This window comes from Trichomycterus rosablanca, chromosome 1, assembly GCF_030014385.1.
Source record: "Trichomycterus rosablanca isolate fTriRos1 chromosome 1, fTriRos1.hap1, whole genome shotgun sequence".
Taxonomy (NCBI): Eukaryota; Metazoa; Chordata; class Actinopteri; order Siluriformes; family Trichomycteridae; genus Trichomycterus; species Trichomycterus rosablanca.
The window spans coordinates 32,956,339-33,072,538 of NC_085988.1; the positions used below are offsets into that span (position 1 = coordinate 32,956,339).

Below are 116,200 nucleotides of genomic sequence, written 5' to 3' on the forward strand. Positions count from 1 at the left end.
CCCTAACTGGATAAGCGGGTAAGAAAGTGAGTGAGTGAGTGAGTGAGTACAACAACAATAACAACTACTACTACCACTACTACTAGGTTATCATCATCATACCCAGCTAGCAAAAAATGTATGGCCCAGTTCTGGGCCATATCCAGCATGCCGGAACTTTTTGTGTCGGCCCACATCCGGCAGCCGGATCTGGCCCGGTGTCAAAATGAATGACGGTTAGATTGTGGCCCGTATACGGCTGCCTGGATCCCAGCCATGACTGCCAGCAATATGCCAGCACTTAACCACCTGCTAGCCAGAACAACCATTATCGGGCCAATAATGGCCCAGTTCTGGCCTGCAGTAGATTTTTAAAAGGCTTTCCCCAGCCATATTTAACCTTTAATGGTTACTGGGACTACTACAACTGTTCTTGCTTCTTATTTCTATGAAAATACTCTGTAAAATATATATATATGTTATTATAATTATAAGTAATAATAATAGAGTACAATTAAAACAGTAACAGAAAAAAAAAAAACGTACACCAAAACACATTTTTCAATATTTTATTTCAAGTATTTTTATTTATTATAAGTTTGCCAAAAAAAAAAAAAGTTTTGTCCTGCCATAATTGACTGCTGATTTCCTGCCTCTTGTCTCCTGACACTGATCTGTAATTCTGGAATGAAAACAAAAACTATTTTTCACAGATCAATGTGGATCTTACGGAGCCCCTTAGGGGTCACTAAGGAAAAAAATATATATGAAGAGCGTAATCCGTACCCTCGGTTTAGTAAACCGTACGCACGGTTTAGTAATCCGTACCCTCGGTTTAGTAATCCGTACCCTCAGTTTAGTAAACCGTACGCACGGATTTGTAAACTGTACTCTTAGTTTAAAGTCCGTTCACGGTCACGCTATCTGCGCTACAAGTTTTACTGTGCGCCTAAACCCCGTTTTACGGTAATACAGTTGCGAAGCATTGATCAGGATAAAGCATCTTTTTAATCTTTTTAAAACAGCTTAATATACTATATATTAGATTATATATATATATATATATATATATATATATATATATATATATATATATATACAGTGTATCACAAAAGTGAGTACACCCCTCACATTTCTGCAGATATTTAAGTATATCTTTTCATGGGACAACACTGACAAAATGACACTTTGACACAATGAAAAGTAGTCTGTGTGCAGCTTATATAACAGTGTAAATTTATTCTTCCCTCAAAATAACTCAATATACAGCCATTAATGTCTAAACCACCGGCAACAAAAGTGAGTACACCCCTAAGAGACTACACCCCTAAATGTCCAAATTGAGCACTGCTTGTCATTTTCCCTCCAAAATGTCATGTGATTTGTTAGTGTTACTAGGTCTCAGGTGTGCATAGGGAGCAGGTGTGTTCAATTTAGTAGTACAGCTCTCACACTCTCTCATACTGGTCACTGAAAGTTCCAACATGGCACCTCATGGCAAAGAACTCTCTGAGGATCCTAAAAGACGAATTGTTGCGCTACATGAAGATGGCCAAGGCTACAAGAAGATTGCCAACACCCTGAAACTGAGCTGCAGCACAGTGGCCAAGATCATCCAGCGTTTTAAAAGAGCAGGGTCCACTCAGAACAGACCTCGTGTTGGTCGTCCAAAGAAGCTGAGTGCACGTGCTCAGCGTCACATCCAACTGCTGTCTTTAAAAGATGGGCGCAGGAGTGCTGTCAGCATTGCTGCAGAGATTGAAAAGGTGGGGGGTCAGCCTGTCAGTGCTCAGACCATACGCCGCACACTACATCAAATTGGTCTTCATGGCTGTCACCCCAGAAGGAAGCCTCTTCTGAAGTCTCTACTCAAGAAAGCCCGCAAACAGTTTGCTGAAGACATGTCAACAAAGGACATGGATTACTGGAACCATGTCCTATGGTCTGATGAGACCAAGATTCATTTGTTTGGTTCAGATGGTCTCAAGCATGTGTGGCGGCAATCAGGTGAGGAGTACAAAGATAAGTGTGTCATGCCTACAGTCAAGCATGGTGGTGGGAATGCCATGGTCTGGGGCTGCATGAGTGCAGCAGGTGTTGGGGAGTTACATTTCATTGAGGGACACATGAACTCCAATATGTACTGTGAAATACTGAAGCAGAGCATGATCCCCTCCCTCCGGAAACTGGGTCGCAGGGCAGTGTTCCAGCATGATAATGACCCCAAACACACCTCTAAGACGACCACTGCTTTATTGAAGAGGCTGAGGGTAAAGGTGATGGACTGGCCAAGCATGTCTCCAGACCTAAACCCAATAGAACATCTTTGGGGCATCCTCAAGCGGAAGGTGGAGGAGCGCAAAGTCTCGAATATCCGCCAGCTCCATGATGTCGTCATGGAGGAGTGGAAAAGCATTCCAGTGGCAACCTGTGAAGCTCTGGTAAACTCCATGCCCAGGAGAGTTAAGGCAGTTCTGGGAAATAATGATGGCCACACAAAATATTGACACTTCAAGAACTTTCACTAAGGGGTGTACTCACTTTTGTTGCCGGTGGTTTAGACATTAACGGCTGTATATTGAGTTATTTTGAGGGAAGAATAAATTTACACTGTTATATAAGCTGCACACAGACTACTTTTCATTGTGTCAAAGTGTCATTTTGTCAGTGTTGTCCCATGAAAAGATATACTTAAATATCTGCAGAAATGTGAGGGGTGTACTCACTTTTGTGATACACTGTATATATATACAGTATATACTGTATATATACAGTATATATACAGTGTATCACAAAAGTGAGTACACCCCTCACATTTCTGCAAATATTTCATTATATCTTTTCATGGGACAACACTATAGAAATAAAACTTGGATATAACTTAGAGTAGTCAGTGTACAACTTGTATAGCAGTGTAGATTTACTGTCTTCTGAAAATAACTCAACACACAGCCATTAATGTCTAAATAGCTGGCAACATAAGTGAGTACACCCCACAGTGAACATGTCCAAATTGTGCCCAAATGTGTCGTTGTCCCTCCCATAATCGGGCCAGATGCGGGGTGTCGCAATGTAGCCGAGTCTGTCAGCCGACAGTGCCGACATGCAGCCAAAATCGGGCCAGATGCGGGGTGTCGCAATGTAGCCGAGTCTGTCAGCCGACAGTGCCGACATGCAGCCAAAATCGGGCCAGATGCGGGGTGTCGCAATGTAGCCGAGTCTGTCAGCCGACAGTGCCGGCATGCAGCCATATTCGGGCCAGATGTGGGGTGCCGCAATGTAGCCGAGTCTCAGTCAGCCAACATGCAGCCATAATCGGGCCAGATGTGGGGTGCCGCAATGTAGCCGAGTCTCAGTCAGCCGACAGTGCCGACATGCAGCCATAATCGGGCCAGAAGAGGGGTGCCGCAATGTAGCGGAGTCTCAGTCAGCCGACAGTGCCGACATGCAGCCATATTCGGGCCAGATGTGGGGTGCCGCAATGTAGCCGAGTCTCAGTCAGCCGACAGTGCCGACATGCAGCCATAATCGGGCCAGAAGAGGGGTGCCGCAATGTAGCCGAGTCTCAGTCAGCCGACAGTGCCGACATGCAGCCATATTCGGGCCAGATGTGGGGTGCCGCAATGTAGCCGAGTCTCAGTCAGCCGACAGTGCCGGCATGCAGCCATATTCGGGCCAGATGTGGGGTGCCGCAATGTAGCCGAGTCTCAGTCAGCCAACATGCAGCCATAATCGGGCCAGATGTGGGGTGCCGCAATGTAGCCGAGTCTCAGTCAGCCGACAGTGCCGACATGCAGCCATAATCGGGCCAGAAGAGGGGTGCCGCAATGTAGCCGAGTCTCAGTCAGCCGACAGTGCCGACATGCAGCCATATTCGGGCCAGATGTGGGGTGCCGCAATGTAGCCGAGTCTCAGTCAGCCGACAGTGCCGACATGCAGCCATAATCGGGCCAGATGTGGGGTGCCGCAATGTAGCCGAGTCTCAGTCAGCCGACAGTGCCGACATGCAGCCATAATCGGGCCAGAAGAGGGGTGCCGCAATGTAGCCGAGTCTCAGTCAGCCGACAGTGCCGACATGCAGCCATATTCGGGCCAGATGTGGGGTGCCGCAATGTAGCCGAGTCTCAGTCAGCCGACAGTGCCGACATGCAGCCATATTCGGGCCAGATGTGGGGTGCCGCAATGTAGCCGAGTCTCATTCAGCTAACATGCAGCCATAATCGGGCCAGATGTGGGGTGCCGCAATGTAGCCGAGTCTCAGTCAGCCAACATGCAGCCATAATCGGGCCAGAAGAGGGGTGCCGCAATGTAGCCGAGTCTCAGTCAGCCGACAGTGCCGACATGCAGCCATATTCGGGCCAGATGTGGGGTGCCGCAATGTAGCCGAGTCTCAGTCAGCTGACAGTGCCGACATGCAGCCATATTCGGGCCAGATGTGGGGTGCCGCAATGTAGCCGAGTCTCAGTCAGCCAACATGCAGCCATAATCGGGCCAGATGTGGGGTGCCGCAATGTAGCCGAGTCTCAGTCAGCCGACAGTGCCGACATGCAGCCATATTCGGGCCAGATGTGGGGTGCCGCAAGTCCGCCGAGTCTCAGTAAGCCGACAGTGCCGACATGCAGCCATATTCGGGCCAGATGCGGGGTGCCGAGCCGACAGACAGCCGACACTGCCGAACCGGAGCCGGAATCGGCCCAGATCTATCTTGCTAGCTGGGTAATAATCAACAACAATAACAACAGCAACGTTTTACTGACGTGATCATTACATACAACATTTATGGAAAAATGATAGATCTTTTGTGTCTTAATTTAGGAATGGGGGGTGGCACTGTGTCTCCTCCCCAGGTCTCTCCCCGGGTTCCTTCCGGGAGCTCCGGTTTCCTCCCACAGTCCAAAGACATGCAAGTGAGGTGAATTGGAGATACAAAATTGTCCATGACTGTGTTTGACATTAAACTTGTGAACTGATGAATCTTAAGTGTAATAAGTACCTACCTGTTCTGTCATGAATGTAACCAAAGTGTGTAAAACATGACGTTAAAATCCTAATAAATAAATATGGATCTTTCGTCTCCATCTTGCCCCATCCTGAGCATCCTCCTCTGTCACCCCAACCACCTGCATGTCTTCTTTCACTGCATCCATAAACCTCCTCTTTGGCTTTCCTCTCCTCCTCCTACCTGGCAGCTGCATCCTTAGCGCCCTTGTTCCGATATAACCCTCACATTTACACATGTCCAACCTATCTCAAACCTCCCCCTAACTTTGTCTCCAAACATCCCATCTGTGCTGTCCCTCTAATAAACTTGCTCCTAATTTTGTCCATCCTAATACTCCCAATGAGAATCACAGCATCCACATCTCTGCCACGTCCATCTCCCTCTCCTGTCTTTTAGTCAAAGCCACTGCAATCACAATTCTCTCTTCTTTTGGTACCCTCTTCACCACTTTATCTAACTCCCTCCTGAAAACTTTATCTTTTTTCTCACAAACCACAAACTATTTTCTCTCTATTTACCAGTCAATATGCCCACATTTAACATTCCTATTCTTACCCTTCTGCCTCTCTCTACATTCTTCCCTCCTCCTCCTTCTTGGCCCAACAATAGCATAGTTTTTACCAGTACCCTGCAGACCAACAGTACTGGAGTTGGGCCTTGACCAATCCGATATGTAAATATGATATGCACAGTTGTTTGGCCAGACAACCCAGCTGATGGAACCCTTCCTATGCCAATGATAAAAAAGTACATAAAATATTTACGTAAATCAAATAAATAAGATATATAATTTTATGACTTGCACCAGATGACCCTGACCAGGAAATAGCAGCTGTCTGAAGATCAATAAATAAGTGGCTGTAATAATAGATAATGGTTCTCAGCTTGGGGCCTGTGACATATTAAAGTGTAACTGGTGAAGAAACATCCATTGGTTCAACATGAGAGAATGACTGAGTGAGTGAGTAAGTCACTAAAGACTCAGGAACAGGAGAAATCTGCAAACCCAATTAAAATGAACCAAATTACACAATTACAAAATGCAGTGTTATTTGGCCCTAAACAGACACTGCAGTGCAGCAGATTACCTAAGCACAGTGTCTGATCTTAAATTGAGAAACACCTTGACGAGGTACAGACTGAATGCACCTGACCTGGCTGTAGAGACGGGGAGACACACACTGACTGACTCAGTACAGTAGAGACGGAGCTGCACTTCCTTACCATAAGTAGCAAGTACTACCACATTCTAACCTAATTCTTCCCCAATTTTAACATCATCATCTCCAACTTTAGCTCCCTCCCAGACCCACCTACTCGGGAAGCACAGAAAGAGCTGCATACTAGCAGCACTCTATTCACACATGTATTTAATATATTGTATATTATTGTATATTTTCTTTTTAATAACATTTCCTAAAACTGTAATTACGCTTTGGCAACACAAATGTCCATATTTTGTCATGCCAGTAAAGCTACGTTTGAGTTGAGTTGAGTGATTTTTGCAAGCCATGTCTGTGAATTGGGAACCATTGATGTAATAGTAAGGCACCGTGTGGCACAGTTGACTGAAACAAGCTGAGGAGGGCAGTAAAGTACTTCACATAATCTGAACTAGTGCTCAGTTGAACAAGTCAAGTCAAACTGCTTTGTATAGCGTGTTTTACAATACACATTACCTCAAAGCAACTTTACAGAATCTATGACCAAAAACCCCCTGTTGAGCAAGCTAAGGGCAACAGTGGCAGATAAAAACTCCCTTAAAATTACAAGAAAAAGTTTAAAAGGAATCATCTCAAGGCAAAACACAGGCGGGTAATGTTTTAGGCACATGCCAGCTTTATTTTGCTGGGATCATGCAATAGTATTCATACAAAAATATTTAAAATGAAAAACAATTTATCCATATATGTAGATCTTTCTGTATATCATACTTAATTCTGTACAGGTAAATCACAAAGTAAACATTAATCAACATGGCAGATTCTTCTTCGACAAACATACAGTAAAGGCATAACATAAATATAACAATTCATTAATACATTAAGGCAAAATGTATAGTGTTAACTATAAAAACAGTATATGGAATTAATAAAGAGGTTTATCACTTTGCCATCACTGACCATGCAAAAAGAATGCAGGCAATAAGTAGAATCAATGAAGAAAGGTAAACAATATGGGTTTTTACAGTCCCACTTATAATAAATATGTATAACATACCATATTGCTGGGAAAAAATGTGCCCCTACCTATTTATTATAATTATCATTGTTATTATTGTTATTGTTGTTGTTTTTGTTGTAGTCATTATTATTACTACAAACCACATTTCCAGAAAAGCTGGGATGTTAAATGCATTTTAAAAATCTGTGATTTGTTAATTGTCTTGAATATTTGATTCCACAAAAGTGGAAAGAAAAGATTTACACTGTTTTCACTGATCAGCTTCATTATAGTTTGAACATTTAAAATTTGATGCCTGCAACACACTCAAAAAAGTTAAGACAGAGGCAATATAAGAGTGAAAAGTTGATATAATGTTGAAAGTACAGTGTTTTAAAACATTTCATAAGCAAGGGAATGGAACATTTTGTGCAGGACATTTTGAACAGATGTCATTTTTAATGTGGCTCAATAAAAGCCACTCAGCAGAAAGAAGGGACCAAAGTTCCTCCACAGCGTGATAGATTAATCTCTACTAATAGGTAGCATCTTGTTGAAGTTGTTGCAGCTAAAGTTTGCACAATCATTTATTTTTTACACAGGGTCACTTAGTGTGAAGAATAACTGTCTAACTTTACTAACCAAAAAGACAGTTTAAAACTTAATTAGGCTGAATTAAACAAAAACAAATAAATTTGGATATGGCACATTTTTCTCTTTTACAGGATGTGCTTCAGACATTGTCTAGATTAGGGTTTTTCAAACCCTGGGTGCGAGCCAAAAATGGGTCACAGAGAAACAATAACAATAATTTAATACTTTAATTTAAAATACTATGATTTTAATTATTTAAAACTTTGATGCAAACACCCGCTTGAAAAGGCTTTAGGTTACATCTTGTAAACCACAGTGGGACCAGACTGCACAAAGAGAGTAAGTAAGATGCATTGCCTGTGTTGCCTGGGTCACATTAAAAATCATGGACATAATGTGGGTTGCTTGAAAAAAGTTAGAAAAACCCTGGTCTAGATAACAGCATATATTTCACTAATATGTGTATTAGTGTCAATGGTACCTTTACAGATGTGCAAGTAACCCATCTTGGCACTAAAATACCCATATACCATGAGAGATGCTGGATGGCTATTTTTCTCTGTGGCTTAGAGACAATGACTTCTATTATTTACTAAAATAATTTGAAAAGTACATGTCAGACCACACCAAACATTTCCATTTTGCATTAGTCCATTTCAGATTAACTTGAGGCCAGATGAGGTTTTTTAAATGTTGTTGATGTATGGCTTACACTTTTAATCAGAGAGACTTCAATTGCATTTGTATATGTAGCAAGGAACTGTTTTCTCACAAGGGTATCCCAAGCCCATGTAGTTATATTCATTAGTAAAACATGTCAATTTTAATGCAGTACTACCTGAGAAATTGAAGTTCACAGGCTTTCATTGTTGGTTTTTGACATTGAACTTTATGCAGGGATTTTTATTAATATTATGGATTCCTTGCAACTATTTGACTGTTCGCTCACGTACTGTCAACCTGCCTCAGCTTTTTTTCTGCCCCACAATGTTGCTGCTGCAAATCAATAAGGTCAATGAATAAAACAATAACCTTTTTTGTGCTATTTTCAATTAAATACTTGGAAAAGAGCGTTTACAAATGACTGCTATTAGGTTTTATTCACATTTTACTCACTGTCCCAACATTTTTGGTATTGGGTTTGTATGTTAAATTAGGCGAACAGTAACTGTGCATTAAAATGTGCAGAAATAAAGGATGTGTTAAAGCACTTTCACTTAAAAAATCAAAACATGGAAACAGACCAGGGGTGTTCAAACGTTTCTCATAAAACTGTATGTCATAACAGTTTGGGAATTATATTTATTTTTGTTTTTTAGTTAAATTTTTGGAAAATAAGTCAAAAAATGTTGACAGTTGATGAAGTACAATAAAAAGGTTTTTTTCCCTTGACTGGTGTAAGACCACTGATACATGTACTTTTTAATGAGTGAAGTCAAATCAACCATATTTATATGGGCAGTAAAAAGCTGCCAGCTATGGTCAATCATAATTACTAAATCAATGAAGTCAATATGCAACAAAATGATTCAGTATTATACACTATCATTTGTATGTATTTTTTGACCCAACATATTAAAAACACCCTATAATAAATGAATAAATCCACTTAAATGCATAAACAAATTAGTAGTCTGTTAAGTCACAGAAAAAAACAGCTGCAGAAATGTTAAGCAATACTCAGCCAATAATACAATTTTACACAATGAATCTTTGTCATTTATTTTGCCAAACATTAGGCATATAAATCTCCATTAAGAAGATTAGCACAATCATTTACTGTTATATATTTGGAAATGGCATGGGCTCAGTCAGTAATATTTAAGATTATACTGAGTGTGATCAGAGAAGCACACGTTTGGTTTCAGTTGTGAATTGAAGAGAACCTGCTTTCACCCTGTTCTTCAATGGTCAGGACCCCCACAGGACCACTACAGGACCACTAAAGAGCAGGTATTATTTGGATGGTGGATCATTCTCCAACCAAAAATATATCCAGCCAACAGCGCCCTGTGAGCAGCATCCTGTGACCACTGATGAAGGTCTAGAAGATGACCAACTCAAACAGCAGCAATAGATGAGCGATCGTCTCTGACTTTACATCTACAAGGTGACCAACTATGTAGGAGTGTCTAATAGAGTGGACAGCGAGTGGACACGGTATTTAAAACTCCAGCAGTGCTGCTGTGTCTGATACACTCATACCAGCACAACACACACTAACACACCACCACCATGTCAGTGTCACTGCAGTGCTGAGAATGAGCCACCACCTAAATAATACCTGCTCTGTGGGGGTCCTGACCATTGAAGAACAGGGTGAAAGCAGGTTAAAAAGGTATGTAGAGAAACAGATGGACTACAGTCAGTAATTGTACAGCTACAAAGTGCTTCTATATGGTAAGTGGAGCTGATAAAGAGGTGGTTTTAATGTTATGGCTGATCGGTGTAGACAACTACTATGATGAGCCACTGTTAATAAGAGTGTGAAACAAAACAGAACAGTGGTGTGGCAGAGTAAATAACATGGCTGTGTCCCAAACTGCATACTACTACACTAAAGAGTATGTTCAATTAGTACACCACCAACTGTGTTTTACTACGACATTTAGTAGGGATTATGAAGTTTGGGAGATAGCCTGCATGCAGCATGTTACCTGCTTTATAAGCACTTCAGAGGCATAAACTCAGAAATTTCACCCAAATATTGCATGCTTAAGTATTCCATGCACTCGGGTACTCATCAAGCTAATTAGTGGTCTCTATTAATTATTACAGTTTGCTTAATTTCTTAACAAAGTAATACAAAAACAACATCTGTGAGACAGTAAGTTGTAATCAGTGATTTCTTCAAATGAAAGATACTGTTGTTAGACCCTCAACAGTGATAGATAACATCATATACACTATCCATGGGTCACGAAAGACAATGTAGTGTGTGTAGAACAATGATTCTGTGATACTAAATGTTTAGTATGTACTACGTTTAACAGAGTAACAGTGTAACAGTGTACATGAGGTAAAAAAGTGAACATCCTAAAAATCCTATTTATTCTATAAATTTACAAGCAACCCTCTGTCTTCAAGATCATTTTAAGGTCTGTATAAACTGTATAAAGGCAAAATCAGTGTTCTTATGAAAAAGGCAACATCTACAGTGAAACTGATTCATTTTAAAAAGTTGTGCTTTGTTTCTACATAAGTTCTATTCGTACGCATTTTCCCACCAATGTTTTTCGCAATCTAGTCATAACCAGTTTCGTTATTCGTTCTTTCTTCTTATTTGTTTTTAAAAGAATTTTTACCCAATTTCTCTCCCAATCTATACATATCAATTCACCCGATTTGTCTATTTGCCTCTACTGCTACATGCCTCCACTACTGATGTCCTTCCGACACATGTGCATACAGACTGCTTCTTTTACCTGCATTATCCACTGTCTAATCGTAATTGCTGCAGTTATGAGAAATTCCTACTGTCCTTCCTGTTTCTAACTAACATGCTCAAGGTGTCAGCCCTGGTAGTTCTACACATGTTGCTTGTTTATCTCAGTAAGTGCAATACTACATATTAATATAAGATCATGCCTAAAATCACTGTCAATTACATGTGGTTAACACGTAAACCTTAATACTGGTATAGTATTTAGTATAGTACATAATCCACTTCAACAGCGCATGCAATGAAATGTCATTATAGAGTAGCTACAGTAAAAAGTCTCTCTTTAATATGTAATTGATGCTGTTTAGTATGTAAAGCTGTAGATAACAGATTGCGGCATTTGTGTCAGCAATAACTGACTGTTGTACACAACAATTATAAGCAGCTACAGATCAGTGTGTAAGACATTTCTTTCCTAGATTAAAACACAGTGAGGCAGTGGAGTAGTCTAATCAAGTAAATTCTGCCATAAAGGCATGCTGATGCTCTGTGTTGGGTGGTAACTGAACACTAGTAATTACAATACAAGGGATCTTTAAAAAGCTTCCCCACTTCTATATTTTGGTTGGAGAGACTGAGAGAGAGCTTATAGTCTGGATTTAGCGCCATCTGATTTCCACCTTTTTGGACCACTTAAAGAAGCTACAGGGAAAAGAAAATTTTCATGTGATGATGTGAAAGCAGTGATGCATCAGTGGCTACACGCTCAACCAAAAAATTTTTTTGCTGATGGCATTAAAAAGTAGGTACAATGCATCGTAAAGTGAATATGTACAACCCCAAATCAGAAAAAGTTGGGACAGTATGGAAAATGCAAATAAAATAAAAATGCAGCATTCCTCACATTTACTGTGACTTTTATTTGTTTGCAGACAGGAAGAACCTGAGATATTTCATGTTTTATCTGCTCAACTTCATTTCATTTGTTAAAATACCTCCATTCCTGCATTTCAGGTCTGCAACACATTCCAAAAAAAGTTGAAACAGGGACAATTTAGGGCTAGTAATGAGGTGAAAAAACTAAATGATGTGATTCCAAACAGGTGATGTCAACAGGTGATTGTAATTATGGTTTGGTACAAAAGCAGCATCCAGGAAAGGCTGAGTCTTTGATGAGCAAAGATGAAAAAATGGATGGACCATCACACAGTGGAAACGTGTATTGTGGTCAGATGAATCAGCATTCCAGGTCTTTTTTGGAAAAAATGGACGCTGTGTGCTCCTGACCAAAGACAAAAAGAACCATCAAGACTGTTATTAGCAACAAGTCCAAAAGCCAGGGTCTGTCATGGTATGAGGCTGTGTCAGTGCCCTTGGCAAAGGTCATTTACACTTCTGTGATGGCAGCATTAATGCAGAAAAGTACATTGAGATCTTAAAGCAACATATGCTGCCTTCAAGACGTCATCTTTTCCAGGGACATCCATGCATTTTTCAACAAGACAGTGCAAAACCACATGCTGCACACATTACAAAGGCATGGCAGCGGAAGAGGAGGGTATGGGTACAAGACTGGCCTGACTGCAGTCCTGATCTGTCCCTAATAGATAATATGTGGAAAAAAAATTGACGACCCCGTACTGTTGCACATCTTAAGACGTGTTTGCAGGGAGAATGAGACAAAATAAAAGCTGAAACACTAAATCACTTGGTCTCCTCGGTGCCAAAAGGTCTTTTAAGTGTGGTGAAAAGAAATAGCAACATTACAAAGTGGTAAATGCTTTACTGTCCCAATTTTTTTGGAATGTGTTGCAGGCCTGAAATGCAGGAATGGATGTTTATTAATAAATGAAATGAAGTTGAGCAGATAAAACATGAAATATCTCAGGTTCATCCTGTCTGCAAACAAATAAAAGTCAAAGTAACTGTAAAAAACTCTGTGTTTTTTTTATTATTTGCATTCCCCATGCTGTCCCAACTTTTTCTGATTTGGGGTTGTAGAAAAGTGATGTAATTTTTTTTTTTTTTTTTAATCCTTAATAAAGTTTTGAAGAACACTCGTATGTTTTTAGCCTAAAAATTAAGAATCTGTATTTGATTTAATACAGTGTGTCTGTAAGGAAGGAAACCCCCTTTAAAAATAAAAACAATCTTGCAGACTGTGGTCTAATTTTAGACACAAGCTTTGGAGGAAGGGGGAAACCAGTTGTATTATGTCACAAATATGGTGGGCATCTTTAATGCCATCATCTTGGATTTAACTTCAGTTTTTCAAATACAAAGTAGGTGAGTGACACATCGAATTGGTAGAGAATTTCACCAGATATGGCCTAATCAGTTTTCCCTACTTAAATGAGTTATAACTAACCTATTATTTCCATTCCATTATCTGAATAGCAAGTAAATTGCACTAATATTAAATATGCGGCTATGCTGCCATTTACTCCATTTGTTACTTAAATCTTTAGTACATTTTTACAAAAAATGGCTTTTTTATTATAACTTTATATTATATTAACAGATTTAAAAGCTCCAGAGTTTCTCTCAGTCTCTCCTTATCTTTCAATGATTTACATGCTGGATGTGATTGCTTCATAAACAGTATTACAAAATGATAGCCGTTTAGCATGGGACCAACCCAGAGCTATAAGAGATGTTGTTTTCAAGGTATATAGTACACTTGATTTCCTTACATTGTTGCAAAAGATGTTTTCTTGAATTCTACATGCATTTAAGCTTTTTGTAATAATATGAACTATACAATATTGAGCAGTGCATGTGGGTCACTAAAACAGAATTTGTTACTAAAAATTGAGGTATTATATGTCGTGTTCACCTATGACTATTTTGTTTTAAGCATTCTGCCCAACCCCGCTGACTCTCTCTTCATTACAGGGCAGAACAACACAAAAGAGCTTTGAACACTTAAGTATGCATGAGGTACAAAGTATCTGTATTAATAACAAATACTGTAAACTTTTTGCTGATAGCTCAGTCTGTAGTTAAAAAATGTAGTAGAGCGAGAATGAACCAGGCATAATGTTTCTAGCATGAGCTTGCTAGTCTCTCAGGAAGATTTCTAAAACTTCTCTCACTTCATTAAACGACTCTATGAGAAGAATGGAGAGAAATGCCAGCTTCAGCAGAAGCTTTAAGCACAAGTCCCTGTAGGCTTACTACCAGCTATCCAGCTACATTATAATGCAGTTTAGAAAGCCCAAGACTCGACCCAGTGGACTACTTAGAAAAGACAGTAAAGCACAGATGTGGCAACCTGCCATGATTGTCATGCTCTCCATCAGATCAGTGTCTGTAGTGAGTCTGCATGGTGGGACAGTACTGCAAGTGGTTTAGAAATATAAGCAGATGTCTGGCTCGGTTTGATGCCTCTGGTTCTCATGTAGTGCAGGAACTGATCTGGAATTTCAGCCAGCACATCTTTAGCCAGACGGGCCATGCTGAGAATGTGGTTTCCCCTGGGGTTGATATAGTCTCGAAAAGGAACAAACTACACAAAGAGATAAAAAATAAATAGACACAGAGACACACTAGGGAAAGACTAATTTTAAGCAAGACAGTGCACAGAGTGTACCTGTACAATATCTCTCTCAGCAAACCTTCCTCTTGAGGAAATTCTCACTTCATCACCGTCCAATTCAACCATTTCTATTAAACAAAGCATAATGAATTAAAGAAAATGTAATCTATAGAGAAAGCTTGCACAATTGCATGATTCACAGACACTACCATACAAAATGACCAACAATAATACTGTCATTTTTTATAATTATTGAAATTTTATGTGAATTCTGACTATTTGTTACCACAATAAAAGTCATGTTTAGTGAGGGTTTGTATCAAGTGAACGCAAGGAAATCATCTTTAAGCACTTTTATTTAAGTGATGTACTACAGTACATGTATTTCATTTTAAATGTACAGTCATATTTATTTAACTTAGACATAGCTACTATCAGGATATCAGCCATAACATTAAAACCACCTCCTTGTTTCTACACTCACTGTCCATTTTATCAGCTCCACTTACCATATAGAAGCACTTTGAAGTTCTACAATTACTGACTGTAGTCCATCTGTTTCTCTACATGTTTTGTTAGCCAACTTTCATGCTGTTCTTCAATGGTCAGGACTCTCCCAGGACGACTACGGAGCAGGTATTATTTAGGTGGTGGATCATTTTCAGCACTGCAGTGACACTGACATGGTGGTGGTGTGTTAGTGTGTGTTGCGCTGGTATGAGTGGATAAGACACAGCAGTGCTGATGGAGTATTTAAACACCTCACTGTCACTGCTGGACTGAGAATAGTCCACCAACCAAAAATATCCAGCCAACAGTACCACCTCATTCTCAAGGTCTAGAAGATGACCAACTCAAACAGCAGCAATAGATGAGCGATCGTCTCTGACTTTACATCTACAAGGTGGACCAACTAGGTAAGAGTGTCTAATAGAGTGGACAGTGAGTGGACACGGTATTTAAAAACTCCAGCAGCGCTGCTGTGTCTGATCCACTCATACCAGCACAACACACACTAACACACCACCAGCATGTCAGTGTCACTGCAGTGCTGAGAATGATCCACCACCTAAATAATACCTGCTCTGTGGGGGTCCTGACCATTGAAGAACAGCATGAAAGGGGGCTAACAAAGCATGTAGAGAAACAGATGAACTACAGTCAGTAATTGTAGAACTACAAAGTGCTTCTATATGGTAAGTGGAGCTGATAAAATGGACAGTGTGTGTAGAAACAAGGAGGTGGTTTTAATGTTATGGCTGATTGGTGTATATGTGTACAATACAACAAAATTTATTCAGAGTGCAGGGGGCAGCCATTGTACAACACCCTTGGAGCCAGGAGGGTTAAAGGCCATGCTCAAGGGTCCAAAAGTGGCTGCACAACTTGATTCTGGAGTCTGGATTCAATCCACAACCTTCAGTTTCACTAGGCTATCACTGTCCCCACAACTCTTTAATTATTCCGCTTAGGTCTTTGACTGCTTTAGTCTCATCAAATTTCCCAATGTAATAGAACAAAAAAGTTGAGAAAATCTGTGAAAAAAAAGCTAAATCTTCTTTATGCTTTGTTGCAGATGCATTTTTATTATTTGCCAGTAAATGTTTGTGGCAAAATGTTAGATTTATCTCATTTTAAACAAGAATATTTGTTGGTAAATGTGATTGTTTTTCTGTAGTATTCATGATTTACACAGTATGCATAAACCATACTGTGAGCTCCAATGTTAAAGCAATTTTGGCTGCATATTGAAAGAACACAGTAGTGTGTTCATCAAAATTGTAAGCATACTGTGATTGTATTTGTTGAGTTTACAAACATAAATTCCTGAAACTGTAAAAATGATCTTACCATCAAATTCAGCTGATCCAACTCCGACTATTATTATTGACATTGGAAGACAGGAGGCCTTAAAAAAAAGAAAAGAAAAAAAACTAATCATGAATATACAGTAGGCCCAAGCATGGCTTATATGTGTAGAAAAAAGCGTGATTTTGTAACATCTTGTTACATTGTGCTCAGAGATACATGACACTACTAGGCTGTCTGGCAATGATATGGTCCAAAAAGTTAAGCAAACTCATTAAAATAAAAGTATAAGCAGCTCCAAGATATTAACTGGATTGGATGAGATGCAGGTATGCCGACTAATTTTATATAACTTTTTTTTGGGTTAGAGCTTGAAGGCCCTTTCCTCTTCAATGCCAAGCACTTCTGGTTTTGAAAATCCCATTTTAGTGTAGTCATGGTTGAATGTTTTGCTGAATGATAAATGGATGCAATTTATATCCTGATTGTTTTTATGATTTCTTTATGATCCTGTTTGTCTTGTGTTTTCCCCTTAAAGGCACAAATACTTTCTCTGAGCACAAATGATTTCTAACCTAATTCAGCCTGCTATCATTATTCATTTGGAAAGTCATCACACCCACTGCCAGGCACAGGAAAGTTGTTTTTGCTTTAAACATATTACCTAGAAACAAGCTGCATTAGCTCTTATTCATCAAAGATGCATTAAAAACAAGAGCGGATTTGAATGCATATAATCAAACACAGTGGATTCTAAAAGTATTCCGACCCCTTGACGTTTTGCAGATTTTATTGTGTTGTGGATTTAAAATGAACATGTTCACACATCAATCAACATTTAATTACCCATAATAACATGTCTAACATGTTTAATGGGTTAATTAATCAAAAATCAAAAGCTAATATCTTCTGTTCACAAAAGTATGTACACATGTTATTCAATACTTATAGAAACTCCTTAAGATTCTATTTCTGCATATTTTACTTTATATAGTCATATTCAATTGCCCATATATACTGTATATATATATCACTCCTCACTTCTCTTACTGAGGAAGGTCATACCTGACACATGCATCCAACATGTGTGTAGTGTCTTTACACCTGCCTGAGATAAGTTCACACTGAGAGAAGTATTGTGTATGGAGAGTCGCGCACTGATCTCCATTATTTCCCATCTGTGTACAGGCGCCCTCAAACAGCCAGCAGAGGCCACAGTTGCAGGAGTAATCTGATAGCAGAGTTGAGATTCAAACTTTAGAGCTCGAGATCTCAGTAGTGGTGGGCTAGAGAATTCAACTGCTGCACCACTAAAGTGCCCCTCTTCACAGATATTTGGTGGGGTTACTGTCTGGTCATTGGTTAGGCTACTTAAGGACACTCCAGGGGTGTGTTCGAAAACCTAGGGAGCTGCCTTGCTGTCTTACTGCCTACATAGGCAGCTGCCTCAGTAGAGAGGATTCTAATAAGTAAATGACTTATAAGGCAGGTTATTCGAACGCACTACTTAGACAGCGATTCCATCGGGTTTCGCTTACAAAGCCAACACAGTTAGCATCTTGCTCTTCAAACCAATGGGATGGGTGGCACAGTACGCTAGCATGTCAACTAACATCTCCTTCCGTGTACCAAAAACGGTTAAATTGGCTGACAAGCTTGAATTTGCAAATAAATGACACTTGTGCAAGTTTATACAAGTTAAAAATCAATAATAATTTATTTACGTTTGAAAATAACTCTCCTCACCGTCAGCCATGTTTTTTTATTTTTCTGTGAGAGAAGAGCTGCCGCACTGAATGCTGGGATTGCCTTGATCACTAAGGATCACTCGTTCTTGAGTCAAAATAACATTGAAATTTTAAGATGCCTTACTAGACAGCTTATTAAGGCATCTAGGATTTCAAACAGCCCCATTCTCGGGAGCACACGTAGGATGACGTAAAATGCTGTCTATGTAGAGAGCTCACTAGCTTTTTAAACACACCACAGGACACTAAATTCACATTAAAGTCACTGTTGTGTTTAAAAATGAACTGTCACTCTGAGTCTGAGTTTGTGTCCACTCTGAAGGATTTTTTTTTAAGTGTATTCATAAATATAGGTTTATTCAACTGTCACTCAGTTCTTACAAGTCTTCTTGTCCCTGCTGCTAAGAATGATGCTACCACCTCCATGTTTTACCATATGGATTGTACTAGCCAGGGGATGTGCAGTGCCTGTTTAATGGCAGACATAGTGCTTGTTGTTCTGCACAAAGAGTGAATTTTTTGTCTCATGTTGGCAGTGTCCTTTACATGCTGCTTAGCAAACTTCAAGCAGGCTGTCATATGCCAGTTACTCAACAGTGGCTCCCAACCTGACCCACAGTCATAAATGCCTGAATTATGGAGTGCTGTTGAGATGGTTGTCCATCCAATAGGTCCTCCAAAATGTTGTCATTATGGGTGAATAAGTGTAAAGTGCAAAATTAAATCCACTATAAAGTGTGCAAAAAGTCAAAAAGTCTGACTACTTTCTGACTCCATTGTAAGCAGTCAGGTAGTACTGCGTTAATAACAGCTCTGATTTAAGCATACTGGATGATTTAGCTTTAGGTGTACACAGTATAATGTACCATTCACCCTTACTCATATTTATTTATCCTTGGCCAAATATTAATAACAATAATAATAATAAAAAAATGAAAATATGTTTGATAATTTAAACACACATTTACACACGTCAACCAGATGAGCTAAGTTTTGTGTGCCAACGATGAAAATAATGATACTGGTATACCAAAGCTAAAAATAATAATCTGCTTTTGATGCACAACATACAGTAAATGCATTTAATATTGTACAAACTAAAGTGATGGCAGGAAGCTGAAACATTTTTAGACTTTCCAAGCACTTACATTTACAATGGATTCCTTGGTCTGAGCCATGTCAGAGATGACTCCATCAGAAATGATGAGTAAAATGAAGTACTCTGAGCCATCCTTAACTAACGATGCATACCTGGAAAACAGAGAGTCCATAAAAAGTACAATTGAGATCAAATGTTTACATAGACATGTCTATAAAAAATACAGTCATTGCTTGCAATTACTAAATGGAATTGTGTTTTTTCACATGTTCTTTTATATATTTGTTGTGGGTTTTCTATAAATATGTGCATATGAAAATATCCTAACAGATTTATTAATTTGTTGGTGTGGTAAATTATATAACAACTTTGTAGCATGGAATACTAAATCCTCATTAATAATTATGATTGGGCTACCTTTACAGCACCTATTATACTGAGCCAAACTGTCACCTCTTGCTGAACAAAAACTTGTCAGGAGGGTCAAATGTAATTCTGAAATCACCAAACAATCGGTTTGGTATAAATGAGAAGGAACACAGATGTCCACAGGTCAAGAGTGAAACGAGCTTTCCATCAGGAGAAAAGGTCAACCCCAACAAAACTGTACCTATAGTATGGTGAAGGTAGTATTATGCAATCTAGGGCTATCTTGTTGACAGCTGAACTGATTTACATTTACATTTTCAGCATTAAGCAGATGCTTTTATTCAAAGCCACTTGTGACAGTACATTGTCTGAGCAATTGAGATAAGGGCCTTGCTCAAGGGCCCAACAGTGGGAACCTGGTGTGGTGGGGCTTGAACCAGCAACCTTTTGATTACTAGTCCAGTACCTTAACCACTAGGCTACAACTGCCCAACTGCCCAGAACTGATGTATTGCAGAAAGTGGATTTAAATACCTGTTTAAATAATGTTATGAGGGAGAAATTCTGAAAGAAACCAGACAATTCACATGTGCTTTGAGGACCTGGAGAAGGGATATATTTATGCTATTAAACAGACGCCTTTATCCAAAGCAACTTAAATTACAGTTACAGTATACAGTCTGAGCAATTAAGGGTTAAGGGCCCAACAGCAGCAACCTGGCAGTGATGGGGTTCGAACCAGCAACTTTCTGATTACTAGCCCAGTACCTTAACCACTAGGCTACAGCTTGCCCATAAACATTATTCTTGCACCTTGACATGTAAAAGATACCAAGAGTATGGGGTACCTGTTTATTGCTTCTGTGTAAGTGTATTAAGACTTGTGTCTTCATTTAAAGTTGTTTACTGTCATGGTTGGACTGGATCAAGTGTGTGTCTTGTCTTTATTCTAGAATGTACAAAATATTTTGTAATATTTATGTATAGAATATCAAGTTTAGTTAGGGTTGTAAAGGTATCCGGTATGGAGAATTGGAGACTACATCTCTGTTATTTGCTGTCCTGGATGTTTTGGTGCTGAGTATAAAGACGCTGAGGTTCTATTAATTTTTGACATTACTGTTAATACAACAATGACAATTTACCAGTATATTATATTTGAAGGAAAATCTTACTTATAAACGTCCATAAGTTTAAACAACATACAAGACTATTGAATTTCAAGAAACATCATCAGTTTGCTTGCAGTAAAGCAGCCAAGTATCAGTGTGTTGGTGTGTGCAGTATGGAGAAGTACAGCTGCTGGCTTAATGTAATCAGTGGCTGGTGTTTGAGCCACCTGTGCTGCACCTACCTTGCTACATGATTAATAACTGGTGAGAAATACGTGGGACCGTAGAGACGCACGCTCTTCAGACTCTGGTAATACGCCTGGATTACTCCCTCTATACCGCTACAATATGGGTTTTCTGGGTTCCCATTCTAAACACAGAAACACAAACATAGTGTAGTTATCAGTACATAACAGTTTACTGTATAGTGAGTATAAGCAGATAGTGCTACATGACTTACTAAAATGCTAAGTGTGGCCTTTATGTGTAAAAAGTCTAATTATTAATATTCAGACATACACCAACCAGGCATAACATTATGACCACTGACAGGTAAAGTAAATAACACTGATTATCTCTTCATCACGGCACCTGTTAGTGGGTGGGATATATTAGGCAGCAAGTGAACATTTTATCCTCAAAGTTGATGTGTTAGAAGCAGGAAGAAAGGGCAAGCGTAAGGATTTGAGCAAGTTTGACAAGGGCCAAATTGTGATGGCTAGACGACTGGGTCAGTGCATCTCCAAAACTGCAGCTCTTGTGGGTTGTCAGTATCTATCAAAAGTGGTCCAAGGAAGGAACAGTGGTAAACCGGCAACAGGGTCATGGGCGGCCAAAGCTCATTGATGCACATGGGGAGTGAAGGCTGGCCTGTGTGGTCCGATACAACAGACGAGTTACTGTAGCTCAAATTGCTGAAGAAGTTAATGCTGGTTCTGATAGAAAGGTGTCAGAATACACAGTGCATCACAGTTTGTTGCATATGGGGCTGCATAGCGGACCAGTCAGGGTGCCCATGCTGACCCCTGTCCACCGCCGAAAGCGGCAACAATGGGCACGTGAGCATCAGTACTGGACCATGGAGCAATGGAAGAAGGTGGCCTGGTCTGATGAATGACGTTTTCTTTTACATCACGTGGGTGGCCAGATGCATGTGCATCGTTTACCTGGGGAACACATGGCACCAGGATGCACTATGGGAAGAAGGCAAGCCGACGGAGGCAGTGTGATGCTTTGGGCAATGTTCTGCTGGGAAATCTTGGGTCCTGCCATCCATGTGGACGTTACTTTGACACGTTCCACCTACCTAAACATTTTTGCAGACCATACACTCAAAAGGGGGACATCACAATATTAGCAAGGTGGTCATAATGTTATGCCTTATCGGTGTATATTCAGGCAACTGGAAAATTAGGAAGTATATATATATTTTGTAAAGTGTATATAAGATCTCTGGAAAGTTCATAGAGGGTTCTTCACTACTTTCATTCTGCTGGCTTAACATCAGAGCTGTGCACTCAAGTAGGTTATATTTGCCATGCTTAGCTAAAAAAGTAAAGCCAGTGTGTGTAATTCCTGCTTGAGGGAAGCTATGTTAGGAAACAGTAGGCAGCTGTTGGCCTTAAATTCCCTTTAGGACCTATAGAATGATGATGAATGCAGACTTTATATGTTAAGGTTGCACATTTTATAACACCTAACCACCATTTTTGGCTCTTAAATACAGTCAGACGTTAGTTTCTGCCCATATATCATGGACATGTACGGTATGCCATTAAAGCATTGATGGTTTAATAATGTTTAAATTTTGTCTTTTATTAATTTATTTCATTTTTTAAATCAATAATTTGACAGTCTTCGAATCTTTGTGATCAAATTGTGGGAGGGCATAGATCTAGCAAGGGTATAACATCTAAGGCTTTGAGTGTTTCCAGGACCTAAGTGGCCTTAATAATTTTTAAATAGAAGAAGCTTGGCACAGTCTCAACCCCTCTCAAAGTTGGCCAAATTCTGCATCCTGGAGAGAAGGGCCTTGGCCAGGAAGGCAGAAGGGAACACAATGATTGGTGCTCTGGTAGAACTTTCTCAATCCACTTCATATTTAGAAAATGCTAAATAAACCTAAATTTGGGACAAATTGCAGACAAAGAAAGAATGTGTTCCAATCACGCACTAAAATATAAAAAACAAACAACTATACAAAGAGAGAGCAACGATTTGCAAATCATTTCCCCCCCTTACATGTTTTCAAATGAAAACAGTACAAAAACAATCTAGTTAATGTTTTAACCAACCAACTGTAAACACATAAATGATAATTCTTCAGTGTGTTCTAACATGGTTATAACTAGGGCTGGCACAAATCACTGGATCGGATATCGGAAGGAAAAAAACATGTAATCCGATCCGATACTGTTGCTTAATATAAATAACACTTTATGTAAATAAGGACATTCAGAAATAAAAACACACTGATCTACTTAAACTTTTAGCATTTTAAAAAATCATCTACTACTGCCACAACTAAAAACACTATTTTACGGCATGTCGTCCAAAGTGTCTACAATTGGAAGATGTGGATGTCAAACACAATGGACCAATTAGAATTGAGGCAGTGTTTGGTTGAGACTTTTCGTTAAAGTTCTGTCACGTTTTTAAATCATTAAAAACCAAAGCACGCTTATTAAAAAACCCTGCTGGATTTTGAAGAGGACATCTGTGGCTAAACGGGAAACGGTGTAGTTTGTTTTATTTCATAACACTAATTGATTAATCGTTGAGGATGTGAGAGATCTCCAAGCCGGGACAAGATAGATACATTTGTTTATTTTTTATTATTTAATTGTTTCATTTTTATTGTTTATAAATAATATTTTTTATTATTTATTTTATAATTTTTTCGCTGCCTCTTTAAGGTGTAGACTTGAGAGTTGACAGATCTAGAATTTTATATTGAAATTATAATTTATTTGTTAAATACAGATAAAGTTGCACTTTAAATTTTATTTTAAATGTTTGTACGGTGCTGTTAAACAAGAAAAAATGCTGCTAAATGTTCTGAGAGAAAAAGTGAAAATAAAAACAGCAGTTTTGCATAAGTGTGATGTTGTAGGTTCTGTATTTATTCCTTTAGAATATTTGTTTCACAGTCTGAGCATTGTTATTTAGATAGCGAGTTTAACCATGGTGCAATGAGACATGTATTATTACTGCTTAGTTGTTTGAGAGAAGAAATAACAGTATCGAATTGGTATCGGTATCGGCAGATACTCAATTTGCAGTATCTGTATCGGTATCAGCAGATATTCAATTTGCAGTATCTGTATCGGTATCGGCAAATACTCAATTTGCAGTATCTGTATCGGTATCGGACATAAAAAAGTGGTATCGTGCCAGCCCTAGTTGTAACCACAACGTTCTGTAAGCATTTGTGATCTGAGCATCCAAACAGTTGTAGTTGTTGTGGTAAAAGTGGATATTTTTTAAATTATGTAACTTTAGCTGTTCAGCCAGTTTTTGTACTTCACAATGAGCCGTTTTCAGTTGAAGATGCTTGCTTTTGAACTTTGCATTGGTATTAATCAGGGTGGTCTTTTTCCTCTTTGACCAAGAGAACAAGGCACCCATTATTTCCAAAAACAAATCAAAATACGGACTCTACTTTGTCCTACCCTTTAGGTACTTACAACCCCAAATAAAGATGGGCCAGTATGGAAAATGCAAACATCTTAACTTTTTTTAGAATGTGTTGCAGGCCTGAATTTACTGAGTTTAATGTAAATTAACAAATGAATTAAAGTTGTCAAGACAAAATATGAAATATATTGGGTTCATACTGTCTGCAGTGAAATAACAGTCAATGCAAAAAACACAATTTTTTTAAATTTATGTTTTCCATACTGTCCCAACTTCTTCATGATTTAGGGTTGTAGATTTTTTCAGATTCTCTAAACCCTTAATAATCTTGTAATAATATTGACTAATTTACAGTGTATCACAAAAGTGAGTACACCCATCACATTTCTGCAAATATTTCATTATATCTTTTCATGGGACAATACTATAGACATGAAACTTGGATATAACTTAGAGTAGTCAGTGTACAGCTTGTATAGCAGTGTAGATTTACTGTCTTCTGAAAATAACTCAACACACAGCCATTAATGTCTAAATAGCTGGCAACATAAGTGAGTACACCCCACAGTGAACATGTCCAAATTGTGCCCAAATGTGTCATTGTCCCTTCCTGGTGTCATGTGTCAAGGTCCCAGGTGTAAATGGGGAGCAGGGCTGTTAAATTTGGTGTTTTGGGTACAATTCTCTCATACTGGCCACTGGATATTCAACATGGCACCTCATGGCAAAGAACTCTCTGAGGATGTGAGAAATAGAATTGTTGCTCTCTACAAAGATGGCCTGGGCTATAAGAAGATTGCTAACACCCTGAAACTGAGCTACAGCATGGTGGCCAAGGTCATACAGCGGTTTTCCAGGACAGGTTCCACTCAGAACAGGCTTCGCCAGGGTCGACCAAAGAAGTTGAGTCCACGTGTTTGGCGTCATATCCAGAGGTTGGCTTTAAACAATAGACACATGAGTGCTGCCAGCATTGCTGCAGAGGTTGAAGACGTGGGAGGTCAGCCTGTCAGTGCTCAGACCATACGCCGCACACTGCATCAACTCGGTCTGCATGGTCGTCATCCCAGAAGGAAGCTGACGCACAAGAAAGCCCGCAAACAGTTTGCTGAAGACAGGCAGTCCAAGAACATGGATTACTGGAATGCCCTGTGGTCTGACGAGACCAAGATAAACTTGTTTGGCTCAGATGGTGTCCAGCATGTGTGGCGGCGCCCTGGTGAGAAGTACCAAGACAACTGTATCTTGCCTACAGTCAAGCATGGTGGTGGTAGCATCATGGTCTTGGGCTGCATGAGTGTTGCTGGCACTGGGGAGCTGCAGTTCATTGAGGGAAACATGAATTCCAACATGTACTGTGACATTCTGAAACAGAGCATGATCCCCTCCCTTCGAAAACTGGGCCTCATGGCAGTTTTCCAACAGGATAACGACCCCAAACACAACCTCCAAGATGACAACTGCCTTGCTGAGGAAGCTGAAGGTAAAGGTGATGGACTAAACCCAATTGAGCACCTGTGGCGCATCCTTAAGTGGAAGGTGGAGGAGTTCAAGGTGTCTAACATCCACCAGCTCCGTGATGTCATCATGGAGGAGTGGAAGAGGATTCCAGTAGCAACCTGTGCAGCTCTGGTGAATTCCATGCCCAGGAGGGTTAAGGCAGTGCTGGATAATAATGGTGGTCACACAAAATATTGACACTTTGGGCACAATTTGGACATGTTCACTGTGGGGTGTACTCACTTATGTTGCCAGCCATTTAGACATTAATGGCTGTGTGTTGAGTTATTTTCAGAAGACAGTAAATATACACTGCTATACAAGTTGTACACTGACTACTCTAAGTTATATCCAAGTTTTATTTCTATAGTGTTGTCCCATGAAAAGATATAATAAAATATTTGCAGAAATGTGAGGGGTGTACTCACTTTTGTGATACACTGTACATGTGAAAGGTTCCAAAATGGGTGTTTTAATGATTCTGCAAATTTCCCAGTCTTACATTGCCCCTAAGTGCAGGCATTAAACTAATAATGGAAATAAAATTTCTGTATAATTATTCAGCAAAAAACATGAAACATCTCGTTAATTAAATATATGTAAAATAAAGTTTAGAAATAACCTACTGGTTTTATTTGAACTTAGCTACTGTCCCAATTTCTCAAGTATCTTTTTATTGCACTTTTAATCAGCCTGATTTATACCATTACTATTGATTACCATTTGATAAAACAACCTTTAACTTTCTTATTTTAAGATACTTTACATTCTCCTTCCATGCATTAAAGACTGTTAAAGATCTGAAAAGTCCTCAGTATTTGATTCCACCTATACAGATTTACTCACCAAGGCAAATTCGTGTGATACCATGCCATCAGGAGGCAACTTTGCTCCAAACCCCAGTGCAGGGAACATTTTATCAGTGTCATAGTCTTGAATGATCTCGCCCACGGCTCTCAAAGCCATGGCATAGGCGTTAAGCTGGTATGGGTTTATGTAGTGAAGAGAGGTAGGCTGAGACGGATTTCCTGTCCACAAATGGAAAAGAACACAAAAAAAAGAGATAAAACAGTATTGTTAACATAATGGATAGTGAGCATTCTCTTCTGATTTCCTGACTTTCTTACATGACTAATCTTATGGGTTCTTTACCACAGTAGATGTCCAATTTAATGATTTTTTCTTATTGTTGTTTCAGTGAGACTTTAAAATAATGTATATATTTCTTTAATAGCAAGTACTAAGCAGTTAAGAACATTTTTACATAAAAATACAATGTGAAGAACATGTCTGAAAAAGCCTATGATAACATTCAATCACCACATGAAAGCATTTCATTACAGAATAATCTTGCAGGAACATAAGCTCACCATTTGATGCAGTAAAATCGATTGCCACTGTGAAATTAATCTGAGTGCTGCAAAAGAATAAAGTGAGAGCTTGTGTGAGATCTATTGTTCATGATAACAGCTCATTAACAAACACACAATAACAGGGACACAGTGTTACTGAGGTAAATTATTACTCTGGCAGTTTGTTTGCTTGGTTTATTTTTGTCTGTAATCATCTCCAGAATTTGGCTGAAGTTGCTTTAAATAGATTTAGCAATGAAAATGCTGCAGTACTTGCTCTTCACAGTAAAGATTTTATGCATTTATGATTTACCCAACTTTTTAAGATATCTCTATATTTGTAGCATCTGTTATCTTATGGCTTTCACATTCATTTCACAAACATTAACTCTTTACTTATTTTAACTGTTAAAAAAAAATACACACACGTGCATACACAAAATCTTAAATACGTTTGTATAGAATGTATAGACATGTCTAGCAAAGATAAATTATTAAAAGAAATTGTGGTCAAGTACATTCTGTTTGCTTTAATTACCCTGGAGATGTGTCTAGAACTCAAGTGGAGTCACCCATTGCAATCTGAATTGATTGGACATAGTGTGAAAAGACACACTGTCAGAACAAAAGCATGACAAAAGACATGAAGTCCAAAGAACTGTCTGTGAATCCCTGTGATCAAATTGTGGCAAAGCAAAGATCAGGACAGGATAATATATAATATCTAATGCTCTGAGTTTTTAGAACCACAATGGCCTAAATAATTTTTAAAGAAACTACCTAGGAAGGCACAACCTTGAGCCTTCTTATGGTTGGCCACTCAGCAACACTGGAAATCTGGGCAAGAGGGGTCTTGGTCAGAGGGGTCATGGAAAGAATAAAGCCAATGGTCACTGTAAAAGGATGCCAAAATCCTGTGCAGAGATAGGAGAACCTGTGCATTTATGAGTAAACAGAAGAATTTACCTGGCTATTACCATCCCTGCAGTAAAAGCTGGCGGTTATGCTATGGGGATAACCACCAGCTATGGTGATAAAGCAGCAGAAACAGGGAGTATGAATGATAAAGACCTTATTGATGGATACAGTAACCACATATATGAACATACTTAAAAAAAAACCTTCTCCAGAGCACACACAATCTCATACTGGGCAACAGTTCAACATGGCAAAGACTCAAAGCATATAGACAATAAACAACTGCAGTGGTTTTGGGGTAAGTTCCTGAATGTCCTTGATAGGCCCAGCCAAGCCCATCGAACATCTGTGGAGAGACCTGAAGATGACTGTTTACACATTCTTGCCATCCAATGTTTGAGCTAGAGGACATACAGTGTATCACAAAAGTGAGTACACCCCTCACATTTCTGCAGATATTTAAGTATATCTTTTCATGGGACAACACTGACAAAATGACACTTTGACACAATGAAAAGTAGTCTGTGTGCAGCTTATATAACAGTGTAAATTTATTCTTCCCTCAAAATAACTCAATATACAGCCATTAATGTCTAAACCACCGGCAACAAAAGTGAGTACACCCCTTAGTGAAAGTTCCTGAAGTGTCAATATTTTGTGTGGCCATCATTATTTCCCAGAACTGCCTTAACTCTCCTGGGCATGGAGTTTACCAGAGCTTCACAGGTTGCCACTGGAATGCTTTTCCACTCCTCCATGACGACATCACGGAGCTGGCGGATATTCGAGACTTTGCGCTCCTCCACCTTCCGCTTGAGGATGCCCCAAAGATTTTCTATTGGGTTTAGGTCTGGAGACATGCTTGGCCAGTCCATCACCTTTACCCTCAGCCTCTTCAATAAAGCAGTGGTCGTCTTAGAGGTGTGTTTGGGGTCATTATCATGCTGGAACACTGCCCTGCGACCCAGTTTCCGGAGGGAGGGGATCATGCTCTGCTTCAGTATTTCACAGTACATATTGGAGTTCATGTGTCCCTCAATGAAATGTAACTCCCCAACACCTGCTGCACTCATGCAGCCCCAGACCATGGCATTCCCACCACCATGCTTGACTGTAGGCATGACACACTTATCTTTGTACTCCTCACCTGATTGCCGCCACACATGCTTGAGACCATCTGAACCAAACAAATTAATCTTGGTCTCATCAGACCATAGGACATGGTTCCAGTAATCCATGTCCTTTGTTGACATGTCTTCAGCAAACTGTTTGCAGGCTTTCTTGTGTAGAGACTTCAGAAGAGGCTTCCTTCTGAGGTGACAGCCATGCAGACCAATTTGATGTAGTGTGCGGCGTATGGTCTGAGCACTGACAGGCTGACCCCCCACCTTTTCAATCTCTGCAGCAATGCTGACAGCACTCCTGCGCCTATCTTTCAAAGACAGCAGTTGGATGTGACGCTGAGCACGTGCACTCAGCTTCTTTGGACGACCAACGCGAGGTCTGTTCTGAGTGGACCCTGCTCTTTTAAAACGCTGGATGATCTTGGCCACTGTGCTGCAGCCCAGTTTCAGGGTGTTGGCAATCTTCTTGTAGCCTTGGCCATCTTCATGTAGCGCAACAATTCGTCTTTTAGGATCCTCAGAGAGTTCTTTGCCATGAGGTGCCATGTTGGAACTTTCAGTGACCAGTATGAGAGAGTGTGAGAGCTGTACTACTAAATTGAACACACCTGCTCCCTATGCACACCTGAGACCTAGTAACACTAACAAATCACATGACATTTTGGAGGGAAAATGACAAGCAGTGCTCAATTTGGACATTTAGGGGTGTAGTCTCTTAGGGGTGTACTCACTTTTGTTGCCGGTGGTTTAGACATTAATGGCTGTATATTGAGTTATTTTGAGGGAAGAATAAATTTACACTGTTATATAAGCTGCACACAGACTACTTTTCATTGTGTCAAAGTGTCATTTTGTCAGTGTTGTCCCATGAAAAGATATACTTAAATATCTGCAGAAATGTCAGGGGTGTACTCACTTTTGTGATACACTGTATGCCATAAAGCTTGGGATAAACTGCCCAAATTAATGAAGATGTACCTCTACTAAGTAATGAATAAAGGTTCTTAATACTTCTGTAAATGAGAGGTTTCAGATACCACCAAACTCAACTCTACCATAAAAACTCTAAACACTGTGTATCATAATAGTTATGCTGGTTGTCATCCACTGTAAAAGATGGTGGCGGTAGCATCAAGTTATAAGGATGCATCTTTTTTTTTAACAGCATGGACTAGCATTCTGGTCAGGACTGATTAAAAAAATTAGTGTGCCAGCCAGCCCCGGTTCTGGACTGCTTTGCTTGGGGGGGCAGTAAAACCTAATGAGGGGGCATGTTGATAGTCATGTTTTTGAAGCCAGAAATATATTCAAGGCTTGATTTGTGCATGAATGATGACAGCCAAGCTATTGATACTGGCTTAAAGTGATGTATGAGGTAAAGAAATAAAAATGCATGTTTTCGAACTTAAACTTAAAACCCAATGATTAAAAAATACATGTTGATTATGTAAATGGAGAAAAAAGATTATCTAATTGTATTTCATTTTAATACGCCCCCTTAATTAAATTGCCATTACTAATAGAACAACTCTATTTCTTGAAAGGCTTTAATACAAATTTAAGTCAAAGCTGACAAATGTACCTACACACAGACTGAGAATATTCAAACGTGGAAATAGGAATGAGTGAGAATATTTATATTATTGGGAAATTAAAATATAAAGAAAACAAAAGAATACTAATTCTGTAAAAAAAAAGTGTTTACCAGTATACCTGCCTCTCGCTCACACTAACAGAACATATACTGCCGAACTGAACTGTTTGGGGCAGTCTGCCGATTTTTATATGACTCAAAGAGCCAATCAGGAATAAGCAAGGAAATATCTTCACACTGTAAAACAAAATGCATTTTTGTGATTGGTTCAGAGATAATTTTAAAAATAGCCGTTGCTTGCATTGTGCTTGGGGGGGCAAAGACACAATTTGGGGGGGCAATGCCCCCCTCAGCCCCCCCCTAGCGCCGGCCCTGGTGCCAGCTAATGTGCTGACAAAGAGTATAGAGAGAAGTCGCAATAAGTAGGAAACCTTGCATCTTAAGCCCATCATTAAAAGAATGACAGCTCACGCTGTGACTCCATGCTCCCTCTGCAAGCCAAAATAGGTCCCAAAGAAAGGCACGTCTCCAAATGGGGTGCTCTGATAAATATGCATTTAGCATCCACTTTTTTACAGAGCCCCCTCTGCAAGGCACAGCCCCTGAAGTTCCAAAATAGCCAAAACATTTTTGGACAATATATTCTCTTGCAAAAGCTGTAAATCCCTATACCTACATTGGGGAGGGAGAGGTGGGAGAATCACCCATCCACTGCCTAGAAGCAGCACATTCCTGAACCATGGACAAGCACCCTACAGGCAGGGGCGTCGTAGTGGGGTGAAAAGTGGGACTGAGTTACCAGGGCCCCAAGTCGGGGGAGGGCCCTTGAGGAGTCTGGAATTTTATTTTCCTTTAAATATTAATATCATTTAAAGGTCACAATAAATGTTGCTAACTAATATAAATGTAATGTTGTTGGTAAATAAATCAGTTGATTGATGGATTGAATGTGTGTCCTAGCCTACATATAGTGTCTGAGGACAGGCACCCTCACCCCTTGCACGAAATGGTTTAGTCCGCCTTCACCGGGCTAGGCGCATTTAACTTGGCGTTCATTCTGCTGAAACGGCAGTGCGCGTTGTATCCGTGCTATGGAAGATGATGCCCAATAAATATAAATCCGGTTTTCAAAAAAGAAAAGACAGGCAGAAAAAAAAAAAAAAAAGAAATGTGGGGAAGCAACTGCTAACAAATTTCTTTCCCAAAAAAGGTGCGCCCAAATGTAAAAGCAAATAGCCTACATTAAATGAACTCCTGTGGTTATAAAACGCTTCAATACCACCGCGATTGTCAGTGCTAAAAACTGCATAACACAAAATCAGAAATAACATGATGCCTTATCTGTAATCTGAGGTAAACTCTAAATACTTTTTTGTTTGCAAAGCCTACCACACCATTGCAATAGTATATACTAATTCGAAAATTAATTTAATATTTATTATTGGGCCATAACGTAATTAGGCTAATAGCCTAACTTGGCTCAGTGTCATTGGTTCATAAGGATAGGCTGACAGATTAGTAGCAAAGCTAACTTGTGAAACGCATGGCACTCAGTTTCAGAAACTGTCCCAGAGGGTGATGCAGCAACAGACCTCTCATCCTCTCATACATTTCAGTGTTTAGCACTTTGTTGAAGTCTGTTTTCTTTTTGGCCTTTTTTTATGAAAAATGACTAGTGAGTCAAGTTTTGTTTATCTTTTTTTTTTTTTTTTTTTTTTTTTTTTTTTTTTTTTTTTTTTTTTAAATAAAGACTTTTTTATTAATGTGGAAATCTGAAATGGCATTTTTATTTTATGTAATAAATAGGCTACTTAATAAAAAGCTGTTCTCTTCAGTTATAGCTTGTAATCATTCTGCAAATAAAACAGAATGTGAAGTCTTGTGTGATTAGGCTATTTTAGATTAATGTGTGCTTAACTAGACTGGTAGTAAGCCCTTGTTGTTGGATAGCATTGTTAACTGCTCAGCTTTGTGAACCTCTTGCGTACAGCGGGGGCGGGGGGGTGGGGGGCTGAGAGAGACTGGGGTGAGGGGGGCCCATGGGCACTGCTTGTGCATAGGGCCCAGAATTTGGTGCTACACCCCTGCCTACAGGTGCGTAGTGGGTTGTGGAAAAATCTGGGTAAGGAAAAAAGAAAAAACTACCTTGGTGATATTTGCTGGGTTCTCAGTTGATCAGCGCTTTCTGTAACAGGGATGGACATACCTCGCTCAAGAGAGGGCGAGGCAAATCCCCACACAGATGGTACAAAAGGAAATAGAACCCATTTGCAGCTATTTAATCAAGGTAGAATAATACTGTGGCTAAAGAGCCACCAAAAAGGGGAACAAATCGCAAATAACAGTGACCAAATTATGTAAAAAAAAGTAACAAATTAAAGACCAAAACCCCAGAATTTTTGTAGCTAGCATTTTAGCACACACCAATAGGATTTACAGCTTAAATTTAGATAAAAGCATCCACGCACAAGTGTGAACATCACGTATGAAAAGAATATATCTTTAAAAACAACTATTCCTTAAGTGCTTGTTCTGCTTTTGAAGAAGCAAGTCTTGTGATAAGTACAGCACAAGCTATTTTTAGCCGGAGTTGTTATGGCATCTTTATTGTAACATAGCGTTTATCAGTGTGTGGAAAAGGCACTGAGGTAAGTGGGCAGTGTGAACTAAAAATAGCTTGCTTTGGCTCAGTGTGAATGACAGTTATTGGGTCAAGCATATTGATTGGGTTAAAACATAAAAAGTGGACAAATACAGAAAGGCAGAAATTGATTTGGACAGTCATAACAGGGCTGACATACAGTAAAAAAGAAGGAATGTCATGCTTACCCTCCTTTAATATAGTCCAAAAATGTGACCTCCACATCAATGAGGCACGACAGCAGTGTAACCTGTTGAGATGAAAATTTGGTAACACTTCCTATTTGCAGTCCTCAAAGACACCACTACACTTTCAATAAGCAATGCACATTCGCATCATTAATATCATATAAAATTCATAGCCGCTCTGATCATTTTTAAACAGTGAGCATTTGAATGGAGTTTGATAAGAATTCTGGACATGCAATCAATGTCCAAATTAATCCCAAATCAGAGCTCTGTGCAGGAGGTCTGTTCCTTTACATCAGATTTTGCTAACTATGTCTTTATGATATACTGTATATATACACACACACACCAATCAGACATAACATTATGACTACCTTCCTAATATTGTGTTGGTCCCCTTTTTGCTGCCAAAACAGCCCTGACCCGTCGAAGCATGTACTCCACTAGACCCCTGAAGGTGTGCTGTGGTATCTGGCACCAAGATGTTAGCAGCAGATCTTTTAACTCCTGTAAGTTGTGAGGTGTGGCCTCCATGAATTGGACTTGTTTGTCCAGCACATCCCACAGATGCTCGATTGGATTGAGATCTGGGAAATTTGGAGGCCAAGTCAAAACCTCAGACTCATTGTTGTGCTGCTCAAACCATTCCTGAACCATTTTTGCTTTGTGGCAGGGCGCATTACCCTGCTGAAAGAGGCCACAGCCATCAGGGAATACTGTTTCCAAAAAAGCGCGTACATGGTTTGCAACAATGCTTAGGTAGGTGGTACGTACCAAAGTAACATCCACATGGATGACAGGACCCAAGGTTTCCCAGAAGAACATTGCCCAAAGCATCACACTGCCTTACGCTAGCTTGCCTTTTTCCCATAGTGCATCCAGGGGTCAGTATGAGCACCCTGACTGGTCTGCAGCTATGCAGCCTCATACACAACAAACTGTGATGCACTTTATATTCTGACACCTTTCTATCAGAACCAGCATTAACGTCTTCAGCAATTTGAGCTACAGTAGCTCGTCTGTTGGATCACCACCAGCCTTCGCTCCCCACGTGCATCAATGAGCCTTGGCCGCCCATGACCCTGTCGCTGGTTTACCACTGTTCCTTCCTTGGACCACTTTAAATAGATACTGACCACTGCAGACCGGGAACACCCCACAAGAGCTGCAGTTTGGAGATGCTCTGACCCAGTCGTCTAGCCATCACAATTTGGCCCTTGTCAAACTGGCTCAAATCCTAACGCTCGCCCATTTGTCCTGCTTCTAACACATCAACTATGAGGATAAAATGTTCACTTGCTGCCTAATATATCCCACCCACTAACAGGCCGTGATGAAGAGATAATCAGTGTTATTTACTTCACCTGTCAGTGGTCATAATGTTATGCCTTGTCGGTGTATATTTATATAATGCCACATTTTTAAAGCTCTTAAATATCTAGACTGGCATACTTAAATAATGCAAATTAACTTTATATAGAATAAATATACATTAATAATATACACTAGTAGATCAAATTAAATGTATATTCACAAATTCAATGTGTCTAGTGCATAAACATGCTGCAGCAGTTGCTTTTGTTTTAAATGAAAATAATTCTTTTAGCATGATCATCAGAGGCAATGAGTAAGGAACATTTCGTCTTTACATGTCTTCACATTTTTTCACATTTCTTCACACATTGCTGGGAAGCTGTTTTTTATAGGCAGAGTTTGTTGGCCTTTGTAAAGGCTGTGCTTTATATTATAACATAACATTTAAAATAGGAATGCACTATTTCCAACCTAGATATGGCTTGGCCATATGGGCAATAACATATTTTGATAAAACATCTATACATGAGTAATGAAAGTCTGAATCAAACTGAAACTATAAATTATGAAATTGACATGTATGTGGTTTCCATTTGTTCAGAAAGCTGCATTTAATGACATAACTGTAACCTTTACATGTACGCCATTTAGCAGATGCATTTGTCCAAAGCAACATACAAATACAGTCCAAGCAATTGAGGGTTAAGGGCCTTGCTTAGGAGCCCAACAGCAGCAACTTGGCGGTGGTGGGGTTTGAACCAACAACATGCTAATCACTACTTGGCCACTGCCCTGAGTTAGCTTAGACTGTTAACAGCTGAGTCAGACATGATGTCAAAGGATTTGCAAATTAGCCATAGCATATTCCAGCTAAACTGCTAACCTATGGACAACCCTACTACGGACTACGGACATTATTGAAGACTAGACCGAATAACAACTCTATTATTATTATTTCTTTATTTATTGCCAGTTATAATTTTTAGTTCATTTAATTCTGTTTGTATGCTTTGTGTAAATCGTGTATTTATTTAAAGTATCCTCCAGGCCACCCAAGAAGGATGGAGGGCCCTGCTGAGTCTGGTTCCTCTCAAGGTTTCTTCCTGTAATTTTCAGGGAGTTTTTCCTTGCCACAGTCGCCCTCGGCTTGCTCATCAGGGGTTTTTGTATCTGTTGGTCCTGGATTTTGTAAAGTTGCTTTGAGACAATGTCTGTTGTAAAAAGCGCTATATAAATAAAGTTGACTTGACTTGACAACCCAAAATCCTCCCAGTCCTAGCCTAATAATGCTCTGTGCACTGCTTATGAAGACATAATGTATGACTTTTAATAAGAAGTCTTACCAATAAGGAGATTTGTTAAAACACATAGATGATCTGTTTACTCTCTTCACCATTCATTTAAAGCACTTCACCAGCATTTAAAGTAAAATAAACAGCACTTATAAACTGCACTCACGGTTCCTGAATTGTGGTATTTTTTCTTCTTCTTCTTTTTCTTCATATTTAATACCTAAAAGAAAACACCTGGCTTTTAGTCCACAGGGCTTTGCCACCTGACTTACTCTAAAAAAGCTTTCATGCCTGAACATCAAGAAGTTAAACTGAGAAGCAAGCTGCAAAAACTACAGACACAGCTGGCTGATTTTAATCACTACAGGTCATGCCAGCTAAGTCTCCTGGTACAGAAAAGTTTGACAGGTCACTGATATTTCACTGGGTGTCCATGTGCTTACCTTGCCCTCATAACAATTAAAGCCTATTTTAATTGTTAAGAACTCATCAGCATTGGCTGACATGTTGATATCTATGATTTAGTCAACCAGCACAGAACAGAAAAGCTAAAACCCATATGTACAGATATCCACTTTGAATTTGCACCCATTAGGTTTTTTCACTTTGTACTTGAGTACATAATAGCAAGTGTTGGTTTCAAATCATAAACAAATATATTCAAAACTAAAATACTATAAAAAATAGACACTATTAAAAAACTCAATTTGTAAATGTAGCATAAAAGTAAATAAGGTCCTGTCTAAAAAGAAGGCCATAATGTATTCATGCATCATATACATTCACATATCATCAACTATTAATCAATATAAGCATTTGTCTTTCTCATACAAACAAACACACACACACACACACACGCACACTGGAGGAAAGTATTGGAACACATACACATTACAACTACAGGAGCTTTGATGACCACTCCCATTCCAAATCCATAGGCATTAATATAAAGCTGGTCCCCTGTTTGCAGCTATAACAGCGTCTACTCTTCTGGGAATGCTTCCTACAAGAACTAGAAGAGTTCTAGTTCATCCCAAAGGTGTTTGATGGGCTTGAGGCCAGGGCTCCGTGTGGGCCAGTCAAGTTTTTCCACACCAAACTCACCCAACAATGCCTTTATGGAACTTGGTTTGTGCACTGGGGTACAGAAAAGGGCCTTCCCAAACTGTCCGCATAGAGTTGGAAGCAAACAATTGTCCAAAATGTCTTGGTATGCTGAAGCATTAAGATTTTCCTTCACTGGAACTGAGGGATCTAAGCTAACCCCTGGAAAACATTTCCATATTATTGTCAGACACACTGCCAGATATAGAAGCGTGATTTGTCACTCCATCAAACACGTTTCTACTGCTCCGGAGTCCAGTGGTGGTAGCTTTCCACCACTCTATTTGACAGCTTCTACGTAGCTATGGACATCTGTGTCATGAAGCTCCCGGTGCACAGTTTGTGTGCAGATGTTAATGCCAGAGGAGGTTTGGCACAATGCAGTTATTAAGTCAGCAGAGTAACTTTATGCACTATGCGCATCAGCAACCGTTTGGTGTCGTAAAAGTCGCCGTTATGGCCTTCTTATGTAGTCTCCTAAATGCATCTAGTTTTTAATAATATCACTTACAGTTGATTGGAATATGTAGGAGGAAAGAAACTTCATAAAACACACACACTCACACACTCATACACACATAAATAGCAGTGGAGTTCCTCTGTGTATCGTTCCATAGCAGCACATTTCATTCTAATGAAGATGGATAGTCGTGTCTGCAGGTTCAGATTCAATTTGTTTGGAGGCTGATTGAGGTTCTTTATCCCTCATTGCAATCTACTATCATTTTTTCTCCATGTCTAGCTCAGCCACAGTGCCATAAGCTGTTTACTTCTGAATTGTGTTGAACATTAAGTTATATGGAGATGGACTTGTAGCTTTGACATTGTCCATGCTTTTGCACAATTTAGGTTCACTCCTAGACAATGCTTTGCTCTTCTTTACTTTCTCCATGATCAGTGTGGTACATACCAACACAAAGACTCAACTGGTTGTAAGTGTGATTTATATATTGCCAGCATTGGTACCTGCCACAGATGGGTTTACGTTCAAATTTAAGGAGAATCACACAATTGAAATCCAATAATCCAATTTACCTCAATCACTTTACTGAACACCACACTACATTGTTAACACCACTAACACCCTTGGACTACACACTGGACCTATTATTTATTATTTGTCTTTTGCACATGCGCACTTTACACAAACTGTCATACATATGTATATAGTACTATGTACAGTGTATCACAAAAGTGAGTACACCCCTCACATTTCTGCAGATATTTAAGTATATCTTTTCATGGGACAACACTGACAAAATGACACTTTGACACAATGAAAAGTAGTCTGTGTGCAGCTTATATAACAGTGTAAATTTATTCTTCCCTCAAAATAACTCAATATACAGCCATTAATGTCTAAACCACCGGCAACAAAAGTGAGTACACCCCTAAGAGACTACACCCCTAAATGTCCAAATTGAGCACTGCTTGTCATTTTCCCTCCAAAATGTCATGTGATTTGTTAGTGTTACTAGGTCTCAGGTGTGCATAGGGAGCAGGTGTGTTCAATTTAGTAGTACAGCTCTCACACTCTCTCATACTGGTCACTGAAAGTTCCAACATGGCACCTCATGGCAAAGAACTCTCTGAGGATCTTAAAAGATGAATTGTTGCGCTACATGAAGATGGCCAAGGCTACAAGAAGATTGCCAACACCCTGAAACTGAGCTGCAGCACAGTGGCCAAGATCATGCAGCGTTTTAAAAGAGCAGGGTCCACTCAGAAAAGACCTCGCGTTGGTCGTCCAAAGAAGCTGAGTGCACGTGCTCAGCGTCACATCCAACTGCTGTCTTTGAAAGATAGGCGCAGGAGTGCTGTCAGCATTGCTGCAGAGATTGAAAAGGTGGGGGGTCAGCCTGTCAGTGCTCAGACCATACGCCGCACACTACATCAAATTGGTCTGCATGGCTGTTACCCCAGAAGGAAGCCTCTTCTGAAGTCTCTACACAAGAAAGCCCCCAAACAGTTTGCTGAAGACATGTCAACAAAGGACATGGATTACTGGAACCATGTCCTATGGTCTGATGAGACCAAGATTTATTTGTTTGGTTCAGATGGTCTCAAGCATGTGTGGCGGCAATCAGGTGAGGAGTACAAAGATAAGTGTGTCATGCCTACAGTCAAGCATGGTGGTGGGAATGCCATGGTCTGGGGCTGCATGAGTGCAGCAGGTGTTGGGGAGTTACATTTCATTGAGGGACACATGAACTCCAATATGTACTGTGAAATACTGAAGCAGAGCATGATCCCCTCCCTCCGGAAACTGGGTCGCAGGGCAGTGTTCCAGCATGATAATGACCCCAAACACACCTCTAAGACGACCACTGCTTTATTGAAGAGGCTGAGGGTAAAGGTGATGGACTGGCCAAGCATGTCTCCAGACCTAAACCCAATAGAACATCTTTGGGGCATCCTCAAGCGGAAGGTGGAGGAGCGCAAAGTCTCGAATATCCGCCAGCTCCGTGATGTCGTCATGGAGGAGTGGAAAAGCATTCCAGTGGCAACCTGTGAAGCTCTGGTAAACTCCATGCCCAGGAGAGTTAAGGCAGTTCTGGGAAATAATGGTGGCCACACAAAATATTGACACTTCAGGAACTTTCACTAAGGGGTGTACTCACTTTTGTTGCCGGTGGTTTAGACATTAATGGCTGTATATTGAGTTATTTTGAGGGAAGAATAAATTTACACTGTTATATAAGCTGCACACAGACTACTTTTCATTGTGTCAAAGTGTCATTTTGTCAGTGTTGTCCCATGAAAAGATATACTTAAATATCTGCAGAAATGTGAGGGGTGTACTCACTTTTGTGATACACTGTATATAGACTTAATACCATATATGTAAAAAGCTATAGTTATAATTATTATATTAATCATAGATATACAAGTGTACTGATATCTCAGTTTTTTTGCACAATGCTTCTATTTGCACTTCTGGTAGATGCTAACTGCATTTCGTTGCCTTGTACTTGTACTGAGCAATGGCATTAAAGTTGAATCTATCGGCCGCTCAGGTGGCGCAGCGGTAAAAACACTCGCTGGAACCAGAGCTGGATTACGAATACATCGTATCGAATCTCAGCTCTGCCTGCCGGCTAAGGCTGAACGGCCACATGAACACCGATTGGCCTGTTGCTCAGATATGGGCGGGACTAAGCCGGATGGGGTCTCTCTCTCTCATGACTGGTGCAATTGTGACCTCTGCTGGCTGATTGATGGCACCTGCACAGAGATGAGAAAAGAGTGCTCTCAGGGTGTGTCTCTCCGTACACAACGCTGAGCTGCACTGCACTCGTCAAAGTGTAGGTGACAAGACGCATATGGCATGCTGCCCACGTGTCGGAGGGAGCGTGGGTTAGCTTCGTTCTCCTCAATCAGAGCAGGGATCAGCATTGGTGGAGAGGAAGCATTACACAATCGGGCAATTGGACGTGCTAAAAAGGGGAGAAAAAGCATAAAAAAAGTTACGTAATGTATAATGAAAACTTGAGTTGATTAAAGTTGATTAAACTTTCTTTTTTTTGTTATACCAACTGCTTTTCCCAATAATTCTACTTAATATCTTGAGCTCAATGGAAAAAACTATTGATTTTTTTCTTAGTTTTCATGTTAATTACATTTTAAATATGAATTACAAATGTTTAAAGAGAAACAGACACAATTATAAAATTATTTTTCTTTATTTCACTTCAGAAGTATTTACTTAAAATACAACATGTCAAGAAAACATCTTTAAAACTGTACAAACTGTATATAAAGTTCTGATGAAACACAAACAGCTCCTCACAGTAACCATGAACCTGTAAAACAACAAAAAGAAACAAGAAACAGAAGTATGAAAATCAACATTAATTAAGGATTAAAATAAAGCAAGCCAGCACACTCTTTGCTTCGTATGAAGGCTAACATGCTAGCATGTAGCCTAAATACGGCAAATAAAGCAGCGCTGTTTGATTATTTATTTAGTGTCAACATTAAGATCATTTATTTTAAACAAAATTGTTAAGTAAAGTACAACACTTACCAAAATTAGATAGAAGATGAAAAAGCCCCATCAGACTGGTGTACATGCTACTCAAAAATAGCATAATGAGGAAGAAAATGTTCGTCCATTTGGTTTAACAAAGGTTCCACTTCACAAAAGACATTTCAGGAAGACAAGTTTACTTTTGCAAAAAGCCTTCAATGAAAAGTAAAAAAGTATTTTGCAACAACAGGTTTCAAAAGTTAAAACAAATGGCTGCCTGATTCACCAACAGCAAGCTGAAAAAAGGCGACTTACATGTAAATGGGGGCGTTTTTCTGTTTTATTACCTTAACTTAACTTTTTTAAGTTAATCTGATAGAAAAGTAATTTTTTTTGTTTAGTAAACTTAAATCTTTTAGCACATTTAAATGTGTACTCAAATTAGTACAATGTACTCTGCATTTTATAGTACAGCAAAAAAACTTAAATAATTTATGTATGTTGTACTAAAAATGTTTGATTAAATATAAAGTCCGGGCTTACAGTGTATCTATCTATCTTACAATTTTAAAAACCAATAATTTTGTCTACATAGTTTCTGAAGTGAAATGATATAAGATTTGACTTTTTACTGCTTTTTGTGTGTGCCAATGCATCTTGTTACATGAAAATCTCTAAATATATATCTCTAAATATTAATGGTGTATTAATGACTGTACACATAAGTCGTGTGTGTGTGTGACTCACCTCCCATACAGTAAACTGAGACTGGCCTTTGGACAGTTCCCTGTAGCTGGTCTTGAACTCTCCAATGTAGTCGTGCCTACAGAAATAAGCTAATTAGAACAGTGTTACCATTTCACCTTTATATATGTACACATTAGAATGTGTTTTATTTGTAATCGTGCCTTCCTTACCCTCCATCTCTGTCCCAGTCAAACACCTCAATCTTTATCGCTCTGGAAAAAAATCAATAATTGAATTGAAGGCTGTTTGAAATTAATGTCCTAGCAGCATTTTCTTTTTTTGTGGCAAATAAAATGTCATCATTTACATTGTGGTAAACAGTCATAATATCTTGTTGCCTTTGTCCTTCATGATCAACTGATTACTAAGTGGCTCACATAAAATCTGAGCTTTTTACTAACCTTAGTACTGAAGTGCATGTAAACCCAACAATCAAATCACTGTTATAATCTGATTTATTGCAGTGATCTGACTATAGTACGTATAGTAATATATAGTTAAAATAGAACAGAATGCCGTTATTTGCCATATATACATATACAGACGTACAGTACAACGAAATTCTTTCTTCACATATCCCAGCCTGTTTGGAAGGGTCAGAGCGCAGAATCAGCCATCGTACCACCCCGAGCACTCAGGGTTAAGGGCCTTGCTCAAGGACCCAACAGTGGCTGCATGGCAGAGCTGGGATTCGAACTCTCAAGCTTTCAGTTGATAGCCCAAAGCTCTACCCACTAAGCCACCACTGTCCAGTGATTACTGATCCTGGATTCATTATTAAACAATTGTGAATTATTACAATATATTCTATATATAAAAATACTATCATTACCGAATAATAGCATTTGTTTTGCAGTCTAAAATATGTCTAGACTGGCTATGGAACTAGTCTAGTTGTGCTGCTTGTGTGCAAGAGAAGCGAGAAAGCTCACCTGTCATAATCTCCGTTACACAGTGCTCTAACTGGGATTTTGAAGGCCTGCCATACTGGGTCCAGAGTGTTCTTTACCACTTCAGTCTTATGACAAATAGTGAATCTGTTTAAAATAATTCACCAAGAAGTTGTACAGCTTTTTCTATAGCTCATTTCTAAATTGTTATTCAGTTTTTGTATTCTTGCATGTTATTATGGAACTTAATGTTTATACTGATGGAGGTGAATATGTTAACAAAACTTACGTTCCATCTTCATTGCTGCGGGAAAAAACAAGGAATGGATCTGACTTGCCAAAGAAGTCCTTCTTGTCAAGGTTGTTTCCACAAAACTGCAGCAATACTGACTCCTAATAAACAAAACATTAACCTCTCTACATGTTTGTGAACCACTGTGTGCATTTCAGACATGCTGTAGATTCATTATTCAACAAATGTGTTCAGTGGAAGCACAGACCAAGTACAATATAGCTGTGCCAATTGTCACAGTGAACATATAAAAAATGGAATAGGAGGAATACAAAGCCAAAGAACAATTAGAAAAGGAAGCAACTTACCCTACAATTTACAAGTTCCTCTGCTTTTACAATGATGGTCCCACAGTTTTTACCAGGAATGCCCCTATAAACAAAGAAAGAAAACAATTACATTTTATTTAAAATCAGAATAAGATTTGTCTGCCTTATTTAGTACCTAACTGAGCCACTTTGGCAGGTATTACAATTAGTAGTATTTTTGTGTGTAAGTTTATTCAAATAGTTGAGCAATTTCAGCCAGTTTCCACCCTTTTCTTAACTCTATTTATTAAGAATTTCAAAAACAAATGACATCACTTTTCTACACAGTCACCTTCTGATGCATTTTTTCCAGCGTCGTACCAACTTTTTAGTGCCATCAACAAAAAATATTTTGGTATATAAGTCTATATCCAGTTTATTGGTGGTCATTAAAATGCAAGATATAAATTGTGTATGTTTTTAACAATGTTTCACTCAAATAAATATTATGTTGTATTAAATCATAAAGACTGTAGTTTTAGCTAGTTATTTAAAAAATAAATGTCAATAGATACTCTGGAAAATGTTTTAATATCTCTATCCTATATCCTATATGTCTATAACCTATATCCTATATCTTATATCTATATCCTATATGTCTATAACCTATATCCTATATCTTATATTAGTATACAACTTCATATTCTTAGTGGGCTACTGACAGTTATAAAAATTTGTAGCTTAGCTTAGATAATTACCATTAACTTTTATTTACTCATAAGTACAGGAAAGCATTTGCAATCACTGTTTAAGGTAAACGATGTATTGGTAGATAGAGAAAAGTAAAACAAAATGATGAAATATTATTATTTTAAATGCATGTAATTCTCGAATATATTAATTTTATATTATCCTACTACCTAAGTGCCATCAACAAAAAATATTTTTGGTTGAGCGTGTAGCCACTGATGCACAGCTGCTTTCACATCATCATTACATGAAAATCTTTTTCCCCTAAAGCTTCTTTGAGTGGTCCAAAAAGGGGGAAATCAGATGGCACCAAATCCAGACTATAAGCTCTCAGTCTCTCAGACACGACCAATTACTACTCCTCTCACCCTCACTGTTTCCAACAAAAATATAAAAGTGCAGAAACTTTTTGAAGATCCCTCGTAGAACAAGTTCCATCATATTATTTGTAAAGGGATAAGGAATAAGATTAGGACCTTCACTGGGCCACTGGGGACATCAATTTTCTTTATTTTCAGCCATTCAAATGGTCATTTAAGTGCTTTCTTGTCATGCCAAAAACAAGCTGCCACCCCAATGTAATCATTCGTATGGAGGGTAAAGGGCTTTTTTCCAAAGCATTTTTGTATTGTTTAGTATTCATTTTTTCATAAATTCTGACAAGGTTTCAGTACCAGCTGCTTAAAGTCATCATATAACATGCTGCTACCACCACCACATTTTACAGTGGGGGTGGTGTTATCTTGTTGCTGTTAGATTTACACCACACATATCACTAAGAATTTAAGCCAAACCCATATTCTTCTAAGACTACAAGACGGTAGTGAAACTTTGTTCAGGAGTTGTTTTCAGAAATTATTTGTGTTTGCCTAATATCTGAGTTGTTTTAATTGATTCTTTGATTTAATATCTTTTACTACACTATAATAATGTACACAGAGATGTGCAGTTTATTCTTGCTAAGTCATTAAAACAGCTTATACACAAATATTTCAGTAAAAGTGTTGACTATTAACTACATTATTAAATTGACAAGGTAATGTGTTACATTAAATCAAGCTAGTTTTCATTTCATACATTAAATCAAGCTGCATTTTAAGTCTGAAAATGTTTCTTTTTGTGATTATTATTTTTAAGAGCCATCAAGTCGATTCAGACTTCTGGAGGTCATATGGATAGTGTTTCTCCCCAATATGCTGTCTTCAGTTTGGGTCTTCAGGCTTCTAAATGACTTGTTCATTGTTCTTTTTATTTGTTTCTTGCTGCCCGTCCTCTTTCACCTTCATCTCTTCCAAGCACAACTGACTATTCCAATGAACTGGTTCTTTACATAATGTGTCCAAAATGATAGAGCTTCAACAGAAAATATTTTTCTTTGCAAGATCTACCACTTGAATTGGTACCCTTAAAAGTTAAAATATTCCAGTAGATTCTGTGCACTGTTTTGGGTGGCAGAACACTGGCACAACACCAGCAAAAAAAAGACTTTAAAAAATGATTAGACAAGTTAGGCCCTTCTTTGAGTGGTTGTTTCAATTTTGCTAAGTAGTTGTCTGGAATATGTGGATGATAAAATGGGTTGAACCGAAGCCCTAAACTAAATAATTGAAGCCCTGTAATTTGGTTTGGATATGCACTACCTCATTTGGTTCAAGCACAGAGGAAGCACTCTCTTAAATTATCTCACAACTCACACATGCACCTCTTGAGAATGAGAGTAAGGCAGTAAGACTCGGAGAGGTAGAGAAAATCAGAGATGCCTCTTCATGTGTCACACTTGAACCCTCTGTGTGCTCCTGTGTGCCACGCCCCTCACCAGCACACACTCTGTCTCATGCCACACCCTGATTGGTTCATGTGGACTAATTATCTCCAGCTGCTCCTTATTTAAGGAGGCAGCTTTTGTGCAGACTTTGGGCACTATTGGACTTCTATTTTGGTGTGGCTCCGTGTGGCTCCGTGTGGCTCCGTGTGGCTCCGTGTGGCTCCGTGTGGCTCTGGTCATGTTAAGCCATGTTCCTAGCTCTTGTTTAGCCATGTTCCTAGCTCTTGTTTAGCCATGTTCCTAGCGCCTGTTTAGCCATGTTCCTAGCGCCTGTTTAGCCATGTTCCTAGCGCCTGTTTAGCCATGCTCCTAAGCGGCAGTTTAGCCATGCTCCTAAGCGCCAGTTTAGCCATGCTCCTAAGCGCCAGTTTAGCCATGCTCCTAAGCGCCAGTTTAGCCATGCTCCTAAGCGCCAGTTTAGCCATGCTCCTAAGCTCCAGGTTGTGTTTAGTTCTCGTTACTAGCTATGTTTCTAATAAATTCTTAGTTTGTTTGCATCTCTGCGTGTGTGTCCGCCCCTTCTGTCTCGCCTTAGCCCCCATTCGTGACATCATGACTTAGTGCTTCTAATTCTGAGCTACTGAAGTGATCAGACCTTTGTGGTTTATCTTTAATACGAAGCCTACATGCATACACAATTCACAACCACTTTCAATATGGTCTGCAGGAGTGACTTTAGACTGTGCTAAACTAAATGAAATAAATAAAAACAGTCATGTTCTAATCAAGTTGGATGTGATAAACAAACTGGAAATTGTTGAGTATGGATATGGATATGGATATGAGCATGGATATAAATTTGGTTCCTGTAGTTTACAGAAACACTCCAGGATCTTTTAAACTAAACTCTATCTAATGCATCTATACAGCATAATACACTAATCAGCCATAACATTAAAAACACCTCCTGGTTTCTACACTCACTGTCCATTTTATCAGCTCCACTTACCATATAGAAGCACTTTGTAGTTCTACAATTACTAACTGTAGTCCATCTATTTCTCTACATACCTTTTTTTACCTGCTTTCACCCTGTTCTTTAATGGACAGGACCCCCATAGGACCACCACAGAGCAGGTATTATTTGGATGGTGGATCATTCTCGGCACTGCAGTGACAATGACATGGTGGTGGTGTGTTAGTGTGTGTTGTGCTGGTATGAGTGGATAAGACACAGCAGCGCTGCTGGAGTTTTTAAATACCGTGCCCACTCTCTTAGACACTCCTACCTAGTTGGTCCACCTTGTAGATGTAAAGTTAGAGACGATCTCTCATCTATTGCTTCTGTTTAAGTTGGTCATCTTCTAGACCTTCATCAGTGGTCACAGGACGATGCCCACAGGGCGCTGTTGGCTGGATGTTTTTGGTTGGTGCACTATTCTCATTCCAGCAGTGACAGTGAGGTGTTAAAAACTCCATCAGCACTGCTGTGTCGTATCCACTCATACCAGCACAACACACACTAACACACCACCAACATGTCAGTGTCACTGCAGTGCTGAGAATGATCCACCACCCAAATAATACCTACTCTGTAGTGGTCCTGGGAGAGTCCTGACCATTGAAGGACAGCATGAAACAGGGCTAACCAAGCATGTAGAGAAACAGATGGACTACAGTCAGTAATTGTAGAACTACAAAGTGCTTCTATATGGTAAGTGGAGCTGATAAAATGGACAGTGAGTGTAGAAACAAGGAGGTGGTTTTAATGTTATGGTGTGAATAACATTGACAATATATATTTTGCTTAAATAATAGTGGAGCAACCATTTACTCAAAACTCATAGTACGTAAGTCTATGGCCAGTTTAGTGGTGGTCAGTAAAATGCAAGACATAAATTGTGTATGCTTTTAACAATGTTTCACTCAAATAAATATTACATTGTATTAATCATAGAGACTGTAGTTTGAGCTAGTTATTGAAAAAAAAAATACTATGGGAAATATACTAATTTCTATATCCATGTCTATAATCTATATCCTTTATCAGTATACAACTTCATATTCTTAGTGGGCTATTAATTATAAACAATTATAAAAATGTGTAGTTTAGCTTAGATAGTTCATATTATTTTACATGCTTTTATTCACTCATTAGTACAGAGAAGCATGGCAATTATTGTCTTTGGTAAATGTTACAATGGTAGATAAAGTAAAACAAAATGCTAGAATATTATTATTTTAAATGCATGTAGTAATTCTCGAATATATTAATTTTACACCACCCTACTAACTATCTAGCTAAATAAATTAATAAATACATATCTATGTACATAAATGAATGGATATCCCCATAGTACTGGTGTGATAATTAGATGAACGGAGATCTTTTTTAGACCGTTGCGTAAATGAGATTTTATGACAGTAAAGAATGTGTTTTCTTGTTGCTGAATTATAAATAAATCAGTTAATGAATAAATGAGTCAAAGTAAGTCAGAATGCCCTGACTCATGCATTACCACATAAAAAATTCAGGGTACAAACAATGTCTGATTAGGATGAAATTTTAGCTCAGAAAGAATGACATCAGAGTCAGACACATTGCCTGGAGGATGTGATCTCAGATTTGAAAGGAAAGAGAAATGGAAGTGCTGGAGTGAGAACTTAAAAGCAATACTCACATGAGTGGTCTCTCCATACGACTGCCAGGAGAGCCAACCACTTCTCCCAGAGTACAGTATATTTGACCCAAAAAGTCCTGAAAGTATGGACACACAGCCACACACACACACACAAAGACACATGATCAGATCAGGATGTGTCCATAAGTTTGGACCATGGGGGGTCATACACGATTAGGCATAACATTATGACCACCTTCCTAACTGACTGGTCTGCGGCTATGCTGCCCCATACGCAAACTGTGATGCACTGTGTATTCTGACACCTTTCTATCAGAACCAGCACTAACTTCTTCAGCAGTTTGAGCTACAGTAGCTCGTCTGTTGGATCGCTCACCACATGCATCAATGAGCCTTGGCTGCCCATGACCCTGTCGCCGGTTTACCACTGTTCCTTCCTTGGACCACTTTTGATCGATACTGGCCACTGCAGACCGGGAACACCCCACAAGAGCTGCAGTTTTGGAGATGCTTTGACCCAGTCATCACAATTTGGCTCTTGTCGAACTGGCTCAAATCCTTACACTTGCCCATTTTTCCTGCTTCTAACACATCAACTTTGAGGAGAAATGTTCACTTGCTGCCTAATACAGTGGTGTTCAAAAAAATAGCAGTCCAACACCATTGACCTGATTAATCTCTGTTTTTAGTAGAAAAGATTTTTCCACATAGCAAAAATTTTACTTGAAAGTGTAGTAGAGTAATGAAAACAAACCCAACAATTAGGACATGCATGCTGCTCATTCTGAGTAATCGAAGCATTGATTGAAAGGGGGTTGTTCAAAATAATAGCAGTGAGGAGTTCAGTTGGTGAAGTCATTCATTCTGCAGAAGAACGGGTGTCAATTTTGGCCCTTATTTAAGGTAGGAGGGTTGGCAAATGTTGCACAGGTTGGTCATAGCACATTTCCTTTTGAAATACTGGGTAAAATGGGTTGTTCCAGACATTGTTCTGAAGTTCTGAGTACTTTGATTAAAAAGTTGATAGTAGAGGGAAAAAACATACAGAGAAGTGCAGCAAATTATAGCCTGCTCAGCTAAAATGATCTCAAATGCCTTGAAGTGACGACCAAAACCTGAAAGATACGGAAGGAAGCGTGGAACTACTGTTCAATTGGATCAAAGAATAGCCAAAATGGCAAAGGTTAAGCCAGTGATCACCTCCAGAAAGATCAAGGAACATCTGAAGTTACCAGTGAGTACAGAAGATGATTAAGTGAAGCCAATTTACCAGCAAGAACTCCTTGCAAAGTCCCGTTGTTAAGAAAAAGACGTGTCCTGAATGGGTTCAAATCTGCCAAGGAACACATTGACTGGTCCAAAGAGAAATGGCTCATTTTGTGGACTGGTGAAAGCAAAATTGTATTTTTTTGGTCTAGTGGCAGTAGACAGTATGTCTGACGCCCCTTGAGCACTGAATTCAAGCCAAAGTACACTGTGAAGACAGTAAAGCATGGTGGCACAAAATGATGATATGGGATGTTTCTCATACCATGGTGTTACACCTATTTATCACATACGAGGGATCATGGATCAATTTAAATATATCAGAATACTTGAGGAGATCATGTTGCCCTATGTCGAAGAAGAAATGTCCTTAAAATGGGTGTTTCAACATGACAATGACCCAAAACATCTTGGTTACAGACAAACAAGATTGAGGTAATAGAGTGACCAGCCCAATCCCATGACCTCAATCCCAGAGAGAACTTGTGTTCTGATATCTGAAATGCGTTCTTTTGAGGCAAAACCCAAAATTGCAGAAGAACTGTGGAATGTCGTCTAATCATCCTGGACTGGAATACCTGTTCAGAGGTGCCAGAAGTTGACTCCATGCAACACAGATCTCGGAAACAATTGTAATGCCACTAAATATTCGTTCAGTAATTTAAACTAAAGCGAAACCTCAAACATTTTTAGTTTATAGATACATGAGGCTGTTAAACCAATGAAATACAAAGCATTTGTTTTGACATGTACCTGAGCCAATGACAGATAATATTGATCTAAAATGTAACCAGCTTACTCCAAAAGGAGGATTTTTAAGTGTCCGTCCTAGCGTTGCATGGGCAGCGGACTGGCAGCTGAAAACCCGGACTGTCCGACCTAAAGCCGGACAGCTGGCCACCCTACTTGGATCAAAACTGAATAAGCTGGCATAAATGATTTTATGGGGCCCAAACATGTTTGAGATACAAAAAGTATACAGTGAGATGGTCAACATACATGACAAAGACCATGTCCTATGCGACAGGATGTGGATAGTCAAAATGTGCTTGTTGGACATCCATCCAACATCATAGGCTTCAACATGGATCATCATTTGTATTGACAACAGGCTCTATTCATTTGGGTGAGTGTTTTTACAAGATTTTTAGTGGTGTTCCTTCACACCAGACTCACCAATTATGCACTTGTTGACCTCATTTAGTGCACATGCTGATGAACAAAAGAGCCCTCAGGTTTTCTTCCACACATTTGGAAGCACATAATTTATTATAAAAATACACCTCTTAATAATTGGTGAGGCTAAAACACATATACTCTAGGATTCTAGTCCATCTAGCCCTATACATACCTTGCATTACTTGGCAGAAGGCTGAATCACACTACTTTCTTGGCATTTGTGATTAAGTGCCACTCACATGGGACTCTGAGATGCTAATGTTACCATTCATCTAGATAATTATTTGAGATCGCTGCTTCATTAAACTAATCTTTCTAACAACTGATGAAGCGCTTTCGCCTTTGATTGCGGATGTGTAACAGCAGAATGTAGAAGCCTCTGCAATTATTTCCACTGAGTCAGCTCGTAATGCCCGGAGTTCTGCTCCACTGAGAAGACAAAAAGCTTGGCAGGTAAATCTACTCTCCCTAGGGACACACTTCACTCAGAACAAAAACAGCACTGAGAGAGCAAGCTTTATAGTTCTGCAACACCGCAATATAGAGATGTGGATGTTATTGAGTATTGCTCTAGACACAAGTGTGTTATTTTCAGAAACAATAAAAACAGATTAAGGTTTATTATGTGCCTCAGTCCCTCCAACCACGCACATAACATCTTACAAAGCATCTCTAGTGCCTGTTATTTAAACCACGCTGCAAATGCTATTTGACTGGATGGAAGTTTGAGCAGAAATATGGAAACAGAAACTATCCACTCTTTGGGAAAGGTTTTTTCACAAGATTATGAAATACACCACTCAAAATTAGGGGAGCACTTAAGTCACACATCGGATTTTGATGTATGAAAGACTCAAGTTAAAATTCCTTACTGATATGAATTGTGTAATTTGCAAAAAAGCAAAATGACATAACAACAGTCATTGAAAAACTAAATCATCAACCCACTGAGACCTGGATTCAAAATCACGCTGAAAATCAAATAAAAAAATTGAAATCACAGGCTGATCCAGTCTGCATGAATTTCATCATGGCAACTCATAATGTGACTCAGTAGTGTGTATGGCCCCACATGCCTGTATGCACTCAGTAAACTCCTGGACAGTTTGTGGTGCTACTTGGTGGCGTTAGATGCACTGATACATAAAGTCACAGAGGTTCTTTATTGTATTCAGGTATGGGGAATGTAAGGGTCAGTCAATGGTATCAATGCCTTCATCATCAATGGAACTGCCTACACACTCTGGCCACATGAGGCCGTGTTTTGTCCTGCACCAGGAGGAACCCAGGGCCCATTGCACCAGTGTAAGGATTTCATTTCGGTATCTAACAGCAGTCAGGGTACCGTTGGCTATCACATAAAGTTTTGTGCAACCCTCCAAGGATATGCCTCCCCAGACCATCACTGACCCACCACCTCATGCTTGATAATGTTGCAGGCAGCATAACATTCACCACAGCATCTCCAAACTCTTTCACATCTGTCACATGTGCTCAGAGTAATCCGGCTCTCATCTGTAAATGGGGTGCCTCATGGTGTCTGATTCTGATAGTTTTATCAGAAATTTGCACACAAGTAGCTTGCTGGAGATCAGTTTGTAGGGCTTTGGCAGGGCTCCTTCTGTTTCTTTTCACACAAAGGTGAGAGTGCACTGTCCTGCTCTCCTTGTGTAACGGCCTGTGTCATAATATCTCTTCCATGCTCTTAAAAATGTCCTGGGAAAAACAGCAAACCTTCTTGCAACAGCACACATGGATGTGCCATTCTGGAGGAGCTGGACTACCTGTGTAACCTGAATGGGCTGCTGGGACCAACTCATGCTACTTGTAGTGACTCATTAAGGCAAAACTAGAGAAGCATATTAGTATTCAGACTTCGGACCAGCACTGAAAGCTAACTGACAAGAGCACCTCCCAATAGCTAGGCTGTTCGGTCAACTCCCCTAGACAATCAAGTCTGTGTAGACACCCAGGTATCTGGCGCACCAAGGAAATGGCAACTTAAAGAGCAGCCTACACAGATAGTCCAAAAATAGTATATAAATCCAAAGAAAGTCACAAAACTAATCATTATTATTATATTATATGTTATTATATTATTATTATATATTATTATATATATTATTATATATATATATTATTATATATATATTATATACTGTATATATATAATATATATATTATTATATATTATATTATTATTATATATGTATAGTTATATATTTTTTTCACCATCCACCATAGTTATAGTTACAGCTGTATAGTAACTATTTACTCATCCTTTATTACTAGTATTGTTATTACTAATATATACCTAACTAATCCTTATTATTATTATTACTGTTATTATTATAATACATATTAATTTTTTTATTAATATGCTTATTGTTATTATTGCTATTATGTATATAGTACTATGTACCTAGATATAATTTCATATATGTAAATAGCTATAGTTAGTTATAACTTTATATTCATATTAATCATAGGTATATGTTACTAATATTCTCTGTTTTTTTGCACAATGCTACTATTTGCACTTCTGGTAGATGCTAACTACATTTCATTGCCTTGTACCTGTACTGAGCAATGACAATAAAGTTGAATCTATCTAATTTAAAAAGAAAATGGAAAGTGAAAAAATAAGTAAAAGTAGATCAAAAGTTAAACCACAAGAGGAGCATTCTAAAGAACAAAAAGACAAACAGTACACATGAATCCAAAAATACTGAAGTCATACTACTCAACCTCTATGCATGGGTATTCAAATAATTGGGCAAAAAATTTAAGCACTACAGGAAGACAGCTTTTAAGGACAAACTTAAAAACAAAATGCAAAAAAAACCTCACACAGCCAATGACCAGAAACCAGTTTCTAAATAGGACCAACTTTACAAGCTGTTGCCTCAGGTCCCATAGGCTCTATGGTAATGTAGGGCTTTGGCTTGAACCAGTAAATGCTTTTGAATTTATGGACCATGCAGCTAATTAAAACACTGCTTTACTGGCAGGTCATACAAGACCACTAAAATACTTAGCCTGCTGACTGAGCGATGGTTTTTTATGCCTTATGTTATTTTCTACTACATTCTGCATCAGTGTATCCCCAGAGTCTCCTTGTAGTTCCATTGCATATAAGCGAGTGTATCATACTCTGAGGGATTTAAAACTAGCTTGTTGCACAGATAGATATACAAAAGACAGGACTGTGGAATGGACAAAAAGAATAATCATATTGCAAATAACAATTAACTAATATAAACATGAACTTACGTTAGTACTGGCAAACCCACAGCCCTGTCAGACCTCAATACACATTAAACAACTTCAACCTCAATCTTACTGCTTAGGCTAATAATCACAAAATATGCAACTATTCTGTCATAATAACATGCCTATTTCAACATGTTACTCTAAGGGTTGGTTTCACAGACAGGGATTAAGCCTAGTCCTACTACACAGCATTTTGAATGGAGATTCTCCATTTAAAGCAAAATGTAGTCCTGGACTAGCCTTAATCCCTGTCTGGGAAACCAACCCTAAATGTTTTGCAGTAAGTACTCTGCGGTGGCTCGGTGGGTAGCACTGTCGCCTCACAGCAAGAAGGTCCTGGGTTCGATCCCCAGGCGGGGTGGTGGTCCGGGTCCTTGCTGTGCGGAGTTTGCATGTTCTCAATTGTAAATGTGTGTGTGTGCGATGGACTGGCGCCCCGCAACCCTAATTGTATAAGCGGTTAAGAAAGTGAGTGAGTGACTTTTGCAGTACCATTTTAACCATTAATTCAAGTACAATGGTCTTCAATGGTCAGGACCACCACAGAGCAGGTATTATTTGGGTGGTGGCTTATTCTCAGCACTGCAGTGACACTGACTTGGTGGTGGTGTGTTAGTGTGTGTTGTGCTGGTATTAGTGGATAAGACACAGCAGCGTTGATGGAGTTTTTAACTGTTACTGTCACTGCACTGAGAATAGTCCACCAACCAAAAATATCCAGCCAACAGCGCCCCATGGGCAGCGTCCTGTGACCACTCATGAAGGTCTAGAAGATGACCAACTCAAACAGCAGCAATAGATGAGCGATCATCTCTGACTTTACATCTACAAGGTGGACCAACTAGGTAAGAGTGTCTAATAGAGTGGACAGTGAGTGGACACAGTATTTAAAAACTCCATCAGCATTGTTGTGTCAGATCCACTCATACCAGCACAACACACACTAACACACCACCACCATGTCAGTGTCACTGCAGTGCTGAGAATGATCCACCACCTAAATAATATCTGCTCTGTGGTGGCCCTGACCATTGAAAAACAGGGTGAAAGCAGGCTAACAAAGCATGCAGAGAAACAGATGGACTACAGTCAGTAATTGTAGAACTACAAAGTGCTCCTATATGGTAAGTGGAGCTGATAAAATGGACAGTAAGTGTAGAAACAAGGAGGTGGTTTTAATGTTATGGCTGATCAGTGTATATGTATGTGAAATAAATACAAATGTTCTTCTTCATCCAGCTTTTTCCCCTTAAGACATGCAGATGTTAAGTCATTATTTAAATAGTGAAAAATTCTCAGTTAGTCAATGCCATTTACACTCTGGGGAGAAAAAAGAGCCTATAGCACTGTTGATCAGAAACTATCAACATCTGACAATATGTTGTCCTGCACCATCATAATCCATGGTTGATTTAAAAGCTTTAGGACAAAACAAAGCTTAATCAAACAAGGACAATAGAATAGAAAAAACAGCTTTTTTATTTTAATGAGTCCTTCATCAATCCTTCAGATGTATTCAGGGAATTTAAGTGAGCCCAATTTATGACCCAGTAAATCCTAGAAATCTGCTGCATCTTCATTTATATTCATTGACCACTCAGTGTCTGACAATAAAAAAGACAATCATGGACATTCAACAGCATCACAAAGACATGATCCAAAACACACACACACACACACCCACACACAGTATAATTCAGCATCACACACTTACACACACTTACATGTTTGGAGAGGTTTTCACTCTTTGAGTCGAGGTCATACCTGCAGAGAAAGACAAGAAACTCAGTCAAAGGCACTCATGTGCAGAATATTCTAGTTTATCAATATAACACAGAACAATCTCCCCCACCTATCAGTGCACTTTCACTGTAAAACTCAGTCTTTAGAGAGTCTTTTATATGCGGCCTTGGTTCAATTCTCATTAACATTCTATGTTATAAGTTTGGTATGTTCTCCAATGTTAGTGTGGATTAATCTCTGGTTCCCCTCCACATGCCAAAAACAGACATGTGGCAAGTGGCACCTTGTCCAGGGTGTATGCTTACCTTGTGCTTAGTGTTACTGTGTGGTCCAATGTTACCAGGTAAAGCTGTACACACCATAATTCTGACCAGGATAATGCAGAAAGTAAAAAGTAATGTATAAATGGATCCTAGTTGTGTACAAAAGTTTGAGCACCATGGCCAAAAGAAGCACCTTTGCAGAATAAGAACTTTATTAAGCAAATAATGTTTGGGTTTTGTTTCTGATGTAAAACAGTGTATTGACTGCTGTCAGGCATTTTCTCAAAATCACACAAGTTTCAGACACACCACTATAAAATAAAGTAAAATAATCCCAGATAATTATATTCTACAGCAGTCTCAGCTATGGCTGTGGCATACAAAGTTCTGTTATTTACAAGTAACCACTGTCGCTGTGTCAATCCATTTTACCATACATTTTAGAAAGTAGTATGCTGTGCTTGGAAAACATTTCTTCATTTTTTGTTTTTCTTGTTTACACCAATCTTAAATTATGTCACTTACTTGCAGCATGTCTGGGACTGGTCCTAAAAATACGCCAATAAATTGATATTTTTCCAAGTTCAGGGCTTTATTTTATTATGAATTATTATTTACTGCAGTCTAATGGACAATATAAATCATTGAGCTGAGCAAAATGTGCCATTTGTTAAATCCACTGATCAACCATAACATTAAGACCACCCCCTTGTTTCTACACTCACTGTCCATTTTATCAGCTCCACTTACCATATAGAAGCACTTTGTAGTTCTACAATTACTGACTGTAGTCCATCTGTTTCTCTACATACTGTTTTAGCTTGCTTTTACCCTGTTCTTCAATGGCCAGGACACCCACAGGACCACCACAGAGCAGGTATTATTTAGGTGGTGGATCATTCTCAGCACTGCAGTGACACTGACATGGTGGTGGTGTGTTAGTGTGTGTTGTGCTGGTATGAGTGGATCAGACACAGCAATGCTGATTGAGTTTTAAAATGCCCTGTCCACTCACCGTCCACTCATACCTAGTTGGTCCACCTCGTAGATGTAAAGTCAGAGATGATCGCTCATCTATTGCTGCTGTTTGAGTTGGTCATCTTAGAGACCTTCATCAGTGGTCACAGGACGCTGCCCACAGGGCGCTGTTGGCTGGATATATTTTTGGTTGGTGGACTAATCTCAGTCCAGCAGTGACAGTGAGGTATTTAAAAACTCCATCAGCATTGCTGTGTCAGATCCACTCATACCAGCACAACACACACTAACACACCACCACCATGTCACTGCAGTGCTGAGAATGATCCACCACCTAAATAATACCTGCTCTGTAGTGGTCCTGGGAGAGTCCTGACCATTAAAGAACAGCACGAAAGGGGGCTAACAAAGCATGTAGAGAAACATGATAACATGGACAGTGAGTGTAGAAACAAGGAGGTGGTTTTAATGTTATGGCTGATCAGTGTAAAGTAAAAATGAGATTAATATGTAATGAGAGTTATAGCCAGACCTATAAATGAGAAAGGGTTTCATAGCCAGGGTCAAGGTTTTCATAGACCCAGTCAGGGTCGTTGTGGGTCATGAACACAAACTGCATAGGGAGTTATTTCCATCGCAGGGCTTCAGCCACACACCCAAGGCTAATAACAAAACAGCTTGCCTTGTCACAAAGAAAGGTCAACAAACAGTCTTTCATACAGATCCAACTCAGATGCGGTAATGTATAATACACAAAATATTTTTTAAATTACAAGCTTACCAAAAACTACCTGATTGTTAACTGAGAAATTATAGAAATTTCTGTAGAGCAGTGCAGACCCAGGCATAATTGTAGGCATAAATCTAAATCTAAATCCTTGATCATTTGGGCTGTCGTCTAAACTACCTTCGGCATCAATCCAGAGATGGGGACGCGAGTCGAGTCGCACGTAAGTCGCACACACAGCAACTTCAGACTCGACTCGGACTCGTTTCAAATGACTCTGACTCGACTCATGACTTGCAAAAAATGACTCGTGAACAACAAAAAAAGTCGCTAGTGTCAAGATGTGTTAACATTAGTTACGTGTGACAATTATATATATATATAATTATTATTATTATAAATATTCTGCCCTCTAATAAGCGAATGTGTAAATGTTACAGCCAGCTTCCGGTGTAGTGATGAAGCGTCGCTTCCTACTCCCTACACAGTTTGAAGTTCACTTCATTTGAACTTTTTCGTTACCTTTAGATTGGAATCTCACTTAAAATGGTGGAATACCCTTTGTAGTGCACTTCACAGGAACAACTGGGGTAAATTAAACGCTTCAGAATTGGCACTAATGGTTGAAAGACCGCTTTCTGAACCAATCAGACCCTCTGATTGTAATTTTTTGTAACAAATGCTGTTATTTGCATTTATTCAGTTTGCATCACACAGATGATGTGACAATGAAACGCTTGATTGGCTTTTTAACGAGTTAGTGTTTTACTTCACAACCGGGAAAAATTTTGAGGTTTTTAATTATAAGCACACATTTACAAAATAATGGATTATATTCCTAATGGGACACATGGTTCTAAATTTAATAGCATCTGGAAGAACATAAGCTAAGGTAAGCAGTGGTTATGATTTTTTTTTGCTGTGTCGTGATTTATCTCACGCTTTTGTTTTGCAATAATAACAAAACGTATCAGTTTAAGCTTTTAACTGGTACGTTCTTGTTACGGAAATTACATTCATTTGCACAATGACTAGGAAAGTAAAGGCACTAAGTAAAACGGCAAAATACAGTTGCTAATCTGTTGTTGTTTTTTATCTGAACTTACATATTATTTGTTTATTTCTACGCTACATTTCCAATATATGTTTTGTGTATATTATATTGACTCGTGACTTGACTCAGACTCTAGTCTAAAAACTCGTGACTTGACTCGGACTCTAGCCTAAAGACTCGTGACTTGACTCGGACTCTAGCCTAAAGACTCGTGACTTGTCTCTGACTCATATTTTGTGACTTATGAACATCTTTGCATTAATCCACCCAGCTTCTGGTTTATGCTAAACAGACAGGTCCTTACTTAAAAGACTTGAGCTTAGAAGTCATTAAAGATTAAGGAGGGGAAGGTACGTGGTGGGTAAAAAACATTTTCATGGAGAATGAAATAGAAACTTAGAAATAAAAAGTAAGTTAGTCTAAAAGTCTAAACTTTCGCAGCCTGCTGAATAAATGTAATAATAATGTAATACTAACGCAAGAACAAATTAAGCAGTAATTTAAATAAAAAGCACAGTTTGGCGCACTCAGTGTTACTGTCATATTTAATTTAAAAAAGTCTGATGCCAGCACTTTCATTCAATATTCAAAGTAAAGCCTTTCAGTCTATTACAAGTTTTTGTTCAGAAAATTAAACGTTGACTCTGGTGAGAGAGGACCTCTCTTTCTCCTGAACAGAAAGGCTTGTTATAAAAAAAAGGCAGCATGGACGTGACTTCCAGTCCGTTTTTCTTTTAGACAGGGCCAGCTGCTTCTGTTAAGCACCTGAACAATCCAGTGACTCCTTACACATATCTCAGAAAAAAACAACATGCCAGAAATAACTGTGGATTTTTTTTCCTTGATGGAGGTAAACAAACAAAAAAGGACTATTTAAATTTAAGGTCAAACTAATCAAATGATGTTGGCATCGGTGCCATTAATCTGTTCATGTTGTACAACCCCTACTTCCAGAAATGCTTTACTGATCAACTTCATTGTGCTTTGTAAATATAAACACATTTAGAATTTGATGCCTACAACACACTACAAAAAGTCAGACACAATATAAGAGTAAAATGTTTATAGAATATTCAAGTTACAGCATCCCACAATAAGCAGATAAATTGGTAACACATGAGGGAATCATGATTGAGTACAAAAGGAGGATCCTTGCTTCTACAACCCCTGGCAAAAATTATGGAATCACCACTCTTGGAAGATGTTCTTTCAATTGTTTAATTTTGTAGAAAAAAAATAAATCACAGACATGCCACAAAACTATCATTTCTCAAACTGTCAACCCTCTGGCATTAAGAAACAATAAAATAAGAAACAAATATAATAGTTGTGGTCAGTCACAATTGCTTTTTTTTAGATCAAGTAGAGGAAAAAAATATGGAATCACTCAAATCTGAGGAAAAAATTATGGAATCATTAGAAAACACTGCACCATTATTACTTTGTTGCACCACCTCTGGCTTTTATAATGGTTTAAACTCTCTGAGGCATGGAGTTAACTAATGACAAACAGTATTCTTCATCAATCTGCCTTCAACTGTCTCTTATTGCTGTTGCCAGATCAGCTTTGCAGGTTGGAACCTTGTCATTGACCATTTTCTTCAATTTCCACCAGAGATTTTCAAATGGATTGAGATCCGGACTATTTGCAGGCCATGCCATTGACATTATATGTTTTCTTGAAGGAAAGTTTTCACGTCCTTTGCCCTATGGCAAGATGCATTATCATCTTGAAAAATGAAGTCATCATCACCAAACATCCTTTCAACTGATGGAATAAGAAAAGCGTCCAAAATTTCAATGTGGACTTTGGCATTTATTGAAGACCATCTCCCCTGTGCCTTTACCCGACATGCAGGCCCATATCATCAACAACTGTGGAAATTAACATGTTTTCTTTAGGCAGTTATCTTCATAAATTTCATTGGACAGACACCAAACAAAAGTTCCAGCATCATCACCTTGCCCAATGCAGATTCGCGATTCATCACTGAAGATCACTTTTATCCAGTCACCCACAGTCCACGATTGCTTTTCTTTAGCCTACTTTAACCTTGTTCTTTTCTTTTTAGGTGTTAATGGTGGCTTTGTTTGGCTTTTCTGTATGTAAATCCCATTTCTTTTAGGTGATTTCTTACAGTTCAGTCACAGACATTGACTCCACTTTCCGGCCACTTGTTTCTCATTTGTTTTGTTGTGCATTTTCTGTTTTCAAGACATATTGCTTTAAGTTTTCTATCTTGATGCTTTGATGTCTTACTTGGTCTACCAGTGCTTCCCTTTTACAACCTTCCCATTTTGTTTGTACTTGGTCCAGATTTTAAACACAGCTTACTGGGAACAACCAACATCTTTTGCGACATTCCACAATGATTTATCTTCTTGAAGGAGTTTTATAATCCTCTCATTTGTTTCAACTGACATATCTTGTGTTGGAACCATGATTCATGACAATCTGCTTTGTGCAACAGCTCTCCGAGGTGTAAGCACTCTTTTTAAACTGAAGAATAATTAGCAAATCTAATCTGCTGCAGATGTTTTGTTTTTAAACTGCAAATTACAGAGTGATTCCATAATTTTTTCCTCAGATTTGAGTGATTCCATATTTTTTTCCTCTACTTGATCTAAAAAAAGCAATTGTGACTGACCACAACTATTATATTTGTTTCTTTTTTTTTATTGTTTCTTAATGCCAGAAGGTTGACATTTTGAAAAATGATAGTTTTGTGGCATGTCTGTGATTTTTTTTTTTTCTACAAAATTAAACAATTGACAGAACATCTTCCAAGAGTGGTGATTCCATAATTTTTGCCAGGGGTTGTACTACGCTCACTGTCCATTTTATCAGCTCCACTTACCATATAGAAGCACTTTGTAGTTCTACAATTACTGAGTGTAGTCCATCTATTTCTCTGCATGCTTTGTTAGCCCCCTTTCACCCTGTTCTTCAATGGCACTACAGAGTAGGTATTATTTGGGTGGTGGATCATTCTCAGCACTGCAGTGACACTGGAGTGGTGTGTTAGTGTGTGTTGTGCTGGTATGAGTGGATAAGACACAGCAATGCTGCTGGAGTTTTTAAATACCTCAGTCACTGCTGGACTGAGAATAGTCCACCAACCAAAAACATCCAGCCAACAGCGCCCCGTGGGCAGCGTTCTGTGACCACTGATGAAGGTCTAGAAGATGACCAACTCAAACAGCAGCAATAGATGAGCGATCATCTCTGACTTTACATCTACAAGGTGGACCAACTAGGTAGGAATGTCTAATAGAATGGACAGTGAGTGGACACGGTATTTAAAAACTCCAGCAGCACAGCTGTGTCTGATCCACTCATACCAGCACAACACACACTAACACACCACCACCATGTCAGTGTCACTGCAGTGCTGAGAATCATCCACCACCTAAATAATACCTGCTCTGTGGTGGTCCTGTGGGGGTCCTGACCATTGAAGAACAGGGTAAAAGCAGGCTAAATAGGTATGTAGAGAAACAGATGGACTACAGTCAGCAATTGTAGAACTACAAAGTGCTTCTATATGGTAAGTGGAGCTGATAAAATGGACAGTGAGTGTAGAAACAAGGAGGTGGTTTTAATGTTATGGCTATTAATTAGATAGGTGCTGTTAGAACTGGTGTTGGTCAACAACCTTAACATGGACTTAAACACTACTGTGGAAACTAGAGCTATTTATGTGGGCACAGAAAAGTAACTACCTATGGTCAGTTCTAACTAACAAAAATGATGAGGCCATACCACAAAGTTAAATGACTTTGATAACATTCTAGCCTCCAGTTTCCTCCCACAAGTCCAATAACATGCACTCAGGCAAAACTAGATCTACTAAATGTTGCCTGACTAGGATACAGTGGTTGTACAACAGATGATGAATGAAATAATGTTTTTGTGTAGAGAAAGAGCATGCAGTCACTCACAAAGCAGAAACAACTAAAGAAACTACGTTTTCATTTCAGGTTGTTTTCCCATGGACCATTCTCAAAATGAAACATATTAAAAGGAAAGAAAAAACCAGAGGAGAGAAAAAGATCTCTAAAACACCTCCAGAAAAGTTATGACATTTTGTGAAATGCAATAAGAACCAGAATTTGTGATGTGCCTGACTTTTATTGCTTTGTTCCATGTGTCGGATAGAGAATGCTAACAATTGTTAATAATTCATAAATGTAATTTCTGATGCAATGTATTATATGCTTCAGCAAGCACAAGCAAGTCTCAACCTGACAACTGTGCGTGCATGTGTGCGTGTGTGTGTGTGTGTGTGTGTATTAAATGCTTTTGGATATCCTGAGGAAAAACAGATCTATATTACTTTCACATCTTGTTTCCTCTATAAATGGGACAATGACAAATTACATTTCCAAAGTCTATATAACAAAGACTTTAATGAAATTAATATAACATGAATTATTGTGTTAGAAATGTACTCACTGCTTCAATATTTGTTTTAGAGCTTTAAAAATACATTTTTGTTTTAGAGATTTTTGTTAAAGGTAATACATTTTATTATTTAGAAAATGTCAGGTGGCACAATTACGCTTATATTTTCTAATCTACAGTGCTGAGAATCATCCACCACCTAAATAATACCTGCTCTGTAGTGGTCCTGTGGGAGTCCTGACCATTGAAGAACAGAGTAAAAGGAGGTTTAAAAAGTATGTAAAGAAACAGATGGACTACAGCCAGTAATTGTAGACCTACAAAGTGCTTCTACAGTGGGGGAAATAAGTATTTGATGCCCTGCTGATTTTGTAAGTTTACCCCCTTACAAAGACTTGAACAGTCTATAATTTTTATGGAAGGTTTATTTTAACAGAGAGAGACAGAATATCAACAAAAAATCCAGAAAAAAAACATTAAATAAAAGTTATAAATTAATTTGTATTTAATTAAGGGAAATAAGTATTTGATCCCCTACCAACCAGCAAGAATTCTGACCCCCACAGACCGGTTATGTGCACAAAAGGCACACAAATTAGTCCTGTCCCTGTATAAAAGACTCCTGTCACAGAATCAGTTTCTTCCGTTCAAATCTCTCGACCACCATGGGCAAGACCAAAGAGCTATCAAAGGACGTCAGGGACAAGATTGTAGACCTGCACAAGGCTGGAATGGGCTACAAGACCATCAGCAAGAAGCTTGGTGAGAAAGAGACCACTGGTGCGATAATTCGAAAATGGAAGAAATACAAGATCACAGTCAATCACCCTCACTCTGGAGCTTCATGCAAGATCTCACCTGGTGGGGTAAGAATGATTCTGAGAAAGGTGAGGTCAGTCCAGAATTACACGGGAGGAGCTTGTCAATGACTTCAAGGGAGCTGGGAGCAGAGAAATGCTGGATATGACCCCAAGAACACCATCGGCATTTCTTTGCCTCCAAACACGGCGAGTGGAGTTGATGCCAAAGAGCTCAATTTTGGTCTCATCTGACCATATCACATTCTCCCAAGCTTTCTCTGAATCATTCAGGTGTTCATTGGCAAACTTCAGACGGGCCTGTACATGAGCCTTCTTGAGCAGAGGGACTTTGCGGGCACTGCAGGATCTCAATCCATTACGGCGAAGTGTGGTACTAATGGTTTTCTTGGTGACTGTGCTCCCAGCTCCCTTGAGATCATTGACAAGCTCCTCCCCTGTAATTCTGGACTGACCTCACCTTTCTCAGAATCATTCTTACTCCACCAGGTGAGATCTTGCATGGAGCTCCAGAGTGAGGGTGATTGACTGTGATCTTGTATTTCTTCCATTTTCGAATTATCGTGCCAACAGTGGTCTCTTTCTCACCAAGCATCTTGCTGATGGTCTTGTAGCCCATTCCAGCCTTGTGCAGGTCTACAATCTTGTCCCTGACGTCCTTTGATAGCTCTTTGGTCTTGCCCATGGCGGTCGAGTGATTTGAATGGAAGAAACTGATTCTGTTACAGGAGTCTTTTATACAGGGACAGGACTAATTTGTGTGCCTCATGGGCACATAACCGGTCTGTGGGGGTCAGAATTCTTGCTGGTTGGTAGGAGATCAAATACTTATTTCCCTTAATTAAATACAAATTAATTTATAACTTTTATTTAATGTTTTTTCTGGATTTTTTGTTGATATTCTGTCTCTCTCTGTTAAAATAAACCTTCCATAAAAATTATAGACTGTTCAAGTCTTTGTAAGGGGGTAAACTTACAAAATCAGCAGGGGATCAAATACTTATTTCCCCCACTGTATATGGTAAGTGGAGCTTATAAAATGGACAGTGAGTGTAGAAACATGGAGGTGGTTTTAATGTTATGGCTGATTGGTGTATAAATGAGAGAAGCAGGACTAGAGGAATCTGACTGAGGATTCACCTGAGGGCCCTGAAGTTCAGGAACAGAGTGAAAAGATTTGTTAAAAAGAAGACCTGACAACAGGACAAAAACACTAGTTTTGCCAGTGATGGAGAAGCTGTGGTGGACAGCTTTTGCCTACTAGGATCAATTATTAACAACAAAGGATCCAGCAGTCAGGAAATACAACACAGACTGAAAAGTCAAGAATGAAAGAACTGGAAAAGGTCTTCAGTAATGATTTCCTTTAAACTCTGGTGCTGGCAAAGACTTTTGAGATTGGATGGCAAAGAAGTCAAACTAATTGATCCTCGACCGAATCAAACCTCTCACTTTAAGCCCAGATAACCAAACAAGAACCAATTTATTGGAAAATACAGTTATAATAAGAACTGAAGGTAAAAGATGAAAAGGACAACCAGTATAAAGATATATGGATACAATTAGAGAAGCCTTTGAGAAGCCTGAAGACCCAAAACAGAAGAATGATTTGGAGAAACACTATTCATAAGGTGGCCAGCAGTAGAAATCAACAATTACAAAGGTGCAATGGGCCCTGGAGATAGGCAGAGGGCATGGATCACAGAATCATGTCCATCTGCCTTGCCACTAATGGCTGGCAGGAGGCATGGAGGTGCAGATGACTGTCTGTAGCAGTCTCTTTAATCAGACAGCCTCTGCATTTCATCAGCAGTGATATGCTGCACCTGGGTTAGCTTTTTAAATACATTCTCATTGGGCTTTTGCTTCCTGTCTTATTGGTTTTGCGTTGTATGGCGTCCGTGCTTCAGTGACACCTAAGCGCTTTTTGGCCAGCACTGAATAATGACCCTGGAAGGCAAGCTGCTTCCAGAGGTAGAGAAACTGCACTCATTTTAGCAGAACCCCAGAGATGAATCCACACTGGATGTGGGCCATGTCAGTAATGGAATAGCTGCTCCATTCCTTTTTAATTGCCACCCTGGCATATACTGTGCTCCTCTCTTTTTAATTGCCCTTTTTCTAAAATGTGAGTTATCACACATCGGTGGACCAAGTAGTGTAGTTGTGTGTGTTGTGCATGTCCCCTCACAAGTTTTCCTACATACACCGGGGACAGCATATGTGGGGCAAACGTCTCTTTTCTGTGCAAATGTGTGGAGTGTGATACCGCTTACTCCACTAATGATCTCATCTATCTGTCCCACTGAAAGCCCCAAGGTCTGAAAAACTAATGCTTTTAGAAACACCAAGGTCTAAGCTCAAGAGCAGAGGTGATCGAGCCTTTGCAGTAGCTGATTCAATTTTATGGAATAACTTGTCTTCCCAGATTAGGACTGGGAGTTTTTAAGTCAATGCTAAAGACAAGTGTTTAATACTGGTTGAGTGGTGTAGCGATTATAATTAATATTGTTTTATTATGTAATATGTTTTATAAATTATGCTTTTGTTATGATTGTACAAGGGTTCTTCAAAAAGTTTCCACACTTTTTAAATGACATCACTTTTCTACATAGTCACCTTCCGATGCATTTTTCCCAGCGTTTTCGCTTCTTTTTAATGCCATCAGAAAAATATGTTTTTGGTTGAGCGTGTAGCCACTGATACACCGCTGCTTTTACATCATCATCACATTAAAATCTTCTTCCCTTTAAAGCTTCTTTGAGCGGTCCAAAAAGGTGGAAATTAGATGGCACTAAATCCAGACTATAAGATCCCTCTCAGTCTCTAAGACACGACCAATTACTACTCCTCTCGCCCTCACCATTTCTAACCAAAATATAAAAGTGCAAAAACTTTTTGAAGATCCCTCATATTTATTTGTCTGTATTCTTGATAGTTTAACTAAAATTTAATATATTGAAGCTATACAGCACTTTGGTCAACCATGGTTGTGTTGCAAGGTGCTATATAAATAAACTTGCCCAGCCTTGCCTTACACTCAGTCGCCTTGGGCTTTGCTTTAGGCTACAGATTTTGTCTTTTTGTTCTTTCATTAACTTCTGATATGTTGGCCACTCTTTATTTTGTAGTTTCATATGGCTTTTCAACCACATTATTGTTCTACCTTGGTTAAGCATCCTGCATACTGGGTTTTTCCTTACTATTCTTGCAGGTACAGGGCTACACCTGCCGTCTCAGTGACAAGGCACAATCTGCCTGTTACAACAGGTATTTCTCGCTTTTCAAATGTTTGCTTCATGCCTCTTCACATCTACAAATGACCTACATTAGTACCTAACCAAAACAAGGAAAATATAAAGAAATATTGACACACAAGCACAGTCATACTCATATTCACATAATTTTAATACTCACAGATCAAAGCGTAGGTTCTGCCGTTCTTCGAAGAAGTAGTCAAGGATGAATTTTCGGACAAAGTCAGGGTTTAAGGTGTTATCAATGACCTCTGTTCGCCCAAACTGCATGAAATAACAATCCATCACAATCAGAAATGCGAAATGGTAACAACAACAGTGAACAGCAACATGTATTTAAAATTAATACTCACTGTTAGGAATACAGAAATGACTTGATATGATGTATTTATTAGACAGACATGCATTACAATAGCTTTATTACACTATTCAAAACACGCTAGACCAACAGTGCTGAGATCCCAAAGTCTTGTGTCTGTAGGGGGTAGGATACTGACTGAAAAGTGTTTTCTCATAACGAACCTATGCTGGCTAATGTGTGTGTATATATACACATTATATATACAGGGGTTGGACAAAATAACTGAAACACCTGGTTTTAGACCACAATAATTTATTAGTATGGTGTAGGGCCTCCTTTTGCGGCCAATACAGCGTCAATTCGTCTTGGAAATGACATATACAAGTCCTGCACAGTGGTCAGAGGGATTTTAAGCCATTCTTCTTGCAGGATAGTGGCCAGGTCACTACGTGATGCTGGTGGAGGAAAACGTTTCCTGACTCGCTTCTCCAAAACACCCCAAAGTGGCTCAATAATATTTAGATCTGGTGACTGTGCAGGCCATGGGAGATGTTCAACTTCACTTTCATGTTCATCAAAACAATCTTTCACCAGTCTCGCTGTGTGTATTGGTGCATTGTCATCCTGATACACGGCACCGCCATTGGATGCACATGGTCCTCCAGAATGGTTCGGTAGTCCTTGGCAGTGACGCGCCCATCTAGCACAAGTATTGGGCCAAGGGAATGCCATGATATGGCAGCCCAAACCATCACTGATCCACCCCCATGCTTCACTCTGGGCATGCAACAGTCTGGGTGGTACGCTTCTTTGGGGCTTCTCCACACCGTAACTCTCCCGGATGTGGGGAAAACAGTAAAGGTGGACTCATCAGAGAACAATACATGTTTCACATTGTCCACAGCCCAAGATTTGCGCTCCTTGCACCATTGAAACCGACGTTTGGCATTGGCACGAGTGACCAAAGGTTTGGCTATAGCAGCCCGGCCGTGTATATTGACCCTGTGGAGCTCCCGACGGACAGTTCTGGTGGAAACAGGAGAGTTGAGGTGCACATTTAATTCTGCCGTGATTTGGGCAGCCGTGGTTTTATGTTTTTTGGATACAATCCGGGTTAGCACCCGAACATCCCTTTCAGACAGCTTCCTCTTGCGTCCACAGTTAATCCTGTTGGATGTGGTTTGTCCTTCTTGGTGGTATGCTGACATTACCCTGGATACCGTGGCTCTTGATACATCACAAAGACTTGCTGTCTTGGTCACAGATGCGCCAGCAAGACGTGCACCAACAATTTGTCCTCTTTTGAACTCTGGTATGTCACCCATAATGTTGTGTGCATTGCAATATTTTGAGCAAAACTGTGCTCTTACCCTGCTAATTGAACCTTCACACTCTGCTCTTACTGGTGCAATGTGCAATTAATGAAGATTGGCCACCAGACTGGTCCAATTTAGCCATGAAACCTCCCACACTAAAATGACAGGTGTTTCAGTTATTTTGTCCAACCCCTGTATATATACCGACCAGGCATAACATGATGACCACTGACAAGTGAAGCGAATAACACTGATTATCTCTTCATCACGGCACCTGTTAGTGGGTAGGATATATTAGGCAGCAAGTGAACATTTTATCCTCAAAGTTGATGTGTTAGAAGCAGGAAAAATGGATTTGAGCAAGTTTGACAAGGGCCAAATTCTGATGGCTAGACGACTGGGTCAGAGCATCTCCAAAACTGCAGCTCTTGTGGGGTGTTCCCGGTCTGCATTGGTCAGTATCTATCAAAAGTGGTCCAAGGAGAGAACAGTGGTAAACCCGCATGGGCGGCCAAGGCTCACTGATGCACATGGGGAGCGAAGGCTGGCCTGTGTGGTCCGATCCAACAGACGAGCTACCGTAGCTCAAATTGCAGAAGAAGTTAATGCTGGTTCTGATAGAAAGGTGTCAGAATATAAACATTTACATTTACATTTTCAGCATTTAGCGGACGCTTTTATCCAAAGCGACTTACACAGTGAGCGGAACACGATGAGCAATTGAGGGTTAAGGGCCTTGCTCAGGGACCCAACAGTGGCAACTTGGTGGTGGCGGGGCTTGAACCGGCAACCTTCTGTTTACTAGTCCAGTACCTTAACCACTGAGCTATCACTGGCCACTGGCCAATATAAAGTGCATCGCAGTTGAGTATGGGGCTGCATGTGCGTCGCTTACCTGGGGAACACAGTAAACCAGGATGCACTATGGCAAGAAGGCAAGCCGGCGGAGGCAGTGTGATGCTTTGGGCAATGTTCTGCTGGGAAATCTTGGGTCCTGCCATCCATATGGATGTTACTTTGACACGTACCACCTACCTAAGCATTGTTGCAGACCATGTACACCCTTTCATGGAAACAGTATTCCTTGATGGCTGTGGCCTCTTTCAGCAGGATAATTTCAGCGCCCTGCCACAAAGCAAAAATGCTTCAGGAATGGTTTGAGGAGCACAACAATGAATTTGAGGTGTTGACTTGACCTCCAAATTTCCCAGACCTCAATCCAATCGAGCATTTGTGGGATGTGCTGGACAGACAAGTCCGATCCATGGAGGCCCCACCTCACAACTTACAGGAGTTAAAGGATCTGATGCTAACATCTTGGTGCCAGATACCACAGCACAACTTCAGAGGTCTAGTGGAGTCCATGCCTCGATGGGCCAGGGCTGTTTTGACAGCAAAAGGGGGATCAACAAAATATTAGGAAGGTGGTCATAATGTTATGTCTGATCGGTGTATAATCTCTCTTCTTTCCTTGTGTCAGCAGAGTGCCCGACCAGGCCTGTAGCCCCCATGAAGCTCAAACCAAGACTGCTGCCACTCAACTACTTTTAGGTATTGTTTCCTAAATGTTATTCTCATTACACTACTCTGCACTTCTGACTTTAATCACTTTTAGATGAATAATGATGCACACTCACCTCTCTCCACTCCCTGTTGGCCACCGTTTGAGTGTACAACACACAAACTACAGAGAGACAAAATGAAATAATAAGAAAAGACAGAATTATACCGGGGGTGTGATACTGAGTGCAGAAAGATTAGGCTTTTAGCGTTCAGTGTGCACACTGGGGACACTAAACGCAACTATGCAAATCAAGAATCACCGTCTGTAATCAAGTCAGCAGTGCTGAGCCTAGTTCAGAACACAATAATCTTTCAATGCTTACTTTATAAACAATGTAAAAGTAGAAAAGCACAAAAATAGCTTTAGCAAACAGTGATATACACCGATCAGCCATAACATTAAAACCACCTCCTTGTTTCTACACTTACTGTCCATTTTATCAGCTTCACTTACCATATAGAAGCTACAATTACTGACAGTAGTCCATCTGTTTCTCTGCATGCTTTGTTAGCCCCCTTTCATGCTGTTCTTCAATGGTCAGGACTCTCCCAGGACCACCACAGAGTAGGTATTATTTGGGTGGTGGATCATTCTCAGCACTGCAGTGACACTGACATGGTGGTGGTGTGTTAGTGTGTGTTGTGCTGGTATGAGTGGATCAGACACAGCAGCACTGATGGAGTTTTTAAACACCTCACTGTCACTGCTGGACTGAGAATAGTCCACCAACCAAAAACATCCAGCCAACAGCGCCCCGTAGGCAGTGTCCTGTGACCACTGATGAAGGTCTAGAAGATGACCAACTCAAACAGCAGCAATAGATAAGCGATCATCTCTGACATCTCTAAGTAGGAGTGTCTAATAGAGTGGACAGTGAGCGCTGCTGTGTCTGATCCACTCATACCAGCACAACACACACTAACACACCACCACCATGTCATTGTCAGTGCAGTGCTGAGAATGATCCACCACCCAAATAATACCTGCTCTGTGGTGGTCCTGTGGGGGTCCTGACCATTGAAGAACAGGGTGAAAGCAGGTTAAAAAAGTATGTAGAGAAACAGATGGACTACAATCAGTAATTGTAGAACTACAAAGTGCTTCTATATGGTAAGTGGAGCTGATAAAATGGACAGTGAGTGTAGAAACAAGGAGGCGGTTTTAATGTTATGGCTGATCAGTGTATAATACAACATGCATTTTACATTTGTTACATTTACCCTGCAACCAATTAGAATTGCATGAATGAACTGTCTGAATTATTGGAACACATTGCAAAATTAAACATTTATTGTGTGTTTTTATTTAAATATGCTGAGTGGCACAATGGTAAATTATGATAGCCCACTACCACTGGGGTCCTGGTTTAAATCCCCATTTCCAGTGCTACCAGCCTTGGTCTCCAGCACACAGACATGGTTGGCTTTGTTTGAGGGGGGGTTCTGTCAGACTGTATGGCAGGCATCTATGAACCATCATCTTCAAGTCTGTCTACAGAAGTTTGATGGGGTTTAGGTCAGGGCTATAGATGTGCAAGGACATTTAGTTATGCCTAGAAGCCACCCCATTGTTCTTTTTGCTGTATTCTTGGGGTCATTGCCATGTTGAAAGGTTGCTTTCAACTGAAACTGTTGCTTTAGTCTGAGTTTGTGTGTGCTCGTATAGAGGTATTCCTGAAAAATGCTCCTTTTTTGGACTGCATTCATCCTTCAAACAATTCTTACCACTCTCTGTCCTTGTCACTGAGAAGAACCCCCACAGCATGATGTTGCCACCACCATGTTTTACTGTAATATAGTATAAGCCTCGCTCTTTTATATCTCTGCTGCTATTAAAAACACTACAGTAGACCTTTGACTTATGAATTTAATTGGTTCCGAAGGGCTGTTCTTAAGTCAAAATGTTCATTAGTTAAACCTACTTTTCCCATAAGAAATAATGTAAACAGAATTAATCCATGCCAGACCTCTCAAACCACCTCCTTACCTAGCCTTTCTAATGTCTTAAATGGTCTTTTTTGTTAAATATACAACTGTATTTTCCCTTAATCTTAAATTATAGAACAGATAATACTGTAATACATAATAATAAACAACAATACACAGTAGTACTGTACATAAAAAACACACATCTCAGTACAATACGTGTGCTGTATCATACACCAAATGTATCTACCAGAAACAACAATAACTCTCATATTTGTCTATTATTTCCTTCTTTATTTCAATAGTGTTGTATTTTGTAGGTGTAATTGCACGAAAGAAAGACTTTACTCAGCGACTACCTTCTTCTCTCTCTCACTGTCCCCTCTGTCTGATACACATGTATATATTTGTTCATTTTCTCACCACTACGCTTTCTCTGAACCTTCTTTGGGGCCATTTTAATATTGAATTTTACAAAATATAATGACAACACGAAAAAACACCATCCGCTGTCCGAATGTTCGCTCACTGTATATATACTGTATATAGAGAGAGACATTTGGAGTTAACTTCTTCGTGACGTCACATGTTTCGCGAATTTCGGTTCGTAATCCGAAATTTTTTCGTACGTTAAGTTGAAACAGATCGTTCGTAACCTAAAATGTTCGTATGGTAAACCGTTCGTAACTCAAGGGTGTACTGTACTCTGCTAACTGTATACCAGAATATGTTTTATTACCTCACTTATCATTTACTCAGTACCATGTACTGCCCAACATTACTAAATTACTTTTAGATTAGAAATGTACATTGTATTTATTGTAGGTATTTGTATTCATTGTACTGTTGTTTATCTGCACTGTGTATTGTATTGTCTTGCACTTATTGTTCTATGTTGCACCCTGGTCCTGGAGGAACATTGTTTCATTTCAATATACACTTGTATATAGCTGAAATGACAGTAAAGCATCTCTTAAACTTTTGAACTCTTAAAGCCTGGTGATGTACAGTAACTGTTTTCACATAGTGCTTGCTGTTCTGCCCAAGAAGTTAAAGTTGCATAATTTTTTGTTATAAGGAGTTCTTCATATGAAGCTTAGCAAAATCCAAATGGTCTGTCATATGCTGTTTATTCAACAGTGGCTTCTGTCTTGCCACTCTGCCATAAGGGTGCTTTATGGAGTACTGCAGAGAGAGCTGTCCATCCAACAGTTTTCTGATCTATCTACAGCAATTTTAAAGCTTTCTTAGAGTTATCATTGGGTCTTCTTCTTCTTACAGCTGTTCCCATTGGGGGTATCCACAGCGAATCATTTGTCTCCATCTTGCCCTGTCTTGAACACCACTCTTTTGAAATTACTTTCATTCCTTCTCTGCACATGCTCAAACCATCTCAATCTCTCCTGTCTAACGTTGTCTTCAAAACATCCTACCGTCCACCCTCATCACTCATATTGAGACTCACAGCATCTTCATCTCTGACACCCCCAGCTTCCCCTCCCATCTTCTTGGCAGTGCCACTGGCTCCAAGACTTTCAGTATAGCAGGCCTGACTACTGTCTTGTAAACTTTCTCTTTCACTCTTGCAGATAACCCTAATCAGACTTCACTCCTGCCACTCTAGTCCATCCACTCACCTCTTCACCTCTCTACCACAATCTCTATTACTCTGTAAACTCAACCTCAAGTATTTAAACTCATAAACATTCATCACCTGAACTCAACCTTTTCGCCGACCTCTTCTTTATTCATGCACGTGTATTTCGTTTCACACCTACTTGAATATCTCCCTCTCTCCAATGCATACCTCCATCTCTAGAGGCTCTCCTCAGCCTGCTCCCTACTCTCGCTATGAATCACAATGCCATTCTTGTGCATCATATTTCCACAGAGACTCCTGCCTAACCTCGTCTGTCAACCTGTCCAAATTCTCATACAGCTTGCCATATGCCATTCCTTTAACCTTTGCCACTTCTATTTTGCCCTATGCTGCATCTTCTTGTACTCCTGCCTACTCTCTTATTCTGTCTGGATTTCCTGCACTTCCTCATTCCACCACCAAGTCTCCTTTTTTGTTCCACTGTCCAGATGTCACACCAATTACCTTCCAAGCTGATTTCCTCACCACCTCTGCAGTCATTGCCTAATAGTCTAGCATCCCCTCACCACCACCCAGCACCTATTCTCTTCTCTGTTTCACACTACAGTCTTCTCTCTTTAACCTCCACCATCAGAGGAGTTCTGCCCTCACTCTCTTCCTCCTCTTCACCCCCAATACTGTTCAACTACTCTCCCATGCCACTATCTTACAATCTTCAATCTCTTTTAGGTCAGGTTTCCTGCATTGGATATAGTCCACCTTTCCCCACTCTTTATACACCTTATACACCGATCAGCCATAACATTAAAAGTACTTCCTTGTTTCTACACACATTGTCCATTTTATCAGCTCCACTTATCATATAGAAGCACTGGATTACTTACTGTAGTCCATCTGTTTCTCTATATACCCTTTTAACCTGCTTTCACCCTGTTCTTCAATGGTCAGTGCCCCCACAGGACCACTACAGAGCAGGTATTATTTAGGTGGTGGATGATTCTCAGCACTGCAGTGACAATGACATGGTGGTGGTGTGTTAGTGTGTGTTGTGCTGGTATGAGTGGATCAGACACAGCAGCGCTGCTGGAGTTTTTAAATACCGTGTCCACTCACTGTCCACTCGATTAGACACTCCTACCTTGTAGTCAGAGATGATCGCTCATATATTGCTGCTGTTTGAGTTGGTCATCTTCTAGACCTTCATCAGTGGTCACAGGACGCTGCCCACAGGGCACTGTTGGCTGGATATATTTTTGGTTGGTGGACTATTCTCAGTCCAGCAGTGACAGTGATGTGTTTAAAAACTCCATCAGCGCTGCTGTGTCTGATCCACTCATACCAGCACAACACAGTCCTGACCATTGACCAGCATGAAAGGGGGCTAACAAAGCATGCAGAGAAACAGATGGACTACAGTCAGTAATTGTAGAACTTGAAGTGCCTCTATATGATAAGTGGAGCTGATAAAATTTACAATGTGTGTAGAAACAAGGAGGTGGTTTTAATGCTATGGCTGATCAGTGTATGTCATTGGTGTGTTTCTCCTTCTTCTTAAAATGTGTTTACTACAGCAATTTCCATCCTTTTTGCAAAATGTACCACGACCTGCCTTTTCATATTTTTTTCCTTAACACTATGCACCTAGCCATTTGGCAGAGACAAACAGAAGTGCTAATACCAAGACCAGATAAATAGAAGAATTGCATATGAAAGGGAATCCATAAAAACTGTGCCAAATCAAATATGCAGTCAAATGATGGACTGTGGCGATCCCTAATGGGGTTCCAATCGACCTGTCTTGTAAGTGACTAGAACATTTTACATGAGTAAATAAATCATATAATTCGTTGTATGTATATTTAAGCCTAGCAGATCTTGTTTGAACAAAGTTTAAATTACTGCTTACTTGGACATAGTATTTGTTTCTATCATTCGATCACAAGAAAAAGAGTATTTGACAAATACACATGCAAGATTTGTGCCCATTATTCTACAGATATTTCATAGCTATTACATTGTTTTGGCTAAAATGCAAATTATTTGAGGATGAAGTAGTGCAGCAGCTTGGCACTTGGTGCTACAGTACTTCAGGGACCTGGGTTTAATCCTTGCCTCTGGTTACTGTGTGTGAAATTTGGCATGCTTTCCAAATATCCATGTGGGTTTCCTTTAGTTACTTTTGCCCTTAAAAATATTCTTATCTGTGTGCCTAATTCAAATTCTCCTCCAGGTGTGTGAGTGTGGTTCACTGCACTGATTGTTTTGAAGATATCACACGGCAATGTCCAGGACATGCAGTTCTTATAGTGGTTCAAGCTGGTTTACGCTGGTCAGGTTTGGTCTGGTGCTTGATCATCCTATCCACATGACTATACTAATGACGGGTACAGCCTTGCTGGATAAAAGCTTTGCTGGCCTAAGCTGTTTTCTCTGCAGGGTGCTGACGATGAATAATATGGAGTTTTACTCTGGCTCTGTCCATCTGCTCAACTGTCCTTTTACCATGAAGCTTCTAAAAATATGCCTAATTAAAAGGGGGCATAATTATACTATTAGTGTGGGATAATCCATAAACTGCTGGCAAAATGGGTCCCCAGAAATCACAGGAGTTTACATGCTCTGAAGCAATTCACCTGGCTAAATGAGATTCAGTGTGTGTGTGTGTGTGTGTGTGTGTGTGTGTGTGTGTGTGTGTGTGTGGTGAAGAGTTTATCTTCAGCTGTGTAACCATGCAGACCCTCTTTAAAAAGAATAAACACATAAAAGAACACACACACTCACACACACACACACACACACACATAACCCACCATATGCAGTGGATTAGACATGAAAGGTAAAATAAAAAGCATACATTGTTTTAGTCAGACATGAAAAACACTTTCATGGTTCTTCTGCACTCATTGTTTGTCCTCTTCCAGTGTGCAAGAGACAGATTTTGCTCATGTATATATAATAATAATAATTTATTCAGTCATCTTCAGTAGCTGCTTTAAGGGATTTTCAATGCTGTCACTGCTGTCAAAGCTGCAGGGAGAATACTGCATTAACCAAAAATATGAAGTGTCCAGAAAGTGTCAGATAAAAGACTAGAGGAAGATTGTGCATGAAAAAAGAAAATAGCTCTATTCTAGCCCAGTATATATACTGTATATATAGGTTTCAGAGAAAGGTTTCAGAGAAAAGCAGGTTTTCCAAAAAATAGATGTCTGAGAGGGAGTAATTGTGATATATAAAGAAACTCCAGAGCCCTGACCTCAGCCCCATCTAAAAACAGCTTTGGAATGAACTGGAACATCAATTGAGGCTTTCTTGACCATCGTCAGGGCCAAGCCATAAGATAAGATAACCTTTTATGCACACATTTCTACAGACATAATTAAATGTCTTGTGAGAAGCCTTTTCAAAACAGTGGCTGTTATAAAAGATCTCACACATGGGCTGGAATGTCCAGTTATCTAATGGTCAGGAGTCCAAATAGTCTGAGCCATACATAGTGTGTATACACTGACTAGGCATAACATTATGACAGGTGAAGTGAATAACACTGATTATCTCTTCATCACGGCACCTGTTAGTGGGTGGGATATATTAGGCAGCAAGTGATTTTATCCTCAAAGTTGATGTGTTAGAAGCAGAAAAATGGGCGAGCGTAAGGATTTGAGCAAGTTTGACAAGGGCCAAATTGTGATGGCTAGACGACTGGGTCAGAGCATCCCCAAAACTGCAGCTCTTGTGGGGTGTTCCCGGTCTGCAGTGGTCAGTATCTATTAAAAGTGGTCCAAGGAAGGAAAAGTGGTAAACTGGCGACAGGGTCATGGGCGGCCAAGGCTCATTGATGCACGTGGGGAGCGGAGGCTGGCCCGTGTGTTCCGATCCAACAGACGAGCTACTGTAGCTCAAATTGCTGAAGACGTTAATGCTGGTTCTGATAGAAAGGTGTCAGAATACACAGTGCATCACAGTTTGTTGCGTATGGGGCTGCATAGCTGCAGACCAGTCAGGGTGCCCATGCTGTACCCTGTTCACTGCCGTAAGCGGCAACACATGGCACCAGGATGCACTATGGGAAGAAGGCAAGCCGGCAGAGGCAGTGTGATGCTTTGGGCAATGTTCTGTTGGGAAACCTTGGATCCTGCCATCCATGTGGATGTTACTTTGACACATACCACCTACCTAAGCATTGTTGCAGACCATGTACACCCTTTCATGGAAACAGTATTCCCTGATGGCTGTGGCCTCTTTCAGCAGGATAATGCGCCCTGCCACAAAGCAAACATGCTTCAGGAATGGTTTGAGGAGCACAACAACGAGTTTGAGGTGTTGACTTGGCCTTCAAATTCCCCAGATCTCAATCCAATCGAGCATCTGTGGGATGTGTTGGACAAACAAGTCCAATCCATGGAGGCCACACCTCACAACTTACAAGAGTTAAAGGATCTGCTGCTAACATCTTGGTGCCAGATACCACAGCACACCTTCAGGGGTCTAGTGGAGTCCATGCCTTGACAGGTCAGGGCTGTTTTGGCAGCAAAAGGATATTAGGATCATAATGTTATGCCTGATCAGTGTTTTTTTTTTTACCTGGTTTTATTATATGACTGGTAAAATCAAAATTACTGCAATCAAATAAAAGTCAAAGTAAATGTAAGAAACTCTGCATTTTTATTTGCATATTTGCATAAACTGTTTTTATCTAACTGTAAAATTGTTTGTACAGGTGGATATATGAACTGGAACTATATCAAAAGAAAACAGAATTAACTTATTTTAAAACTTAACTTATATTAAAACTTATTTCCTCTTACTTTACATGTTTCCTAAAAGTATGTAAGCTTTTGACCTAATTTCAAAACAGAGTAGCCATATAATATTACACTTATGCTGATGTACACACGCTTCCACTTACACATACATATAAAAACCCCACAGCTCCAGCTGCTTAGCACAAGAATGGCTCTATATTTAGCATGTTGGAACCCCTGAATCTTGGGTCTTTTGGTTGAATTGTCAGGCGCTGTAATTGTGCGCGGATGGCTCATTCACGTCAGCATGGCTAAGAGATGGAGTCAGCACAAGTGCATCGTGCATGAGAGCATGCCAAGACACTAAGGCTTCCACATCCACATTACTGCTGGAGATGGTGGGTAAAAATGCCCACATGCAGGGAAAAAAAGCTCTGTAATGTGTAAATGTGTGTGTGTACTCCAGGGATTTGGGGGGTGGAAAGGAAATGCTGTACACTTTCATCTTTATTACTCCGCTTTTCTCTCTCTCTTGTGTAAAAAAGTGCTGAAAGCATAAAGCAGTTAAGTTCTTGCCCACGCTCATTTTCTCTCTCTTTATTCTCCTGCTTGCTCCAAATGATGATAAAGAAGGAAACAGTTTGCAAACAGCTGAAGGGGTCAAATTATAAAGTGAATAATAAGGACACTCCGCTGAGATCAGATTTATCAGGGGAATGTAATGCTGAAAATGTTTATGTTGTGGATGTCCATGGTTATTAAAATATCCCAGTATTTATGTAATTAATTTGGTAAATATTGCACTGTGTTTCTTTATGGGTGTAATAAAAACGAGGACAGGAAGAATATTGATGCCTTTAAACTTTGATGCTGGTGAAGACTTTTGTTAAGTACCTTGAATGGCAAACAATGCAAACAGATTCTTGATTAAATTAAATCCAAATCCAACTTAAGCTCCCTTATTTTGGACACATTATAAAAAAGAATCAATTCATTGGAAAAGAAGGTAAAAAAGGAAGAGGACGGCCAGCCACGAGATGATTGGATACAATTAAAGGAGCAATAAACAATTCACTGAGAAGCCTAAAGACCCAAACAGAAAACCGGGTGTTTTGGAGAAACACTATCTGTATAGTCGCCAGGAGTCAGAATCAACACTGGCATCTACAAAATTGTTTGTTTAATAAAGCAATAAGCCAAGAGAGACCGTGCATTACTGTGATTTTAGCACGGGTATGACGTTTTTGAACTAAAACTTCTTTCCCCGTGCTAAAATCATAACAGTAATGCACGGTCTCGAGTGGCTTATTGCCTTTATAAAACGGCGGTCAACATAAAATATAATAAATACAACAATGTTTAATTCATAAATGTATTTATTGTGTATAAACTTACAATAAAGCATTGTTCCGCGACGCAAAATAGTTCGATTAACAGTGTTGCTAGGCAACATGAGGGCGAAAATAACATTAATTTTTTCTATTCAGTGGCGTATTAACATGGAATGATGTGAGGTGGTCCTAGGTGTGCGTTTATCGGGGATTTTACAACGGCTTCGAACGCGGCTCAGCCAATCAGATTTTAGGACCGGAACTATCCGTTTTATAATTAGGATTTTAACATTATGTTTTACACACTTCGGTTACATCTATGACAGAAACGGTAGTTACAAGTAACACAAGATTCATCAGATCAAGTTCAATGTCGAACACCTTCACAAGCAATTTTGTATCTACAATTTACCTCACTTGCACATCAATGTCACCACAGAGCAATTCCCCCAGGTGCAATTAAAAGTAGCCAATTCACCTTTTGCATAACTTTTGAAGGTGGGAGGAAATCTAAATACACAGAGGAAACCTCTACATGAACAGGGAGAACATGTGAAACACCTTAAAGACAGATAATAGAAACAAGGAACAAAAGCAGGTCCCCACAATCCATTGTTGCTGTTCACTTTACCAGTTGTGGCTCATGTTATACTTAAAAAAACATTTCATTCCCTCATAATTCCCTTATAAGTAATGCATTACTTGTTACACACCATCACTTTCACATTTTTAGACATTTGGTGGTAATAATAAAATCATAAATTATTTGTTGTACAGTATATAGCAGGTGACATTATTTGACTTATTATTTTAACATTACATTTAAAAAATGCAATTTTAATTTATTTACGTACATTATTACACTGTTTATAATTTTTATGTTTAAACAGTTTTAAACAGTGACTAATGTGTAATTAAATATAAATTAATTATTTATTTTTTCCTTTTCATCATTTGATTTATTTTGATCAGGGTTGCAGCAGACCTGGAAACACTGGGCACAAGGCAATAATACCCTGGACAGGTTGCCAACACATCAAAGGACTTTCGGCCCCCCACCCCAGTTCTACCCTACGTTCAGACCGGCAGGTATGCGATGCAACACGACAATGTCATTATTTACAGCGACAGGAGGCAGAGCGAACAATAGTGACGCAAAGTTGGCTTAGTTGGCAATGCAAAATTTGCATAGAGTCAAATTTTACCTGACAATTAATTGCCATAACTGTGATTAATGATTATACAGTTTTATACAGGTTTTTATACAGGCTGGATTTAGAGAAACCACATGTTATATTATTTGTGTTGAGCTATTTAAATTGTTCTTGTTTATTTTTTTTCAAACAGCTGAAAGTTTGTAAATGTTGCTAATGTGCAATGGGGGTTTAAATGTTTTTTATTGCAAAAGTGTCACATGGCATGGGGTGGTAATGGGTAACCTTAAAACTGCAATGTTAAAAAGGTGAATTTAATCACAGCAAAGTTTAACTCTATGCAAATTAGACGCAAAGCAATGTGGCGTTTAGCAGTATGCACACTATCGCCACCACTGTGCGACTCGTTTTTGGCTCCTAGATAGTTACTATTAGAAATGAAGGTGAAACCTTGTCACAGTGTCAAACTTCACTGCACTGTCATGACATGGCAACTAAATGCCAACAGGGGATGATGACACTTCCAGTGTGAACACAGGGCGATGAGCAATCAGCGATTTAGCCGACAAGAGGCAAAAATTGCTGCCGGTCTGAACATAGGGTTAGACATTGCCAATGTCTGTGTATTAAACCTCAAAGATTTGACCCCAGACCTCAGCAGTGGTGGGATAGCGTAAGGAACCGGTGCACCACCCAGGCACCTTTGAATAAATTATATCAGTCAGATTTTTAACCTTAACTCGCCAGTGGATTGTAAACAAGCACTTCTTGTTTTCTCTTGAGTCTGTACCTGTGTTTTTGTGTCTCTTGCCAACTGCTTGAAAAGCAGTGGTTCTGTTCCAGTGGTGCAGTCTCCTGTCTTTTCTATTTTCGGTCTTCTCTGGGCTGCAGCTTTGGTTTGGTTTATTTTTGTGTATTTCTCAAGTTTTATTGCTTTGAATACTTTATTTTCCTGGTTTTTTTTTGTGCTGTTCTGCCTTGGTTAAGCCTCTTGTGATTATGTTTATTTTTTATTTTATTAGAATTTTAACGTCATGTTTTACACACTTTGGTTACATTCATGACAGGACAGGTAGTTACTGGATACACAAGATTAATTAGTTAATCTCAGTTAATGTGAAACACAGTCACGGACAATTTTCTATCTCCAATTCACCTCACTTGCATGTCTTTGGACTGTGGGTGAAAAACAGAGCTCACAGAGAAGACCCACACAGACACGAGGAGAACATGCAAACTCCACACAGAAAGGACCCAGACCGCTCCACCTGGGAAATGAATCCAGGACCTTCTTGCTGTGGGGCTACAGTGCTACCCACCGAAACACCGTGCTATTCCTCCTGTGATAAATTTTACCTTTTTAACATTGCAGGTTTAGGGTTACCCATTACCACCTTATGACAGTATGATACAGTTGCAATAAAAATATCCAAGCCCCACTGCAAATTAGGTTTATTAGCAAAATTTTGCAATAAATCAGTCAAACAAGAACAATATGAATGGCTTAACACAACTAACATAACAAGCGGTTTCTCCAAATTTAACACATAAACGGTATTTAAAAATGTATAATAATAGTAGAAATACTAACAGTAGCTATTTCATGTCATGACAAATGAAGTAACACCTAATTTGTTTAATCATATAACATACACAAGTGCATTTCTTACAACACACTTAATCACAATAATATGGGCTACAAGCAGGTCAAAATACAAGTCTTAGAAAAAGTATTTAAATTGTAAGGATGTATTATACCATGTCTATACTAATATGCATTCATGAACATGGATTTACAAAATAAAATAAAATATCTTCAAAAACACATTTTACCATTTATTATATTAAAATTAATTAGATACATTAAAGTCAACACACATTAAGATGAGTCCACATAAATACAAACATAAATGCATTCTTAAAAGAAAAATGCATAGTGCTTTTTTCCTCTAAACTGAAAATGATCAAACCTCTGTCAGTTAACACTCGGTGCATCAAGAACTGAAACTATACTATGCAAAGACAAAGTCACTCATTAATTCTATTCTTGGGGCCCCAGCTCAACTTAGATGGACAAAAAGACCATGGGAATGTGTGCTATGTTCAGATATGCCAACATTTTATTTTTAGATGTTTAGATGTGTCCACATTTTACAGACAGTACATTCTTTGGACCAAAGACAAAAATAACCATCTAACTGTTTTGAAAACAAACAAACATTCATGGTATGAAGTACATCAGTGCCCATGGCATGAGAGACTTGCATATGTGTAAAGGTTTTTTAAGGAGGAGAGACACATGCTGCCATTAAGGCAATGTCTTTTTCTGCAAAACCCATGGTTATTTCAGCAAGACAAAACAGGCCTTATTCTGAGGGTGCCTGTGTTTGCCTGGCCTGCCTGCAGTCCTGATCTGTCTCCTATTGAAAAAGTATGGCTTGTTATGAAGAGGAAAATCAATACAACAGCGAACTCAGACTGCTGAGCAGCTAAAGTTTTGTATTAAGCAGGAGCAGGCAAAAATTCAATTTGCAAAACTGATATAATTAATATCCTCAGTTCCCAAATGTAATTTATTATAACAGTGTAATTTATACTGAAAGGTGGTGCCTTAGTGGGGAAGAAGCCTCTTGTTTTAATGCATTTTACAAAATGTCCCATCTTTACTAGAAACAGGCTTTGTATTATTTTAGCATTTATATAAAATATTTTGTACAAGCCAGGCTTTCACTCACTTACAGACTTGTATTACTACAATACAGTTCAAGCTATTGTGTTTACTGACTCAGATTATTGTCTCCCATAACCACACAGATTTATTCTTCTCTCTCATCAGTGGTATTTCAGGGTATGTGCTCACAGCAAGAAAACAGTGCTTTGAAAAGTGGTGATTACAGTGTGGCTAGGGTCCACTGCTTAGAGCGAGCAAGCTGAGCTATTTTTAGCATGTGTGGACTGAAATAAGCATGACGCCACAATCTTACCATTTAGAGCATCTCTTTTTTTATATACTCCTCCAGGGTAGAGTAGAGTAATAATATTAAAGGACATACAAGTACAGTATATAGCAGTGTAATACATTTATAGAAGACAAAGTAGAAAACAAACTTACTTGGGTCAGATTTGGAGAAGGTATCTCGATCTAAAAGGTTTCTGTTGAGAAAATAAAAAAATAAAAAAGGAATATTTCAATATTACACCACACTAGATATTTTGTAAATGCCTGTTTGTAGCCAAGCTTATTTCCTTTCATTTGTAGTTGCCAGTGTTTCATTCTGAGCTTTATTTCAGTTCTTGATTGTATTGTGATGGATTCCAGCCAGATGCCACGATTAAACTGCTGTACCCTGTGGGTAGACTAAACACAACAGCATGCCATCAAAAATGAAAGTTTTTCTCAATGCACAAAACTTTTGACAGCAAAGCCTATTAATAATCATACTGTGAGTGTACGTTTTTATATATATACAGTGTATCACAAAAGTGAGTACACCCCTCACATTTCTGCAGATATTTAAGTATATCTTTTCATGGGACAACACTGACAAAATGACACTTTGACACAATGAAAAGTAGTCTGTGTGCAGCTTATATAACAGTGTAAATTTATTCTTCCCTCAAAATAACTCAATATACAGCCATTAATGTCTAAACCACCGGCAACAAAAGTGAGTACACCCCTTAGTGAAAGTTCCTGAAGTGTCAATATTTTGTGTGGCCACCATTATTTCCCAGAACTGCCTTAACTCTCCTGGGCATGGAGTTTACCAGAGCTTCACAGGTTGCCACTGGAATGCTTTTCCACTCCTCCATGACGACATCACGGAGCTGGCGGATATTTGAGACTTTGCGCTCCTCCACCTTCCGCTTGAGGATGCCCCAAAGATGTTCTATTGGGTTTAGGTCTGGAGACATGCTTGGCCAGTCCATCACCTTTACCCTCAGCCTCTTCAATAAAGCAGTGGTCGTCTTAGAGGTGTGTTTGGGGTCATTATCATGCTGGAACACTGCCCTGCGACCCAGTTTCCGGAGGGAGGGGATCATGCTCTGCTTCAGTATTTCACAGTACATATTGGAGTTCATGTGTCCCTCAATGAAATGTAACTCCCCAACACCTGCTGCACTCATGCAGCCCCAGACCATGGCATTCCCACCACCATGCTTGACTGTAGGCATGACACACTTATCTTTGTACTCCTCACCTGATTGCTGCCACACATGCTTGAGACCATCTGAACCAAACAAATTAATCTTGGTCTCATCAGACCATAGGACATGGTTCCAGTAATCCATGACCTTTGTTGACATGTCTTCAGCAAACTGTTTGCGGGCTTTCTTGTGTAGAGACTTCAGAAGAGGCTTCCTTCTGGGGTGACAGCCATGCAGACCAATTTGATGTAGTGTGCGGCGTATGGTCTGAGCACTGACAGGCTGACCCCCCACCTTTTTAATCTCTGCAGCAATGCTGACAGCACTCCTGTGCCTATCTTTCAAAGACAGCAGTTGGATGTGACGCTGAGCACGTGCACTCAGCTTCTTTGGATGACCAACGCGAGGTCTGTTCTGAGTGGACCCTGCTCTTTTAAAACGCTGGATGATCTTGGCCACTGTGCTGCAGCTCAGTTTCAGGGTGTTGGCAATCTTCTTGTAGCCTTGGCCATCTTCATGTAGCGCAACAATTCGTCTTTTAGACTCCTCAGAGAGTTCTTTGCCATGAGGTGCCATGTTGGAACTTTCAGTGACCAGTATAAGAGAGTGTGAGAGCTGTACTACTAAATTGAACACACCTGCTCCCTATGCACACCTGAGACCTAGTAACACTAACAAATCACATGACATTTTGGAGGGAAAATGACAAGCAGTGCTCAATTTGGACATTTAGGGGTGTAGTCTCTTAGGGGTGTACTCACTTTTGTTGCCGGTGGTTTAGACATTAATGGCTGTTTATTGAGGTATTTTGAGGGAAGAATAAATTTACACTGTTTTATAAGCTGCACACAGACTACTTTTCATTGTGTCAAAGTGTCATTTTGTCAGTGTTGTCCCATGAAAAGATATACTTAAAAATCTGCAGAAATGTGAGGGGTGTACTCACTTTTGTGATACACTGTACATATACTGTATATACAGTGTATCACAAAAGTGAGTACACCCCTCACATTTCTGCCGATATTTAAGTATATCTTTTCATGGGACAACACTGACAAAATGACACTTTGACACAATGAAAAGTAGTCTGTGTGCAGCTTATATAACAGTGTAAATTTATTCTTCCCTCAAAATAACTCAATATACAGCCATTAATGTCTAAACCACCGGCAACAAAAGTGAGTACACCCCTTAGTGAAAGTTCCTGAAGTGTCAATATTTTGTGTGGCCACCATTATTTCCCAGAACTGCCTTAACTTTCCTGGGCATGGAGTTTACCAGAGCTTCACAGGTTGCCACTGGAATGCTTTTCCACTCCTCCATGACGACATCACGGAGCTGGCGGATATTCGAGACTTTGCGCTCCTCCACCTTCCGCTTAAGGATGCCCCAAAGATGTTCTATTGGGTTTAGGTCTGGAGACATGCTTGGCCAGTCCATCACCTTTACCCTCAGCCTCTTCAATAAAGCAGTGGTCGTCTTAGAGGTGTGTTTGGGGTCATTATCATGCTGGAACACTGCCCTGCAACCCAGTTTCCGGAGGGAGGGGATCATGCTCTGCTTCAGTATTTCACAGTACATATTGGAGTTCATGTGTCCCTCAATGAAATGTAACTCCCCAACACCTGCTGCACTCATGCAGCCCCAGACCATGGCATTCCCACCACCATGCTTGACTGTAGGCATGACACACTTATCTTTGTACTCCTCACCTGATTGCCACCACACATGCTTGAGACCATCTGAACCAAACAAATTAATCTTGGTCTCATCAGACCATAGGACATGGTTCCAGTAATCCATGTCCTTTGTTGACATGTCTTCAGCAAACTGTTTGCGGGCTTTCTTGTGTAGAGACTTCAGAAGAGGCTTCCTTCTGGGGTGACAGCCATGCAGACCAATTTGATGTAGTGTGCGGCGTATGGTCTGAGCACTGACAGACTGACCCCCCAACTTTTCAATCTCTGCAGCAATGCTGACAGCACTTCTGCGCCTGTCTTTCAAAGACAGCAGTTGGATGTGACGCTGAGCACGTGCACTCAGCTTCTTTGGACGACCAACGCGAGGTCTGTTCTGAGTGGACCCTGCTCTTTTAAAACACTGGATGATCTTGGCCACTGTGCTGCAGCTCAGTTTCAGGGTGTTGGCAATCTTCTTGTAGCCTTGGCCATCTTCATGTAGCGCAACAATTCGTCTTTTAAGATCCTCAGAGAGTTCTTTGCCATGAGGTGCCATGTTGGAACTTTCAGTGACCAGTATGAGAGAGTGTGAGAGCTGTACTACTAAATTGAACACACCTGCTCCCTATGCACACTTGAGACCTAGTAACACTAACAAATCACATGAAATTTTGGAGGGAAAATGACAAGCAGTGCTCAATTTGGACATTTAGGGGTGTAGTCTCTTAGGGGTGTACTCACTTTTGTTGCCGGTGGTTTAGACATTAATGGCTGTATATTGAGTTATTTTGAGGGAAGAATAAATTTACACTGTTATATAAGCTGCACACAGACTACTTTTCATTGTGTCAAAGTGTCATTTTGTCAGTGTTGTCCCATGAAAAGATATACTTAAATATCTGCAGAAATGTGAGGGGTGTACTCACTTTTGTGATACACTGTATATATTTTTTTTTCTTTATGCATTCCCCCCCTTTTTCTCCCCTTTGTAGCGCGTCCAATTGCCCGATTGCGCCATGCTTCCTCTCCACCAATGCCGATCCCTGCTCTTATTGAGGAGAACAAAGCTAACCCACGCCCCCTCTGAAACGTGGGCAGCATGCCGTATGCATTTTATCACCTGCACTTTGACGATTGCAGTGCAGCTCAGCGTTGTGTACGGAGAGACACACCCTGAGAGCACTCTTTTCTCATCTCTGTGCAGGCGCAATCAATCAGCCAGCAGAGGTCGTAATTGCACCAGTCATGGGAGAGAGACCCCATCCGGCTTAGTCCCGCCCAAATCTGAACAACAGGCCAATCGTTGTTCATGTGGCTGGTTCCCAGCTCTGGTTCCAGCGTATGTTGTTACCGCTGTGCCACCTAAGTGGCCCTGTTAGTGTGCTTTTGAAGAGGAAATTTCCTTGATAACTTCTATGCTACATCAAAAAGTCCATGCTACATTTGCAGCATTTAGCAGACGCTTTTATCCAAAGTGACTTACAGTTATCACTGGATACAATTTGAACAACTGAAGGTTCTGGGCCCTGCTCAGGGGCTTAACAATAGCAACATGGTGATGGTGAGGCTTAAATCCATCAACCTTCTGATTACTAGACCAGTACCTTAACTGCTGAGCCACAACCGCTCACACCACTGCTATGTGAGAAGAACAATGAATATGGGGTTGTGTGTGTGTATTATTAACATGAGATATATTTGTAAAAATGTTCATTTTATATAAACAAAAATTCTGATTATTTCTGAAATTTGCTTCAGGTTGAAGTGTTTCAATTTATGATGGTTTCTTCCTCACAGATTTTCTGTTTCTATTTTTTACCAGCGTAGAGGCTGGCATTTTTATTTTTTCTTGGGAACTTGATTTTCATTTAATTATATATATATATAATTAATATATATATATATATCACCAAAATACAAAATACATGATTTAGTCTAATTGCAACTGTAGCTTGAAAAGATGGTTTAAAATACAACAAAATTAACTATAACACACTAAAAGTTAAAACTTAATATTTTTTTTTTTTTTAGATCAAAGCCTAGTGGGTAGCACTTTGGGCAATCAACCGAAAGGTTGAGAGTTCGAGTCCCAGCTCTGCCATTCAGTCACTGTTATGCCCTTGAGCAAAGCCCTTAACCCTCTTATCTCCAGGGACGCTGTACAATGGCTGACCCTGTGCTCTGACCCAAGCTTCCACACAAGCTGGGATTTGCAAAGAAATAATTTTGTTGTACTGTACATCTGTATATATATATATATGACAAATAAAGGCATTGTACAAATGAAAACTCATTCCCAGAGAGTGCTACCTAGGAAAAAACAGTCAACCCTAAATGTGAGGTACACAGATTTTTTTTACACAAGTACACATTAAATATGGGGACGTAGGGGGTAGGGGCAATGCCAGTGTATTACCAGAAAGATAATAATAATAATAATAATAATACTCGCATTATTATTCAGCAATAACATGAGGAAGCCGTAGCCTAGTGGTTAAGGTACTGGACTAGTAATCAGAAGGTCACTGGTTCAAGCCCCACCACTGCCAGGTTGCTACTGTTGGGCCCCTGAGCAAGGCCCTTAACCCTCAATTGCTCAAACTGTATACTGTAACTGTAATGTAAGTCGCTTTGGATAAAGGCATCTGCTAAATGCAGAAAATGTAAATAACATTAAATGAATAATAACCTTATAGATACAGTCCACTACTACTCAATGTTAGAACACTCAATAGTAGAACTGTATAGGAAGTGAATGCCCACAAATTCTTTTGCTTGTAGTATGGCACAGGGTTGTCAGAAAACCTTAAGAATGTGAATCGTTCTCCTATTCTCAGACTTCTCAGACTAAATCGATGCCAAAACTTACATCAAAACATAAATTCTTTATGATTTTTTTGCTAGGATGTGTATTATGAGCAATATTATTTTTCAAAGCACCCAAAGAAGAATCCAATTTTGTGGTGAAAGCCTTTAGAAAGTTTCCAGCATTATTTAAATATGCAATTTTTTTTGGTTTAAGTGTCACTGAAGACATGCTGGTATGAAAGCAACTGATGAGGAGTGACTCATTTGGATCAGCCAGTCCTGAGGAAGCCTGATGGCGAATAGAATTCTGTCAGTGCATGTGCTCCACTATCCTCTGCTATTAAACTGTGGAAACTGATAACAAGTGATAGCCGGCTCCACCTTGCTTCACTTTTCATCAAGCACAAGCTATTCAAGTGTGTGTGTTTCACCCTTCGAGGGCAAATGATTGCAAGAGACTACAAATTCATGCAGGCCTGAGGAAAGACAATATAGACGCTGCAGAAGACACATTTTCATATTTCCAATACAGCCTCGGGTCCATCCTCCAAATGTCTATTGTTATGCACATAAGAATCATTATTGTGGAGCTTGAGATAAAATGCTATTTGAGGTGCTTTGAAGAAGTGTACATTATAGACAATATGTGCACAGCCTATCATATAAGGATTTTAAAGCTTACCCATATAGTATGCAGAAGCACAGAGGATTTAGACGCTTTCAACATTTATGGTTCTATAAACACATTAAATATCAAAGTCTTCTTTCAGAGTTGCCCACGCAAAAAAACAGTGTGGCGAATGCTTCTCATTAAAGATTTACCCCTAAGCTGTGCCAAACAACAGCACATTGCCATTTAAAATCCTACAACAGCAGAGTTTTCATGATACGTCATCCTGACTGATGATTTCATTCAATGTTAAAAGTCTCTATACTGAAGAAAGCATCATAACAAACATTACTATACTCTTCAACAATTTCTAGTGACAACCATTCATCCATGTACCTCTGATCAAATTACAGAAACACTGCAGCTGAGTATAGAAATGATAACAGGTACATAAGAATGCAGACACACATTTCATAATGAAGAACTCCAATTATTTATAACATTAAATGAATAATAATTTTATAGATACAGTGAATAACTTTTAATTCAATTAAATTTTTTGTATGTATGATTTGTGTATATCCTGTTTATTCAAATTATCCCTGCTGAGTTTGGTTCCTCTCAAGGTTTCTCTCTGTATTTTTTTTTTAAATGCATTTAATGCACAAAGCTAACCCACGCCCCTCCGACACGTGGGCAGCATGCCGTATGCATTTTATCACCTGCACTTTGACGAGTGCAGTGCAGCTCAGCGTTGTGTACGGAGAGACACACCCTGAGAGCACTCTTTTCTCATTTCTGTTCAGGCAACATCAATCAGCCAGCAGAGGTCGTAATTGCACCAGTCATGGGAGAGAGACCCCATCCGGCTTAGGCCCGCCCATATCTGAACAACAGGTCAATCGTTGTTCATGTGGCTGCTCAGCCTTAGCCGGTAGGCAGAGCTGAGATTCGATACGATGTATCCAGCGGTTCCAGCGTGTGTTTTTACCGCTGCGCCACCTGAGCGGCTTTCTCTCTGTATCTTTAAGGAAGTTTTTCATTGCCACTGTCGTCCTCAACTTGCTTAACAAGGGGTTTTTTGTCTGTCGGTCCTGGATTCTGTAAAGTTGCTTTGACACAATGTCCATTGTAAAAAGCGCTATACAAATAAATTTGACTTGACTTGACATTTTGCCAGGTAACTCAAACTGGTTTTTTTTAAGCAAGATGGACAAGCACCACGTACAGGTTGTATTTCTGCCTTTGATAAAGGTTACACGACTCTGACCAGAAAATAGTGGTTAGTCAAAATGATTAAAAAAGTAACACAAAATTAATATCACACTTTAAAGTAACATTTATTAAAATGTCAGTTGTAATATTGTTGTTGTAGTTGCTGTCGTGTATTCAGCTTTTAAACACAGTAAAATAAATATTTATACATTTTCTCTTTGTGACTTTAAAGCTCTTTTTTAATCAATAAGTAAAATATAGCACATCAAAGCAAATGCACAATGTCATAGCAACTGCCTTTCTTATGTCAATGGTTTATTTATTTATTTATTAGGATTTTAACTTCATGTTTTACACACTTTGGGTACATTTATGACAGAAACGATAAGATTCATCAGTTCACAAGTTTAATGCCGAACACAGTCATGGACAATTTTGTATCTCCAGTTCACCTCACTTGCATGTCTTTGGACTGTGAGAGGAAACCGGAGCACCTGGAGGAAACTCACGCAGACAAGGGGAGAACATGCAAACTCCACCCAGGACCCAGACCGCCCCACTTGGGGATTGAACCCAGGACCTTCTTGCTGTGAGGCAACAGTGTTACCCACTGAGCCACCGTGCCTACCCGTCCATGGTTTAAGATCATATTTACTGTTAGAGCATGGGATATTAAATCTTGTATTCATCTAATTTAAAGCATCCTGTCCTCTGATCCGCTCAACAAAAGCTACTCATTTGAATGCAGACCTTGAATCGCTCCGGTCTATAAAATCCCCTAGTCATAAAACAGGATAATAATAGATAAACAGCTTTAATGCCAGCACTCACATTAATAATTTTCATTACTAACCGACTCATGTAGACTCAGGGCTAGACATAGTTAGCTTTTGGTGCCTGATTGATGTGTCATTAAATGTGTTTTCCCATTTGCCTTTATTCCATTAATCCCATTAGCTCTGTATGTTCGTGACAGTTTTATTAACAATATAAGCAAAAAAAAATACACTGTTAAGATTTAACGTTTAGGATTTAAAATTGCTTGTCTTTTTTGGCTGCTTTTCACAGAGTGTATGTTACCATATATGGCAACCCTGATGATACTGTTTTATTATTATTAACTGCTGTAGAGACGATACTTACTTAATGAAATTGTAGACTATGTAAAACAGTTTTAATATTGTCAGTTTTTAAATAACCAGGAACAACAGTGGACCACAAAAATAAAAACTGGAGTTTGTTTTTTTTCAACTCTGTGCCTCATGCAGAGCGCAATTAGAAGACGGTTCCAGGTGCAATTTGTGTTCTGATACAGAGCCTCACTAAATTAACCCCTAATGACAATGGGAGTGTAAATGGCAGTTTTCAGATTAAACAGATGTTTACTAATTCCTGTAGCCTTTACATCTTTACCCTGAAGGTTTACCATTATGTGACAACTTGTCAGTGATAGGATTTAAACCAAAGGGGTGTCTGCTTACTTTTGGCCATAGAGTTTATCATTTAAAATGAATGAACATTTTCTCCTTGCTGAAGTATTAAAAACATATAAATTGTTTCCTAACATATGAATCATTGATGTTTCCATTGTAAGTCTTTGAATGTGGTTTTTATTACATCACTGAAAACATGTCATTGCATTGCATAAATAAAAATAATTCTAATTATTAGTCTAGGTTTATATCATAGTATTTATTTTAGATCAGCGGTCCCCACCGTTTTTTGCAGCACAGACCGGTTTCATATAAGAAATAATTTCATGGACCGGCGGGGGCGAGAGGGTTTAAAGTAGAATAACTACAGAATGGAAAATCAGTGTGAATCCTAAGCTTTTTTTCGATGCAACAAGACGCTGCTCCCACCTAGTTGTGATTAGAGACAATAACACCCGAAAAATAAAAAATTTAAGTGCTCTTGTAGAAATATCTAATTGTTTATTCTTTCTGTGCGGCCTGGTAATAAATGACCTGGAGGTTGGGGACCACTGTTTTAGATAGTTTATACATGCCTGTGTCCAACACTGAATAGTAGTTTAGGCCCTCAATTTTTATTTACATGTAAATGGACTCGGTGACTCTGTGCAGTAGGGCTGCACATTTGAATTATTTATTTAATAATTATTTATTTATTAAGTTTAGTAAAGACTTGTTAATGAACTAATTTTTGGTATTGTACTAACTGCAGTGCATTATGTGACTAATTACGCGTGGCTCATATAATTTTGCAGTCTAAAACCTGATGGGAGTGTAAATAAAGACTTCACTGATCAGACAGGTAATTACAAAGATTTGCTTATGCCAACAGTAGTCAACATTGCATTCTGTAGTGACATACATTGTTTTTGGTTTAAGTGTCTACAATTTGACACGGAATGGATGTTGTCACAGTACGTGCTAAAAAAATCATTATTTTTGCTCTTTGGTTCCAGCTGGGAACATACGTTTACTTGTTACAAGTTTACATTTAAAATTTAAAAGAGCATGTCAGTTTATGTGATCAAGAATGTATCTTGATTTTACACACCCTATTTCTGGAAAAAAATGTAAAATGTCAACATTTATCTAACTGACAAAGGACTAAAAAATGACAATGTTTTCACTGACCAACTTAATTGTATTTTGTAAAAATAACCACATTTTTAAAATGATGCCTGCAACAAATTTAAAAAAGATGAGACAGAGGCAAGTTACATCACATTTCTTATTAATGACACTTTTTACACATTTAGAAACTGAGTATGCTAATTGATTGCCATTTTGCCCATTCTTGCTTGATACAAGCTGCTTAACAGTTCATGTTTATCATTTTCTGATTTTCCTTTTCATAATGCGTCTTACATTTTCAATATGAGATTGAACTGGACTGCAGGCAGGCCAGTCAAGTACATGCACGCTGTGTCCACATAGTAGTGGGTTATGGTATTAGATATCTCACAGATAGGAAAGTTTCACATTTTTAAAATCAAGAATTAGATCATTTTTCATATCAGCATGAAAAGTAAGACAAATTTTACTTTGCTTTCTATTTATTAATACTTTAAAACGTTAAGAAAAGTTGAAGCATGGAACTTTTGCTCATAGTCTTAAATAAAAACAATATTTAAGATGTTAATAGCTGTTTAATAAAATAATTAAAATAAAATACTCATTTGTTGTTTAGTTAAGTTGTTGCTGTGTCCTGGCTCCCAGTTCCGTCCCTGACATACTACAGTGACGCCACTTTAAATGTGTGTTCATTCTCACTGTCATATTGCTTTCTTGTGCCACAGTGCCTACATATTGTAACATCTTTTTCCATTACCCGTATTCCACCATCAGTATATCTTACAGGGAAGCCAAAATACTCTCTTTGATTAAAACGATGCAGGAGGCTTTTCAAGTTCTTCCTCTCATCTAGCAGCCATGACTGTCACTGCTAACATATTAGAACATGCTCCGTTCCCATGACACACAGTGGCTTTATCTGTATCTGTATCTTTTATTTTCTGCCATAAGAGTTTTACTCTACATTACAATTTTTTATTTTATTTAATCATAACAGCCAAAACTATCAGTCAGTGGAAGTTGAAGCTTCACAGAACCTGTATTGGTGTCTGTTTTGATTCTGATTTCACATTGGTCAGGCTTTAAGTTTAACTGGACATACTAACAAAAAATTCTAATATGGTTTGAAGTGGAGAAATTACTAACAAGAATTGTTTGCTCTAGTGGAAAAGTACAGGCTGATGCGACCGTTAATCTTATGACATCTTTACGATACCATTGTGAGGTCGAGCAGGGTGTTCTTACAAGACAAGGTGACCCAGAGAAAATGCACCCTGTCTGAGGGAAAGCTAGTTCAAACCATTTCCAATTAGTATTGGGGTACCATGGAAGAAGTGGACTGTCTGTATGCATGCCATGTGCCAATGTGACTCTTGGTTCGATGCTTTATTTTCACTGAACCCACTGCAGTGTGAATAAACCTTCCTTGCTTAATCCAGTCTTCGGGTATACTTTGTCTTTTTTTAAAGGTTTTTCCACCACATGTTTTAAAAGATATCATAGTGGAGCAGCAGGTGGTGTGGGTACCACACAGCCACATGAGCCCTGGGGACATGGGTTTTATCCTCACATCCATCACTGTCTGTGAGGATTTTATTTTTCCACATGACAACTTTTTCAAAACTTGCCAAAGGGTAAACTAGCTATTTTAATTGCTGCTAGGTGTGGAAGAAAGAGTAAATGTGTGAGCATACGTGGCCAGAATTGGCACCCTGTCCAGAAAGCCCCCCTGACTCGGAAAATGCAGCTAGTGAAAATAAATGAACAGTTAAAAAAACCTGGGCCAAATGAGCAGTTATTCTTCTAACAAGCAGTGTGCATTAAGTAGCTGTGGTCTAACCACAGCATCAGGAAATTTCATTTAGAGTTTACCACAGACCACTGAGCTGGTAAATGCAATTCCTTTTTTTTTATAAAGGACATTTTACCTGACAACAGAAATATTATCACTGATAATTGTTTTCAAAAAGCTTTGCTGATCTAGTATTCCTTCTACTCCTTACACAATTAATCTACAGATTAAAGGTCTCTGCTTGAGTAAATGTAGACTATGAGTGCATAATTCGAAGAAGTCATTCGGATTGAGTGACGAAACGTATCTCTACAACAAACTTGTGTCCATATGAACTGATTCAACTTTGTGGAGTGCATAATTTTCTACAGATTACAAAAAAATTAAAAATAATGTGACTTTACCACAGCTTGAGAGAAAATAAGAAGAAAAAATGACTGCTGAACTGTAAATTGTGAACTAAAAACAGGGACAACATAAGGGACCTCTGAATGATTTAAGACACCCAGAGCTGGACAAGTACCTTGTAACATTTGTCTTGAAGCTGAGACTGAGTGGAATTGGTTCCATGATTCACAGTCTTTTTTTCTGGTTGAAGGCTGTACAGACTTTTTACAGACTGCGAGTTAGGCACAGTGGGAACTTACAGTATATAGCCCTTTCTGACCAAAGTTCCAGTTTGCAAACCTAATTTTGAACTGTTTGGTGCAGTAAATAGGTTTCATATGTTCATTCTGGAACCAAAGAGTGAAAAAGTAGGTTTTTCAGCATGAACCCTGATGACATACAGTGTATCACAAAAGTGAGTACACCCCTCACATTTCTGCAAATATTTCATTATATCTTTTCATGGGACAACACTATAGACATGAAACTTGGATATAACTTAGAGTAGTCAGTGTACAACTTGAATAGCAGTGTAGATTTACTGTCTTCTGAAAATAACTCAACACACAGCTATTAATGTCTAAATGGCTGGCAACATAAGTGAGTACACCCCACAGTGAACATGTCCAAATTGTGCCCAAAGTGTCAATATTTTGTGTGACCACCATTATTATCCAGCACTGCCTTAACCCTCCTGGGCATGGAATTCACCAGAGCTGCACAGGTTGCTACTGGAATCCTCTTCCACTCCTCCATGATGACATCACGGAGCTGGTGGATGTTAGACACCTTGAACTCCTCCACCTTCCACTTGAGGATGCGCCACAGGTGCTCAATTGGGTTTAGTCCATCACCTTTACCTTCAGCTTCCTCAGCAAGGCAGTTGTCATCTTGGAGGTTGTGTTTGGGGTCGTTATCCTGTTGGAAAACTGCCATGAGGCCCAGTTTTTGAAGGGAGGGGATCATGCTCTGTTTCAGAATGTCACAGTACATGTTGGAATTCATGTTTCCCTCAATGAACTGCAGCTCCCCAGTGCCAGCAACACTCATGCAGCCCAAGACCATGATGCTACCACCACCATGCTTGACTGTAGGCAAGATACAGTTGTCTTGGTACTTCTCACCAGGGCGCCGCCACACATGTTGGACACCATCTGAGCCAAACAAGTTTATCTTGGTCTCGTCAGACCACAGGGCATTCCAGTAATCCATGTTCTTGGACTGCTTGTCTTCAGCAAACTGTTTGCGGGCTTTCTTGTGCGTCAGCTTCCTTCTGGGATGACGACCATGCAGACCGAGTTGATGCAGTGTGCGGCGTATGGTCTGAGCACTGACAGGCTGACCTCCCACGTCTTCAACCTCTGCAGCAATGCTGGCAGCACTCATGTGTCTATTTTTTAAAGCCAACCTCTGGATATGACGCCGAACACGTGGACTCAACTTCTTTGGTCGACCCTGGCGAAGCCTGTTCCGAGTGGAACCTGTCCTGGAAAACCGCTGTATGACCTTGGCCACCATGCTGTAGCTCAGTTTCAGGGTGTTAGCAATCTTCTTATAGCCCAGGCCATCTTTGTGGAGAGCAACAATTCTATTTCTCACATCCTCAGAGAGTTCTTTGCCATGAGGTGCCATGTTGACTATCCAGTGGCCAGTATGAGAGAATTGTACCCAAAACACCAAATTTAACAGCCCTGCTCCCCATTTACACCTGGGACCTTGACACATGACACCAGGGAGGGACAACGACACATTTGAGCACAATTTGGACATGTTCACTGTGGGGTGTACTCACTTATGTTGCCAGCTATTTAGACATTAATGGCTGTGTGTTGAGTTATTTTCAGAAGACAGTAAATCTACACTGCTATACAAGTTGTACACTGACTACTCTAAGTTATATCCAAGTTTCATGTCTATAGTGTTGTCCCATGAAAAGATATAATGAAATATTTGCAGAAATGAGGGGTGTACTCACTTTTGTGATACACTGTATACACCGATTAGCCATAACATTAAAACCACCTCCTTGTTTCTACACTCACTGTCCAATTTATTAGCTCCACTTACCACATAGAAGCACTTTGTAGTTCTACAATTACTGACTGTAGTCCATCTGTTTCTCTGCATGCTTTGTTAGCCCCCTTTCATGCTGTTCTTCAATGACCAGGACCCCCACAGGACCACTAAAGAGCAGGTATTATTTGGGTGGTGGATCATTCTCAGCACTGCAGTGACACTGACATGGTGGTGGTGTGTTAGTGTGTGTTGTGCTGGTATGAGTGGATAAGACACAGCAGCACTGATGGAGTTTTTAAACACCTCACTGTCACTGCTGGACTGAGAATAGTCCACCAACCAAAAATATCCAGCCAACAGCACCTTGTGGGCAGTGTCCTGTGACCACTGGTGAAGGTCTAGAAGATGACCAACTCAAACAGCAGCAATAGATGAGCAATCATCTCTGACTTTACATCTACAAGGTGGAACAACTAGGTAGAAGTGTCTAATAGAGTGGACAGTGAGTGGACACGGTATTTAAAAACTCCAGCAGTGCTGCTGTGCCTGATCCACTCATACCATAAAATGGACAGTGAGTGTAGAAACAAGGAGGTGGTTTTAATGTTATGGCTGATTAGTGTATGGGTGTGTCAAGTTGTATAGGAAAGAGAACATCTTTTGATTACAATTAGTTGATCCATACTTACATTTTGGATGAAAACAAATACACAGTTGAGTCACATTATTATGACCATCAGCTAATACAAAATAACCGCCGTGTTCAGCACGGTCAGCAGCTAGTGAATCAGTGAGGTCCTGGTAGCTTGTCACAGGTATCTGGAGCCATGCTGACTGCAGTGCAACCCACAGCTGCTGGATGCTCAATTGAGTTCCAGTCTGGGAAATTAGGGGGTCAGGGTAGTACTTGGAAGTCTTGGTCATGCTCTTTCAACCAATGTTGGACATTTCTAGCCATGTGACATGTCGCATTGTCATGCTGGAAGATCCCATCCACCCCTGGGAAGACAATTTTACCCATCTTACCCATGACAGCAAAGAGGGATATATGTTCAGACAGCCTATTGCACACCATATATACACACCAAGCCAGCTCATGAAACATGACTTTCTTCATCCTTGGCTGCAATAAAAATGTCGGTCAGTTCTCTAAATAGCACCAAAGTTCAAAGAAGCCTGATCACAAAAGGGCTTACAGAAAAACAGCTATTGCAATTTTCTTTAAATGTGTGGTGTAACTATTTCGTACACAATCACTACAGAGAATCTAAGCAAATACGCTGAAATGTATGGTCCTTCACACAACTAAATTTGAATAGAACTTTGGTTAAAGCATCAGACTATCAGCAGCAGACTAAACAACATCTAAAATATTTATACAAAATATATAAAAATAGCAGGTAGTAATAATAATGCAATACGGGATGCACCAGTCTAATAAAGCAAGGGTCAGGAAGTCCTGTCCCTGAGGTACAATGTTCAGCCCAGGTAATTCTCCTCTTAAACACAACTGATTCAGCTTATCAGGTAATTACCAGGTTTAGTAGCTGTATTAGAAGAGGTAAATCACCAAATGGTGCTGAATATTGTCCTCCAGGGCCAAAGTTGTGCACCCCAGCAATAAAACATTACAGATTCGAGGTCAGTAATGGCCTGAACTTTTAGATTGGTTTCAGATCAGATTTGACCTTTTTAAAAATTCTATTCACTTGCTGACTGATAAGAAACAGATCATCTGTGTAAACTTTGATAAGGCAAGTCAGCAAACAGGCCAAAACAAAGCCTGTGACACTTTTCTGCAGAGTCAGCACAGTTTCTCTGAGGATGTTAATATGAAATATTAACAGTATGGGATGCAGATACACTCTTGATGCAGCGGTAAAAGTTTGTAAGGATTTGAGATGATAGATGGTCTTTCTTCAGTCTTCTCAAGAAGTAAAGATGCTGCTGTGCCTTTCTAACCAGGCAGGAGGTGTTGATGGTCCAGGAAAGATCCTCAGAGATGTAGATACCCAAACCCCTGAACCTGGAGACCTGCCCTACCTCAGCAGCACTGATATGGGCAGGAGAGTGTGTGCAGCATTGGTTATCTGGAAGACCACAGTGAGCTTGTTGGTTTTCTCTGTGTTCAGGTTGCTGAAGGAAAAGGTTGTTGGAGGACCTCCTCCCTGTAGGCCGATTCACTACAGTCACTGTCACTGATGTGGCCGAACATTGTGATGTAGTCTGCAAACTTGATGATGATGTTGAATTTATGCAGCGGCACACAGTCATGGATAAACAAGGAAAAGAGCAGTGGCCTTACATGCAGCCCTGTGGAACGCCTGTGGTACGAGTAAGGCTGGAAGACTCCTGACTACCCAACCTTACAGACTGGGGTTTGTTTGTGGAAGTGCTGATTCCCAGGTGATTCCTAGGTCACTGAGCTTGGTCACCAGCCTGGTGGGGGTAACTGTGTTGAAGGCGGAGCTGAAGTCAATAACAGCATCTGAATGTAAGAGCTGTTATCGACTAGGTGAGGTAACAAAAGGTAGGGCATCTTTTGGTGATCTGTTTAGCCGGTACACAAACTGGTGGGGATCCAGTGATGGTGGAAGCATCACTTTTCAGTCGACTAAGAACCAGTTTCTGGCATAAGCTTTGGCACTGGAATGATGGTGAATGTCTTCAGCATGTGGAACAGTAGCCAGTAACAAATTGAAGATGTCACTGAAGACCTAGGCTTACTGTACAGCACACGCTCTGAGGATACGTTTGGGGATGCCATCAAGGCTGGCAGCTTTACGTGCATTCAGTCTGCTCAGCACTGAACACACAGCTGTTGAGAGTATAAGGGGGTTGAAGTCCTTACGTAGGCCACTCTGTGTAGTGTATTGTCCATTGCTGTGATTAAAAAAACTGAGAACCTATTAAATTCATCTGGGAGGATGCCCTTCCACATGCTGCGGGGGTCAGAATTGTGGAAGTGCTCCTCGACAGACAGTTTGTAGGTGTATGTAGGAAGGCTGCCAACTGAATCTGAAAGTGTGAAGCAACGCAATTCAAATAAGTGCATGTGTGCACGTGCACACACACAGGGGACTGAAATAACAGACAATAACCGCAACAGTATTACAAACAAAACTATGTCTTACATGCATTTTAAAGTTCTGCTGTGATGTACTGTAGCTTTCAAAAAGGAATTTTACATTCAATTGCATCCATGCTCCTTTGCCCACCCTCCAGGCCTTTTACAAAACAAGAACCAGGAACGAGGCAGACAAAATAGTCACACCTGGACACACTCCTCACACCCTGGATACGAACTTTTTAACCTCCTATACCCTCTGGCAGGCGCTACAGAGCCCTACACACAAAATTAAACAGACAAGGTAACAGTTTTATTTTTCCCAAATGTCATTAATAACTACAACTGAACTGTTGTTTACATGCCACACTGCACTTTACATTATTACATATATTTTTTGTATACATGCAAAATTCTGCCTAGCACGTTAAATTCCTTGTGGTGGGCGGCACAGTGGCTCAGTGGGTAGCGCTGTCGCCTCACAACAAGAAGGTCCTGGGTTCGATTCCCAGGTGGCGCGGTGCGGGTCCTTTCAGTGTGAAGTTTGCATGTTCTCCCTGTGTCTGCATGGGTTTTTTCCGGGAGCTCCGGTTTCCTCCAGTCCAAAGACATGCAAGTGAGGTGAATTGGAGGTACAAAATTGTCGTAACCAAAGTGAAACAATGTATTTTTCAGTTGCTCTTCAATACAATTCATTATGTACAAACCCTATTTCTGGAAAGAAAGTTGGGACCTTGTAAAATGCTGTAAAATCTGTTAATTGAAAATTCTTATAAATTTTTATTTAACTAACAAAAGTACAAAAAGATTTCCAATGTTTTCACTGACCAACTTTATTTCATTCTGTAAATATTAACAAATTTAGAATTTGATGTAAGCAATACACTCATAAAATAATTGGTACAGAGGCTTGTTTACCACTGTAATACATCACCTTTACTTAATAAGTAACTAAGGATACTAATTGTTGCAGTTTTGCGAGTAAATTGGGACATCTGTCGATGTTTGCAAAGACTGAGCCTTTCACCTGTTACCATTTCACCTCCTTATTGTGAAAGACTTAAACAAGATGTAGCTTGAATATTTTATAAACGTTTGACTCTTATTTTGCCTCTGTCCCAAAATTTGTTGCAAGCATCAAATTCAAAACTTGAATATATTTACAAAAAAACACTCAAACTGCTGAGCCAAAATGTTAAAAGTTATTTCTTTTTTGTACTTTTGTCAGTTAAACAAGGATTCAAGAGAATTAACAAATTGCAGCTTTTTTGTATTTTGTAACTGAGTGAGTTGTGTTCAGCTACTGAATCACAAGGCAAAGCCCCACACCTCCAGGAATGGAACAGAACCCAGGTGCAAGATGTTTTAACTAAGGCAGAACAATACCGTGGCCAAAACAGCCACTAACAAAAAAGGGGACAGTCGCAAATAAATAAAGTGACCAAAATAACAGAAACAAAGTAATAAAAAACATTCCCCAAAAACATTCACAGCCCACAACTGACAACTGAGTGGATAGGACAGGTATAGTGCAGAACTGAGAACTGGTTGTTAGAATATAACAGAGGACCTTCTGCGACAACTCGGATCTCAAGAAAAAGGAAAGAGAAAACACTACATGCAAGCCACGGGTGGTGAAACACCCAGCGTTGTCCCAGCAAAAAGGGTTGTCAAAAAGTAATCTTTTACTTATTTTATCAATAGACATGAGTAAGACCAGCTGTTTTTAATGATGTCAGTTATTTATTTTAAGCATATAAGTATGATAAAACTGTATATTAAACATGTGAAACCTATGTTAATTTAGAAATTAAAACATGGCAGGGATCTAATTATAAAAATCTAAGCACAGATCTGGAAAAAGAACTACCCTCTACTGTTGCTTATGCAATTTTTATTCAAATACAGCCTTCTAGTTTGAAATTTCAAAATGTTAATAACTGATTAGAATGTGCTTTTTTTTTGTTTTTAAGGTAACAAATAAAATAAGTGTAAATTAAGAGTAAGCCTTCTACTCTTGCAAATTGTACCTTGTTTACTCAGAATGTTATGGGAAGGGGGTGTCAGTGGCAGAGGGGCCTGGGTTTAAGAGTCGCGTTTTTCTTCTGCTATAGAACCAGCAAAATAAGGATGGCACTACATATTAATGCCTATGATTTTAGAATAAAAATACAACAAGCTCATAGTCCACATACCTTTGACTATATAGTGTTCCTCACAGCTCAGTTCAGTCCATCATTAAAACCATGGTAACTGCCTGTGCAAAATGCAAGGTAGAAGCCCTTACTGAATAAGCATATCCTTGTTTGCAAATAGTTCCCTGATCTGATAAACAGATCTGATAAGATGACAGTGAAAAATGTTGGCTTTAGTTAGAAACAGAATATATTTATGCGTATAGCTACAAACTAGCTACAACTTTACAGAAAAAATAATAGTGCACATTACAAAGAAATATTGAATAAAAGGCTGCTTCACTTTGTCAAAAAGCTCAAAATTTGTTTTTAAGCAAAATAATCACAAAGCAAACTGCCAAGAGTAACACTGATATTGTTAAAAATGAGAAACATTTAAGATGCCTTTGAGTGGCTCAGTCATTATCCTAACATCATCAGACATCTGCAGCATGACCTTAAAATTGCTGTACATTAGAATATTGTTAAAAAAGAAAGGATCAGTATTTCTTATCATCATCTTGCTCAAGATTGATTGAAACACCTACTGCCTAATAGTTGTAATAATAGCTGAACCAAGTAATAAAAGAGAGAAATAGTTTTTTTTTTATAACACGTGAACTCTAAATGTCTCACAGTTAAAGACCAGCACTGATAGGACCAAAATTACCAGCTTCATCCTATTCAGACCTGCAATGGGTACGGCAAAAACTGGAATCACTGGGCGCAAGACAGAAACACACCCTGGAAAACACCCAATCTGCAGCAGAGCATGACAAACTCCAACACGAACTTAATGACATCTATGGGCAATTAAGACTAGTCTATTTATCTACAGGCATGTTTGAAGAGGTGACAGGGAACAAAAGTACCTGCAGCAAACCCTGTAATAAAAATCCAGCATAATTCCAGATAGTGTCAGAAGGTTAAGATGCAAACCAGGTTTTCAGGACACATATTGATGTGCAGAACCCGCACTAACAAATGGGCACAGTGTAATTGTGTATTTGTGGTAAATAATGTAGTATACAATGTTTCTGCACAGGCGGGTATATGCGTATTAAATTTAGTATTCATACAGACCTGAGTACAGATGTGCTATATTCCCACGGTTTTCATTACATATGGGTGATAATGGCACGTTGCAAACAGAAGGAGTTAGAATAAAAATGACATGTTTTAACACGTGCGCAGATTAATAGAATGCATGCGCACAGGATTTGCGTGATATCAAATCAAGGCAATAGAGATCGCTCCAAAATAACGCGCTATGGCTTTTTCTTATGTAGAAAAGACTTCAAAAATACATGCTGATATGTAAAAGTAAAGGGTTCCAGCAATAAAGAAAATGAGTAAACCAAATTCTAGATTTATATTTAAAACAATTTCTATTAGGTGTGCCAGAGCGCGCCAGTCTGTGGCAGCAGGCGCGTGCGCGTCACTCACCTGCACGACACGGTCAGCTCAACTTTCGTGGCGGGAATGGCAGCAATGAGCGGCTCCAGGTCGCCAATACTCGCGATGTTGGGGAAGCTGTTCCTAGCAGACATGGCTTCTTTGGGCACTAGCAGAGCTTTTGGTGAGGAGAGCTCGTGTCCATTCTCATCGTCCTTAATCCTCCGACTGCGCGCGCGCTACGTCACGAGAGAGAGAGAGAGAGAGAGAGAGGTCTCGTGGTCTCCGTCTAGCCTCGTTTTTCCCATACTGGTAACCCTTATACAGTATACGTCTGAACCCCATTCTACCTCATACTGGGTGGGTGTCAGCTATCCATTGTTTTGGTTTAAAACCAATTTTCTTTAAGAACTTCATCCTGGTCTGGCTCGCGGTGGGTCTGTAGCCAAACATAAGTTTAAACCTCAGCTCGCAATCTAAACTCGATTTGATGTTCAAGTTTGCTCTAGGTGTGGTCAGAGGTGTAACTAGGACATTGTCTATGGGTGAGTATTTGAATTATTTGGGTTGGCAACAACAAAAACATTTCTTTTTCTAATTAGGGTATGAAAACAATGGCATTGTTTAATTTTGAGAGGGGAGGAGGAATACAAGTACAGCATCCAATTTTGAGAGGGTCCAGGAGCACCTATCCATGCTGAAAGATTTACCTAGCTAACAAAATACAATACAGTGGTACCTTGAAACTCAATGTCAATTGGTTCTGGGAGTGGCATTGAGTTTAAAAGGTGTTGAGTTTCAAGGTATTTTTTCCCCATAAGGATGTATGGGAAACCTGTTCATGTGTTCCATGATCCCATGGAACCGCATATATTTTAGACTTGACACTTACACACTAAAAATAACACAAATATAATATAAAAACACTGAAACACAATTAAAAAAACAGTTAAAAATCAATATAAAAATACAATAAAACCTGCACTTTACCTTTACTTCCGTACCATATTCTGTTCAGTAAAAACACATTTACATGAGAGGCTGCAAATTGCTGTTTTTTCCTCTGGAGTGTGCCGGTGCACAAACTGTATTAAAGCATAGAGTGAAGAATTTCGTAAGTGGAGAGAACTTATGAGCAGTAATAATTCAGAGAAGTTTAGTGTTTCTGTGTCATTCTTTTAGTACATTAAGTCAAGTTAAGCATTTTTTTTAACGATAAACGTTTTAGACTCTCTCAGAAAAGCTAATTCTTACAATTTCTCAGCACCCTGAGCTATAACACAAGTTTAAAAGTAAAACAGGAGAAAAATCCGGCTAAACACAGATACATGTGGACGCTTTCAGAGTGGATTTGACGGTTGTTCCACACAATTGCAGATTCATCTCATATTCGCACTTTGATGACGTCTTACTGCACTAGTCAAGCAAAGCACTGAACAAAGCGTCTGTTCATTGTTCATTTTTAAAAAAGCTGAACATGCTGAGTTGTTGAGCTGTATGGGTAACTGGATACGACTAGATTAGGGGAGAAAATTGGGGGAAAAAATGTAATATTATTGAACACCATAAGTCAGTACTTAAAACGCCCATTGGCAGATATCATAGCTAGCAAACTTTTTAGCAAACATGAAGTGAAGCATTTAATACTTTGAACAACCTTCCTTTGGCAATAAAACATCACTTAGTCTTTCCTTCTGTGCATGGCATTTAAGACCATTGCTCTTTACAGAATCTAATAATAATAATAATAATAATAAGTTCAACTTATATAGCGCCTTTCACCAAGCTCAAGGTCGCTGTACAGTATAAAAAGTGAAAACAAACGACAACACGCAAAACAAGACAAAACAAAAACAAAACAAAAACAATTCAACAGTGTGTAAGGATAGGTTAGAGATATAAGTTCAAGAAGTAGAATGAAAATGTTGTGAGAAGAGATGAGTTTTTAGAGACACCTTGAAAGCAGAAAGAGAAGAAATAGAGCGAAGAGTCGAGGGCAGAGAGTTCCAGAGTGTTGGGGCGGCAACGCTGAAGGACCTGCCACCCATAGTGGACATCCTAAATCTAGGAACAGAGAGCTGATTTTTGTCTGATGACCTTAGTCTGCGTGATGGTGTGTGGCGTGTGAGGAGTTTAGTAAGATAGGCGGGAGCGAGACCATGAAGTGCTTTAAAAGTCATGACCAGAATTTTATATTTAATGCGCATGGAAATTGGCAGCCAATGTAGTTCTTCCAAAACAGGGGTGATGTGGTCAAACTTTCGGGTAAATGTCAGGACCCGAGCAGCTGCATTTTGTATGGTTTGCAGGGGACGGAGGGTTTTGGCGGGAAGTCCGTGCAATAAAGAATTGCAGTAGTCCAAACGGCTGGTGACAAAAGCGTGTATCAGTGTTTCCGCCACCTCAAATGAAAGATATGGACGGAGACGAGTAATATTGCGAAGCTGAAGGAAGGCTGATTTGGATAGTGATTTCACATGAGGACCGAATGAAAGCAGAGGGTCAAACAGAACACCAAGATTGCGTACACAGCTGGAAGGTGTGATGGAAACATTCCCAATGAATCTCTCCAGTTCTTTCAGGGTTCTCTTTGGGCACTCTCCTCTTTAGCTCACAATACAAGTGTCCTATAGGGTTTAGATCAGGGGACTTAAATGACCACAGCAGAAGCTTGTGTTTAATATACCATTTTTTGTTCATCATTATTCTTCTGAAAGAATCAACGACGACTCATTATTAGTTTTTTGGCAGAGGCAGCCAGATTTACATTTAAAATTTCCTGGTATTTAATGGAGTCTAGGGGCAGAAAAAATTACATCTTTGTCACCTCATGTAAAAGCCCAGTGAAATAGGAAGTCATGGATTACTGCTTGAAAGTACCTAGACACTCTGATCAGCTAATAAAGGCACTCAGGCGGCACAGCAATAAATTACGCTAGCCCACTTGGGTTTGAATCCTCAGCAGCACTATCAGCCGACATGATTGGCTATAACTGGGGGAGGAGGTGGAGGTAGGATGTCTCAGTATCCTGTCCAGAGTGTGTTACTACATTGTGCCCAGTGATTCTGGGGAAGCTGGATTCACTGCTACTCAGACCAGGATAAAGCAGTGGTAAAACATAAAAATAAAATTAAACGAACTGAAAAATGTACGAGTTTGTTTTACAAAAAAAGAAAGGGGTTTATTATGAAGGTTTTAGTGGATCTCTTATGCTGTTGCTCTGTGGCTTTGATAAACTAATGAGTGAATCATCTTAAATTCAGAGAGAGGTGGCCTTTGACCTGGCTACGCATCAGTGCCTTCTTTTCCTCCTGCTAGTCTGATGACATATAAAGATGTGACCACTGTGACCACATTCTATATTTAACTTCACACGTTTTTTTTAAATGTTAACAGACATGCACTGGGCAGTCAGCTTTGAGAAAAGAGCATTTCTTCAACCTCACTTAGCAAGATCAAGTGATGTCATCTGCAATACATAAATAAATAAAATAAATAATTGAAAAAAATGAAATGCAAAAGAAAACATTTTCTATCTAAATAATGGTTTTACTTTGCTTTAAATGGTTTTAGTTTAGATTAAGATGGGTTTAGTTTAGATTTGATTTCATTCTGAACAGTACGTTGTGCACAAGATCTAAAATCCTACATTAACAAGGAGTGTAAATACTTTTTAAGTCTAATGACTGTCTTCTTTATATGTGAATTGTTACTTCATAGTACTTCAAAGTACTATGTTTAAAATAACAAGTTTAAGGCAATTGAATATTTGAAAGGTTTTGGTTTAGGGTATCAGGTGCAGCAGTGTTGATGGGATTTTTATTAGGAACACGTACCCTGTCAGCACATAAAACAGATATCCAATGTTTTCACTATTCAACTTTAGAATTAAATGCCTGCAACACACTTTAAAAAACTGAGACAGAGGCAAAATAAGAATGAAAGGTTTATAGGATATTGAAGTTACAGCATTCCACAGTAAGCAGGTGAACTGGGAACAGGTGAGAGAATCATTATTGGGTATGAAAGAAGTCTGTACAAGCAATGATGGATCGTGGTTTACAACTTTGTGCCAAACTTCAGGAAATTATTACCAAACATTTCTCAATGCAAGATTGCAAATCTATTATTCACCATCTACTGTTGATAATATTGTGAAAAGATTCAGGCAATCTGGAGAGATGTCAGTCTGTGTAGGGCAAAGCCAGAAACTGTCATGATGCTGTGATAAATACAGTATAGCCACGTGTTCAGCTTGCTTTTGGAAGGATGTTGAGTTCTCTGTTCCAAAGATGGAAAGGATCATCCAGACTGATATCAGTGAAAGGTGCAAAAGCCAACATCTCTCATGGTATGGGGTGCACCAGTGCCCATAGCATAGGTAACATGCATTTGTGTGAGGGTATCTTTGACACAGAGGAGTGAGAGACACACATGCTGTCATCAGGGCAAAGATAATCAGATGACAGCTACCACAGACTGTTGAGCAGTTGAGGTCTTGTATCAAGCAAGAATGAAGAAAAATTCTACTTGCAAATCTGCAACAGTTTGTGTCCTTAGTTCCCAAACCAATAAAAAGTCTCATTACTGGGAAAGGTAAACTTTTTTTGGAGTGTGTTGCAGGCATCAAATTTTAAATGTGTTTATATTTACAAAATACAATGAAGTTGACTAGTGAAATCTTTCCCTTCTACTCTTCTCAAATCAAATTGATGATGCACCAGGAGGAACTCAGGATCCACTGCACCAGCATAAGGTCTGACAGTGGCTTTAAGGATTTCATCCAGGTACCTGACAGCAGTCAGGATATCCTCGGCTATCATGTGGAGGTTTGAGCGACCCTCCAAGGATATGCCTCCCCAGACCATCACTGGCCCATCATCGACTGTGCTGGGAGAAACAGCAAACCTTTTTGCAACAGCATGTATAGATCCACCCAGGTCCATCCTGGAGGATTTGGTCTACCTGTGCAACCTGAATGGGCTGTAGGAACCACCTCATACTACCAGTAGTGACTATAACACTACTGTCAGGAAGAATAAAGAGAGTAATTTTCTGTGGCCACCATCTGTAAACCATTCTCTTTTTGGTGGGTGTCTTGCTGTTGCCTCAACAGTGCACCTGCTGTCACTTTCATTCGCACCAAGCTGATGTTTCCTAACACAACAGCTTGATATTTTTTAAGTTGAAATGGACTTGTTTTTATGATGTGATGTTAAAGTGTTCCGATTATTTTTAAACAAGGTACTTTAAAATATTCTGCCTTATACTTATTAAAGTATACGTTTGTGATTTCCGATCAGATGCAATCAGCTTGGATCATTACAGCACAGCAATCTAAATGTTAATGAGGGATTCACTGGTGGCTTATTAACACATTATGCAATAACTCCAGCTGATTTGACTCCAGTGAGACAAATCAAAATCTGATCATCAGGCTAAAGTAGACCTCAGAGCAATAAATGCTTCCTATCATTAGCTTGCATGCTTCTGAGTGTTAATAAATGCCATTAGGAGGATGCTTGTGGATAACAGTAGGCAAAATCAGTTTTTAAAGTTGTACAGCACAACTTGATTCATCACAGGCCAATGCTGTGTGTTTAATGAAACAGATTCAGGCTGATGTATTATTAACTTTTCATCTTTTATTCTAAAGTGTTAGAGTGTATAGAGCAAAATTACCAAAAATGCATAGTAAGTAATGCAGATGAGACCAGCTTTGACAGCACGGAAAAACTTCTAGCAGTGTCTTTTGTACTTTCATCATGAATTATTCATCAGTGCAGATGAGAAAAGACTATAGTCATGTTTTCAGGTGCATTAGCATCCAAGAGGAATAAAACTAGATCTTCCAAGAGAATAAACTTATCACAAGTGCACCAAGCTGATAAATATTTCATGTTCACCAGGAATTTTATGCTTCTGCAAAGAGGACCATCCCATGGAATCAGCAGTTGGCAGACTGTTATCTTAGTCTGTCTTTAAACCAGTTATTACCCTGCTCCAGTGCAGGTGCAGCCACATTATGATCATTTCAACAACCAAATGGAACAGAGCACCTGCACATTGATGGATAAGCCAAAGATTTACCACTTACAGGTGCCCATTTCAAAGCTTTTATTGGAATTAGTTACAACCCCAAATCAGCAAAAGTTGGGACGGCATGGAAAATGCAAATAATAAAAAAAACGCAGTTTCTTACATTATCATTACATTTTATTTAATTGCAGACAGGATGAACCTGAGATATTTTATGTTTTATCTGCTCAACTTCATTTCATTTATTAATAAACTTCCATTCCTGTTGCTATTCCTTTTCACCACACTTAAAAGACGTTTTGGCACCGAGGATACCAAGTGATTTAGTGTTTCAGCTTTTATTTTGCCTCATTCTTCCTGCAAACACATTTTATTATGTGCAACAGTTCGGGGTCGTTAATGTCGCATTTTTCCTTTCAAAATTCTTCACACATTCTCTATTGGGGACAGGTCAGGACTGCAGGCAGGCCAGTTCAGTACCCGTACCCTCTTCTTCCACAGCCATGCCTTTGTAATGTGTGCAGCATGTGGTTTTGCATTGTCTTGTTGAAAAATGCATGGATGTCCCTGGAAAAGATGACGTCGTGAAGGCAGCACATGTTGCTCTAAGATCTCAATGTACTTTTCTGCATTAATGCTGCCATCAGAGAAGTGTAAATGACCTTTGCCAAGGGCACTGACACAGCCCCATACCATGACAGACCCTGGCTTTTGGACTTGTTGCTGATAACAGTCTGGATGGTCCTTTTCGTCTTTGGTCTGGAGCACACGGCGTCCATTTTTTCCAAAAAAGACCTGGAATGCTGACTCATCTGACCACAATACGTTTCCACTGTGTGATGGTCCATCCTAGATGCCTCCGAGCCCACAGAAGTTGATGCCACTTCTTTTTTGCACAGTTAAGTTTTAAGTGGAATTTGTGCATGTAACTCCGTATTGTAGAGCTTGACAAAGGTTTGCCAAAGTAATCTCTTGCTCATGTGGTTATATCAGCTATTGTTGAGTGGCCAGTGATAGCTCAGTGGTTAAGGTACTGGACTAGTAAACAGAAGGTTGCCGGTTCAAGCCCCGCCACCACCAAGTTGCCACTGTTGGGTCCCTGAGCAAGGCCCTTAACCCTCAATTGCTCATCTTGTTCTGCTCATTGTGTAAGTCGTTTTGGATAAAAGCGTCTGCTAAATGCTGAAAATGTAAATGAGTGGCATCAAAGATCACAGGTGTTCAGCTTAAGCTTGCGCCCTTGGCCTTTACGCACTGAAATTCCTCCTGATTCCTTGAATGGTTTAATGATATTATGCACTGTAGAGGGAGAAATTGGCAAATCCCTTTCAGTCTATTTGAGGTTTATTGTTTTAAAACATTTCAATAATTTTCTCACGCATTTATTGACAAACTGGAGATCCTCTGATCATCTTTGCTCATCAAAGACTTAGCCTTTCCTGGATGCTGCTTTTGTACCAAACCATGATTACAATCACCTGTTGACATCACCTGTTTGGAATCACATTATCATTTTTTATTTTTTATTTTTTTACTTCATTACTAGCCCCCATCCCAGTTTTTTTTGGAATGTGTTGCAGGCCTGAAATGCAGGAATGGGGGGTACTGTATATTAACAAATTAAATGAAGTTGAGCAGATAAAACATGAAATATCTTGGGTTCAAACTGTCTGCAATCAAATAAAAGTCAAAGTAAATAATTTGCATTTTTTATACTGTTTAAACTTTCTGATTTGGGGTTGTAGAATTGCACACAAACACAGGATATATTCCAGTTAGACTGTCACAGTTTCAAAATTCCTTTTAGTGTACAAAATGTTATACTGTCATACAGGTTAATCAAAGGCAGAGTTTGAAGTAAGATAAAAAGTGCCGGTACTCCACTTATTCACATGCTGGCGTGTGTATTAGCAAAAGTGTCCCCTGTTTAATGCAGTTTATATACAGTCATTATGATAATTGCTCCTAACCTGAAAAAGTAAGAGTAGTGCTAGTACACAAGAAAAAGTCATGAGTAAAATGTGGAAGTTCCGGTACTGCATATTGTACCAGCACACTTAAAGCACTGAAGCGAGGCATAAATCCATTGCAAAACCGCTATAGTTAAATATAGTAACACAGGCCACAAAGCGTACCGTGTTCCACGTCACTCAATAATGTTGAACCCATCTATATTTATCACAAATGCAGTGTATTTGCGAACATCTGAAAGCTTATACTGAGAAGAGAACAGTAAACCTGTTGACCCCACACCAACAATGGAAATCTCAACAATAAATGGTAAAAAAAAAAAATGAAAATTATTACAACAAAAATACAACTAGGACAGACAGAGATTATGCCCTACCAAAGCTGTATGAATGAATGTGGTGTAAAGGAACTCCAGTGACTGGATGAATTGTGTAAATTGCAAGCCAGGTCTTCTTGTCAAACATCGGTGCCTGATTTTTAATGTATTCTTCTGACTTAATGGAAAACATTTGTCCACAGACACAATGCAAAATCTTTTGAAAAGCCTTAGGGGGAACTCCAAATCAATGCCCATGGTTATGGAATTAAATATGCAAAGTCAATGATCAGGTGACCATATATTTTTGGCACATTGACAGGTCTAACTACAAATTAATAAAATAAATAAATTAATAAAAGACAACCTGAAAAGAAGAAATGACGACATGGATAAAAAAACCTTTTTTTCAAAATAGGGGCACGGAGGCTCAGTGGGTAGCACTGTCGCCTCACAGCAAGAAGGTCCTGGGTTCGATCTGTGTGGAGTTTGCATGTTCTCTCTATGTCTGCATGGGTTTCCTCCGGGAGCTCAGTTTTCCTTCCACAGTCCAAAGACGTACAATTGAGGTGAATTGGAGATATAAAATTGTCCATGACTGTGTTTGACATTAAAGACTTGATCTGATGAATCTTGTGTAACCAGTAATTACCTGTCCTGTCAAGAATGTAACAAAAGTGTGTAAAACATGACGTTAAATTCCTAATAAATAAATACATTTTCAAAATAGCCCTAAATTGTCCTTGGACTATTATTAAACTATTGAACTAAATCTGTTCGTTTTCCAATACAGAAAACTATTGGGAGTAACAGGGCCAGTGATATCTCAGTGGTTAAGGTACTGGACTAGTAAACAGAAGGTTGCCGGTTCAAGCCCCGCCACCACCAAGTTACCACTGTTGGGTCCCTGAGCAAGGCCCTTAACCCTCAATTGCTCATCATGTTCCACTCATTGTGTGAGTCGCTTTGGATAAAAGCGTCTGCTAAATGCTGAAAATGTAAATGAGTAACTGTTTTAATTACACATACACTCAGTTTGACCTTACAAACAAATACACACAAACAGTTGAACAGATGACATTTAATTCATGTGATAGCAGACAATCAGCTTGCTGGAGAATCAGCCAGCTACAACTTCAGTAAAACATCATAACCACGGCAAAATGTAGAAGTAATCACAAGATCACTATTTAAAACAAGAGTTATAGCATAAACTGAAACGGTTCTTATGATTGCAGTGCCTTTTTGTCTTCCAGACAACATACAATGCTAAAACTCAAAAGATCCAGATGTGTTAGCTAGAGGTTCCTCACATTATACGACATATTGAATTGAACTACACAGACACTATGAGGCTGTATATGTGTTTATACCACAGATGAACAAGTATAGGTAAGTGTTCAGTGACTAAACAGCGTGCACATTTGTTAGGCAAGTGAGTATGCTGACATTGTTATTGGTTCTATGCACATTTTTTTGCAAACTATATAAACTGTAAAGCTTCTTGAATTTAATCATGATAGATATTTGTGTAATGATAGAGGGTGTGACCTAAAGTGGTTAACATCTTACATTATGGTAGGCATAATTACTAGTCAGCTTCAACAGTTAATAAAGACAGCTTCATTAAAACCTATTAGCGCCACTCAGGTAAAAACACACACTAGCGCACCAGAGCTGGGATTTCGAATATATCATATCGAATCTCAGCTCTGCCATCCAGCTGGGCTGAGCGGCCACACGTGTCGGAGGGGGCGTGGGTTAGCTTCGTTCTCAAATCAGAGCGGAGGTCAGCATTAGTGGAAAGGAAGCATGACGCAATCGGGCAATTGGACGCACTAAAAAGTTGGGAGAAAAAATGGAAAAATGCATTAAAAAAAAAAAAAAAAAAAAAATAGCCATGGCCACCAGACAACCAAATTTGTTGCGAATAAGGTCACACAAAACATGGAGAAGGTGCAGATGAACTGCAATAGACTTAAAATGGAAGTTAAAGCTACCAGGAACTCATTAATCCAGAATGGCAAGCTACCAAGAGAGTCATGGCCAAGATAACAGAAGGCTGAAAAATGACCACCACTACATAATATTCAAAAATTGAAGCAGCAAGATAAGCAGCCAATAAGTACCTGCAGACATATTTTTCAAAGATTTTATGGACAGATTAAATAGGAGTGACTCTTGATGAAGCAGATTGATAAGCCCGTGGCTGGATAACTATTGGTCACATGGCACCATTTTGAGTCAGGAGCAATTTTCAGGTCGAAAATGGATGGAAAATCAACTCCCAAACCTACTGCCAGATTTTGGAAGAATGTGTAAAGCAGTGGTGCAAAAAAAAAAAAAAAATTAGGAGCAATTAAGAAGGCCATGAACT

At 39.4% G+C, this 116,200-nt stretch overlaps 1 protein-coding gene across 1 annotated transcript; it reads right to left on the bottom strand.

Moving 5' to 3' along the window:
- Positions 1 to 14,418: 14,418 nt before the first annotated feature.
- Positions 14,419 to 105,657, bottom strand: cpne8 (copine VIII). Its single transcript, XM_063001864.1, has 20 exons — positions 105,548 to 105,657; positions 84,774 to 84,814; positions 70,980 to 71,026; positions 67,886 to 67,989; positions 56,205 to 56,244; positions 48,802 to 48,878; positions 43,666 to 43,729; positions 43,355 to 43,458; positions 43,108 to 43,212; positions 42,346 to 42,387; positions 42,176 to 42,251; positions 36,521 to 36,574; positions 33,749 to 33,810; positions 27,302 to 27,348; positions 26,778 to 26,959; positions 21,038 to 21,165; positions 19,364 to 19,466; positions 16,510 to 16,567; positions 14,713 to 14,786; positions 14,419 to 14,628 (listed from the first exon to the last, which is right to left on the bottom strand). The coding sequence occupies exons 1-20, from the start codon at positions 105,649 to 105,651 to the stop codon at positions 14,419 to 14,421; spliced, it is 1,722 nt and encodes a 573-aa protein (XP_062857934.1). The 5' UTR covers positions 105,652 to 105,657.
- Positions 105,658 to 116,200: the final 10,543 nt, after the last annotated feature.

What these genes read in the sequence shown, in the direction of transcription:
- cpne8 (XM_063001864.1), bottom strand. Translation starts at nt 105,651, where the DNA reads ATGTCTGCTAGGAACAGCTTCCCCAACATCGCGAGTATTGGCGACCTG. An exon ending in TATCACACGAATTTGCCTTG is followed by an intron (nt 21,166 to 26,777) that starts GTGAGTAAATCT and finishes TTCTGTGTTTAG; the next exon opens with AATGGGAACCCAGAAAACCC. An exon ending in GTTATTAATCATGTAGCAAG is followed by an intron (nt 19,467 to 21,037) that starts GTAGGTGCAGCA and finishes TCTGTTTTCCAG; the next exon opens with GTATGCATCGTTAGTTAAGG.